This window comes from Triturus cristatus, chromosome 7 (assembly GCF_964204655.1).
Source record: "Triturus cristatus chromosome 7, aTriCri1.1, whole genome shotgun sequence".
NCBI classification, from domain to species: domain Eukaryota; kingdom Metazoa; phylum Chordata; class Amphibia; order Caudata; family Salamandridae; genus Triturus; species Triturus cristatus.
Window position 1 is genome coordinate 726,584 of NC_140590.1, and position 144,179 is coordinate 870,762.

The 144,179-nt window shown below is 50.9% G+C and overlaps 1 protein-coding gene across 1 annotated transcript; it reads left to right on the forward strand.

Moving 5' to 3' along the window:
• The first annotated feature begins 7,481 nt into the window (after positions 1–7,481).
• On the forward strand, positions 7,482–118,197 carry LOC146808656 (fish-egg lectin-like). The gene is made up of 4 exons (XM_085615451.1): positions 7,482–7,619; positions 29,125–29,358; positions 112,599–112,938; positions 116,591–118,197. Exons 1-4 carry the CDS (start codon positions 7,568–7,570, stop codon positions 116,733–116,735), a joined length of 771 nt encoding a protein of 256 aa, XP_085471577.1. The 5' UTR covers positions 7,482–7,567; the 3' UTR covers positions 116,736–118,197.
• Positions 118,198–144,179: the final 25,982 nt, after the last annotated feature.

Here is a 144,179-nt window from a genome sequence, read left to right on the forward strand (position 1 = left end):
TGCAAATAAACTCGGAGGCTTTGGATCGGAATGGGGAGAGGCGGACGCTCTCGGTTCTGCCGGAGAGGAAGGAGGTGGCCCATTCCAGGGCTTTGTCTTGGATCCCTACGGTGTGGAGGCGTGCGCATAGTGTGCGGTGGCGGAGAGGTCCAGGAGGATGAGGGCTGCGGTCTCACCGTTGTCCAGCAGGGCCATGATGTCGTCGGTGGAGGCGATGAGAGTGGTCTCGGTGCTGTGGTTGCTGCGGGAAGGGTCCAGGATTCTGTTTTCTTCTAGGTATCGGGTTAGCTGTCTGTTGACGATCTTCTCGATGACCTTGACCGGGAACGGGAGCAGAGAGGTGGGCCGGAAGTTCTTGAGGTCTCTAGGGTCTGCCTTGGGTTTTTTGAGTAGGGCATTGATCTCGTTGTGTTTCCAGCTCTCTGGGAAGGTTGCAGTCTCAAGGGAGAGATTGATGACGTTGCGCAGGTGGGGTGCGATGGAGCTGCTTGCTTTGTTGAAGATGTGGTGCGGGAATGGGTTTGACGGGGCACCGGAGTGGATTGTGCTCATGGTCTAGATGGTGTCATCGATGCTCACGCCGGTCCAGGCTAGCAGGGGGTCGTGGTCGATGGTGTGCGGAGAGTCTATTGTGTTGCTGTCTGTTGGGGCTGTCTGGGTGTTGAAGCTGTCATGGATGTCTGCTATCTTGCGGTGGAAAAAAGTGGTGAGGGAGTCGCACAGGGCTTGCGACGGCGGGATGTCATTGGTGTCGGAGCTTGGTTTGGAGAGTTCCTTCATGATGTTGAAGAGCTCCTTGCTATTGTGTGCGTTGTTGTCGAGGCGGGCTTTAACCTCTTCAATACCCATGACGAGCTGGTCTCGTCATGGGCCGCGGTTGCGCTATGCCCATGACGAGACCAGCTCGTCATAAACCCCGCCCGCTAATGCAACGGCCGGCACAGGGCGGGGAAAGGGGTGGGCACTGAAGGGGTTAAAGGAGGTCCTCTTGGCAGTCCTGATGAGGTGATGGTGGTTGCAGGTGGCGTCCTTGTGGGCTGCGTGGCTGTCCGGAGTCTGTTCGCTGTGCCATTTCTTCTCTAGTTTCCGTCAGGCTCGCTTGGAGGCTAGGAGTTCTGGGGTGAACCAGCTGGCCCTCTTGCTGGTGTCTCTGTGGGGGGTTTCTTCAGTAGGGCAAGGGTGTTGGCACAGTCGTCGATCCAGCGTCTGAGGCTGTGGGCAGCGTCGTCAGTGTTGGAGGGTTCGGTGGATGGGCTGAGAGCGAGGTTTGCGTGTAGTTGGTCTTCGGTGATTTTTCTCCGGCAGCGGCGAGGGATCTGTTGGGTGTGGTGGTGTGTGGTGGGTTTCTGGAAGGAGAAGTGGATGCAGCGGTGGTCGGTCCAGAGTAGTTCGGTGGTGTGGCTGAAGGAGACGTGGGGGCTTGCGGAGAAGATGGGGTCAAGCGTGTGGCCTGAAGAGTGGGTAGGCGTTGTGACGAGTTGCCTCAGTCCGAGGTTGGCGAGGTTATCGATCAGGGTTGTTGAGTTGCTGTCGTTGTTGTTCTCAATGTGAAAGTTCAGGTCTCTGAGGAGGATGTAGTCAGTGGAGGTCAGGGAGTGCATGCTGATGAAGTCGGCGATAGAGTTGCTGAACTGGGGTCAGGGTGCGGGGGTTCTGTAGACGAGGGTGCCTTTGAGGGTGGAGTTGGGTCTGTGTGGATCTGGAAATGCATGTGTTCGGCGGTACTGAGTGTCGTCGGTGCTGGTCGAGACCCTGATGCTGTTCTTGTGCACGATGGCGATTCCTCCTCCGATTCCGCTGGTGCGATCTCTGCGGGGGATCTTGTAGCCTTCTGGGATGGCTATGGCGATGTCGGGTGCGGAGGAGTCGTTCATCCAGGTCTCTGTCAGGAAGGTGACGTCTGGGGATGATGTGTCGAGCAGGTCTCAGAGCACGACTGCGTGTTTGCGTGCCGAGCGGGTGTTCAGTAGGATGCATCGGAGGTGGTTGAGGTCTTTCTTGGCGGGTTGTTTGTCGGCTCTGAGGCTGGTGTAGGTGCAGTTCCGGCAGGTGAAGGGACCGTGTGTGCGTTTCGGGGCGGCCTTGAAGCAGGTGTGGGTCCGTCCGGGGTTGAGAGCGTGGAGTGTGCTGGCATCGTAGCGGTGGTGGTCGTCGTGGCGGGTGCGGGGACCAGGGGTTCTGGTGCTGGGCACGGTCCGGGCGTGAACGGGCGCGGACGAGCGCAGACAGGCTTGCCTTCAGAAACCCTCTCACAAAAGTGCCTGCGAGTGAGGAGACTAATGTCACTGTAAACTGCAGACTTACTCGAAATTCTATTGGCTTCCTTCTTCAAAACAAAAATGTCTCTTAACTGAGTTATTCAACCAGCTTAATGGACTGCAGTACTTCAAAAATTGGAAATCCGGAAAACGATTTTTCATCTGGAAATGGATATTCACTGAGGTCGACAGGCAAAGCAGCGTAGAAGAGAATACGCTACCCCCCCCGATGTAAATTCAGTCAGCGATATGCGCAGGAACAAATCGCTGCTTCACCTTGAGGAAAGACGGTTGAAGTGCGCATAGAGCGCGAGCGTGATAGACCCAACACTTCTTTCTTTGGCAGAACACTAGAGCGCTCAACAACTGTGGCACTTTTGGCAGCCGCCATCCTGGATTGCCGCAGAGAGGCCAAATGGATCTGCTTAAGCAGCACCTGAAGGTACCTGTGTGACATGTATCAGTGTCGCTTGCCCAATTGAATACTAAGCAACTTCTTATTCTTTTGCTCAGAAAAGGCATTGAAACAAGCAGATTTTGAACAATATCGACTAGTCCTGATAAGGAAAGTTTGAAACTACCTGCACCATAAAACATCTTGCACACTGTGGTGTTCTACACAGCAAGGAACCAGTGACTACTCACTCTTCCTGCCTCCTTTTTCATAGAGAATATAGAAATGGTTTGTTTGTATACTGTATAAATACCTAACAAAGTGCCTCTAAGTTAAGCCTCTACTAACAACAGGGGAACCCTACTCACAAGGAACCAGGGTATTACGTAATGTAAAAAGACAAAGGTTCCAGTGGATAATAAGGAATTAATATAAATGATAATACTGCACAGTCGCAATAGCACTGTAAGGACTATGGTGTCAGGGGGCAAAATAAATTCTCTACACAGTACATTCGAATAATTATTTATGAAAAACAGCAATCAGTATATACACTTCATTAAATCAAAAACGCAAAAATTGTGCGTAGTGTCCCCAAGTGAAACATGGAACCAAAAAAGTGACTGTACATTGTGAAACAAATTTTATAATACAAGGTTTCCATAAAATTATGTAGAACGGCCAATTTGATACAGTTTGAGGACAATCCACATATACAATGATGCAGACTGGGCAATGGTCCGTCCTATACACTTGTCGACGGCGTTTCGACCCTTCTGCAATTGTAGGGTCTCTTCAGGACTGTCAATGCAGGGACATCTAGAATGAATTAAATAAAAATTAGCAAAAGGCCCATATACCGCCACTGATGCGAGAAACTATGAAAAGGGTTTGAATGTGCACTCATTACCTGAGTTACGAATTTATTCTTAGTGACGTTGTGGTGCCTTGTGGAAAAGTGAAAAGGAGAGAAAATGAACTCACGCGAGTACCCAGCCGGGTTCTTGGTTCATATAATAAGGGAAAGAAAAAGATAATCATACTGCATGAAAACACAATGTCACTGGATACACTGTAGAGCACAGAGGACATAGTGCTTCGTATGGGTGATAAGCATACCTCACGAGATGGACCGTGATTTTCCTTCGATGTCTAGGGTCTTGATAACGCTGCGATGTGCAGACTTCCTTCAGTATTGCCTCATGTGCACAGTATGTGAAGTCATGGTAGAATAGCTATTGAGTAGAGGAATAATATGGCGTGAGAGACTGCTTGTGTCAAGCACACAGTCGGAGCAGAAGGGGCGGGACAATTTGAGCCTAATGCCTGGAGCGCATTTCCATTTACTTCAGTATATGGTATCAGAGGCTGGCGGACAAATCTCCGCGGATAACGCTGCTCCCTCCCTGGATCTGGGTCCGTCTCTGGTGCAGTAGCTGCGAACGGCTGCGCTGTTAGGTAAATACGTAAAACGTGACCCCTCGTGTGCTAAAGGAAAAGCAACAGAGCCCCGAGGTTGTGAGCACTCTGTTGCTCTGTGTATCATGGAAATGAAGGTAAAGGAAGGACTAGTACATCGATGTCGATGATGTTCCAATTGTTGTACCTGCAATTGCTAGGATACTTTACAGTGCTTGTGTGGCTCTTGACACACGTATTGGGGGAGATAAGGAACAGTGTAAAGCGTGGAGTGGACCTGTATATTCTGAAAATTCCTTAAGCAGTGCAATCGTGTTTGCTACATAATACTGTCACCCGCACGGATGTAACATTACTCGTTGGCCATTACAATTCAGATATACATACAGTAAGAACATTGTTACTACAGTGCGCAGAATAGTTAATTAGCACAATCATGTGAGCTGACGTCTAAACTCTTATGTTTAAACTTTGCACAAAATGGTGACGCATGACTGATAACAAAAAATATAAATTGAGGGACCAATGATGTACCTTATTATAAAATTCGTTTCACAATGTACAGTCACTTTTTTGGTTCCATGTTTCACTTGGGGACACTACGCACAATTTTTGCGTTTTTGATTTAATGAAGTGTATATACTGATTGCTGTTTTTCATAAATAATTATTCGAATGTACTGTGTAGAGAATTTATTTTGCCCCCTGACACCATAGTCCTTACAGTGCTATTGCGACTGTGCAGTATTATCATTTATATTAATTCCTTATTATCCACTGGAACCTTTGTCTTTCTAAGTTAAGCCTGGCTGCGTCTGCACCAAGGAACTGGAGGTTTAAGCACAGGTTAATTTAAGCGACTTTTGTGGTTCACCCCTGCAAGAATTTGGGTTGTTTCTTGAGAAGAGTATCACCTACCTCAACCAATAAACAATTTCTTACAACCCTCCTCAAATAATACTCCAAGTAGAACTTCTCAGTACTACGCGAGGAGGTTCTACCACAAGTGTGGGCGTTTTGCCACGTAAAAAATCTAGTCTTAAGTTACCTGTAGTAACAATATGGTTGAAAATTGCAAGTATTCTGACTCTACCCCCTAAACTGACAGGGTGGAGACATATAAGTCTACATCTTTGAGTAACTTTACACTCACAAAGTGTGACTACCAAAAAGCAATAAAGTTGCTCAAACATGTAAAAGTAAAGTTAGACGTGTAAGTTAAACACTGATGTAACTTACATTTGTGAATAGATCCTAATATGTGGTCAACCTAGTTCAAAATCTCTTTTATCCTTTGCTTGCCAATTAAACTGTTAAGCATAAAAAGTGTAAGCGTGCCGGACGGCAGCCTAATTCCCTGCCTATTTCCTAAAGCAGTTCCTAGTTCTTTAAAGGAGATATTTATTTTATTTAGCTGAAAGGTGCTAATGTTAATACCCTATGTAGCATAAAGGAACAAGTTTCCCCAGTAGGAGTTGAACCAGAGACATTGATGCATACATCCCTGAGGTGCGGTCTTTGTGTCCCACAGACCACCTCAGAGGCTGCTGAGCCTACGTGTGCATCCGCGCGTCTCCCTGGTACAACCTGGCGGTGCAGCGCTGACCTTAGAAGAGTCACTCGCTGTTCCTTTCCATTATCCTCTGAACAATTGTAATTGAAAAGACAAATGGCTCTATGTGCTGTACTTCAACCTGGATATAATTTAACCCTTTTTAGGCCTCTAAAACCACCCAATATGATTTGAATTCCTGTGAGCTTAGAGCATGTGTCTTCAACAAGTCCCTCTGAAGCTACCAGAAGCTGGTAGAAACCTTCCGAGTAGCCCCAGCATTGAGTTCATTTTAACTAAGAACTGCAATACATAAGTGCTGTATTTTACTTTTGAAGTTAAAAAGGCTATGTTTATTTGACATTATCAGGCTGCAGATAGCAGAGCCAGATAAAGAGAAGTGCTCCACTCAGGTTTATGGCCCATGTGCATCACTGTGGTTCAGAACTGAAGCACTGAGGTATTTGACTCTTAAATAAAAGTTGTTCTCAACTCAATATTGGAGCACGAGAACCAAATGATATTTCTGAATGCTTTTAAATGAGAGTAAATTACAATGAAGAGTTAACTTAATCATTATGTTGACTCTTCATTTCAAATGTCTTCCTTTCTAAACGTCCCTTTCTAAATATCACATTTTCAAACAGCAGACATCTTTCTCCCAGTGCAGACACAGTGCCATATTTGATGCAGAAAAATACATTCATTTTCTTTTAAATGGGAGAAATTTAAAGTGAAGAATTTGTTTTCTATAAATCATTGTCTTAATGTGTTTCTCTACTTTAAATTGAGCCAATTAAGTCCTAATTCTTTTTGAAGCATGTTTCTCCACTTTAAATTCCTTACCTTTAAACACATGATTGTAGTTTCCTGTTATAAATATGGCACCATGCGTACAGGTCAGTGGGAGTAATATGGCTGCTGTTTGTAAAGACATTTGGACAAGGGAGCACATTGAAATGATGAGTTGTATGTGATGCAAATAAACATAAAGTTAGCTCTTGAGTTGAATCTTCTCCCATTTCAGAATATCGCATTCACACACAGCAGGAATCTTGCTCCAGGTGGCTGCCCTATTTATAACTGAAGAATACAGTCCTTTTTAAATGGGAGAAATCTAAAGTGCAGAAAAATGTTCCCTCAAGTGCAGACAAATGTTTCTTATTATTAACATTTTTGCAGAACATTTTTCATCACTTATCTCCCGTTATAAAAAATATTTGTATGTTTGTGTTGTACAAGTAACGGTGACTCACATGGCGTAAGGCCCTGTCCCACAAGTACATATGACACAGGCTCTGAGTCACCCATACACATATATCCCATTCATTCACGCACATGTTCATACATCCCCACAGACCTTACCCTCCCGGACACACATGGCAGCCCCATCATATTGCCCCTAGTCACAGTATTTTGTTCAAACCATAGTGTCGGGCTCACTGGACATTTAAAGTCACTAAAGCTGGGCGAGTGGGAGTCTGGTGACAAAGCTCGAGTTACTTGGCCGTCAGAAACTCATGAGGATTTCCACTGATCAGAAGTAGAAAAGGTTGACGACCCCTACACCACTGAACCTGTGTTATCTAACCACTAGTGTTTTGCATTGTACATGTTTGGTGTGAAATGTCTGGGCACTAGGGCATATTACATATTATTTCTTGTGATGTACTAAGAGGTATTTAGTCAGCCCACACCCAGCGCTGGGAGGAGGTAGAGCCAGAGTGCTTTACAGCAGAATGAAAGGAGCACCAGTTTACAGAGGCCATACACAGTCAGCTGAATAAACAAGATCACATGGGCGAGGCTTTAGTAACCGCGCCATATGACATCAACTGACCCCCCCCCCGGGATGGGCTGTGAATTGAGGCCTTTTTAACCCCAGCACAGAGTCCTCTCTGTGCTTCTTCTGGAACTCTTTCAGCGCGGAGAAGAAAGGCAGAAGATGAGTTCTGTGATCGCTCTGCTCCTCCTGGCTCTGCTGGGGCACAGCTCAGGTGAGTGCAGCGCGTCCAACAGGTTGAGCCCATGTATGTGCCAGAAGCTGTCACAGCAGGCCTCCGTGCAAAGGGTCAGGTGTACCAATATCCTGGTTATAAAAACGGTGGCAAATTGCATACTGATTTTTGCAACAAGAATTTTATTTTGAAAGTTAACCTTTTTATTAAGAGGTCGGTTCAAAAATGTAATAATTTTAGGGGGTCATCAAACAACCTTCCTAATTAATATAATAGTTATACATGAGGCATATTGTAATTTTTTACCCCTCCTGGGATCAGCTGCAATCACAGAGATGGTTGTGTCTGAGGGTCTGAGAACCACTCTTCCTATGATTGCATTCTACAACAGAAAAACAACAGAAAAAATTTAAACTCAGACAATGTTACTTAAAGGAATTGATAATACTTAAAAAAACAAAGTTTGTAAAAATGTCAGTAAGAGCAGACAGAGCAGGCAATCCTTTTGGCAAACCATTTGGGAGTTGGTAACAGATCAATGGTTTGCAACTGAATTACACAAACCATTGACACAGTGAGAGGGTGTGGCCTAACGGCTAGAGCGATTATAACCTTGAAGCTGGGAAACCTGGTTCAAGTCTTGGCAGGGACGCTCAATATCGTGTGATTCTGGGCAATCACTTAATCTACCAGTGCCTAAAAAAAGGAATTTGTCCATCTGTAATGCAACTGGTGCTCATGTAAAGTGCTCCAATCGCTTTGGGTGGGGTTCATTAATATATTTTATTTGTTTAATTTATAGAGAGCATAAATCCCCCACGGAGAGGTGTCTCCACGCTATAGGTAGCATAGCAGATACTACAGACCCAGAGACCTAAACTCAGAAGAGTTCTGTTTTTAGGTGTCTCCTAAAGAGAAAATAGTCTGAACATTTTCGAAGATGTACCGGTAGCTGATTCCAGTACGGGGGGGGGGGGCAAATATAGGAAGGCTTTACCACCTTTATGGGCTTTCCCGAAACGAGGAATGACAAGCAGGGATTTTCTTTCCTGATCAAAGGGCTCTATTCGGCTGGTAAGAGATACGTTTTTCTGTTAAGTAGGCGAGACCTTTGCCATTCAAAGCTTTGTGTACTATACAACACATCTTGAATTTCACTCTCTTGTGTATCGGCAGCCAATGGAGTTGACGGAACAGGAGGAGGGAGGCAGTTCTATTTGGTAAATTCCTAACAAGACAGGCAGCAGTGTTTTGTACCACCTGGAGTCTATTTAAATAAGAATCATCTGCTGCATTCAGAAGGGCATTGCAATAGTCCAGATGGTTCGCCACAAGTGCCTGAATGTGTGTTATACACACAGAGAGGGGAAGGAGAGGGAACACTCTTGCCCCTTTGCCTATAGGTGCACAAGTGAAAAGCCATCACCCACAGTACTGCCAGACAGAAGGCCTGTGTGCAAGATGTGACTCGTGACGGACTACGCAACACATTCATCTCTTCAGCTTATTGTGAAGCTAAGTGTCGCTGCCGACTGACAGCTTCAATGTGGCCCCAAAGAAAGGTGCTACCAAGAAAGTCTCTAGTGGGGAGAAGAAGAAGTAGATTTCCACCACTGGCGTGCTGAGCACTACCTTTTTGAGGAACGTTGTGCCGGCCTCACTGGCCTCCAGCGAGCAAGCTGAGAGCAGCATCCTACGCTAACAGCACTCCCCCCAACCGAAGCCCAGGACCATGTCTGTCAGTGAGGCAGCCAGTGCAATCATGTCAGTGCCGACTAGTAGTGATGTTGAATTGGATTTGTCCCTTTCTCAAAGTATTACACAGTAGTTTCAGGAAACACAGCAAAGTGGACAGCTGCTGCTGCGAGCAATAGTATATATGTCTGATGTTGGAGCAGAATAGGAGGTTGAGCTTCCTTCAGAGCAAGAAGTTGAACCTCCTCTTTTAGAATCATTGGCTCCCAGATCTCCGACATGGAAAAGGAAGGGTACTGCAGCACCATCTTCTCCAAGCACCGCTTCTGATGATGATGATAGGGACACGGAGTGGACCCCGACAGACAGAGACTAGGAGACAACATGATAGGCAAGGGAAAAGAAAAGTTTCAGAAAGACTTAGACTTAGGGAAGGTATGAAGAGGAGGATGACGATGACAAGGTAGTCATGGTGCAGGTGAGACAGAGAAATCTGACATTGCTATTCAACCAACTCCGAAGGGATGTGGCACAGATAGCTCCACCACCAGCTCCCATATTTGCAAAGCCCCAGGTGAGACCTGCACCAACCCCTGCCTCAGTAGAAGCAGACAGGCACTCGATGACGTGGCCTCCAGTGCTTCCTCAGGTATTGACACAGTAAAAAAGTACTCCTCCCCAGTTTGAGACTTTTCTACAGTTCGCAAAGAGGGATTGCAGTATGCACCGTTTGCCGCAGAAATAAAGGTTGAGATAATCCTGGTACACATTATGGTACTGGAGGGCAGACGACCAATATAAAAAAACACCACACAATCAAGTGGGGGGAACACCTGAAAAATAATTGCTGAATGTGGTAGTGGTGGGGAGAGCTAGGAAACATCAGCTGCAGGTCCAATCACAGTGGAAGATGATGAGGAAGAAGAGGGTGACATCCCCATGCAAATCAGCCCTGGCCCCCGCATTGTGCCAGCAGATTCACCCACCTCAGCAACATCACAATGGCACAAGAAGACACAGGGGCATATTTGCAAGCCCCTATTGCCACTACAACGTCACTTTTCAGGACGTTGTGGTGGGATAGGGGCTTTGCTTTATTTACGAGGCAGTGTTAAGCCACTTAATGTGGCTTAATGCTGCCTTGTAAATATACACACTTTCACACTACACTTAGCGTGAAAGGAGAGAGCAATAGGTGTTGCCGTGGGCATTCCACAGCGACACCTATTGATTTTGACGCTGCCCCATATTTACAAGGATGCCGTTAATATGGGGCAGCACCAAAATTAAGACCAGGGAAAACCTGGTCTTACCCTGGTGAAATGAAGAGAATTGTTTAATTTCTCCTCGTTTTTGCTGTTTCATGTGTGCTGTGTTGGCAGCACACTTGGAAACAGGAAAATGCCAATGATTGCAATCATTTAAAACAATTACATTTTGAAACTTCTATGTGTGCTGCATTGAGCAGAACACATAAAAGTTACAAAACGACATTTAAAGATTGTTTATGTTCAGGAAGGGACACCTTACTGCACATAAACAATATTTCCCTGCAACACAGATACCCTTGCACTATGGTGCACCTGTGCATGCATTGGTGTTAGGCAGCTTAGTTTAGTGCAAACGCAGGGGGAAACGCAGGGCTGCACCATATTCTTGTAAATATGGTGCAGCTCTGTGTTTCTGAAGCCTTCTTGGCTTAAGGGCACGATTCTCCACTTTACTAATAAATATGCCCCAGAGTGAGATGGAGACACAATGGCATACCGTGTCTGCCCCACCACTGGGATGCACATTGAATTTACCACTAGCATCTACTTTTCAAAAGACACCTGTGTCAGTGCCCCAAGAAAAGAAGAAAATCCGGGCTACTATTACAAAAATGTTAGTGCTGGACTTCCTGCATTTATCTTTTGTGGAAGGAGTGGAATTCTTAGAATTTGTGGCAGCCATCTGCCTGAAATGAAAGGTATCAAGAAGGACCTATTTTGCCAGAGTGGCTGTTTCAGCGCTGCATCATGATGTGCTGCAGTTGGTTGGACAAGCCTTGCAGCAAAGGGTTGTTCACACCATTCACCTGTTGACAGATATGAGGCCCAGTTGTCAGGTGACTGATTACATGTGCATCACTGCACACTGGATCTTTTTTGTAGGGGTAAAGCAAAAGGTATCTGCATGTCTTGGTCTTGAAGAATGTTTTGGGAACGTTCAGCGGCATGCAACAGTGGCCATATTTGCCATCACTTACAGCTATAAACATATTGGAGGAATTTAACAGCAAGGTGTATGTATGGCTGCGACCCAGAGGTCTTAGCATTAGATTTTTTGCCACAGACAATGGCAGTAACAGAGTCAAGGCCATGTCAGATGGAAGCTATTTGAGGGTCCGGTGTTTGGCCAATTGCATCATCCTGGTGGTGCAAGACTTCCTCATAAAGGAAGACATAGTCAGCAACACACTGACCACCTGCAGAGGAATCTGCACTCATTTCAGCCATTTTTTAAAGCCCGGATGCAGCTGCGGATTATTCAGCATTATAATAGAGCACCAGTTAAAGCCCTGATACAGGAGGTGCCAAAATGTTAGAACTCCACTTTTTACATGTTGCAATGTTTGTTTGAGCAGTACAAACAGATCAATGACTATGTCATAGAAAGAGGAGGGGATGCAGTTGGGAAAGCTATTACCATGGATGCAGACAAAAAGGGGCTAGTCAAATACCTGACACAGATGCTACTCGCTTTTGAGGTTTTCACACAGGAAGTTAGCAAGCAGGACAATATGATGGACCAACCTATCCATGTTTGCATCTCCTACAAGACCAGATAAAGAAGGTCTCAGAAAGGTTCACCCCCACAGGTGTTAATGAAAACACAGAAGCCCATACCTTTGATGAGACCTTAGTCTTTCGCTTGGCTTCTAATACAAGGCTGCAACAAGACATTATATAGTCTAAAGAGTACATCTGTGCCACACTACTTTATCCATGGTACAAACAAATTCTGACCACTTTCATTCCTTTTTCTAAAGGAGATGTTGTAAAAATACAAGAGGTTGATTGTGGAGCAAGCCAGAGACTTGGAAGAACTGCTGGAACTTCGGGTCCCACCCTGCAGTTCTGGTGTGCTGCTTTCAACTTCCAGAGAAGGCAGTCTTGTCTCGCACCAGCCAACAACACCATCAACCTGAACACAAGCAAAAATAGCAATAGAGTGACCGGACCCAACCTCTGCATTGTATGGGTTTCAATTGGCAGGGCTCAAGTCCAGCACCAATGACCATCCACAGGATGCTCTCGGAGTATCTGGATGATCCAAAAGAAGTCTATGTGAATCAAAATCCATTTATGTATTGGTATGGAAAGATGCACCAATGGCTAGAGCTCAGCAGGCTGGCAATAAAGTATCTGGCTTGCCTGTCACCAGTGTGCCTGCTGAACGTGTGTTCAGTGCAGCTGGTGCGGTTGTCACAGTGAGAAGGACTAGTCTCTCACCTCAAAACATGGTTTAAATGAACCAAAATGTTATACCACACAATTACACCATTCATGAAACAGGAGCAGCAGGATGACTATTGGTTCAAAATTGAATGCCCATAGTAGAACTCCATCTACTCTGCCCATCTCTAGTGTATAGTGGAAGTAGGCTGTATATTGCTGTGTCTATAGTGGTGTTAGGCTGCTGGTGCTGTATATATAGTGGAGGAAGGCTTCACAGTGCTCTGTGTGTATAGTGCAGTTAGGCTGCAGGTGCTGTGTGTATAGTGGAGTTAGGTTGCAGTGTGCTGTGCCTGGAGTAGAGTTAGGCTACACGGTGCTATGTGTATATTGGAGGTAGTCAGCAGGGTGCTGTGTACAGTGGAGTTAGACTGCAGAGTGCTGTGTATATAGTGGAGTTAGGCTTCAGGGTGCTTTGTGTATGGAGGTGTTCGGCTGCAGGGTTCTATGTGTATAAAGGAGCTAAGCTGCAGAGTGCTGTGTGTATAGTGGAGGTAGTCAGCAGGGTGCTGTGTACAGTGGAGTTAGACTGCAGAGTGCTGTGTATATAGTGGAGTTAGGCTTCAGGGTGCTTTGTGTATGGAGGTGTTCGGCTGCAGGGTTCTATGTGTATAAAGGAGCTAAGCTGCAGAGTGCTGTGTGTATAGTGGAGGTAGGCAGCATGGTGTTGAGTGAATAGCCAGGTTAGGCTGCAGGTTGATGACTGAATAGTGAAATAGTGAAATAGCATCATGGTGCTGTGTGTATAGCAGAATTCAATAAATCACACACAGATTTATAAAGTGCGGCAAATCACCTTTGAGGGTCTTAAGGTGCTGGGGTAGCTAGCTGCTTCATGGTGATCTGTTCATTTTAATAGCCAGACCTTGAGTCCCATCCTTAAGTTCTAGAGCAATAAGGTGGACTTGAGGTGTAGAGGAAGGTCCAACCTTTACTTACCAGACGCAAGAAGGAGTGTCCTCTGCTGTTGCCTCAGCGGATTCAGGGTCTGTAAAGGAAGATGGAGGTGGATAGCAGGTGTCTGGTTGGTTAGGGTAAGGTTGTGCATTTGTTAATGTAAGCTGGTCCTTCATTGTGCAAGGCTTAGTGTGCCTGGGACAAAATCTTGAACTGGAATCTCTTCTTGATCAGGAGCCAGTGCAGCTTCTTTAGGTGAAGTGTGATGTGGTTATGTTTTGGAGGTCGAGGATGAGTCTTGCTGCTGAATTTTGTAGTGTGTGTAGTCTGTTTAAGAGGTGTGAGGTGATTCCTATGTAGAGTGTGTTACCATATGTAGGAGAGTAGGATCTGCTTCAAATGGTTACCCTCACTTTTTGCTGCTGTAACACTGTTTTTTGACTTTAGTGTGGCTGGGACCCTGCTATTCAGGGCCCCAGCCTAGCTGCTTCTTCTCTAAATTGATTCCATGTACCATAGGTACATCACAAATTGGATTCTGAGGTGCCCTTATATGTCCCTAGTATATGGTATACTATGTATCTAGGGCATAGGTACCCCAGAGGCCTACCAGGGGCTGAAGCATGTATTATGCCACACTTGGAAAGCCCTCCAAAATGACACCACAGGTATGCTACTGTAGCCTGGGTAAGGTGGTGCATTTACCCCTTACTGAGGTATAGGTTCACTATATCATACCTATCACTGCAGATAGACACCTATCAGTCACCCCTATGGCAGACCTTAACAATCCTGAATGCAGGGTGCTTGGTTATATGTGAGAGGGTGCCCAGGCATGAGCTGAGCCCCTCTGCAGTCTTCGGAATCTATCCTCCGGGGTTGTCCGTAGTGCAGCCTGACCATATACTCTTAAGTGCATTATAACTAAAATGGTTAATGCTAACTCTGGACTGGCTGCACGGAATCGTGTCATGTTTGGTGTCAAACACCTTGGATTCATACCCCCACATCAATTACTGATGTGACAATATGATCCCACCCTTCTAGAGGGAGAGACATGATAGCACTGGTATACCCGGCACCAACTTAACAGAGCCCTGGCATCACAAAATAGATGCTGCAGCCACAGACACGGGTCTGGCCTCCTGCTGCTGACCGAAACTCTGGCAGGCATAGATTTCCTGTCACAGGGAGGTGTAACCACCTCCCAGACAGGCTGATGTGTATTGGGGCTGGGTGGGAGCACACTCAGAGTGCTGCACTAGGGGCACATTCGATGTACCTGTGCATAGTCCAGCTCAAACCGGTTCAGGGGCTTCCAGCCCCTGCTCCGGCGTGAAACTGGACAAAGGAAATTAGTGTAGCCACCCCTCTTTCCAAACTCCCCCATTGGTGGGTCCCCTGAGTTAGTCCAACCCCTTTCTTAGGTATAAGTATGGAACCCCTGGCAACAGGACTTTAGATATCCCTCAATGAAACTCTGCAACTGAATTCTGGAGCTTCGACTCTCTACTCAAGACTAGAGGATGGAAGAAATCTCCCTTGGGGTCAAGGAGTGACTCCCCTGCTTGGCAGGCACCAACGAAGCAATTGCTGGTCTGCATCTCCGCAGCTCCTGCCGGACGCCGAAGACTTTGCAACACAGGAAGAGGATTTCCAGACTTCTCAGAGGCCGACCCGAGTCCCCAGCAAAGCTGAGACCTGCAGCCACCATGAGTACCTTGGAACCGGAACTCCTGGTCACCGTGCACATTTGCAAGTGCATTGACTTTCCGACATCTCTGGAAGTCGTTCTTGGGGTAACTTGTAGCCCCTACCATGAGCAGGGAATCCACTGAAGACTGCCAGCCTAGTCACCCCGAGTGACCTGTGGGCCGCCATTTTGTGATTCCTCTCAAGGTCCCTTCGCAATCCCTGGTCCATCGACTGGTGGGTCCCTGTGAAGGTAACTTTGATTTTCCTTGGGCTTTCCTGGTTGCTCCAGATGTGCCCTGACTCCCCACCAAGTGGTGAGTTCCTCAGACGTTGCTGGTCTGCACCGAAGCATCTTTCTCCTTTCTGCGTGGGTTGCTGTTGCCAAGGCTTGCTGTGACAATCCAGGCACCGACACTGCAGCACTCGACATCCTTCGTGGGACAGCTCGAATTCAGCTCCTGGTTGTCCTCAACACCTCCTGGTCCTCGTGGCTGAAGAGTCAAGCTTCACCTTCTTCACCTGAAATCACCTGACATCGGTGGGCATTCACCTATTGTGCCACTGGTCACTGGCTGGTGACCCAGACTCTGTCCCCTCTGCTTTCAGGTTTTTCTCGACTTTGATCCAGGCTTGGATCTCTTCAGACACTTCGCATCTTCCCAGCAGCAGCACTTCTTTGTCAGCTCCCATTGAAAACAATGACGCGACCTGACACTATTTAACACCTGTGCACCCGGCTTCCCTGGGTGAGGTAACTCGAGTACTCCTGTGCTCCCATGGGTGTTGACCCTAGAACTTCCTAAGTTCAAAAGGGTTTTGTCCTAGCTTATTTCTAAGTGTCCCTAATCTTTAAAAACCTAACCGCGACTTTCCCTATAGAAGCTACTGGGAGCTCGCGGCTGTGTTCTCACACTGCACATGGCCCTGTGGGTCCCCTCTGTCACTACCTTGGGTGGTCCCAGCGATTCTATAGGCTCTAGGCCTTGTGTGTTAAGTTGTGGTTCTCATACCACTATTTTAGTATATGGTTGGCTCGCCCCTAGGGCCTGACGTGTATTTGTGCTATTTTACTGTAATATTTGAAGTGTAACTTATGTGTTTGGACCTCTAGCTTCATAAAGAGACTAGTAGGGTGTGTTTAGAAATAAATACATATATTTTATATATATACCTGGTGTGGCTGCCTTTCATTTAGCCATTCAAGAGATTATAGACTGTTAAAACAAGCTGCTTTACATTCCTTCAAGACTTAGCCTGAATGCTGCTCTCCATAGCTACCACTAGGATAGCTTTCAATAAAGGTTGTCTTTCACCTATCATCAATAAGGGGTTGTTTGGACTGGTGCACGGTGCCCACTATAATTGGTGGACAGCATATACCAGCCCAACTTCTCACACCGTAGTCTAGGCTGGTGTTGACTGGGAGCCACCTGAAGATCTTGAGTAGAATGCATAGGGTGCGGAAGGAGGCAGATAAGACTGCGTTTACCTGTTTCTTCATATACATGCCGAGGTTGCCATTGTGGTCAACCAGGAAGGGGAATGGGCTGAGTTCAGAAGACCAGCATGGATCGTTCTGTGGAGAGGTGTTGTTCCCAAAGATGAGGACTTCTTTCTTGTCTGTGTTACGTTTTAGACAATTGTCCCTTATTCTGTGGGCAATGTTCATCATTCATCTGTGAAAGTTGGTGTTGAAGAGGGTGGGGCTGAGGGACGATTTTTGGAAAATGCCGTAGATTATCTTCTTAGGTTCCAATGTGAAAAGTGTGAGGTGAATTCTCTTGGTTCTTCTGGTGATGTATGAAGAGATCCATTTGAGGGCATCTCCCTGGATTCCAATGTGGTGGATGGAGTCTGTTGATCAAGATGTGATGGGAGATGGTGTCAAAGGCAGCTGACAGGTCCAGGAGGATGAGGGCTGCAGTTCTGCTGCAGTCCAGGAGGGCCTCATGTCATTTGTGGCTGCAATCAGGGCTGTCTTGGTGTTTTGGTGGACTTGGGATCCAGGAAGTTTCTGCGTTCCAGGTGTTCGGTGAGTTACTGGTTGATTGCCTTCTCAGGAACCTTCACTAAAAGGGAGCAGGGAAATGGGTTGCTAGTTCTTTGGTACTGCTGAGTCAGTGGATGGTTTCTTGCAGTTACTCTAGCATGTTTCCAGTCCTTAGGGAAGGAGGCCGAGTTGCTGGGGGTGTTTGGGACTTTCTTGAGCTCATTGCTAATAATTTTGATCCCAAGGTTGAAAATGTGGTTGGGACAGGGATCTGTGAAGGCTCCCCAGTTTATGGAGTTCATGATGGAGTTGTGAGGGGGTCCCAATAGGTGAGCAGGTGTTCAAGGTTTGTGTTCGTGGCTGTGAGCAGGCTGATGCTATTGACAGAGGAGGGTTGGGGTTTTATGTTTTCGTAGATGACAGAGATCTTGTTGTGGAAGAAGTCTGCCAAGGTGTTGCCCAGTTCTTGGGAGGGGGTGATGTTGTTCTCAGCGGCTGCTGGGTTGGAGAACTCTTTCACGTTGATGAAGAGCTTCTTGCTGCTGTTTGTGCTAGCTTCTATTCAGTCTGCTAGGGCGTTCTTCTGTGTTTTTTTCAGGAGGTGGTGGCACTGGTTGAGTGCTGTATTGAAGGTGACGTGGTCTACTGTGTCTTTGCTGGTGCGCCAACATCTTTCTAGTTGCATCCAGTTGAATTTGGTCAATTTCAGATCTGAGGTGAACCAGCTATTTCTTCTGCTTGGTCCTTTGAGTTTGGCTGGCTTGCCGGGGTCGACTGGGTTGGGTCATTCTGTGATGCACTGGGAATAGTTCTTCGCAGCCTGTTCTGGGTTGAATGTTGTGTCTGGGAGGTGGGAATTGGGAGTGTTCTCCACTGGTCTTGTGATATTTTTTACCAGCTGGGGGCATGGTGCCAGTGTTTGTAGGTCCTTTGCTGGCAAAGTAGACCTAATAGTGGTCGGTCCATGTGAACTGTGAGGCGTGGTTGTATTTGAATCTATCGCTGGAGGCAAAAATGGGATTGAGCGTGTGTCCTGCGATGTGGGTGGGGTAGATGACAAGTTGATTAAGGTCGATGTTGCTTGTGCTTTCCAGGAGGGTTATTGTTTTGATGTTGCTGGGATGGTCTAGGTAGAAATTAAGATCTCCAAGGAATATGTAGTGCTCTGAGTCAATGGCGATTGTGGTAATGAGGTCATGGATGGCGTTGCAGAAGCTAGGGTGTGGTACTGGTAATCTGTATGCGAAGGTGCCTCTGATGGTGCTTTTCCTGTCTATGTGAATTTGCAGTCGTGCAGCTGATTGTGCCCTTGTAGATGATGGCAATTGCACCTCCATGTTTGTTGATTTAGTCTCGGTGTGTTATTTTGTGTTATTGTGTAGCCTTTGGGGGTGGTGATGTCCAGCACAGAGCTGGGGTTCTGCCAGGTCTCCGTGAGGAAGATGACGTCCGGGGTGAGGGATGAGATCATGTCCCAAATTTCCGTGGTGTGTTTGCCGAGTGATTGTGCATTGAGTAGAATGCCCTGGAGTTGTGCCGTGGCATTCTTGGTAGGCATGGTGGGTGCAGTCATGCTTGTGGTTCTCTAATGTTGTTGATTGCATCAGTGTTGCAGGTGAAGTGGAAGAGCTGACAGGAGAATAATACCCAGGCAGTGCTTGGAGCTGTGCGGCAGCAGTTGTTATTGTCAATGTAGCCGGATCTAGGGTCTGAGGTGGTGGTAGCTGCACGGGGTGAAAGAACCAGGTCCCTAGCACTTGGCACGCTCCAGGCATGGACAGGCACAGTTGGGATTGACTTTGGCATGTCTGTTGCCTGCGTCCACGCAGCGGCCTCCATAAGTAGTCCTTGGAGGTGGGAGGGGCAAGCAGGAGGCTGAAGGGCACGGACCAAGAAAGAAACGACAGGAATGGTGATACATGGGAATTAGGGTGCTGTGTGTAAAGTGACGTTAGGCTGCAGGTTGCTGTGTTTTACTGAAGTTAGGCTGCAAGGTGTTGTGGGGCAGATTTACGAGCCACCTGCGCCACCAGTATGTCACTTTTTCTGACATACTGGTGGCGCATGTTACTGCTCCATATTTACAAGGACAGGAAAATCCACCCAGCGAGGCTTTTCCTGTCCTTGTAAATATGACCCCTTTACTCGCAGCACTTTGCGTGAAAGGGGCGTTCCATGGGTGTTGCTGTGGGTGTTCCCACGCAACACCCATGCAACGATACGCATTTCTGGATTTACGAGGAATTGTAAATATGGAAATGCGTGTGAATGCTACACCACCCTAGGGGTGGCGTAGCGAGGTGCAACGAGGAGAAATGTTTTCATTTCTCCTCGTTTTTCCTCGTTCAATGTGTGCTGTAGTCTACAGCACACATAGAAAGAGGAAAATACCTATAGTGATAGTTTTTGTGCAGGAAGGTGCCCCTTCCTGCACAAAAACAATCTCTCCATGATTCATGCATTCTTGCACCATGGTGCAAGGGTGCCTGCGCCGATGCATGGCTGCAGGTGGTGCACCAGTGCAGGGGGAAGCACAGAGATGCCACAGATTGTTGTAAATATGTTGCATCCCTGTGCTTTGAAAGTGACTTAGTGTGGCGCAGCCAAATGGCTTGCGGAATGCACTGAGTCACTTTTATTGTAAATCTGCCCTTGTGTGTTTAGTGGAGGTAGACAACATGCTCCTGTGTCTATAGTGGAGGTAGACAGCACGTGCTGTGTATACAGTGGGGACACGCTGAACAGTACTGTGCCTATTGTGGAGTTAGGCTTCAGGGTGCTGTGTAAATAGTGGAGGTAGGCTACATAGTACTGTAGGGCATATTTATGGGAATGGTGCGCAAGGCAGCCCAGCAAGTTACCTTCCTGCGCTGCACCAAAGGGAAAGTGTAGAAATGCACCGTATTTATGAGATACTGCAGTTCCTGTACTTTCCCGTGCACTGGTGCCGTTTTGGTAGTCTAGTGCCAATGCAGTCACCCTTGTACCATAGTGCAAGGCTGCCTGTGTTGTAGACAGGATTCTTTTTGTGCAGGAAGATGCACCTTCCTGCTAAAAACAATCATAAAGGCATTTTCCTCGTTCTATGTGTGCTAGGGTGACTTTAATATCCACAGTGAAAACACCTCTAATATAGACGCCACAGCTTGTTTGGCAGATTTGGCTACACTTGACCTCTTGATGATTAACTACGCCCTCACTCACTCAGCAGGGCACACATTAGATCTAATTTTAACCAATTCCTCTAATATCCTCTGAGGGGAACCTCGCCTTCTAACTTGGTCAGACCATTCTCTGTTAGATTTCCAAATCAGGAGCCCTAGAAATCATTCCACCCCTAAAAACCACGCCACACGCTGGTATAAACAATGGCATAAACGTAACCCTGACCAGTTCCAGACTCTTTTCCGCTCCTGAAACACTGACATTGACACTAACACGGGTAGTGTAGAAGAACAGCTAGCTCACTTTAATTCCATCTTACAATCTACTGTTGATCACTTAGCACCTCTGAAACAACAGACCCACCCTCCCAAACACTCTCAAACCAGTTGGTACTCCCCTTTCCTTCGGACTGAAATGAGCCAATGTAAGACATTGGAAAGGAAATGGCGGCATTCACACAATGCACAGGATAAAGAGAGATTCAAAGTCGCACTGACCTCTTATCATAAAAATGTAAAGTCTGCGCGCAAACTGTTAATCACGAAAGAACTAGATCAGGCCGGTAACAACTCTAGGACTCTTTATCAAATCCTGAAGTCCTTTACTAACCCTAAGGCATGCAACACTGCAGAGGCTCGCTCTCAATCTCTATGTGACAACGTAGCGACCTATTTCATCCAGAAAATTGACTCAATCTACCTTAAAATTATCCCTACCAGTGGTACCCATAACAATCCCTCTACAGAATGCTCAGTCACCTCGTCCAATGATGCGCAACTGCAGAACTTTCCTTACTTACACCTGAAGAGGTTGAATCCCTTTTGACAAAAATTAAATCCGGGTCCCCCTTAGATGTGATCCCGGCAAAGATCACCTTCCGGCTCGCCAAACAACTCGCCACTCCTATCTGCACCATCCTTGAGGGATGGCAGAGTCCCTCCCAAATGAAAAGCAGCTCAAGTTGTTCCTATCCGGAAAAACCTCAAAGCCCCTATAGACGAATTGTCTAATTATCGCCCCATTTCTCTGCTCCCCCTTTAGAGTAGGCTACTGGAAAAACACATCAACAAGTACTTATCTGATTTTGTAGAAACCTTGCACTGCCTGGATGTCTCCCAGTCAGGCTTCCGGGCCAAGCACAGTACAGAGTCTGCCCTGATAGAGGTAACTGATTACATCATAATGGGACTGGACAAGGGTCAGGCAGCACTTTTAGTGCTGCTTGACTTATCGGCGGCATTTGACACCATCTCGCACCAAATCCAACTCGAGAAACTTCAGAACATCAGGGTTCAAGGGGCTGCCCTGAAATGGCTGGCAAACTTCCTAACGACAGAACTCAGACCGTTACCATGGGTACATTTGGATCCAAAACCACCAAAGTAACCAAGGAAGTACCGCAGGGCTACTGTCTGAGCCCTACCCTATTTAACATGTATTTTGCTCCCTTGGCGAAACTAATGAGGACTCTAGGGTTTAGTCCCATTTCTTATGCGGACGACACCGAGCATTTACTCTCTTTTGATAAATCCAGTCATAATATCCAACTCATCTTCACTGAGGAGCTTGAAGACCATTGCTGCCTGGATGAGGGCCAATTTTCTTCAACTGAATGCAGAGAAATCGGAAATTATGTTGTTTGGAGGCGTGGCAGTAAGCTGGCACCCAGCTGGTGGCCGGAGGAACTGGGCTCGGCCCCCACCCCAATAACAGTTCTCAAGAATCTGGGAGTCCGCATTGACCAAAGACTTACGCTCGAAGGACATGCCATCACCACCGCGGGGATATGTTTTCACAAACTCAGCCTCCTAAGAAGAGTATTTCCTTTTTTACTATCCTCCACTCGAAAAACACTGATGCAAGCTCTAGTGCTGAGCCGACTCGACTACTGAAATGCATTTTGTGCTTCGGCCAACGAGGCTTCTGTGGACAAATTGCAAGTAGTCCAGAATACTACGGCCCGCCTAGTAGTGAATGCGCCTCCCAGAACGGCCTCTATGCTGCTTCTAAATAAACTCCACTGGCTCCCTGTGAGAAAACGAGTGAAATTCAAGATTTGTTGCACTGTTTTCAAAGCTCTCAATGACCTGGGTCCCTTCTACCTATCTGACAAATTGGCATGGTACACCCCCTCTAGGCCCCTTCGGGCAGAATCGAAACTACTTCTCTGCACCCCGAGAATGAAGAAACCACGCATGGGTGGCAGGGCATTTACTTACCTTGCCCCTACTCTTTGGAACGAACTTCCCCTCCACTTACGCGAATGCCAGGACCTCCTACACTTCAGGAACCTGCTAAAGAACTATCTTTTCTGAGTTGTGCTCGTCTGGCTGAAGCTCACTGCCCAAGCGCGGAGATACCCCTGACGGAGTGATTCGGGCGCTAAATAAATTAGTAAATATCAAATATCTGAATGCAGCACACAAGGAAAGATGAAAAAACGAATAGAAATAAAGAAATTTCTTCTCGCTACTCCTCTTCTGGGGATGAGTAAGATTCTGATGCATTCCCAGGTTTACAACTCCTAGTAAACCTGGGAATGAATTACGGACCATGGGAGTTGCGTGGAAACACCCACCGCAGCTCCAATGGAACTCCTCCCTCGCACAGAGTACGGCAATGTAGCGATTTGATCTGCGTTGCATTACTCAATTTTTGTGAAGCCGTTCAAAGCCGCGCGAAGTGGCTTCTCGTGGGTTCATAAATATTATTTGGAGCTTTGAAGTTGTACATGTAGCACGTTGTGTGGTGAAAGCATGACACAAGGCACGCGCAAATCTGCTCCTGTGTCTATAGTGGAGCTAGACTGCACGGTGCTGTGTGCATAGTCGAGGTAGTTGCAGCGTGCTGTGTTTATCGTGGAGCTAGGCTGCACGGTGCTGTGTGTATAGTCGAGGTAGTTGCAGAGTGCTGTGTTTATAGTGGAGCTAGGCTGCACGTTGCTGTTTGCCTAGTCGAGGTAGTTGCAGAGTGCTGTGTTTATCGTGGACCTAGGCTGCACGGTGCTGTGTGTATAGTCGAGGTAGTTGCAGAGTGCTGTGTTTATCGTGGACCTAGGCTGCACGGTGCTGTGTGTATAGTCGAGGTAGTTGCAGAGTGCTGTGTTTATCGTGGACCTAGGCTGCACGGTGCTGTGTGCATAGTCGAGGTAGTTGCAGCGTGCTGTGTTTATCGTGGAGCTAGGCTGCACGGTGCTGTGTGTATAGTCGAGGTAGTTGCAGAGTGCTGTGTTTATCGTGGACCTAGGCTGCACGGTGCTAGGAGCATAGTTGAGGTAGTTGCAGCGTGCAGTCTTATAGAGGAGGTAGGCTGCACGGTGCTGTGTGCATAGTCAAGGTAGTTGCAGTGTGCTGTGTTTATAGAGGAGGTAGGCAGCACTGTGCTGCCTGTATAGTGGAAGGAAGAGAGTAGTGTGTTGTGAGTAGTGGCACGGTGTATTAAAACCCAGTGAGGAAGAAACATTTAGAAAAATTACAGGACAACTCAAAGGTCAAAGGAGATAAGAGGTGCATCCAGTGGTTAGATTGCAGGGTGTGCGATTGGACCCTGCAAAATAGGAATTTCCGCACAGTAATTATATTTAAGCTCTGACCTGAACTGCTGAAAGGAGCAGACAAGTCCCGGAGCACAGCATGCAATCGAGTCACAGGGCTGCAATGAAGCATGTTTGCTGTAAAGCCTCTCTTTTCATTCTTATTATTATTAATAACAAATTTTTGTAAAGCGCAGCTTCCACCTCACCGGTATCCTGGCGCTAAATCAACCTTGCCGGGTCGGAACAAAGACACATTTCTCCCTGTTTATGATACAGCCTTCCATCCTTATGTCCTTTCCTGATATGAAGCAGGCTATTTATGGATAAGTCAGGTTTTTAGATCTATCCTACAATGAATAAGACTTTCACTGGCTCTGAGTGGAGCTGGCAGCTTATTACATAACTGAGGTGCCCTCACCTCAAAGGCCCGGTCCCCAGTGCTTAATTTGAGCTGGTGTTTTCCAGTGCTCAGCACCGGCACTTAATTGATATTGGTTGCTCGGCACCGGCACCTAATTGTCAACACTATACTTCGAACAGTCCACCACATGGTGGCGCTGTTCATCTAATTTAGGGATGATCAGAACAACGATAATTTAGCACTACAATATACAGTAAAATTGATCATATCTGCCTCCCCAGCCATTCCTTTAGCTTTGGGGAGCTGGAATCATCGGAACCGCCGCATTTACATGTGAGAGAGAGATGGTTAGTAGTTGTTAGGCAGCGATGGCGGGGGCGATGGGTGGTGCAAGCTGCAGTGGCCGCCTCGTCAGAGCCCTGGCACCTATTATTTTAAAAATTAAGCACTGCCGGTCTCCATACCTCACTTTCCTAAAATCCTGGACATATAGAGGCAGATTTACAAGAAAGTGACGCATCTGTACAGATGCATCACTTTCCCTGTGCCACCCTTAGAAACCCTTGCGCCACCATAGATGCGCCATATTTACAATACGGCGCACTATGGTGCAAGGATTGACAGATGCGTCAGAAATTCTGACGCATCTGTTGGCGGAAAAGTCATGCATTGCTGGAGTCGTGTCACAAGCACGGCGCAACTCCAGCAATGCGTGTTGAGGCCTATTCCCACTACACTGCGTCACTAGAAGGTTTGGCGATAGCTTGCTGATAGGGACAGACATACTTAGCCATGATATCCACCTTCCATAGGATATCATGGCTAAGTCAGAAAACTGCCAGACGTAAAAAAGCAGCGTTAACCGCGGTTAGCGCTGCTTTCTTTATCGCTAACAGGGTTAACAATATCCTTGAAAAAAGGCGAAATGTCGCTTAGCGACATTTCTCCTATTATTTTACTCTGGAACACCCCCTATGCATCCCATTAGAGATGCAAGGGGAAGCGTAGAGTAAAAGGGTGCTAACATTCAAATTTGTGTGTTAGCACCCTGTTCCTAATAGGGCGCTAGTTTTATCTCTGCTTTTTTGGATTTTAAAGCCAAAAAAGCAGAGATAAAGTCCTTGTTGATATGCCCCTAAGTGGGTAAACGCTGCCTTGAGAATAAGGCGCTGACCCTATCGCGAGGGGAACGTCATAAAAAGTGACGTTCCCGTGGCGATAGGGGCTTGAGAATTCGCCCCTAGGTTTCTTGCTGGCTGTCGGAACAGTGGTAAGATAGTGCTAAGGTTCCGGAGTAATCCGAAACATATCGCTGCTGTTTTGTTGATTTTTGTCTCCCTTGAGAGCTTATCATCAGATATACTCCTAAAGTAAGCACTGAATGTGATGTCTCTTGGTTGCCCACGCGAGTCCAAGGCTATAAATTGTTCAGGAACGTGTAAGGCTCTTTAGAGGGGGAGAAACATCACAATTTGGTTTTCTCTCCATCGAATTTTAAGGAGTTGTTATTCAGCACAATTGTCATCTCCTTCAGACATTTATGGAATTCTTCTTTCTCATCACATTCACTTTTTTATTCCGAGCTGGAGCTGAGAAGTTGGAAAGCGAGGCAGGTTTTAAATGTTATCTACTTATATATTGTGACGTGCAGTATACTCAATTCCTGCTCTGTCACAAACAGCACAAGGAAAACTGACAGTTCCATTGATAAATGGGCGTGCCTTTAATGACGAGCCCAAAATGTGGAGAGGAGTCTCAGGGGTGTGACGTAAGGAAGACAGGTGTAGAAGACGAGTAAATTCTGCCTCATGGGCTAGGACTGAGGTTTCCACTTCTGGGCTGACGGGGCCAGGCTGGCAACACTAGAAGGAGTGAAAAAAGTGCGTTATTACCCCCCCCCCCCCCCCCCTTAAAACTTCAGACCCCTGAAACTTTTGGAAGTCCTGCTTGAGTCCGAAGGAAGGGAAGCTTTCAAGAAGGCAGAGCCATGTGTACGGAGGGAGCTTCTAGTGAGGAACTAAAGCAACAACAGCTGCAGGTGACAAAAAACACGCTTGATGTGGAAATCCAGGATGGGTGGGGCACGTCTGAGCAGAAATGAAGCAGAAGGTTTTTAACTGTAATCTCCAACCAGGAGAGTGATGTTGTTGTGTTCCGATGGCCTTCTTGTATATGATGCATTAACACATACGTCACAGGGATTCCGGATGGAGGATCCAGTGTACGTCCTAAGGGATCTCCAGTCATGCGGATTCCTGAAGCAGGATCCAGTGTACTTCCTAAGGGGTCTCTAGTCATATGGATTCCTGAAGCAGGATCCAGTGTACTTCCTAAGGGGTCTCTAGTCATATGGATTCCTGAAGGAGGATCCAGTGTACTTCCTAAGGGTCTCCAGTCATATGGATTCCTGAAGGAGGATCCAGTGTACTTCCTAAGGGTCTCCAGTCATAGGGATTCCTGAAGGAGGATCCAGTGTACTTCCTAAGGGGTCTCTAGTCATATGGATTCCTGAAGGAGGATCCAGTGTACTTCCTAAGGGTCTCCAGTCATGTGGATTCCTGAAGCAGGATCCAGTGTACTTCCTAAGGGGTCTCCAGTCATAGGGATTCCTGATGGAGGATCGAGTGTACTTCCTAAGGGGTCTCTAGTCATATGGATTCCTGAAGCAGGATCCAATGTACTTCCTAAGGGGTCTCTAGTCATATGGATTCCTGAAGGAGGATCCAGTGTACTTCCTAAGGGTCTCCAGTCATAGGGATTCCTGAAGGAGGATCCATTGTACTTCCTAAGGGGCGGGACTGTGCTCAAGTTCTTCTGACGTTCAGTGGATCCCATTGACAGTAGACGTGGGACAGTCAAGAGTGTAGTGAGGAGAGTCTTTCCTCCCTCACAGTACTTTATGATGAAAGCTATCATTGTTCTGAAATTGGAAGCTAGAGAACAGGGCTTGTTCTTACAGAGGGGTAAGAGTTGGTACACACAGGTTCAACTGTCTCCTTGATTTACTCTTGAAAGAAGAGTTTTATATTTATCTCCAAGAGTAGTGGTAGAGCTTTGTACAGTTGTGTGTTTAGGCGAAAAGTATTTTTTTCTGGCGTGAACCTGTGGTGTATAAAGTACAAACCTCCCACTGGTGTTATTTATGAAATAGTGTGTACAAGTTGGAGGGAAATGTGCTTGTCTCTTTAATATTGGCGTACACTGAGCTGCTGCTTGTACACTGGTCCCTTAAGATTGAAATTGGCCGAATACAATGTGGGATGATAACAGGTGCAGCAGTGACCTTTATGACTCCTCTATTATACTCTGTATGGTAGACAGCTGCTTATTTGAGAAGGTGGAAACCATGTCAGGCCTGTACAGTTGAAACCTTCGCAAGCACAAAGCAAGGTGAATGGTGATCAATAATGCCAACAGGATAGGATTCATGGATCTCCCCGAGCTGTGGCGTGGAGGGCACCAGTCACGTCCTGAATGGAGACTGTCTCTGCGGGGAAGCATGAGCCAACTGCGTAGCAGACGAGTGCAAACCCCAAAGGACTTCTGAATGATGTTACTAACCACTGTCTAAGGTGGTACCACACCTCTGCTCCACTTCTTGAACCACTTAGGACAAGAACAACAACAAAACACACGCAACATTTAAGACTGAAATCAGCTCTATATTGTGGTAGAAATCTATCTTAGCACTTCTAGAGCAGACTTGAGATGATATGGTAGCTGAAAGAGAAGATGCTGCTTACCCAGGGGTTGGAGCTGTATCATCACTGCTCACTCTTCATTGCTGCCCAGGAAGGAAGGCTCAGCATCCACTGGAGACCAAGCCAGGGTAGAGATCATTAGAAGGAGAAGAACGTGTCCTCTGAGAGGGAGTCCCACTTACTCATATTTTTCTGTGTCTAGTTATTCTATCTTTTCATTTGTGCTTCTCTTGACACGTGAGGTCATAAACACTGCATGCCATCCTCTCTAATGCCTCTGACGTCTCTTGCCTATCACTCCTCTATCTAACATGTTTCTAAGATGTTGTTCTTCTCATCTCACTGACCTATTGGATGAAAGTTTTCATACTGTCCTCATCTAATATGCATTTTTCTTCCATCATTAATTACGTTGTTTCAGATGTCCCTAAACATAACCGCGTGCCTTAAAGATTCAGGGCCCGATTCACAGAACTAACTTAAGACAAAATCCTAAACTTACTACTTTTGGTATTCACAGAAGTCAGGATTTTGTCTTAAGTTTGTCTTAAGACAAACTTAAGACAAACAAACTTAAGACAAACTTAAGACAGACTTAAGACAGACTTAAGACAGACTTAAGACAAACTTAAGACAGACTTAAGACAGACTTAAGTTAGGATTTTGTCTTAAGTTTGTCTTAAGTTTGTCTTAAGTCTGTCTTAAGTCTGTCTTAAGTCTGTCTTAAGTTTGTCTTAAGTTTGTCTTAAGTTTGTCTTAAGTCTGTCTTAAGTTTGTCTTAAGTCAAACTTAAGACAAAATCCTAACTTCTGTGAATACCAAAAGTAGTAAGTTTAGGATTTTGTCTTAAGTTAGTTCTGTGAACCGGGCCCTCAGTAACTCTTTTGACAAACCTAATTTGACAGGTCTAGGGATCTCGCTATTAGCTGCCTTATTGATACTTTTCATGTGCTCCCAAAGTTGGAAACTTATCTACAATAACATAAAACATCTCTGTTCCCCCTAAAGGTATTCCTATCACCTGTTCAAAAGTTTCAGGTGCGCTGGTGCAGATCGATGCTGGAAATGGCCAGGTGTTTGGAGTGAATCAAGGTGGAAACATTTACAGCCTGTTCAATGGCAAGTGGGATAAACTCTCCGGTGCCCTGAAACATGTCACAGTCGGCGCCGCAGGAGTGTGGGGAGTGAACAATAATGACAACATCTTCAAACTTGTGGGAGGAGACTGGGTCGTAACCACTGGTAAGTTTATGTGTGGGACTCTATATGTAAAATCCAGCTATCACAGTGTATTTATTGATCTGGTTCTGTGTCAATCAATCAAATAAACCGGATGTATGATGTTACAACGCATGCTTTTACAACGCATGCTGTCACAACGAAATTTTTACAACGCAAATGCAGTGACAACGCAAGTCTTTACAACGCAAGTCTTTACATCGACTTGCACTAGATGGCGTGCTAACATTAAAAAAGTGTAATTTACTATTCTAACTCCAGTCCACGTAACAGTAGGGAAGGTGTTTGGATAGTAAACTACACTATTTTTAATGTTAGCACACCATCTAGTGCAAGTCGATGTAAAGACTTGCGTTGTAATGGCATGCGTTGTCAATGCATTTGCGTTGTAACAGTTTCGTTGTAATGGTAGTGCGTTGTAAAAGTTGCGTTGTAAAGGTTGTTCCCCAAATAAACCTTATTCGACTACTTTAGCCATAACATTCAAATCATCATGTGATACATAAATAAAACTTTTAGTTCATTACACTATACACAGTTCTGATTATTCTAACTATCCTTACCTACTCAAAATTTCGGATATATACAATTTTTTACATATAATTTTTCATACCCTCCTCAATACATCAGAATATCTCATATTCACAATATTAAAAGAACGAATACATATCATTACAATAGATTCCTTCATCACTCAACTTGTATCAAAGGATATGGGAGCACCCTAGTGAATGGTAAAAAGCTTCCTAAGTTTCCTAGCCTAAATTAAAAAACTTAAATTTTGAAGAACAAATAAAACACGAGTTCAGCTGCTGTAAATAGTACGGCATGGCTGGCCTGCATTGCACCATATTTAGGATCTCAGCAAGGGTATCACATATTTTTCCCTTGGTTTGTCATAATAGCTACAAAACTAGGTTGCTCTGACCAATTGTAACATAGGCAGAGTGGTCATTGCCTATTAAAATATTTTTCTTCATTGAGAGCAAATAAATGTAAACATTCAACCGGAATCTGGCCAGTAAAGATCTGTGCTACACATTCTGTACTATAGTAAAGATCTGTGCTGCACATCTGTACTATAGTAAAGTAAGACTGTACATCAGGGTCCGTGTTACAGAAACCGCTGTGAGGGCACAGTGGGTATGGGCATCTGCTTAGTGCACCACCACAACACATTGGTATTACAGAAGCAGATGCAGATGCTTGTGCGGCCCCTTCTGCAATGCTAGTAGTGCTGGCGTATAAGTAGCGCCAGCGCTTTCTCGGGAGGGTATACCCTCATTTGCATGGGGGCGTGCCCCCATGCAAATTAGGGAATCAATTTGTCCCTACGCCTGGCCATATTATGGACACAGGTGCAGAGGCAAAAATGGTTTTAAGAGGTGCACTGAAAATGTGCCCAAAAAGGTGGAGCTGTTTCAGTGCACCTCCTACAGGCAGCCCTCTGAAGGGTAGAAAGGGGGTCCAATGGACCCCCCTGACATTCCCTTGCAGGCAGGTGCAGTCACTCACTGCACCTGTCTGCAAGGGGATCTCTCTCTCCTCTTAAAAGTACAGATAGTATGAGGTCCACACTGTGATATACTGAGCGGCATTGAAGCAGCCATCCGTTTTCACTTCACCGCACTGCCCCTGGGGCAATGTGAGTTTGCAGCTGCCCTGGGGGTAGCACCATCACCTTGATGGGGCGTGCTTTTGCTGTTTGTGCCCAGCGCTCCTGTTTTAAGGTGTTCCGTGATGCAAACAAGGAAAGTGCTCCCTTATGGTAATACAGGCCCAGGGTCTTTCATGGAAAGGTCTAGTTCTGCAACTGTCACTTTACTTAAACTTTGCCTCCCTTCCTGCTGTTCTGACATTCATAATTCTGGAATTAGGAACCCTTTTGCTTATTCCCCTCTTAGATTTGGATAAAAATAAAAACTAGACACTCCTCTGCTCTCACATGATTTGTTGATAAAATGCAGCCCTGGTGGGGGGGCGGAGCTTGCTGGCAACGATGGCAGACGCGTGAGCGCTGCGCTCTCCACCGTAGCCCTCGCATAATCCTGGCAATGATCCTGTACTGCGGAGCCACATAGTGGATCTGACGGGGGAATCCTTCCTAAACCTGACGGAGCGGTGTGCGGACCCCTACGGCCGGAGGCGGAGCCATACGGCGCACAAACGGCGAGAGGCGGCGCACTAGGTGGAGTGGGCCGACATCCCCGGACTGCCCTGAGACGCTCCCCGGTGTGCGTAGCGCAGCATGCGGGGGGGTCGGCGGCGGCCGGCCTGGTCTGCCGTGCTCGGCTGCAGACTCTGGGTGGGCCGGAGGGGCCGGGGCGCGGCCATCCCTGGAGTGCAGTGCGGACTCGGGCGACTCCACGGTGTAAGGTGGGAGCTCACGGCGAGGGGACCCTGGCGCTCGGCGGAGCCGGTCCGTGGGGCCGCTGCTGACGACGACCTGGGCTCGGGACGATCTGGGGGCCCTGGCCGGTGGCTGCCTGTCCGTGTGGGGGGGCCTTGCGGAGTGGACGCCGCTGCATTGGGCCTTTCCTCGGAGCACCGACACGTGGAGAGGAGTGATCCCGGGGTGCCTACGGAGGAAGTTCAGCCCCTGGCGCCCCTGTGGAGGTGTTTTTGGCACGCCCCCCTCCCTACAACAGCCTGGAGACAGATCCCTGGTGCCCGGCGGAGACGGCGCTGGGCCCGGGCCTGTGGAGACCATCGGTGAGGTGACCCCGGAACTGCACGGAGGCGAGGCTTGCTGGCATCCTCTGTGTTGGTGTCCCCTTCCCAGCCACTCGGGGGTTGTCACTTTGAGGTGCGGAGCCCGCGGGAGGACTCACCGGTTGCGAGGAGAGGCCCTTGGACCTGGTCCTTGGGTGTGCGCCGAGGCTGGTGCGGGTGCGTGTCCCGGCCTGCCACTGGTTGGGGCCGCTCTTGATCCAGAGGCTGCACGGAATACTGTCCAGACTCCTAAGACGACGGAGCCACGGGCTGCGGTGGGTGCATAGAGACTCTGGACTCGTGGAAGCTCAGACCTATCGCATCACCATGGGTAAGGGCGACAAGACACAGCCTAAAATATCCTTTGACCCACGCAAGGCGAAGGGATCTACCGTCGCGGTGCCGGAAACGTCCACCGGTGGTGCGGCCTCAGAGAGCTCTATGTGTGCGGACATCAGAGAAATGCTGGCGGCGATGGAAAAGGGCCTGCAGGGCAGTCTGACTGCGATCGACGCCAAGCTGGACGCACTCACATATCGCATGGACCGCATGCGGAGCAGGTGGACAAGAACGCGGAGCGACTGGACATGGCTGAGAGGAGGGTCACACACGTGGAGGAAGCACAAACGGAGTGGGATGCAGACCGTAAACACTTCAGCAGACTGCTCCTGGTCATCCAGGACAAGTCGGTGGACTTGGAGGCCCGCTCGAGGAGATGGAACATTCGTATAACTGGTGTGGCGGAGTCAACACACACCAGACGGATGGAACTCTTTGTGGAAAAACTTTTGCATTCCCTGCTGGGGGTGGAAGTGTTCTCTCCCATGTTTGTAGGTGAATGAGCCCACCATTCGCTGGGGCCTCGCCCAAAGCCGGGAGCGCCACCGAGACCGATAATAGCTAAGCTGCTAAATTACAGGGACAGGGATGCTCGAGAAAAAGGGAAGCTGCAATTCGAGGGAATGGACATCTCCATCTACCCTGACTTCACGGCGAAAGTGCAGGAAGAACGGAGGCACTTCGCACCATACAAAAAACAACTTCGTGACCTCGGACTGGATTATGCGATGCTATACCCGGCGAGACTTCGGATTAACAGGCAGGGCCACTCGCATTTCTTCACGGACCCGAGGGAGCTGCAGAAATCTTTGAAGGAATGGTCTAAGGAACAGCGGAACAGTCCACGGGGGCAAAATGACACTCTGGCGGAGGCCACAAGTTTGGAGGAGCGGGCCTAGTCTGCTGTGGGTGGCTCGGCTTGGCATGCGGCCACGCAATCTGGGTCTGCTGTTTGGGCGGGGGGTGTTCGCAGCTCTGGCGGTAACCGGAGCGCCTGGAGCTGAATGGACAACTGCGGATGGTAAGGCCGCACACGAGGACTACGCAGTTGATATTTGGTGAGATCTTTCTGATACCTTGAGCATGAACAGTATCTGTAGGCCTAGTTGCACGGATCTCATGGGGGCGGATGTATTGACTCTTACCTGCAGCTAACTTGATTACTCCGAGCCCTCTAGGGCCGGGGGGCCCTACATGGGCCTGTTACAGACATTCGCTTAGTTGGCTTGTGACTGGGACTAAGAGAGGATAGGAGGGTTTGTCGCTCGGGCCTCTCGGGGCCAACAGGAAGGTTTCCCTAGGCGTAAGGCTCGGACCCATATAGGGGTGATGGGGGTCGCACCTGGATTAATGGTGGTGACAAGAGAGCAGCTTGTGCAGTATGACTATACGGGGGCAGGGATGCGGGGTGCTGCGTTACTATGGGTTGTGGACAGGTTGTGATTGTTTTTTGCCAGGTAACCTCTGCCCCAGTGCATGGTCCCTATGCGGGCCGGTTTGGGGAAAGTTCAAGGTGTTTGTTGTTGTGAGGGGTGGGGGGAAGGGTCGGGGTCCTGCCTGGCAAGGTTGGGGGTGGTCGGCTGTGAGTGGGGGGTAGTGAACATTGGGGGATATTTTGGGTGGGGGGTCGGTGGTACGCACGGTACGCTAAGAGGCACGTCTTCTGCCCTGTCTATGTATGTCTGGACTAGGTTGCCAGGTGTCTACAACTGGGTGGCACTTAGCAGGGGTTACATCTTTGCTGTTTCTATGGCACGTCATGGCGGTGATGTCAGACTCTAGCATTACGAATGCTGACGGCGGCACCATGACTCTGAGAGCGTTGACCTGGAATGTCAGAGGGTTGAATGATTTTCATAAACTGAGAAAAGTGCTGAATTATTTCCGCAGGCACCACATTGATCTGGCGCTTATACAAGAAACACACCTCCCTCTCACGAGTAAAATGCTTTCTGCGAGGGGATTGGCGGGTAATAGCGCAGCGGCAGGCTTCACTACGCACTCCAGAGGGGTGGTTACATGGGTAAACCCACGATCAAACCTGACACTGACAGTACTGGAAGCGGACTCAGATGGGCGCTATTTAATTGCTAGATGCGTCGGGAAAGGTCATGACCTAGTGGTCGTTAATGTGTACGGACCTAATTATGATAACCCAGCGTTCTACGCCGCTCTGGCCGTGCATTGTAGGCAATACACACACGCTAGAATGGTGTGGGGGGCGACTTTAATTTCACATTTAACCCGACCATGGACCGCTCCTCGGGGCCGCTGCGTCGTCCGGCGGCTGCTGCCTCACACATGCAAGCGGAACTGACTAGGCTTGATATGGTGGATGTCTGGCGCCATGGACATCCTGGGAAAGGGGGATATACACACTACTCTGCGTTCCATGACGTGCACACTAGAATTGACTACTGGCTAGCATCACAGTCGCTGCTAACGGTGATTAAGGGGTGCGTGGTCTTACCGCGTACATTGTCGGACCACTCCCCTCTTCTCCTGATATTGGATACACCGGCCAAACGAATCCCGCCGTTCACATGGCGGCTGCCACCCTACTCACTGTTGGATGAGGTCTTCAGGGGCGAATTGGCAGAGGATATAGATACCTTCTTCGAAAAAAATTTGGGTTCTGTGCAGAGTTTCCAAACGCTGTGGGACTCGTTCAAAGCATATATTCGTGGCATGGCTATGGCCAAGAACTCCAGTGTTCTCAAGTCCATACGGTAGAGGCTGAAGACTATGGAGACGCAACTGGCGCAGTTAGAAGAGCAACATCGGATAGCCGCGGACTCCGACGTTGAAGCTCGGATTCGAGCGTTGGTCTCTGAATACAATAGGGAGGCGGATAGGGAAGTGCAGCATATGGGCAAGTATGCTACGGCCCGAACATATGGGGAGGGTGAACGCCCGGGTTCATTAATGGCGAGGATACTACGTAATTCCAGGAGGCCCCTGGTCATTGACGAGCTTGTCACCTCTGCAGGCACAGTGATTACTGGAGAGGAAGAGATTATAGACGAATTCAGAGATTACTATGCTGGGCTTTATACATCTAAGTCCTCTCAGATGGAAGAGGAAATAGAGGACTACCTCAGCTATATCAAAATGCCCTTTTTGTCCAACTCGCAGAGGGAATTTCTGATGTTGCCAGTGCAAGGGGATGAGATACTGGAGGCCCTGGAGGGAATGAGATCAGGTAGTGCCCCAGGGGCTGATGGGCTGACGGTGGCCTTTTACAAGGCCTTTAAGGATAAGCTCCTCCCGCATCTGATTACGCTATTTGACGATATATGCCAGGAAGGGTGCATGCCAGCTACTATGAGAGAGGCCCTGCTCGTCACTATCTTGAAACCTGGGAAACCCCCTAATCTGTGCGGATCCTATAGACCGCTCTCCCTGATTGACGTCGACGCCAAGCTGTACGCCAAGTTTTGGCTACGCGCTTGGCGCTGCTGGTGCCGGAGCTCGTAGCTCCGGAACAGGCGGGATTTATCCCGGCCAGAAACCTAACCTATAATATTCGTACAGTCTTGGGAACCATGCATCATGTGCGCCCAGAGCGCAAAGTCTTAGCCCTTTTTCTGGACATGGAAAAGGCGTTTTGACTCTGTGGAGTGGCCCTTTAAGGTGTGGGTACTGCGGAAATTCGGACTGGGCGAACCCTTTTTACAGATGCTCGGGGCATTGTATTACCGACCCACTGCCAGGCTGAGAATAGGAGACCGGGTTACGGAGGCCTTCGACGTTGGCAGGGGTACCAGGCAGGGCTGTCCCCTTTCCCCCCTCCTATATGCTTTAGTGTCGGAACCCTTGGCGTGCGCGATACGGGAATACCACAGTTTCGAGGATATTAACTTTCCCACCTATAAGATAGGTATCTCAACATATGCAGATGACACGCTGCTGTACGTTCGGGACCCGGAGGTGAACCTCTCGTCCGTGCTGAGGGAGGTGGTCAGGTATGGGGCCCTGTCCGGCCTTAAGGTGAACTGGAGTAAGTCGTTAGCGTTCCCGCTGACACCGGTTACTTTGCCGTTCCAGATGGAATATCCCCTACAGTGGACGACAGATTCGGTTCGGTACTTGGGGATACGGCTTCACAAGGATCCGGAGGTTCTCCTTAGGGAAAACTACGGAGTAGCATACGCCAACCTAGTAGAGGACATGGAGGTGTGGAATCGGCTTCCCCTGTCTTTGCTGGGCAGAATAGCCATCATGAAAATGGTGGTCTTGCCGAGATTCCTGTTCCTCTTCAATAACCTCCCTATGGTGTTGTCCAAGATCTTTTTCAAGCAGTTAACCCAAACCCTAGTCAAGCTGGCCTGGGGTGGTAAACAGCCTAGAATTCGGTGGAAGGTGTTGACGCTGCCATACGAGATGGGGGGGCTGGGAGCTCCGGACCTAGAACGATATTACAGGGTAGCGTAGGCGGCTCACCTGCACTCGTGGATCCATGCCAACCCTGATGTCCCACATGTCCTTCTGGAGCGACTGTTTGCAGACCCGCTCCCCTTGCCGGCGACGGTCTTCCAGCCGGTTGATCGCCGCGTGGGCAGATTGGACTCTCTCAAAGCCACGAATCATGCTTGGCAGGCGTTAATGATAGCACAAGACTGTGCATTACTGTATTCCCCGCTGTCAGATGCGTCCTTGATTTAAGAACCACACAGGAGTAGAATGACGTTAGCTCCCAATGCCCTTCTCGGAACCTTCCCCACTAGGTTTCTTGGGTTACACCTTAGTAAGTGAGTACCGAGGGGGGAAAGGGGATGGGACAAGAAGAGACAACTCCAACACTGCTGTTCAGCACGAACTTCCTCCCTCGCTGTTAGCGACAGCTGCAGACAAAATCATGCAATCAAGTGGCGAAATATTTATAACTTATTTGCATTTAGAATTTAAGATAACTTATCTTACCAGGAAGTGTTTAGAGTCTTGCCCCTCTTCTACTTCTCTTTTTGCGCTGCGTGTATTTGAAGAGAAGTCTTAACTCTTGTTGTTCTATCTTCGCAAGAATGTTACTTATTCTCTACTCTAGAAAATTAGGATAAACAAGGTAAGTGTACATACTATTAATTCTTTTTAACCTGTAATTGTGTTACTTCCTTCTCACAGAATATACTCACTGGATAGGTAAGAGTTGTTTTTATTTATTGGAGTCTATTTGATTTACTGCCACCGTTGTTGACCTTGGAGTTCTTAGGAACTATTTCTTTTATTTGGTCCTTATTTTTTCTGGTGATAAGACTGCCTTCGTTATTATGGAATAACCCAGTTGAGAAGGTTTTCCTAATGTAAAACGGACTGACAAACGTCCGATGGCTTAAATTGATTTTTGTTTATTAGCTTTTAAACAAGCAAGTAAATCATTCTTTCCAAAGGACTTGGACGGAGTGGGATGCAGACCGTAAACACTTCAGCAGACTGCTCCTGGTCATCCAGGACAAGTCGGTGGACTTGGAGGCCCGCTCGAGGAGATGGAACATTCGTATAACTGGTGTGGCGGAGTCAACACACACCAGACGGATGGAACTCTTTGTGGAAAAACTTTTGCATTCCCTGCTGGGGGTGGAAGTGTTCTCTCCCATGTTTGTAGGTGAATGAGCCCACCATTCGCTGGGGCCTCGCCCAAAGCCGGGAGCGCCACCGAGACCGATAATAGCTAAGCTGCTAAATTACAGGGACAGGGATGCTCGAGAAAAAGGGAAGCTGCAATTCGAGGGAATGGACATCTCCATCTACCCTGACTTCACGGCGAAAGTGCAGGAAGAACGGAGGCACTTCGCACCATACAAAAAACAACTTCGTGACCTCGGACTGGATTATGCGATGCTATACCCGGCGAGACTTCGGATTAACAGGCAGGGCCACTCGCATTTCTTCACGGACCCGAGGGAGCTGCAGAAATCTTTGAAGGAATGGTCTAAGGAACAGCGGAACAGTCCACGGGGGCAAAATGACACTCTGGCGGAGGCCACAAGTTTGGAGGAGCGGGCCTAGTCTGCTGTGGGTGGCTCGGCTTGGCATGCGGCCACGCAATCTGGGTCTGCTGTTTGGGCGGGGGGTGTTCGCAGCTCTGGCGGTAACCGGAGCGCCTGGAGCTGAATGGACAACTGCGGATGGTAAGGCCGCACACGAGGACTACGCAGTTGATATTTGGTGAGATCTTTCTGATACCTTGAGCATGAACAGTATCTGTAGGCCTAGTTGCACGGATCTCATGGGGGCGGATGTATTGACTCTTACCTGCAGCTAACTTGATTACTCCGAGCCCTCTAGGGCCGGGGGGCCCTACATGGGCCTGTTACAGACATTCGCTTAGTTGGCTTGTGACTGGGACTAAGAGAGGATAGGAGGGTTTGTCGCTCGGGCCTCTCGGGGCCAACAGGAAGGTTTCCCTAGGCGTAAGGCTCGGACCCATATAGGGGTGATGGGGGTCGCACCTGGATTAATGGTGGTGACAAGAGAGCAGCTTGTGCAGTATGACTATACGGGGGCAGGGATGCGGGGTGCTGCGTTACTATGGGTTGTGGACAGGTTGTGATTGTTTTTTGCCAGGTAACCTCTGCCCCAGTGCATGGTCCCTATGCGGGCCGGTTTGGGGAAAGTTCAAGGTGTTTGTTGTTGTGAGGGGTGGGGGGAAGGGTCGGGGTCCTGCCTGGCAAGGTTGGGGGTGGTCGGCTGTGAGTGGGGGGTAGTGAACATTGGGGGATATTTTGGGTGGGGGGTCGGTGGTACGCACGGTACGCTAAGAGGCACGTCTTCTGCCCTGTCTATGTATGTCTGGACTAGGTTGCCAGGTGTCTACAACTGGGTGGCACTTAGCAGGGGTTACATCTTTGCTGTTTCTATGGCACGTCATGGCGGTGATGTCAGACTCTAGCATTACGAATGCTGACGGCGGCACCATGACTCTGAGAGCGTTGACCTGGAATGTCAGAGGGTTGAATGATTTTCATAAACTGAGAAAAGTGCTGAATTATTTCCGCAGGCACCACATTGATCTGGCGCTTATACAAGAAACACACCTCCCTCTCACGAGTAAAATGCTTTCTGCGAGGGGATTGGCGGGTAATAGCGCAGCGGCAGGCTTCACTACGCACTCCAGAGGGGTGGTTACATGGGTAAACCCACGATCAAACCTGACACTGACAGTACTGGAAGCGGACTCAGATGGGCGCTATTTAATTGCTAGATGCGTCGGGAAAGGTCATGACCTAGTGGTCGTTAATGTGTACGGACCTAATTATGATAACCCAGCGTTCTACGCCGCTCTGGCCGTGCATTGTAGGCAATACACACACGCTAGAATGGTGTGGGGGGCGACTTTAATTTCACATTTAACCCGACCATGGACCGCTCCTCGGGGCCGCTGCGTCGTCCGGCGGCTGCTGCCTCACACATGCAAGCGGAACTGACTAGGCTTGATATGGTGGATGTCTGGCGCCATGGACATCCTGGGAAAGGGGGATATACACACTACTCTGCGTTCCATGACGTGCACACTAGAATTGACTACTGGCTAGCATCACAGTCGCTGCTAACGGTGATTAAGGGGTGCGTGGTCTTACCGCGTACATTGTCGGACCACTCCCCTCTTCTCCTGATATTGGATACACCGGCCAAACGAATCCCGCCGTTCACATGGCGGCTGCCACCCTACTCACTGTTGGATGAGGTCTTCAGGGGCGAATTGGCAGAGGATATAGATACCTTCTTCGAAAAAAATTTGGGTTCTGTGCAGAGTTTCCAAACGCTGTGGGACTCGTTCAAAGCATATATTCGTGGCATGGCTATGGCCAAGAACTCCAGTGTTCTCAAGTCCATACGGTAGAGGCTGAAGACTATGGAGACGCAACTGGCGCAGTTAGAAGAGCAACATCGGATAGCCGCGGACTCCGACGTTGAAGCTCGGATTCGAGCGTTGGTCTCTGAATACAATAGGGAGGCGGATAGGGAAGTGCAGCATATGGGCAAGTATGCTACGGCCCGAACATATGGGGAGGGTGAACGCCCGGGTTCATTAATGGCGAGGATACTACGTAATTCCAGGAGGCCCCTGGTCATTGACGAGCTTGTCACCTCTGCAGGCACAGTGATTACTGGAGAGGAAGAGATTATAGACGAATTCAGAGATTACTATGCTGGGCTTTATACATCTAAGTCCTCTCAGATGGAAGAGGAAATAGAGGACTACCTCAGCTATATCAAAATGCCCTTTTTGTCCAACTCGCAGAGGGAATTTCTGATGTTGCCAGTGCAAGGGGATGAGATACTGGAGGCCCTGGAGGGAATGAGATCAGGTAGTGCCCCAGGGGCTGATGGGCTGACGGTGGCCTTTTACAAGGCCTTTAAGGATAAGCTCCTCCCGCATCTGATTACGCTATTTGACGATATATGCCAGGAAGGGTGCATGCCAGCTACTATGAGAGAGGCCCTGCTCGTCACTATCTTGAAACCTGGGAAACCCCCTAATCTGTGCGGATCCTATAGACCGCTCTCCCTGATTGACGTCGACGCCAAGCTGTACGCCAAGTTTTGGCTACGCGCTTGGCGCTGCTGGTGCCGGAGCTCGTAGCTCCGGAACAGGCGGGATTTATCCCGGCCAGAAACCTAACCTATAATATTCGTACAGTCTTGGGAACCATGCATCATGTGCGCCCAGAGCGCAAAGTCTTAGCCCTTTTTCTGGACATGGAAAAGGCGTTTTGACTCTGTGGAGTGGCCCTTTAAGGTGTGGGTACTGCGGAAATTCGGACTGGGCGAACCCTTTTTACAGATGCTCGGGGCATTGTATTACCGACCCACTGCCAGGCTGAGAATAGGAGACCGGGTTACGGAGGCCTTCGACGTTGGCAGGGGTACCAGGCAGGGCTGTCCCCTTTCCCCCCTCCTATATGCTTTAGTGTCGGAACCCTTGGCGTGCGCGATACGGGAATACCACAGTTTCGAGGATATTAACTTTCCCACCTATAAGATAGGTATCTCAACATATGCAGATGACACGCTGCTGTACGTTCGGGACCCGGAGGTGAACCTCTCGTCCGTGCTGAGGGAGGTGGTCAGGTATGGGGCCCTGTCCGGCCTTAAGGTGAACTGGAGTAAGTCGTTAGCGTTCCCGCTGACACCGGTTACTTTGCCGTTCCAGATGGAATATCCCCTACAGTGGACGACAGATTCGGTTCGGTACTTGGGGATACGGCTTCACAAGGATCCGGAGGTTCTCCTTAGGGAAAACTACGGAGTAGCATACGCCAACCTAGTAGAGGACATGGAGGTGTGGAATCGGCTTCCCCTGTCTTTGCTGGGCAGAATAGCCATCATGAAAATGGTGGTCTTGCCGAGATTCCTGTTCCTCTTCAATAACCTCCCTATGGTGTTGTCCAAGATCTTTTTCAAGCAGTTAACCCAAACCCTAGTCAAGCTGGCCTGGGGTGGTAAACAGCCTAGAATTCGGTGGAAGGTGTTGACGCTGCCATACGAGATGGGGGGGCTGGGAGCTCCGGACCTAGAACGATATTACAGGGTAGCGTAGGCGGCTCACCTGCACTCGTGGATCCATGCCAACCCTGATGTCCCACATGTCCTTCTGGAGCGACTGTTTGCAGACCCGCTCCCCTTGCCGGCGACGGTCTTCCAGCCGGTTGATCGCCGCGTGGGCAGATTGGACTCTCTCAAAGCCACGAATCATGCTTGGCAGGCGTTAATGATAGCACAAGACTGTGCATTACTGTATTCCCCGCTGTCAGATGCGTCCTTGATTTAAGAACCACACAGGAGTAGAATGACGTTAGCTCCCAATGCCCTTCTCGGAACCTTCCCCACTAGGTTTCTTGGGTTACACCTTAGTAAGTGAGTACCGAGGGGGGAAAGGGGATGGGACAAGAAGAGACAACTCCAACACTGCTGTTCAGCACGAACTTCCTCCCTCGCTGTTAGCGACAGCTGCAGACAAAATCATGCAATCAAGTGGCGAAATATTTATAACTTATTTGCATTTAGAATTTAAGATAACTTATCTTACCAGGAAGTGTTTAGAGTCTTGCCCCTCTTCTACTTCTCTTTTTGCGCTGCGTGTATTTGAAGAGAAGTCTTAACTCTTGTTGTTCTATCTTCGCAAGAATGTTACTTATTCTCTACTCTAGAAAATTAGGATAAACAAGGTAAGTGTACATACTATTAATTCTTTTTAACCTGTAATTGTGTTACTTCCTTCTCACAGAATATACTCACTGGATAGGTAAGAGTTGTTTTTATTTATTGGAGTCTATTTGATTTACTGCCACCGTTGTTGACCTTGGAGTTCTTAGGAACTATTTCTTTTATTTGGTCCTTATTTTTTCTGGTGATAAGACTGCCTTCGTTATTATGGAATAACCCAGTTGAGAAGGTTTTCCTAATGTAAAACGGACTGACAAACGTCCGATGGCTTAAATTGATTTTTGTTTATTAGCTTTTAAACAAGCAAGTAAATCATTCTTTCCAAAGGACTTGGACGGAGTGGGATGCAGACCGTAAACACTTCAGCAGACTGCTCCTGGTCATCCAGGACAAGTCGGTGGACTTGGAGGCCCGCTCGAGGAGATGGAACATTCGTATAACTGGTGTGGCGGAGTCAACACACACCAGACGGATGGAACTCTTTGTGGAAAAACTTTTGCATTCCCTGCTGGGGGTGGAAGTGTTCTCTCCCATGTTTGTAGGTGAATGAGCCCACCATTCGCTGGGGCCTCGCCCAAAGCCGGGAGCGCCACCGAGACCGATAATAGCTAAGCTGCTAAATTACAGGGACAGGGATGCTCGAGAAAAAGGGAAGCTGCAATTCGAGGGAATGGACATCTCCATCTACCCTGACTTCACGGCGAAAGTGCAGGAAGAACGGAGGCACTTCGCACCATACAAAAAACAACTTCGTGACCTCGGACTGGATTATGCGATGCTATACCCGGCGAGACTTCGGATTAACAGGCAGGGCCACTCGCATTTCTTCACGGACCCGAGGGAGCTGCAGAAATCTTTGAAGGAATGGTCTAAGGAACAGCGGAACAGTCCACGGGGGCAAAATGACACTCTGGCGGAGGCCACAAGTTTGGAGGAGCGGGCCTAGTCTGCTGTGGGTGGCTCGGCTTGGCATGCGGCCACGCAATCTGGGTCTGCTGTTTGGGCGGGGGGTGTTCGCAGCTCTGGCGGTAACCGGAGCGCCTGGAGCTGAATGGACAACTGCGGATGGTAAGGCCGCACACGAGGACTACGCAGTTGATATTTGGTGAGATCTTTCTGATACCTTGAGCATGAACAGTATCTGTAGGCCTAGTTGCACGGATCTCATGGGGGCGGATGTATTGACTCTTACCTGCAGCTAACTTGATTACTCCGAGCCCTCTAGGGCCGGGGGGCCCTACATGGGCCTGTTACAGACATTCGCTTAGTTGGCTTGTGACTGGGACTAAGAGAGGATAGGAGGGTTTGTCGCTCGGGCCTCTCGGGGCCAACAGGAAGGTTTCCCTAGGCGTAAGGCTCGGACCCATATAGGGGTGATGGGGGTCGCACCTGGATTAATGGTGGTGACAAGAGAGCAGCTTGTGCAGTATGACTATACGGGGGCAGGGATGCGGGGTGCTGCGTTACTATGGGTTGTGGACAGGTTGTGATTGTTTTTTGCCAGGTAACCTCTGCCCCAGTGCATGGTCCCTATGCGGGCCGGTTTGGGGAAAGTTCAAGGTGTTTGTTGTTGTGAGGGGTGGGGGGAAGGGTCGGGGTCCTGCCTGGCAAGGTTGGGGGTGGTCGGCTGTGAGTGGGGGGTAGTGAACATTGGGGGATATTTTGGGTGGGGGGTCGGTGGTACGCACGGTACGCTAAGAGGCACGTCTTCTGCCCTGTCTATGTATGTCTGGACTAGGTTGCCAGGTGTCTACAACTGGGTGGCACTTAGCAGGGGTTACATCTTTGCTGTTTCTATGGCACGTCATGGCGGTGATGTCAGACTCTAGCATTACGAATGCTGACGGCGGCACCATGACTCTGAGAGCGTTGACCTGGAATGTCAGAGGGTTGAATGATTTTCATAAACTGAGAAAAGTGCTGAATTATTTCCGCAGGCACCACATTGATCTGGCGCTTATACAAGAAACACACCTCCCTCTCACGAGTAAAATGCTTTCTGCGAGGGGATTGGCGGGTAATAGCGCAGCGGCAGGCTTCACTACGCACTCCAGAGGGGTGGTTACATGGGTAAACCCACGATCAAACCTGACACTGACAGTACTGGAAGCGGACTCAGATGGGCGCTATTTAATTGCTAGATGCGTCGGGAAAGGTCATGACCTAGTGGTCGTTAATGTGTACGGACCTAATTATGATAACCCAGCGTTCTACGCCGCTCTGGCCGTGCATTGTAGGCAATACACACACGCTAGAATGGTGTGGGGGGCGACTTTAATTTCACATTTAACCCGACCATGGACCGCTCCTCGGGGCCGCTGCGTCGTCCGGCGGCTGCTGCCTCACACATGCAAGCGGAACTGACTAGGCTTGATATGGTGGATGTCTGGCGCCATGGACATCCTGGGAAAGGGGGATATACACACTACTCTGCGTTCCATGACGTGCACACTAGAATTGACTACTGGCTAGCATCACAGTCGCTGCTAACGGTGATTAAGGGGTGCGTGGTCTTACCGCGTACATTGTCGGACCACTCCCCTCTTCTCCTGATATTGGATACACCGGCCAAACGAATCCCGCCGTTCACATGGCGGCTGCCACCCTACTCACTGTTGGATGAGGTCTTCAGGGGCGAATTGGCAGAGGATATAGATACCTTCTTCGAAAAAAATTTGGGTTCTGTGCAGAGTTTCCAAACGCTGTGGGACTCGTTCAAAGCATATATTCGTGGCATGGCTATGGCCAAGAACTCCAGTGTTCTCAAGTCCATACGGTAGAGGCTGAAGACTATGGAGACGCAACTGGCGCAGTTAGAAGAGCAACATCGGATAGCCGCGGACTCCGACGTTGAAGCTCGGATTCGAGCGTTGGTCTCTGAATACAATAGGGAGGCGGATAGGGAAGTGCAGCATATGGGCAAGTATGCTACGGCCCGAACATATGGGGAGGGTGAACGCCCGGGTTCATTAATGGCGAGGATACTACGTAATTCCAGGAGGCCCCTGGTCATTGACGAGCTTGTCACCTCTGCAGGCACAGTGATTACTGGAGAGGAAGAGATTATAGACGAATTCAGAGATTACTATGCTGGGCTTTATACATCTAAGTCCTCTCAGATGGAAGAGGAAATAGAGGACTACCTCAGCTATATCAAAATGCCCTTTTTGTCCAACTCGCAGAGGGAATTTCTGATGTTGCCAGTGCAAGGGGATGAGATACTGGAGGCCCTGGAGGGAATGAGATCAGGTAGTGCCCCAGGGGCTGATGGGCTGACGGTGGCCTTTTACAAGGCCTTTAAGGATAAGCTCCTCCCGCATCTGATTACGCTATTTGACGATATATGCCAGGAAGGGTGCATGCCAGCTACTATGAGAGAGGCCCTGCTCGTCACTATCTTGAAACCTGGGAAACCCCCTAATCTGTGCGGATCCTATAGACCGCTCTCCCTGATTGACGTCGACGCCAAGCTGTACGCCAAGTTTTGGCTACGCGCTTGGCGCTGCTGGTGCCGGAGCTCGTAGCTCCGGAACAGGCGGGATTTATCCCGGCCAGAAACCTAACCTATAATATTCGTACAGTCTTGGGAACCATGCATCATGTGCGCCCAGAGCGCAAAGTCTTAGCCCTTTTTCTGGACATGGAAAAGGCGTTTTGACTCTGTGGAGTGGCCCTTTAAGGTGTGGGTACTGCGGAAATTCGGACTGGGCGAACCCTTTTTACAGATGCTCGGGGCATTGTATTACCGACCCACTGCCAGGCTGAGAATAGGAGACCGGGTTACGGAGGCCTTCGACGTTGGCAGGGGTACCAGGCAGGGCTGTCCCCTTTCCCCCCTCCTATATGCTTTAGTGTCGGAACCCTTGGCGTGCGCGATACGGGAATACCACAGTTTCGAGGATATTAACTTTCCCACCTATAAGATAGGTATCTCAACATATGCAGATGACACGCTGCTGTACGTTCGGGACCCGGAGGTGAACCTCTCGTCCGTGCTGAGGGAGGTGGTCAGGTATGGGGCCCTGTCCGGCCTTAAGGTGAACTGGAGTAAGTCGTTAGCGTTCCCGCTGACACCGGTTACTTTGCCGTTCCAGATGGAATATCCCCTACAGTGGACGACAGATTCGGTTCGGTACTTGGGGATACGGCTTCACAAGGATCCGGAGGTTCTCCTTAGGGAAAACTACGGAGTAGCATACGCCAACCTAGTAGAGGACATGGAGGTGTGGAATCGGCTTCCCCTGTCTTTGCTGGGCAGAATAGCCATCATGAAAATGGTGGTCTTGCCGAGATTCCTGTTCCTCTTCAATAACCTCCCTATGGTGTTGTCCAAGATCTTTTTCAAGCAGTTAACCCAAACCCTAGTCAAGCTGGCCTGGGGTGGTAAACAGCCTAGAATTCGGTGGAAGGTGTTGACGCTGCCATACGAGATGGGGGGGCTGGGAGCTCCGGACCTAGAACGATATTACAGGGTAGCGTAGGCGGCTCACCTGCACTCGTGGATCCATGCCAACCCTGATGTCCCACATGTCCTTCTGGAGCGACTGTTTGCAGACCCGCTCCCCTTGCCGGCGACGGTCTTCCAGCCGGTTGATCGCCGCGTGGGCAGATTGGACTCTCTCAAAGCCACGAATCATGCTTGGCAGGCGTTAATGATAGCACAAGACTGTGCATTACTGTATTCCCCGCTGTCAGATGCGTCCTTGATTTAAGAACCACACAGGAGTAGAATGACGTTAGCTCCCAATGCCCTTCTCGGAACCTTCCCCACTAGGTTTCTTGGGTTACACCTTAGTAAGTGAGTACCGAGGGGGGAAAGGGGATGGGACAAGAAGAGACAACTCCAACACTGCTGTTCAGCACGAACTTCCTCCCTCGCTGTTAGCGACAGCTGCAGACAAAATCATGCAATCAAGTGGCGAAATATTTATAACTTATTTGCATTTAGAATTTAAGATAACTTATCTTACCAGGAAGTGTTTAGAGTCTTGCCCCTCTTCTACTTCTCTTTTTGCGCTGCGTGTATTTGAAGAGAAGTCTTAACTCTTGTTGTTCTATCTTCGCAAGAATGTTACTTATTCTCTACTCTAGAAAATTAGGATAAACAAGGTAAGTGTACATACTATTAATTCTTTTTAACCTGTAATTGTGTTACTTCCTTCTCACAGAATATACTCACTGGATAGGTAAGAGTTGTTTTTATTTATTGGAGTCTATTTGATTTACTGCCACCGTTGTTGACCTTGGAGTTCTTAGGAACTATTTCTTTTATTTGGTCCTTATTTTTTCTGGTGATAAGACTGCCTTCGTTATTATGGAATAACCCAGTTGAGAAGGTTTTCCTAATGTAAAACGGACTGACAAACGTCCGATGGCTTAAATTGATTTTTGTTTATTAGCTTTTAAACAAGCAAGTAAATCATTCTTTCCAAAGGACTTGCTTCCTATTTATTAGAACTTTCGCTTGAGTCCTAATTATTGCCAGCTGGGGGCTATTGAGTTACAGGTCAAGAGTTTATTTTAGCCTGCACGTTTATTTCAGGTTATAGCCTTGTGAAGAATGCTGGTGTTTATTCAAGCGTGAAGAGCTATTTCATAATGGGCTCTTGAACTTGAGAATTACCGGGCCTTCAGTACTTGCTTGTGAGAAATGAAATGACTCACTCGTGCATGTTAAAAGCTTCCTCTAATTAAATTAAATGGAAGGTCTTTGCCTAAACTCTTGTGTTTTGTGCTGTTAAACACTGAAATGATTATTTAGAACGTGGTGACAGACGCCAGCGTTTCTTCAGAACAATTTCCACTACTTTTTTCTTTTCTCTATTTAAATTCTGGAAAGCTTCAGTAGATGGATTAACTTAGTTTTAATTCCTTCACACATATATTTCTGAGAATGTTGTTTTTTTAGGATTCAGTTTTTCTTTTATCAATTGAAAATTAAATGACTTTTCTCATAGATAATTACACTTTGACAGTTCAACTAACCTGAGGTTTTAAATCCGACGAACTAACCCCGAGTTTAGATGCCACTACCCTGACTAGCTTTCACGACGCAGAAACAGGTGCTTCTCCTGAGGAATCTTCGGTGAAGTGCACCATGGAATGTTGGAGCACACCTCACCATCTGTCATTCACTGCAAGACTAGACCGCTAACAACAATATGCTATTGCAGCAAGTTGGCAGCCATGTTGGAAATTCTACGATGCCAACAAGCACTCCAACTCAAAGGATTGATTGCTTTCAGAGTTTGCGATGAGAGCATAGAAGCCATGGAAGCAGAAGGAGGAGGAAACCTTCCGTGATTCCTGACACCCGCTGATGCTGGTGGAGTGGGCGGTTTGGCTCCCCCCACTGCGAGAGAAAGGTGTTGCAGGCGTTAGGCCATTTAGGCATCGTCAGGATGGAGGATTTGTTTCTGGATGGGGTGGCCAAGACATGGGAGCAGATCGGCTCGGCACAACCAACTCCCACGCTCCTACAGCGTTTTCAATTCCATAGGGTCCGTAGCGCTCTGTCGGTCCTGTTCGGGCCGGGCATGGCAGAACCCCCGGAAGTCCCAGAGCTTACCTATGTCATTAAAATGGTGACGCCTTCCAAATTGAATTCGACCCTTACCAAAATGGGGGACCAGCGCACGGAGCGCCAGTGCACCACAGCGAGGCGAGACTGGCAGATCGACCTTCAAATGGATATTTCTGACGAGATGTGGAAATACTGCTGCGCCAGCACCAAGAAGGTGTCGCTAAATGGCCGGCACAGACTAGTGCACTTCAAGTACTTGCAACGGGTCTATTACACCCCAGAGAGATTGCATAGGTACGGGCTCCTCCAAACAGCGGAGTGTGAACGTTGTCACTTCCTCGTGGCGGACTTCATGCATATGGCCTGGTACTGCCCGGGAATTGCTAAATTCTGGACGGAGGTATTCCAGGAACTGAGCCAGATTCTGGGAACAGAGATGCTACCCGAACCATCGTTGGCGTTGCTGGGGTACTCCAGGCCGCTCCCACTGGCACTGCGGCGCCTGGCGGATATAGCGCTATTAATAGCTAGACGAGTTGTGGCGATATGTTGGATGAGAGGGCCACTTCCCACTAGGAAGTGATGGGCCAGCGATATGCTGTACTGCAGCACACAGGCAGAGACGTACAGTGAATTGCTACCTCCGAAAAGTCGCCCCAAGAACTTCTGGGGGTTGTACAGTACGTATTTGACGGCTGGCCAGGGGGAGGCACACAGCAAGGAACCCAATGCGCGCACTTTGGACGAGGGTGGCACGGGACACGATCAGGACTCTGAGGGCGTGTGATTGTGAGGGACTCTGGAGTGATTGTTGGGACGGATGCTCGCATATAGAGAGTGTGGACGGGGGTTTATCAGATTGGAACAGGATGCCAAATAGGGGTAATTCAGAGGGTGAATGACTAACGCAAGGTTGTAAGCGGACTGCTTGCGGGAGGGTGCTGCCGATGGTTGCGCATAGACTATCGGTCTGCGGCCAAGTGTGCATGGGGATGGGAGACGGGTGGAGACAGCCAGCGTACGGTGGGTGGGGTGGGTGGTTGGGGTTAGTGATAAGATTAGAACTTACAGGTCTAAGCCAGGAGTGCAGGCACCGGAGGATACTTTTAAGCTTCAAATTCATAACCGTAGACGGAGACATAGACTGGGGACTAGTGCAATCTCCAATCGAAGCTTTGATCATGATTGGGCTTTTGTATATGCTGTATTATTGAGACGCCGCCGGTCCTTCGGGATGTCGGCTAAATGGCTGTGTATGTGATAATAGGACTGCCCAACTGTCAGGCAGAGTCCTCTCACCGCTACGTTGATAGTAGACGGTTTGCCCTGTACAATTCTTACAAGTCAATAAAGGTTTTTGAAAATTAAAAAAAAAAAAAAAATGCACCCCTGGTGTTTGCAAGGCCTCCTTCAAGCTCATACAGTCATGTATAATGTTCCTATTCAGAGAGGCGGCTATTTTATCCAAACTGCTCTCCATAATAATAGAGGAGCCCCATGAATTTCATCCTCAATGAACAGAACTCACAATCCTGCTTAGGAGATGTAACTAGCACAGCTGGAAGGGACCCCAAGCTTCCCCCCTGATTCTGGTTCACGTCAGTGGCCTCTCCCACTCATACATGATGCAAGTATTTGCGAATTGTCAATACGAGAGGTCAAATTCTGATATCAAGATAAAATCAATAGTGATTTATAAAGAGTATGTTTTATTTATTTTCATTTTTAGACATACTGCAAATCCCTATAGAATCTAGGGGGCAGATTTACCAGTCCCTTGCGCTGCCAGGACGCCACTTTTGGTGACGCACTGGCAGAGCATTTCCCTGCCCCATATTTACAAGGACAGGAAAAGCCAGCCTGCAAGGCTTTTCCACTCCTTGTGAATATGCCCCTTTTACACGCAGCTCTTTGCATGAAAGGGGCGTTCCATGGGTGTTGCTGTGGGCGTTCCCATGCAACCCCCATGGAACCAGACACATTTCCAGATTTACGGAGATTAGTAAACCTGGAAATGCATCAGTATGCTACGCCACCCTAGGGGTGGCGTAGAGAGGCTCAACGAGGAGAAATGTTTTCATTTCTCCTCGTTTTTTCCCTCTTTTAATGCGTGCTGCATTCTACAGCACGCATTGAAAGAGGAAAATGCCTCTACTGATTGTTTTTGTGCAGGAAGGTGCCCCTTCCTGCACAAAAACAATCTCCCCATGGCGCAGGCAGATGTTTGTGTGCGAGCACAGAGGACAGCACAGGAGTGCGACATATCATTGTAAATATATTGCATTCCTGTGCTCTGAAAGTACTGCAGCGTGGCGCAGCCAAAGGGCTTGTGGTGCCGCACTTGGGCACTTTCTTGTAGAGCTGCCCCTAGGGGCTTATTTATGAGCCCATGGTTCACTTTTGTGCCGCCGGTGCGTCACTTTTTGTGACGCACTAGCAGAGTACAAAATGCGCCATGTTGCGTCGTATTTACAAAGTGACGCATCTAGGTAGATGCATCCCTTTGTAAACCCCTGTGCCACATTATACCTGCGCCAGGTATAATGTATGCAGGGTGGGCGTTCCGACGCAAGTAAGCCTTGTAGAAGTGACGCAGTGAAATCTATGAGATTTCACTGCGCGACTTCTAGGACGCAAATGCGTCAATATCTTACGCCTGCCTCACAGCAGGCACTGATGCAGGCAAATTTGAAATAATGGGACTTGCCCATGTGAAATGACCCATTGCTGGAGTTGTGTCACTTTTGTGACACCTTCCAGCAATGCGTCATTTTTACGCCTACAGATACGTAAAAAATACTGGTGTATCTGTAACTCCTTGCGACATGATGTGTCATACTGTAAATATGACGCAACCAGCGTGTCACAAGGAGGGCGCAATGAAAAGTGACGCATTGCAGTTTTCACGCAGCGATGCGTCACTTTTCATAAATGAGGCCCCTAATCAACATGTATTGATGTTAAAACCCCCAAACCAGATTAAATCTCTTTATACCTAAGATCAATGAAGCCCTTCAGATCGTTCTCAAGTCTTAGAACAACACTAGCACTAGAACAATTACAAATATGATTGTAATATTTAATTACCCCCAAACCCCTCCATCAAAATCACACCACATTATTTGATAATGCAGAGAATCTAAAACATTCTTTGACACCTTAGCTAAATGTTTAACAGAGATGAAAATCACTTGGCCCCCCTTTTCTCTGACATGATTTGAGCGAATAGCAGGAGAACAAAAAGAACAAAAGCCATCTAAATAAAATGGACACTCTGCCCATGTTTCTTGCAAGCATACGAAAGAATAATCTCTTGTAAGGTTAACCCACACTAGGTTATCTACTTTTGACCTTACTCCCATAACATTCCAGCACAATATCCTAATCTTTTCAACCTTTGCCATAAGATTACTATCGCACAGTGATATACCACCCTCCATGCTGACCTTTTCCCTCATCTCCCAGGAAGACTTTGTCATTCAAATTTCCTGCATTTTGAGCCACCCTGCTCTTATTGTTCCAATAGTCCTGACCCAGAAAGGCATTTAACACTGTTGACCTGATTGTATGTATACACTGATGGAAGACAGACTGATGGACATAGGACTGAGGAGTGTCCACTATGTAGCCGGTGCCTATTGCCCACTCCCACACCACTTGACAAGCACGGTGTACCTCCTTGCCTGTGGTGTTCAGATGAACGAATGATTGACCAACTTACAGAGCGCGAACAAATGCCCTAGTGCATCAAGGCGCTTAGCGGATGCTCTGCCAGGAGGGCGGGGGCATCAACCCTCTATAAGAATTAGTTATAGGGCAAAGAGCCAGGTCTTCAAAGACTTATGAAAAGAAAGGTGTTACTTAAGGCAACAGATTAATATGGGGAGAGTCACTTACTCATACAGCTACTCACAGAGCCACACCCTCACCCAAACAACTACTCATGCTCCCAGTTATTTACCCATATAGCCACTCATACACCCACTCACTGACCCATACAATCTTCCAACACAGCCGCTCTTTCAGCCATACAAGAACTCGTACACCCTCTCACAAACCCACACACCCACTTACATACCCATTAACACATCCATTCAAGTAATCTTACATTCACTCATTCTCCCATACAGCCATTCAGAGACACTTAATCTCCAATACAGACACTAACACAACTCACTTAACCAAACACCCACTCAAACACCCACTCACTCACCCATACAGTCACTTGCACATCCAATCACACACCCATACAGCCACTCACACAGCCACCCACTTACCCATAGAGCCATTCACATATCCATTCACTAACCAAACACAACCATTCACTCACCCACACAGCTACCCACACCCCCACTTATACACCCAAATAGCCACTCAGACATCTACTCACACATGGATACACAGAGTCATACATCCGCACACACACTATATGTTAGAAGAAGTATCACTTATTAGTAGTGCACCTAGAATACTAATTGGATTTTTGTAGTAAGTTGGTAAGTAGATAAGTAGATGTAATTTGAGATGTCATCAATGATGTCACTGACCATCTCATGAGTGATGTAATATGTGAGGTTATAAGCAGTGCGTTGCAGGGGCGTAAATTATAGCTCAGGTAACTATAAGTGCAAAATATCTATGGTTTTGAATGAGTGAAATCTGAGCCTAACTATAACGTCTCTTTAACCTTTTTTTTGTGTATTTCTAAGGTTTTTTCAATTCTATTTCATAAACCTTTGTTTTTTGAGTGAATATATATACATATTTAACCCCTTCCATGCGCGCGGAATTCCCGCGCTGTGCGGGCGTTTCCATTAGTGGGCGGGGATTCAGACGGCCGGGAGCCGTCGTGCGCACACGCCCACCATGACGCGTGACGGCTCCCGCCCGTCACAAGCATGGAAGAGGTTAAACATACACACACACATTTACAAGGCTACACAAAACCTTGTCACCCTATTTATATTGCGCTAAGTCAGCCACTCCTCGAAGCATTGCACTAGATTGCCTTAAAGAAGATGTTAACCCTACAATATTACAAACTTATGTTTGTAAAATCAATGAAAATATTGAAAAGATAATGACTGCACCTTCTAGGGACAAACCTACACAAAGTAGGGGATGGTTCAACCATACAGGTACCCAGGCACTAAGCGAACTAAAAAAGGCCCTTGGGAGCAGACCGAGGAGTAAGGAATTTGTCCAAAATTTAAGATCTAAGTATAAATGATCCCTTTACAAGAGGAAAAGGGAGCTCCAGGAGGAGGCGTGGGATAAACTATTCCTGGCAGAGAATACATCTAATAACAAGCTTTTTTGGGAAACTGTTAATTAGCCATTTCTTAAAAATGAATCTTTTGCGATATTACTGTCCCATGTTAGCTGCAAGAATGGGTGCTACACTTCTCCAGTATTTTTAATCCATCTGATCACGATGTTTGTAGAGTCCCTAGCCTAACAGATTGCAAGTGGCCAATTATTCCTTTAAATATCACGCATGATAAGCTCTAGTCAGGAATAAAGGTCAGTAATGGAAGTAAAGACCCGGGCCCTGACGGGGTCCCAATAGACGTCTATAAAATGGTACCGGATCTATAGAGACCAATACTCGCTAGAGTTTTTAACTCTGTAGTAACAGAGGGCGCACTACTCACTTGGGGACAATCGGTTATTATTCCCATCTATACAAAGGGGAATAAATCAGAAACTAAAAATTACCGCCCTACCTCCCTCTCAGACTCCTCAGTAAAAGTGATTAGTAGAGTTCTTTTAGTGATATTGGAGGAGTGGGTAACAGAAAACGAGATTCTATCACAGGCACAATATGGTTTTAGAAGAGGGCTAAGTACGACTAAGCAATGTATTAATCTAGAGCTTTTAATAGGTAAATACACGTGGGTGAAACAAGGGAGCCTATATTTATGTTTCGCAGACCTCAGCAGTGCTTTTGCCCTCATTGACCATGCCATTCTCTGGCCAGTTTTACTTAACCTCGGTGATCCAGAGCCTATCATTTATTTCCTCACAAGGCTGTACGAGAGATTAACAACCGGAGTCGGGTATGGCCAACGGGGTGAGTGTACTCCAAATTTTAGGGTTAAACGAGACATCCACAAAGGCTGTGTCTTAGCACCAATGCTTTTTACTTTATTTATAAACGAAGTTGACACAGCCCATAAGTTAGAACAGGTGGATGCACCCCAAGTTGTAGGCCAAGCCGTACTGGTTCTGCTTTATGCAGATGACGCTGTGCTTTTATGTAGAACTCCGGCCGGCTTACAGCAATTAATAGATAAATTCGAAGATTTTATCACTAGAAGAAAGTTGTTAATCAACAAAGCAAAAACATTTACTATGGTATGTGGCTTAAAACCCAGGAAATCTAAAAAAATAATTTATAGACAGTACGAGAGTGGAAACTGTCAATAATTTCTGTGATCTTGGGAGAACTTTTTCAGGTAAGGGTACCTGGTCGCATGAACTATCTGACGTCCGAGCAAAGATGCTAAAGAGTGTGCATTGGGTCTTCTGATTTGCATTTAAATTAGGAGACTGTCCAATTATGGACATGATAGATATCAACAAAGCCAGATGCGCTTCAATAGCGTTATATGGTGCTGGGGTGTGGGGCCATAATACTAGCCAGGCATTGCAAATAGAGGAAAATTCTTTCCTAAAACATCTCCTATGCCTGCCAGTGTTAGAGATAGTACACCGAGAAGTGGGATTGAGATATTTGTCAGATCTGATTGCTAAGCGACCTCTAATGCTCTGGAGATCCATCTGGGCCAAGGAAGAGACAAAATGTACCCAAACAATTATCCGGCATTGCCTGCAGTTGGACAATAGTGCATCTATTCCTTGGTTAAAATACATCACAGATGTAAATAACAGTTTATATAGGATTACGATCAGGGAAAACCTAACATATGTGACAGGCTTGTCAAAGCAGGAAATAAAGGGTACATTCCTGGCACATAAAAATGAGATCCGTATAAGAACTGTTGGGAAGCAAACTACATACCTGTTTTAGCAAACAATTGCAGATACCGATGGCTTTCAAAGTTATCAATTTAGTTACAAAGCATTAACACCGTTTTGTACGAACAAGGTTGAGACTGGAAATCACTCATCACATAGTTGCGTTCCCTGAAATGAAAAAACACGGCCTATAACTCTATGCCCATGTGATGAGTATTCCAAACAGAGCACTGTGCACTTTCTACTTTTCTGTGATTTTTATTTGCATCTTAGACGCGCCTATTTAAGACCATTGCTTAAAATATACTGTAAGAAGAACTAATGCTGCTATGAACTTATCAATTGTACCACTGCCCTAAACCCTAAAACACCACCCCCAGCAAGACCCCCTACACTGCACGAACACCACTGCTCTGCCCAAAACCCTGAATCACCAGCCCCAACACGACCCACTACACTGCCCGAACACCACTTCACTGCCCTAAACCCTGAAACACAAGCCCCAGCACGACCCCCCACACTGCCCGAACACCGCTGCACTGCCCTAAACACTGAAACACCAGCCAGCATGACCCCCTACACTGCCCAAGCACTACTGCACTGCCCTAAACCCTGAAACACCCTGAAACCCTGAAACACCAGCCCCAGCACGACCACCTACACTGCACTGACCTAAAACCTGAAACACCAGCACCAGCACGACCCCCTACACTGCCCGAACACCACTGCACTGCCCTAAACCCTGAAACACCAGCCCCAGCAAGACTCCTACACTGCCCGAACACCACTGCACTACCCTAAAACCTGAAACACCAGCACTAGCACGACCTGCCAAACTGCCCGAACACCACTGCCCTGCCCTAAAACCTGAAACACCAGCCCCAGCATGACCCTCTACACTGCCCAAACAACACTGCAGAGCCCTAAACCCTGAAACACCAGTGCCAGCATGACCCCCTACACTGCCCGAACACCACTGCACTGCCCTAAAACCTCAAACACCACCCTCAGCAAGACCCCCTACACTGTTCGAACACCACTGCACTGCCCTAAACCCTGAAACACTACCCCCAGCAAGAGCCCCTACACTGCCCGAACACTACTGCACCGCCCTAACCCCTGAAATATCACCTCCAGCAAGACCCCCTACACTGCACGAACACCACTGCCCTAAACCCTGAAACACCACACCCAGAACGACTCCCTACACGGCCCGAACTCCACTGCTCTAAACCCTGAAATACCACCCACAGCACGACACCCTACACTGCCCGAACACCACTGCACTGCCCTAAACCCTGAAACACCAGACCCAGCATGACCCCCCACACTACCCGAACACCACTTCACTACCCTAAACCCTGAAACACCGGCCCCAGCACAACCTGCCAAACTGCCCGAACACCACTGCACTGCCCTAAAACCTGAAACACCATCCCCAGCACAACCCTCTACACTGTCCGAACACCACTGCACTGCCCTAAACCCTGAAACACTAGCGCCAGCATGACCCCCTACACTGGCCGAACACCACTGCACTGCCCTAAAACCTGAAACACAGCCCTCAGCAAGACCCCCTACACTGCCCGAACACCACTGCTCTAAACCTTGAAATACCACCCACAGCACGACACCCCACACTGCCCGAACACCACTTCACTGCCCTAAACCCTGAAACACCAGCCCCAGCACAACCCCCTACACTGCCCGAACACCACTGCACTGCCCTAAACCCTGAGGCACCAGCCCCAGTACGACACCCTACACTGCCCGAACACCACTGCACTGCCCTAAACCCTGAAACATAACCCCCAGTATGACCCCCTACACTGCCCGAACACCACTGCACTGCTCTAAACCAGGAAACAGCACATCCAGCACGACCCCCTACACTGCCCGAACACCACTGTACTGCCCTAAACCCTGAAATACTACCCCCAGCAAGAGCCCCTACACTGCCTGAACATTACTGCACCTCCCTAACTCCTGAAATATCACCTCCAGCAAGACCCCCTACACTGCCCGAACACCACTGCCCTAATCCCTGAAACACCACCCCCAGAAAGACCCCTACACTGCCCGAACACCACTGCATTTCCCTAAACCCTGAAACACCAGCCCCAGCATGACCCCTACACTGCCCGAACACCACTGCACTGTCCAAAACCCTGAAACACCAGCCAGCACAACCCCTACTCTGCCCGAATACCACTGCACTGCCCTAAACCCTGAAACACCACACCCAGCACGACCCCCTACACTGCCTGAACACCACTGCACTGCCTTAAACCCTGAAACACTACCCCCAGCGAGACCCCCTACACTGCCAGAACACTACTGCACTGCCCTAACCCCTGAAATATCACCTCCCGAAAGACCCCCTACACCGCCCGAACACCACTGCCCTAAACCCTGAAAAACTACCCCCAGCATGACCCCTACACTGCCCGAAAACCACTGCCCTGCCCTAAACCCTGAAACACCAGCCAGCATGACCCCTACACTGTCCGAACACCACTGCACAGCCCTAAACCCTGAAACACCAACCCCAGCATGACACTCTACACTGCCGGAACACCAATGCACTGCCCTACACCCTGAAACACCACGCTCAGCAAGACCCCCATACACTGCCCGAACACCACTGCTCTAAACCCTGAAACACCACCCCCAGCACGATTCCCTACACTGCCCGAACACCACTGCACTGCCCTAAAACCTGAATCACCAGCCCCAGCATGACCCCCCACACTGTCTGGACACCACAGCACTGCCCTAAAACCTGAAACACCAGCCCCAGCACAACCCTCTACACAATGCCCGAACACCACTGCACTGCCCTAAGCCCTGAAACATCACCCCCATTATGACCCCCTACACTAACCGAACACCACTGCACTGCCCTAAACCATGAAACACCACCCTCAGCAAGACCCCCTACACTGCCCAAACACAACTGCTCTAAACCCTGAAATACCACCCCCAGCACGACCCCTACTATGCCCGAACACCACTGCACTGCCCTAAACCCTGAAACACCCCACCCAGCATGACCCCCTACACTGTCCGAACAGAAACACCAGCCCCAGCACGACCCCTACACTGCCCAAATACCACTGCCCTCCCCAAATCCCTGAAACACCACCCCACCACGACTCTCTACACTAGCCGAACACCACTGCACTGCCCTAAAACCTGAAACACCAGCCCCAGCAAGACCTGCCACATTGTCCGAACACCACTGCAATGCCCTAAACCCTGAAACAATAACCCCAGAATGACCCCCTACACTGCCCGAACACCAATGCACTGCCCTAAACCCTGAAACACCACCCTCAGCAAGACCCCCTACACTGCCCGAACACCACTGCTCTAACCCTGAAACACCACCCCCCACCACAGCCCGAACACCACTGCACTGCCCTAAAACCTAAAACACCGGCCCCAGCACGACCTGCCAAACTGCCCGAACACCACTGCACTGCCCTAAAACCTGAAACACCATCCCCAGCACAACCCTCTACACTGCCCGAACACCACGGCACTGCCCTAAACCCTGAAACACTAGCGCCAGCATGACCCCCTACACTGCCCGAACACCACTGCACTGCCCTAAAACCTGAAACACAGCCCTCAGGAAGACCCCCTACACTGCCCGAACACCACTGCTCTAAACCTTGAAATACCACCCACAGCACGACACCCTACACTGCCCGAACACCACTGCACTGCCCTAAACCCTGAAACAGCAGCCCCAGCATGACCCCCCACACTACCCGAACACAACTTCACTGCCCTAATCCCTGAAACACCAGCCCCAGCACAACCCCCTACACTGTCCGAACACCACTGCACTGCCCTAAACCCTGAGGCACCAGCCCCAGCACGACACCCTACACTGCCCGAACACCACTGCACTGCCCTAAACCCTGAAACATAACCCCCAGTATGACCCCCTACACTGCCCGAACACCACTGCACTGCTCTAAACCAGGAAACAGCACATCCAGCACGACCCACTACACTGCCCGAACACCACTGTACTGCCCTAAACCCTGAAATACTACCCCCAGCAAGAGCCCCTACACTGCCTGAACATTACTGCACCTCCCTAACTCCTGAAATATCACCTCCAGCAAGACCCCCTACACTGCCCGAACACCACTGCCCTAATCCCTGAAACACCACCCCCAGCAAGACCACTACAATGCCCGAACACCACTGCACTGCCCTAAACCCTGAAACACCAATACCAGCACAACCCCCTACACTGCCCGAACACCACTGCTCTTCCCAAAACCCTGAAACACCAGCCCCAGCACAAACCCCTACACTGCCCGAACACCACTTCATTTCCCTAAACCCTGAAACACCAGCCCCGGCATGACCCCTACACTGCCCGAACACCACTGCACTGTCCAAAACCCTGAAACACCAGCCAGCACAACCCCTACTCTGCCCGAATACCACTGTACTGCCCTAAACCCTGAAACACCACACCCAGCATGACCCCCTACACTGCCTGAACACCACTGCACTGCCCTAAACCCTGAAACACTACCCCCAGCGAGACTCCCTACACTGCCAGAACACTACTGCACCTCCCGAAAGACCCCCTACACCGCCCGAACACCACTGCCCTAAACCCTGAAACACTACCCCCAGCACTACCCCTACACTGCCCGAACACCACTGCACTGCCCTAAGCCCTGAAACACAAGCCCCAGCACGACCCCTACAGTGCCCAGACACCACTGCCCTGCCCTAAACCCTGTAACACCACCCCCACCACGATTCCCTACACAAACCGAACGCCACTGCACTGCCCTAAACCCTGAAACACCAGCCCCAGCACTTCCACCTACACTGCCCGAACACCACTGCCCTAAACCCTGAAACGCCAGCCCCAGCACGACCCCCTACACTGCCCGAACACCACTGCACTGCCCTAAACCCTGAAACACCAGCCCCAGAATGACCCCCTACATTGCCCAAACACCACTGCACTGCCCTAAACCCTGAAATATAACTGTTAGACGGCGACCTCAGAGGAGCCCGGGAAGGGAGTCCTGACTACCCTGAGACCCACCCTCAAGTATCGTAGCCGGGCACTGGCGGGAGACTCCTCGGAGGAAAAGTCTTGTATCGAGGATCGTACTTCGGGCACCACACGACACAGAAACAACACACCGTGCGTTCTTAGGAACCAATCTTTATCAAGTAGGTTAGCACTGCAAATATGTACAAGGAGAGCGCGGGCTCAATGAGTCTCGGAAGGGATAGGGGGTAGCGGGACAGTCTTTGGCACACAAGTTCAAGGTAAGGATGTACCCGGCGCACAGCTCACAATCCTCGAGCTGGGGGGTAGGCTGGTTGTCGTGGGGTCCGGCGGGACCAGTGGAGTCTGTGGAAGCCGCGAGTCACTCAGCGGGCTCAGGTACAAGTTCGGAGGTCTTACGATCTTCAGGGAGCCGCGAGTCACTCAGCAGGGCTCAGGTACAAGTTCGGAGGTCTTACGATCTTCGGGGAGCCGCGAGTCACTCAGCAGGGCTCAGGTACAAATTCGGAGGTCTTACGATCTTCAGGGAGCCGCGAGTCACTCAGCAGGGCTCAGGTACAAGTTCGGAGGTCTTACGATCTTCGGGGAGCCGCGAGTCACTCAGCAGGGCTCAGGTAGTTCTAAGTTCCAGGAGCCGCGACCGCGTCAGCAGGCTCTCGTTGTTCCAGCGTCGAATCTGCCGGACAGTCCCAGAGCACCCCTTGTTATAGGTCGACCCCTCTTTGATGTCCGGAGTCTGTGCAGGCAGGGGTCTTGTCACCTGGGGGTCGCTTGTCGGGGATTTCCTGCCATTGTCTTTTGATCCTTTCAGGGCCGGTTCGGGAGGAGTTCCAGACACCCAGCAGGCGTGGAGCCAGCCTTCAGGGAGGCCGGAGGGCCGATCGAAACCCATCGTCCCAGGGGAGTTCAGAGGTGCGATAGAAACTGCTCCTCCCTCTCTCAACCCCTGGAAGCGTGATGTCCTCCAGCCGGAGTGGCGCCTCTAGGCCCGGGTCGCGCTGGGGCCGGGCGGCCATCTTGGTGCATGCAGTGGGCCCGCGGGCCCAGGGTGGCCGAAAGGAGAGAGGCCATGGACGAGGGTGTCCGGGTTGAGTGCGTGTGTTCTGGTGGAAAGGCTTGGTGAGGCCGGGGGATTGGGGCCGCCGGCACCAGGTTAGGTGGTGTGGGGACCAGTAGAGCCATGTTACGAGGCCGGGTCCAACACGCGTCCCCCCCAGCTGAAAGCCGGCGAGAACTGCCCATCATCTTGGGGGGTTCTCTTCGCTGAGGCGGAAGAACCGGGAGAGGCCATCGGCGTTGGCGTGGTCCGTCCCAGGACGGTGTTCCACGGTGAAATCCATCCCCTGAAGGGAGATTGACCACCGCAGTAGCTTGGGGTTTTCTCCCCGCATCTGCATAAGCCATCGCAAGGGCCGATGATCGGTTTGGACTCTGAAATGGGTGCCGAACAGGTAAGGGCGTAGTTTCTTGAGTGCCCAGACCACGGCAAAGGCTTCGCGCTCAATGGTACTCCATCGCTGTTCTCTGGGTAACAGCCGCCGACTGAGGAAGGCGACGGGCTGGTCCAGGCCTTGGTCATTCATCTGGGACAGGACGGCCCCAATGCCATGCTCGGAGGCATCGGTCTGGACTACAAACTCCTTGGAGTAGTCGGGAGCCTGGAGGACGGGGGCCGTGCACATGGCCTTCTTTAGGGCATCGAACACCTCCTGGCAGGCGGGTGTCCACTGAACCTTTTTTGGCTGTTTTTTGGATGTGAGTTCTATGAGGGGGCCGACAAGGCTGCCATACCCCTTGATGAATCTGCGGTAGTAGCCAGTGAGGCCCAGAAAGGCTCGGACCTCCGTTTGGGTGGTGGGGGGCTCCCAGGCCACGATGGCGTCGATCTTTGGCTGTAGAGGGGCGACCTGGCCACTCCCGACCTGGTGCCCCAGGTAGACTACTGATCCTTGTCCAATTTGGCACTTGCTGGCTTTTACTGTCAGGCCTGCCTGGCGCAGGGCGGTTAGCACTCTCCGGAGGTGCTGGAGGTGCTCACTCCATCCGGAACTAAAAACGGCTATGTCGTCCAGATAGGCCGCACTGAACTGTTCTAGCCCGGCCAGGACTCTATTTACCAGTCGCTGGAAGGTGGCCGGGGCATTTTTCATTCCGAAGGGCATTACGCGGAAGCGGTAATGCCCATCTGGGGTGGAGAAGGCAGACCGCTCCTTGGCCCCCTCGGTGAGCGCAATCTGCCAGTATCCGCAGGTGAGGTCGAAGGTGCTGAGGAACCGTGCTGCCCCGAGTCGGTCAATGAGCTCGTCGGCTCGTGGAATGTGGTGGGCATTGGCTCGGGTGACGTCATTGAGCCCCCGGTAGTCCACACAGAACCGGAGCTCGGGGGCGACACCGGGGGCCGCTGCCTTCGGGACCAGGACCACGGGGCTGGCCCAGGGACTGTCAGATGGCTCGATCACCCCCATAGTCAACATCTTTGAGACTTCCGCTTGAATGCAGGACCGGACCCGGTCGGGGACCCGGTAGGCTCGGTGTCTCACCGGCGGGCTGTCCCCGGTGTCCACGTCATGGACACACCAGTCGGTGACTCGGGGGATCAGGGAGAAGAGGTCGGCAAATTGTCCTAGTAGCTGGCGGCAGTCCTCTTGCTGCTGGGCAGTGAGAGCTGGGGAGAGATTCACTCCCTCCACGGAGCCATCCTGCTCCTTGACACACAGGAGGTCCGGGAGGGGATTGGACTCATCTTCGGCCCCGTCATCGGTGGCCAGCAGGAGGCTTAGTTCTGTCCGCACGAAGTGAGGCTTGAGGCGGTTCACGTGAAGGACCCGGAGGGGATCCCGAGGCGACTGGACGTCCACCAAGTATGTGACTGGGCTCTTCCGCTCAATCACTTTGTAGGGCCCGGTCCACCTGTCCTGGAGGGCGCCTGGCTTCACGGGAGCCATGACCCATACTTGTTGGCCCGGCTGGAACTCGACCAGAGTGGCATTCTGGTCGTACCAGCGCTTCATCTCTTCTTGGCTTGTCTCTAGGTTGGCCTCGGCCAGTGCTCGGAACTTCCTGGTCTGGTTCCGGAGGGTCAGAACATAGTGGAACACATCTCGTGGGGTGGTCTGTGGTGCCGCCTCCCACCCTTCCTTAACCAAGCTGAGGTGACCTCGGACGGGGTGTCCATAGAGCAACTCAAACGGGCTGAACCCTAGGGACTTCTGGGGGACCTCTCGGTAAGCGAACAAGAGGCAGGGGAGCAGGACGTCCCACTTACGCCGGAGGGGCTCTTCTAGGCCGGTGATCATCCCTTTCAGAGTCCGGTTAAACCTCTCTACTAGGCCGTTCCCCTGGGGATGGTACGGGGTAGTGAATTTGTAGGACACTCCACATTGTTACCACAGGGACGTCATGTACCTGGAGATAAAATAAGTGCCGCGATCGCTCACGACCTCGCGGGGGAACCCTACCCGGGAAAAGATCCCCATCAGGGCCCGGCCCACTACGGGGGCCGTGACGGTGCGTAGGGGGATCGCCTCAGGGTATCGGGTGGCGTGATCGACCAGGACCAGGATGAACCGGTGACCTTGGGAGGTGGGGGGGTCCAGGGGCCCCACGATGTCGATCCCGACTCGTTCAAAGGGGGTACTGACGACCGGGAAGGGTTGGAGGGAAGCCTTGCGCTTCCCCCCACTCTTCCCGCTAGCTTGGCACGTGGGACAGGACTTGCAGTGGGCTTCTACGGCTGCTCTCATCTTAGGCCAGTAAAAATGGGTCACGAGACGGCTGTAGGTCTTGTCTTGACCCAGGTGGCCGGCAAGGGGGACGTCGTGGGCTAAGCCCAGGAGGAAGTCTCGGAAGCGGAGGGGTACCACCAGCACCCGTCCGGATCCCAGCTTCACCGACTTCTGCTCACTATACAAAATGCTATTTTCCCAATAAATTCGGTGCGTGCCAGTTTGGTCGCCTGCGGCTTGGCCCTCGGCCTGGCGCCGCAGTCCGACCAGGGAAGAACAGGTGGCTTGCTCCCGGCAAAACTCCTCCCGGGTGGGTCCACCCTCGTGGCGCCATCGGGCCAACTCGGGTAGATCTCCTAACTCAGGGACCGGGGCGGTATCGGACAGGGAGGGCTCGTCGCTGGCGACGGGCTCCTCCGATGGGGGGACGGAAGGACCCTCGGGGGTTACTGCTCTGACTTCTTCGGTCAGGGCGTCTTCGACTTCTCCCAGGGGGGTGAGTCGGGCTGACATAGATCGGGTGGTGGCGCACACCCACTCGGGGAGCCCCATCATCCCTAGGTGGGCCTTGCGTTCGACGTGCTTCCAGGGCGAACTCTCCAGGTCGTTCCCTAGGAGGCAGTCGACCGGCTGGGAGGTTCTTACGGCCACCCTCAGTTTACCTATTACTCCACCCCACTCAAACGGCACCAGAGCTACCTGACACATACTCTCCCTATTATCGGCGGAAATGACTGGGCAAAAGACGTTCGGGAGGATCTGCTCCTCGGGGACTAAGTGCCTGAGGACACCGGTGATGCTGGCCCCGGTGTCCCGCAGGGCCTCTATTTGGTGGCCATTGATCTTACCGAGCTGCCCGTATTTCTTCGTGTTGGAGGGCAGGAGGCTACCAGGGACCATCTCCCTATCTCCCAGGGATACTAGGGCCATGGCTGCGGGTTCCCATTCCCCGGCTTCCTCAACCTCCTCCCCCAGAGCTATGTTGGCTATCTGTCTTGCGGGGGTGTTTTGGGTGGCCATGGGGCACTCTGGGTCATTGGCGTAGTGCCCGGGCTTCTGGCAACGGAAACAAGTGACGGTTACCCTGTGTCCCCGTCTCCCGGGGGGTCCGGTTACTGGTGGGGGGGGCGCTGGGAAAGGTGGAGATTGGGTCTTCGGAGAACTAGGCTGGGACTCTCTCTGGCCTCCCTGGTTCCCCCCCTCTCTGGCGGGGCGGTCCCTGACTGGCTCGGGGGTATTCTCCTACCATGCCCTGGGTGACCCGGGTGTTGGTCCAGCGGTCTGCTTCCACCGCCAGCTTCCTGGGATCGGTGAGTTTGCTGTCGAGCAGATGCTGGCGTAGTTCCACAAAGCAGTTCGCAGCCAGGTGTTCCCACAATAGGAGGTCGGTGAGCTCCTCAAGAGTGGTGACTTTGCTGCCCTTGACCCACCCATCGAAGGCCCGACTAAAAAAGTTTACATATTCTACCCAGGTGGTGCCCGGGATTTTCCTGTAGTCCCGGAATCGTTGACGGTACATCTCGGGGGTGAGACCGTACCTTGTGAGTAGAGCCTCTTTCATGTGGCTGTAGGAGGTCTGCAGAGAGAGGGGTAGGTCGAGCAGGGTGTCTCTTCCTTCGCTCAGAAATCGTCCCCACAACCCTGCCCCCCAGTCCTTCTGCGGGACCCGATGGGAGGTCATGGCGACCTCGTAGGCCCTGAACCATTGCTGAATGTCATCGTTTTTATAATATTCCTTGACCACATCTTTGGGGATGTGGACCTTCTGCTCCGCTGGGGAGGTCGCCTCTCGGTTTCCCGGGGGCCTCCCTTCCTCACTTCTGGCCTTGAGTTCGATTTCCTTCAAGCTGCGCTCGTGCTCCAGTTGGAGCTTCCTTCCTTCGTGTTCCCGTTGGAGCTTCTTCTCTTCTAGCTTGCCTTGCACGCGCATTTGCTCCACTGCTAGCTTTTTCTCTGCTAACTTTAATTCGCCTTCGATTTTGAGCTTAGCTAACTCGAGTTCGTGATTGCGGCTTCTCTCTCTGTCCGCGAGTTCCTCCGGGGATAGGCCCCCGTCTGGTACGATGTTTCGCACCTGATTGTTGCTGCTTTCGCCTTGGGAAGGTTCGGCCTCGTCGGGGCGCTCCCCCGTATTTTCCGGGCAGGAGGCCCCGGAATCCACCCAGGCTTTCAGTGCTTTCTGCAAATCTTCCTTGGTGTTGAGACCGGTGGTAGCGATTCTAAGTTCTTTGCAGAATTGCTTTAGTTCTTTGTGTGTGTATTCTTCTAGTTGTTCCACCTGGAACACCCTGTTGGCGTTGATTTCTGCGGGGATCCCGGTGTTTCCTTCTGCCATCTTTGTTGGTAGTGCGTCCGTCGTTCACAGTACGATCTCTCGGTGATGGGCCCGAATCCCGTCGCTTGCCACCAATGTTAGACGGCGACCTCAGAGGAGCCCGGGAAGAGAGTCCTGACTACCCTGAGACCCACCCTCAAGTATCGTAGCCGGGCACTGGCGGGAGACTCCTCGGAGGAGAAGTCTCGTATCGAGGATCGTACTTCGGGCACGACACAGAAACAACACACCGTGCGTTCTTAGGAACCAATCTTTATCAAGTAGGTTAGCACTGCAAATATGTACAAGGAGAGCGCGGGCTCAATGAGTCTTGGAAGGGATAGGGGGTAGCGGGACAGTCTTTGGCACACAAGTTCAAGGTAAGGATGTACCCGGCGCACAGCTCACAATCCTCGAGCTGGGGGGTAGGCTGGTTGTCGTGGGGTCCGGCGGGACCAGTGGAGTCTGTGGAAGCCGCGAGTCACTCAGCGGGCTCAGGTACAAGTTCGGAGGTCTTACGATCTTCAGGGAGCCGCGAGTCACTCAGCAGGGCTCAGGTACAAGTTCGGAGGTCTTACGATCTTCGGGGAGCCGCGAGTCACTCAGCAGGGCTCAGGTACAAATTCGGAGGTCTTACGATCTTCAGGGAGCCGCGAGTCACTCAGCAGGGCTCAGGTACAAGTTCGGAGGTCTTACGATCTTCGGGGAGCCGCGAGTCACTCAGCAGGGCTTAGGTAGTTCTAAGTTCCAGGAGCCGCGACCGCGTCAGCAGGCTCTCGTTGTTCCAGCGTCGAATCTGCCGGACAGTCCCAGAGCACCCCTTGTTATAGGTCGACCCCTCTTTGATGTCCGGAGTCTGTGCAGGCAGGGGTCTTGTCACCTGGGGGTCGCTTGTCGGGGATTTCCTGCCATTGTCTTTTGATCCTTTCAGGGCCAGGTCGGGAGGAGTCCCAGACACCCAGCAGGCGTGGAGCCAGCCTTCAGGGAGGCCGGAGGGCCGATCGAAACCCATCGTCCCAGGGGAGTTCAGAGGTGCGATAGAAACTGCTCCTCCCTCTCTCAACCCCTGGAAGCGTGATGTCCTCCAGCCGGAGTGGCGCCTCTAGGCCCGGGTCGCGCTGGGGCCGGGCGGCCATCTTGGTGCATGCAGTGGGCCCGCGGGCCCGGGGTGGCCGAAAGGAGAGAGGCCATGGACGAGGGTGTCCGGGTTGAGTGCGTGTGTTCTGGTGGAAAGGCTTGGTGAGGCCGGGGGATTGGGGCCGCCAGCACCAGGTTAGGTGGTGTGGGGACCAGTAGAGCCATGTTACGAGGCCGGGTCCAACAATAACCCCCAGTATGACTCCCTACACTGCCCTGAAATATCACCTCCAGCAAGACCCCCTACACTGCACGAACACCACTGCCCTAAACCATAAAACACCACCCCCAGCAAGGCCCTTACACTGCCAGAACACCACTGCACTGCCCTAAACCCTGAAACCCCAACCCCATCACAACCCCCTACACTTCCCGAACACTACTGCTCATCCCAAAACCCTGAAACACCAGTCCCAGCACCACCTCCTACACTGCCCGAACACCACTGCATTGCCCTAGACCCTGAAACACCAGCCCCAGCACGACCCCCTACACTGCCCGAACACCACTGCACTGTCCTAAACACTGAAACACCAGCCAGCACGACCCCTACACTGCCCAGACACCACTGCCCTGCCCTAAACCCTGAAACACCACCCCCTCCACGATTCCCTACACAACCCGAACACCACTGCACTGCACTAAACCCTGAAACACCAGCCCCAGCACGACCCCCTACACTGCCCGAACACCACTGCACTGCCCTAAACCCTGAAACACCAGCCCCAGAATGACCCCCTACATTGCCCAAACACCACTGCACTGCCCTAAACCCTGAAATATAACCCCCAGTACGACTCCCTACACTGCCCTGAAATATCACCTCCAGCAAGACCCCCTACACTGCACGAACACCACTGCCCTAAACCATAAAACACACCCCCAGCAAGGCCCTTACACTGCCCTGACACCACTGCACTGCCCTAAACCCTAAAACACCAACCCCAGCACAACCCACTACACTTCCCGAACACCACTGCTCATCCCAAAACCCTGAAACACCAGTCCCAGCACAACCCCCTACACTGCCCGAACACCACTGCATTGCCCTTAACCCTGAAACACCAGCCCCAGCACGACCTCCTACACTGCCCGAACACCACTGCACTGTCCTAAACCCTGAAACACCAGCCAGCACAACCCCTACACTGCCCGAACACCACTGCCCTGCCCTAAACCCTGAAACACCACCCCCAGCACGACCTGCCAAACTGTCCGAACACCACTGCACTGCCCTAAAACCTGAAACACTAGCCCCAGCACGACCCCCTACACTGCCAGAACACCACTGCACTGCCCTAAACCCTGAAACACCAGCCCCAGCACGACCCCCTACACTGCCCGAACACCACTGCACTGCCCTAAACCCTGAGACACCAGCCCCAGAACGATCCCCTACACTGCCTGAACACCACTGCACTGCCCTAAACCCTGAAATATAACCCCCAGTACGACTCCCTACACTGCCTGAACACCACTGCACTGCCCTAAACCCTGAGACACTACCCCCAGCAAGACCCCCTACACTGCCCAAACACTGCAGCACTGCCCTAGCCCCTGAAATATCACCTCCAGCAAGACCCCCTACACTGCCCGAACACCACTGCCCTAAACCATAAAACACCACCCCCAGCAAGACTCTTACACTGCCCAAACACCACTGCACTGCCCTAAACCATGAAACACCAGCACCAGCATGACCCCTACACTGCCCAAACACCACTGCCCTCCCCTAAACCCTGAAACACCACCCCCAGCACGACTCCCTACACTAACCGAACACCACTGCACTGCCCTAAAACCTGAAACACCAGCCCCAGCACGACCCGCCAAACTGCCTAAATACCAATGTACTGCCCTAAACCCTGAAATATCAGCCAGCACGACTCCCTACACTGTCCGAACACCACTGCAATGCCCTAAAACCTGAAATACAGCCCTCAGCAAGACCCCCTACACTCCGCGAACACCACTGCTCTAAACCCTGCAATACCACCCACAGCACAACACCCTACACTGCCCGAACACCACTGCATTTCCCTAAACCCTGAAACACCAGCCCCAGCATGATCCCTACACTGCCCGAACACCACTGCACTGTCCAAAACCCTGAAACACCAGCCAGCACAACCCCTACTCTGCCTGAATACCACTGCACTGCCCTAAAACCTGAAACACCACACCCACCACGACCCCCTACACTGCCTGAACACCACTGCACTGCCCTAAACCCTGAAACACTACCCCCAGTGAGACCCCCAACACTGCCAGAACACTACTGCACTGCCCTAACCCCTGAAATATCACCTCCCGAAAGACTCCCTACACCGCCCGAACACCACTGCCCTAAACCCTGAAACACTACCCCCAGCACGACCCCTACACTGCCCGAACACCACTGCACTGCCCTAAACCCTGAAACACAAGCCCCAGCACGACCCCTACACTGCCCAGACACCACTGCCCTGCCCTAAACCCTGAAATACCACCCCCACCACGATACCCTACACAAACCGAACACCACAGCACTGCCCTAAAACCTGAAACACCAGCCCCAGCACGACCTGCCAAACTGCCCGAACACCACTGTACTGCCCTAAACCCTGAAATACCAGCCAGCACGACCACTACACTGTCCGAACACCACTGCACAGCCCTAAACCCTGAAACACCAACCCCAGCATGACACTCTACACTGCTGGAACACCAATGCACTGCCCTAAACTCTGAAACACGACGCTCAGCAAGACCCCCATACACTGCCCGAACACCACTGCTCTAAACCCTGAAACACCACCCCCAGCACGATTCCCTACGCTGCCCGAACACCACTGCACTGCCCTAAAACCTGAATCACCAGCCCCAGCATGACCCCCCACACTGTCCGGACACCACAGCACTGCCCTAAAACCTGTAACACCAGCCCCAGCATGACCCTCTACACTGCCCGAACACCACTGCACTGTCCAAAGCCCTGAAACATCACCCCCATTATGACCCCCTACACTAACCGAACACCACTGCACTGCCCTAAACCATGAAACACCACCCTCAGCAAGACCCCCTACACTGCCCAAACACCACTGCTCTAAACCCTGAAATACCACCCCCAGCACGACCCCCTACTATGCCCGAACACCACTGCACTGCCCTAAACACTGAAACACCAGACCCAGCACGACCACCTCCACTGCCCGAACACCACTGCACTGCACTAAACCCTGAAACATAACCCCCAGTACGACCCCCTACACTGCCCGAACACCACTGCACTGCCCTAAACCCTGAAACACCCCACCCAGCATGACCCCCTACACTGCCCGAAGAGAAACACCAGCCCCAGCACGACCCCTACACTGCCCAAACACCACTGCCCTCCCCTAATCCCTGAAACACTACCCCACCAGGACTCCCTACACTAACCGAACACCACTGCACTGCCCTAAAACCTCAAACACCAGCCCCAGCAAGACCTGCCAAACTGCCCGAATACCAATGTACTGCCCTAAACCCAGAAATACCAGCCAGCACGACCCCCTACACTGTCCGAACCCCACTGCAATGCCCTAAACCCTGAAACAGTAACCCCAGAATGACCCCCTGCACTGCCTGAACACCACTGAACTGCCCTAAACCCTGAAACACCACCCTCAGCAAGACCCCCTACACTGCCCGAACACCACTGCTCTAACCCTGAAACACCACCCCCAGCATGACCCCTACATTGCCCAAACACCACTGCACTGCCCTAAACCCTGAAACACCAGCCCCAGCACGACCCCCTACACTGCCCGAACACCACTGCACTGCCCTAAACCCTGAGACACCAGCCCCAGAATGATCCCCTACACTGCCTGAACACCACTGCACTGCCCTAAACCCTGAAATATAACCCCAGTACGACTCCCTACACTGCCTGAACACCACTGCACTGCCCTAAACCCTGAGACACTACCCCCAGCAAGACCCCCTACACTGCCCAAACACTGCAGCACTGCCCTAGCCCCTGAAATATCACCTCCAGCAAGACCCCCTATACTGCCCGAACACCACTGCCCTAAACCATAAAACACCACCCCCAGCAAGACTCTTACACTGCCCAAACACCACTGCACTGCCCTAAACCATGAAACACCAGCCCAGCATGACCCCTACACTGCCCAAACACCACTGCCCTCCCCTAAACCCTGAAACACCACCCCCACCACGACTCCCTACACTAACCGAACACCACTGCACTGCCCTAAAACCTGAAACACCAGCCCCAGCACGACCTGCCAAACTGCCTAAATACCAATGTACTGCCCTAAACCCTGAAATATCAGCCAGCACGACCCCCTACACTGTCCGAACACCACTGCAATGCCCTAAAACCTGAAATACAGCCCTCAGCAAGACCCCCTACACTGCCCGAACACCACTGCTCTAAACCCTGCAATACCACCCACAGCACAACACCCTACACTGCCCGAACACCACTGCATTTCCCTAAACCCTGAAACACCAGCCCCAGCATGATCCCTACACTGCCCAAACACCACTGCACTGTCCAAAACCCTGAAACACCAGCCAGCACAACCCCTACTCTGCCTGAATACCACTGCACTGCCCTAAAACCTGAAACACCACACCCACCACGACCCCCTACACTGCCTGAACACCACTGCACTGCCCTAAACCCTGAAACACTACCCCCAGTGAGACCCCCAACACTGCCAGAACACTACTGCACTGCCCTAACCCCTGAAATATCACCTCCCGAAAGACTCCCTACACCGCCCGAACACCACTGCACTAAACCCTGAAACACTACCCCCAGCACGACCCCTACACTGCCCGAACACCACTGCACTGCCCTAAACCCTGAAACACAAGCCCCAGCACGACCCCTACACTGCCCAGACACCACTGCCCTGCCCTAAACCCTGAAATACCACCCCACCACGATTCCCTACACAAACCGAACACCACTGCACTGCCCTAAAACCTGAAACACCAGCCCCAGCACGACCTGCCAAACTGCCCGAACACCACTGTACTGCCCTAAACCCTGAAATACCAGCCAGCACGACCACTACACTGTCCGAACACCACTGCACAGCCCTAAACCCTGAAACACCAACCCCAGCATGACACTCTACACTGCTGGAACACCAATGCACTGCCCTAAACTCTGAAACACGACGCTCAGCAAGACCCCCATACACTGCCCGAACACCACTGCTCTAAACCCTGAAACACCACCCCCAGCACGATTCCCTACACTGCCCGAACACCACTGCACTGCCCTAAAACCTGAATCACCAGCCCCAGCATGACCCCCCACACTGTCCGGACACCACAGCACTGCCCTAAAACCTGAAACACCAGCCCCAGCACGACCCTCTACACTGCCCGAACACCACTGCACTGTCCAAAGCCCTGAAACATCACCCCCATTTTGACCCCCTACACTAACCGAACACCACTGCACTGCCCTAAACCATGAAACACCACCCTCAGCAAGACCCCCTACACTGCCCAAACACCACTGCTCTAAACCCTGAAATACCACCCCCAGCACAACCCCCTACTATGCCCGAACACCACTGCACTGCCCTAAACACTGAAACACCAGACCCAGCACGACCACCTCTACTGCCCGAACACCACTGCACTGCACTAAACCCTGAAACATAACCCCCAGTATGACCCCCTACACTGCCCGAACACCACTGCACTGCCCTAAACCCTGAAACACCCCACCCAGCATGACCCCCTACACTGCCCGAAGAGAAACACCAGCACCAGCACGACCCCTACACTGCCCAAACACCACTGCCCTCCCCTAATCCCTGAAACACTACCCCACCAGGACTCCCTACACTAACCGAACACCACTGCACTGCCCTAAAACCTCAAACACCAGCCCCAGCAAGACCTGCCAAACTGCCCGAATACCAATGTACTGCCCTAAACCCAGAAATACCAGCCAGCACGACCCCCTACACTGTCCGAACCCCACTGCAATGCCCCAAACCCTGAAACAGTAACCCCAGAATGACCCCCTACACTGCCTGAACACCACTTAACTGCCCTAAACCCTGAAACACCACCCTCAGCAAGACCCCCTACACTGCCCGAACACCACTGCTCTAACCCTGAAACACCACCCCCACCATGACTCCCTACACAGCCCGAACACCACTGCACTGCCCTAAAACATAAAACACCGGCCCCAGCACGACCTGCCAAACTGCTCGAACACCACTGCACTGCCCTAAACCCTGAAACACTAGCGCCAGCATGACCCCCTACAATGACCGAACACCACTGCACTGCCCTAAAACCTAAATCACAGCCCTCAGCAAGACCCCCTACACTGCCCGAACACCACTGCTCTAAACCTTGAAATACCACCTACAGCACAACACCCTACACTGCCTGAATACCACTGCACTGCCCTAAACCCTGAAACACCAGCCCCAGCATGACCCCCCACACTGCCCGAACACCACTTCACTGCCCTAAACCCTGAAACACCAGCCCCAGCACAACCCCCTACACTGCCCGAACACCACTGCACTGCCCTAAACCCTGAGGCACCAGCCCCAGCACAACACCCTACACTGCCTGAACACCACTGCACTGCCCTAAACCCTGAAACATAACCCCCAGTATGACCCCCTACACTGCCCGAACACCACTGCACTGCTCTAAACCAGGAAACAGCACATCCAGCACGACCCCCTACACTGCCCGAACACCACTGAACTGCCCTAAACCCTGAAACATCACCCTCAGCAAGACTCCCTACACTGCCTGAACACCACTGCTCTAACCCTGAAACACCACCCCCCACCATGACTCAATACACAGCCCGAACACCACTGCACGGCCATAAAACCTAAAACACCGGCCCCAGCACAACCTGCCAAACTGCCCGAACACCACTGCACTGCCCTAAAACCTGAAACACCATCCCCAGCACAACCCTCTACACTGCCCGAACACCACTGCACTGCCCTAAACCCTGAAACACTAGCGCCAGCATGACCCCCTACACTGGCCGAACACCACTGCACTGCCCTAAAACCTGAAACACAGCCCTCAGCAAGACCCCCTACACTGCCCGAACACCACTGCTCTAAACCTTGAAATACCACCCACAGCACGACACCCCACACTGCCCGAACACCACTTCACTGCCCTAAACCCTGAAACACCAGCCCCAGCACAACCCCCTACACTGCCCGAACACCACTGCACTGCCCTAAACCCTGAGGCACCAGCCCCAGCACGACACCCTACACTGCCCGAACACCACTGCACTGCCCTAAACCCTGAAACATAACCCCCAGTATGACCCCCTACACTGCCCGAACACCACTGTACTGCCCTAAACCCTGAAATACTACCCCCAGCAAGAGCCCCTACACTGCCTGAACATTACTGCACCTCCCTAACTCCTGAAATATCACCTCCAGCAAGACCCCCTACACTGCCCAAACACCACTGCCCTAATCCCTGAAACACCACCCCCAGAAAGACCCCTACACTGCCCGAACACCACTGCACTGCCCTAAACCCTGAAACACCAATACCAGCACAACCCCCTACACTGCCCGAACACCACTGCTCTTCCCAAAACCCTGAAACACCAGCCCCAGCACAAACCCCTACACTGCCCGAACACCACTTCATTTCCCTAAAGCCTGAAACACCAGCCCCAGCATGACCCCTACACTGCCCGAACACCACTGCACTGTCCAAAACCCTGAAACACCAGCCAGCACAACCCCTACACTGCCTGAACACCACTGCACTGCCCTAAACCCTGAAACACTACCCCCAGCGAGACCCCCTACACTGCCAGAACACTACTGCACTGCCCTAACCCCTGAAACATCACCTCCCGAAAGACCCCTTACACCGCCCGAACACCACTGCCCTAAACCCTGAAACACTACCCCCAGCACTACCCCTACACTGCCCGAACACCACTGCACTGCCCTAAACCCTGAAAAACAAGCCCCAGCACGACCCCTACACTGCCCAGACACCACTGCCCTGCCCTAAACCCTGAAACACCACCCCACCATGATTCCCTACACAAACCGAACACCACTGCACTGCCCTAAACCCTGAAACACCAGCCCCAGCACTACCCATACACTGCCCAAACACCACTGCACTGTCCAAAACCCTGAAACACCAGCCAGCACAACCCCTACTCTGCCCGAATACCACTGCACTGCCCTAAACCCTGAAACACCACACCCAGCACGACCCCCTACACTGCCTGAACACCACTGCACCCCCTAAACCCTGAAACACTACCCCCAGCGAAACCCCCTACACTGCCAGAACACTACTGCACTGCCGTAAACCCTGAAACATCACCTCCCGAAAGACCCCCTACACCACCCGAACACCACTGCCCTAAACCCTGAAACACTACCCCCAGCACTACCCCTACACTGCCCGAACACCACTGCACTGCCCTAAACCCTGAAACACATGCCCCAGCACGATCCCTACACTGCCCAGACACCACTGCCCTGCCCTAAACCCTGAAACACCACCTCCACCACGATTCCCTACTCAAACCGAACACCACTGCACTGCCCTAAACCCTGAAACACCAGCCCCAGCACTACCACCTACACTGCCCGAACACCACTGCCCTAAACCCTGAAACACCAGCCCCAGCATGACCCCCTACACTGCCCGAACACCACTGCACTGCCCTAAACCCTGAAACATAACCCCCAGTATGACCCCCTACACTGCCCGAACACCACTGCACTGCTCTAAACCAGGAAACAGCACATCCAGCACGACCCCCTACACTGCCCGAACACCACTGTACTGCCCTAAACCCTGAAATACTACCCCCAGCAAGAGCCCCTACACTGCCTGAACATTACTGCACCTCCCTAACTCCTGAAATATCACCTCCAGCAAGACCCCCTACACTGCCCGAACACCACTGCCCTAATCCCTGAAACACCACCCCCAGAAAGACCCCTACACTGCCCAAACACCACTGCACTGCCCTAAACCCTGAAACACCAATACCAGCACAACCCCCTACACTGCCCGAACACCACTGCTCTTCCCAAAACCCTGAAACACCAGCCCCAGCACAAACCCCTGCACTGCCCGAACACCACTGCATTTCCCTAAACCCTGAAACACCAGCCCCAGCATGACCCCTACACTGCCCGAACACCACTGCACTGTCCAAAACCCTGAAACACCAGCCAGCACAACCCCTACTCTGCCCGAATACCACTGCACTGCCCTAAACCCTGAAACACCACACACAGCACGACCCCCTACACTGCCTGAACACCACTGCACTGCCCTAACTCCTGAAATATCACCTCCCGAAAGACCCCCTACGCCGCCCGAACACCACTGCCCTAAACCCTGAAAACCTACCCCCAGCATGACCCCTACACTGCCCGAAAACCACTGCCCTGCCCTAAACCCTGAAACACCACCCCACCACGATTCCCTACACAAACCGAACACCACAGCACTGCCCTAAAACCTGAAACACCAGCCCCAGCACGACCTGCCAAACTGCCTGAACACCACTGTACTGCCCTAAACCCTGAAATGCCAGCCAGCATGACCCCTACACTGTCCGAACACCACTGCGCAGCCCTAAACCCTGAAACACCAACCCCAGCATGACACTCTACACTGCCGGAACACCAATGCACTGCCCTACACCCTGAAACACCACGCTCAGCAAGACCCCCATACACTGCCCGAACACCACTGCTCTAAACCCTGAAACACCACCCCCAGCACGATTCCCTACACTGCCCGAACACCACTGCACTGCCCTAAAACCTGAATCACCAGCCCCAGCATGACCCCCCACACTGTCTGGACACCAGAGCACTGCCCTAAAACCTGAAACACCAGCCCCAGCACGACCCTCTACACAATGCCCGAACACCACTGCACTGCCCTAAGCCCTGAAACATCACCCCCATTATGACCCCCTACACTAACCGAACACCACTGCACTGCCCTAAACCATGAAACACCACCCTCAGCAAGACCCCCTACACTGCCCAAACACAACTGCTCTAAACCCTGAAATACCACCCCCAGCACGACCCCTACTATGCCCGAACACCACTGCACTGCCCTAAACCCTGAATCACCAGCCCCAGCACGACCACCTACACTGCCCGAACACCACAGCACTGCACTAAACCCTGAAACATAACCCCAGTACGACCCCCTACACTGCCCGAACACCACTGCACTGCTCTAAACCCTGAAACACCCCACCCAGCATGACCCCCTACACTGCCCGAACAGAAACACCAGCCCCAGCACGACCCACTACACTGCCCGAACACCACTGTACTGCCCTAAACCCTGAAATACTACCCCCAGCAAGAGCCCCTACACTGCCTGAACATTACTGCACCTCCCTAACTCCTGAAATATCACCTCCAGCAAGACCCCCTACACTGCCCGAACACCACTGCCCTAATCCCTGAAACACCACCCCCAGCAAGACCCCTACACTGCCCGAACACCACTGCACTGCCCTGGCCTAAACCCTGAAACACCAATACCAGCACAACCCCCTACACTGCCCGAACACCACTGCTCTTCCCAAAACCCTGAAACACCAGCCCCAGCACAAACCCCTACACTGCCCGAACACCACTTCATTTCCCTAAACCCTGAAACACCAGCCCCGGCATGACCCCTACACTGCCCGAACACCACTGCACTGTCCAAAACCCTGAAACACCAGCCAGCACAACCCCTACTCTGCCCGAATACCACTGTACTGCCCTAAACCCTGAAACACCACACCCAGCATGACCCCCTACACTGCCTGAACACCACTGCACTGCCCTAAACCCTGAAACACTACCCCCAGCGAGACCCCCTACACTGCCAGAACACTACTGCACCTCCCGAAAGACCCCCTACACCGCCCGAACACCACTGCCCTAAACCCTGAAACACTACCCCAGCACTACCCCTACACTGCCCGAACACCACTGCACTGCCCTAAGCCCTGAAACACAAGCCCCCCAGCATGACCCCTACAGTGCCCAGACACCACTGCCCTGCCCTAAACCCTGAAACACCACCCCCACCACGATTCCCTACACAAACCGAACGCCACTGCACTGCCCTAAACCCTGAAACACCAGCCCCAGCACTACCACCTACACTGCCCGAACACCACTGCCCTAAACCCTGAAACACCAGCCCCAGCACGACCCCCTACACTGCCCGAACACCACTGCACTGCCCTAAACCCTGAAACACCAGCCCCAGAATGACCCCCTACATTGCCCAAACACCACTGCACTGCCCTAAACCCTGAAATATAACCCCCAGTATGACTCCCTACACTGCCCTGAAATATCACCTCCAGCAAGACCCCCTACACTGCACGAACACCACTGCCCTAAACCATAAAACACCACCCCCAGCAAGGCCCTTACACTGCCAGAACACCACTGCACTGCCCTAAACCCTGAAACCCCAACCCCAGCACAACCCCCTACACTTCCCGAACACTACTGCTCATCCCAAAACCCTGAAACACCAGTCCCAGCACCACCTCCTGCACTGCCCGAACACCACTGCACTGTCCTAAACACTGAAACACCAGCCAGCACGACCCCTACACTGCCCAGACACCACTGCCCTGCCCTAAACCCTGAAACACCACCCCCACCACGATTCCCTACACAACCCGAACACCACTGCACTGCACTAAACCCTGAAACACCAGCCCCAGCACGACCCCCTACACTGCCCGAACACCACTGCACTGCCCTAAACCCTGAAACACCAGCCCCAGAATGACCCCCTACATTGCCCAAACACCACTGCACTGCCCAAAACCCTGAAATATAACCCCCAGTACGACTCCCTACACTGCCCTGAAATATCACCTCCAGCAAGACCCCCTACACTGCACGAACACCACTGCCCTAAACCATAAAACACCACCCCCAGCAAGGCCCTTACACTGCCCTGACACCACTGCACTGCCCTAAACCCTAAAACACCAACCCCAGCACAACCCACTACACTTCCCGAACACCACTGCTCATCCCACAACCCTGAAACACCAGTCCCAGCACAACCCCCTACACTGCCCGAACACCACTGCATTGCCCTAAACCCTGAAACACCAGCCCCAGCACGACCCCCTACACTGCCCGAACACCACTGCACTGTCCTAAACCCTGAAACACCAGCCAGCACAACCCCTACACTGCCCGAACACCACTGCCCTGCCCTAAACCCTGAAACACCACCCCCAGCACGACCTGCCAAACTGTCCGAACACCACTGCACTGCCCTAAAACCTGAAACACTAGCCCCAGCACGACCCCCTACACTGCCCGAACACCACTGCACTGCCCTAAACCCTGAAACACCAGCCCCAGCATGACCCCTACATTGCCCAAACACCACTGCACTGCCCTAAACCCTGAAACACCAGCCCCAGCACGACCCCCTACACTGCCCGAACACCACTGCACTGCCCTAAACCCTGAGACACCAGCCCCAGAACGATCCCCTACACTGCCTGAACACCACTGCACTGCCCTAAACCCTGAAATATAACCCCCAGTATGACTCCCTACACTGCCTGAACACCACTGCACTGCCCTAAACCCTGAGACATTACCCCCAGCAAGACCCCCTACACTGCCCAAACACTGCAGCACTGCCCTAACCCCTGAAATATCACCTCCAGCAAGACCCCCTACACTGCCCGAACACCACTGCCCTAAACCATAAAACACCACCCCCAGCAAGACTCTTACACTGCCCAAACACCACTGCACTGCCCTAAACCATGAAACACCAGCCCCAGCATGACCCCTACACTGCCCAAACACCACTGCCCTCCCCTAAACCCTGAAACACCACCCCCACCACAACTCCCTACACTAACCTAACACCACTGCACTGCCCTAAAACCTGAAACACCAGCCCCAGCACGACCTGCCAAACTGCCTAAATACCAATGTACTGCCCTAAACCCTGAAATATCAGCCAGCACGACCCCCTACACTGTCCGAACACCACTGCAATGCCCTAAAACCTGAAATACAGCCCTCAGCAAGACCCCCTACACTGCGCGAACACCACTGCTCTAAACCCTGCAATACCACCCACAGCACAACACCCTACACTGCCCGAACACCACTGCATTTCCCTAAACCCTGAAACACCAGCCCCAGCATGATCCCTACACTGCCCGAACACCACTGCACTGTCCAAAACCCTAAAACACCAGCCAGCACAACCCCTACTCTGCCCGAATACCACTGCACTGCCCTAAAACCTGAAACACCACACCCACCACGACCCCCTACACTACCTGAACACCACTGCACTGCCCTAAACCCTGAAACACTACCCCCAGTGAGACCCCCTACACTGCCAGAACACTACTGCACTGCCCTAACCCCTGAAATATCACCTCCCGAAAGACCCCCTACACCGCCCGAACACCACTGCCCTAAACCCTGAAACACTACCCCCAGCACGACCCCTACACTGCCCGAACACCACTGCACTGCCCTAAAACCTGAAACACAGCCCTCAGCAAGACCCCCTACACTGCCCGAACACCACTGCTCTAAACCTTGAAATACCACCCACAGCACGACACCCTACACTGCCCGAACACCACTGCACTGCCCTAAACCCTGAAACACCAGCCCCAGCATGACCCCCCACACTGCCCGAACACCACTTCACTGCCCTAATCCCTGAAACACCAGCCCCAGCACCACCCCCTACACTGTCCGAACACCACTGCACTGCCCTAAACCCTGAGGCACCAGCCCCAGCACGACACCCTACACTGCCCGAACACCACTGCACTGCCCTAAACCCTGAAACATAACCCCCAGTATGACCCCCTACACTGCCCGAACACCACTGCACTGCTCTAAACCAGGAAACAGCACATCCAGCACGACCCCCTACACTGCCCGAACACCACTGAACTGCCCTAAACCCTGAAACACCACCCTCAGCAAGACTCCCTACACTGCCCGAACACCACTGCTCTAACCCTGAAACACCACCCCCCACCATGACTCCCTACACAGCCCGAACACCACTGCACGGCCATAAAACCTAAAACACCGGCCCCAGCACAACCTGCCAAACTGCCCGAACACCACTGCACTGCCCTAAAACCTGAAACACCATCCCCAGCACAACCCTCTACACTGCCCGAACACCACTGCACTGCCCTAAACCCTGAAACACTAGCGCCAGCATGACCCCCTACACTGGCCGAACACCACTGCACTGCCCTAAAACCTGAAACACAGCCCTCAGCAAGACCCCCTACACTGCCCGAACACCACTGCTCTAAACCGTGAAATACCACCCACAGCACGACACCCCACACTGCCCGAACACCACTGCACTGCCCTAAACCCTGAAACATAACCCCCAGTATGACCCCCTACACTGCCCGAACACCACTGCACTGCTCTAAACCAGGAAACAGCACATCCAGCACGACCCCCTACACTGCCCGAACACCACTGTACTGCCCTAAACCCTGAAATACTACCCCCAGCAAGAGCCCCTACACTGCCTGAACATTACTGCACCTCCCTAACTCCTGAAATATCACCTCCAGCAAGACCCCCTACACTGCCCGAACACCACTGCCCTAATCCCTGAAACACCACCCCCAGAAAGACCCCTACACTGCCCGAACACCACTGCACTGCCCTAAACCCTGAAACACCAATACCAGCACAACCCCCTACACTGCCCGAACACGACTGCTCTTCCCAAAACCCTGAAACACCAGCCCCAGCACAAACCCCTACACTGCCCGAACACCACTTCATTTCCCTAAACCCTGAAACACCAGCCCCAGCATGACCCCTACACTGCCCGAACACCACTGCACTGTCCAAAACCCTGAAACACCAGCCAGCACAACCCCTACACTGCCTGAACACCACTGCACTGCCCTAAACCCTGAAACACTACCCCCAGCGAGACCCCCTACACTGCCAGAACACTACTGCACTGCCCTAACCCCTGAAACATCACCTCCCGAAAGCCCCCTTACACCGCCCGAACGCCACTGCCCTAAACCCTGAAACACTACCCCCAGCACTACCCCTACACTGCCCGAACACCACTGCACTGCCCTAAACCCTGAAAAACAAGCCCCAGCACGACCCCTACACTGCCCAGACACCACTGCCTTGCCCTAAACCCTGAAACACCACCCCACCATGATTCCCTACACAAACCGAACACCACTGCACTGCCCTAAACCCTGAAACACCAGCCCCAGCACTACCCCTACACTGCCCAAACACCACTGCACTGTCCAAAACCCTGAAACACCAGCCAGCACAACCCCTACTCTGCCCGAATACCACTGCACTGCCCTAAACCCTGAAACACCACACCCAGCACGACCCCCTACACTGCCTGAACACCACTGCACTCCCCTAAACCCTGAAACACTACCCCCAGCGAAACCCCGTACACTGCCAGAACACTACTGCACTGCCGTAACCCCTGAAACATCACCTCCCGAAAGACCCCCTACACCACCCGAACGCCACTGCCCTAAACCCTGAAACACTACCCCCAGCACTACCCCTACACTGCCCGAACACCACTGCACTGCCCTAAACCCTGAAAAACAAGCCCCAGCACGACCCCTACACTGCCCAGACACCACTGCCTTGCCCTAAACCCTGAAACACCACCCCACCATGATTCCCTACACAAACCGAACACCACTGCACTGCCCTAAACCCTGAAACACCAGCCCCAGCACTACCCCTACACTGCCCAAACACCACTGCACTGTCCAAAACCCTGAAACACCAGCCAGCACAACCCCTACTCTGCCCGAATACCACTGCACTGCCCTAAACCCTGAAACACCACACCCAGCACGACCCCCTACACTGCCTGAACACCACTGCACTCCCCTAAACCCTGAAACACTACCCCCAGCGAAACCCCCTACACTGCCAGAACACTACTGCACTGCCGTAACCCCTGAAACATCACCTCCCGAAAGACCCCCTACACCACCCGAACACCACTGCCCTAAACCCTGAAACACTACCCCCAGCACTACCCCTACACTGCCCGAACACCACTGCACTGCCCTAAACCCTGAAACACATGCCCCAGCACGACCCCTACACTGCCCAGATACCACTGCCCTGCCCTAAACCCTGAAACACCACCCCCACCACGATTCCCTACTCAAACCGAACACCACTGCACTGCCCTAAACCCTGAAACACCAGCCCCAGCACTACCACCTACACTGCCTGAACACCACTGCCCTAAACCCTGAAACACCAGCCCCAGCATGACCCCCTACACTGCCCGAACACCACTGCACTGCCCTAAACCCTGAAACATAACCCCCAGTATGACCCCCTACACTGCCCGAACACCACTGCACTGCTCTAAACCAGGAAACAGCACATCCAGCACGACCCCCTACACTGCCCGAACACCACTGTACTGCCCTAAACCCTGAAATACTACCCCCAGCAAGAGCCCCTACACTGCCTGAACATTACTGCACCTCCCTAACTCCTGAAATATCACCTCCAGCAAGACCCCCTACACTGCCCGAACACCACTGCCCTAATACCTGAAACACCACCCCCAGAAAGACCCCTACACTGCCCAAACACCACTGCACTGCCCTAAACCCTGAAACACCAATACCAGCACAACCCCCTACACTGCCCGAACACCACTGCTCTTCCCAAAACCCTGAAACACCAGCCCCAGCACAAACCCCTGCACTGCCTGAACACCACTGCATTTCCCTAAACCCTGAAGCACCAGCCCCAGCATGACCCCTACACTGCCCGAACACCACTTCATTTCCCTAAACCCTGAAACACCAGCCCCAGCATGACCCCTACACTGCCCGAACACCACTGCACTGTCCAAAACCCTGAAACACCAGCCAGCACAACCCCTACACTGCCTGAACACCACTGCACTGCCCTAAACCCTGAAACACTACCCCCAGCGAGACCCCCTACACTGCCAGAACACTACTGCACTGCCCTAACCCCTGAAACATCACCTCCCGAAAGCCCCCTTACACCGCCCGAACGCCACTGCCCTAAACCCTGAAACACTACCCCCAGCACTACCCCTACACTGCCCGAACACCACTGCACTGCCCTAAACCCTGAAAAACAAGCCCCAGCACGACCCCTACACTGCCCAGACACCACTGCCTTGCCCTAAACCCTGAAACACCACCCCACCATGATTCCCTACACAAACCGAACACCACTGCACTGCCCTAAACCCTGAAACACCAGCCCCAGCACTACCCCTACACTGCCCAAACACCACTGCACTGTCCAAAACCCTGAAACACCAGCCAGCACAACCCCTACTCTGCCCGAATACCACTGCACTGCCCTAAACCCTGAAACACCACACCCAGCACGACCCCCTACACTGCCTGAACACCACTGCACTCCCCTAAACCCTGAAACACTACCCCCAGCGAAACCCCGTACACTGCCAGAACACTACTGCACTGCCGTAACCCCTGAAACATCACCTCCCGAAAGACCCCCTACACCACCCGAACGCCACTGCCCTAAACCCTGAAACACTACCCCCAGCACTACCCCTACACTGCCCGAACACCACTGCACTGCCCTAAACCCTGAAAAACAAGCCCCAGCACGACCCCTACACTGCCCAGACACCACTGCCTTGCCCTAAACCCTGAAACACCACCCCACCATGATTCCCTACACAAACCGAACACCACTGCACTGCCCTAAACCCTGAAACACCAGCCCCAGTACTACCCCTACACTGCCCAAACACCACTGCACTGTCCAAAACCCTGAAACACCAGCCAGCACAACCCCTACTCTGCCCGAATACCACTGCACTGCCCTAAACCCTGAAACACCACACCCAGCACGACCCCCTACACTGCCTGAACACCACTGCACTCCCCTAAACCCTGAAACACTACCCCCAGCGAAACCCCCTACACTGCCAGAACACTACTGCACTGCCGTAACCCCTGAAACATCACCTCCCGAAAGACCCCCTACACCACCCGAACACCACTGCCCTAAACCCTGAAACACTACCCCCAGCACTACCCCTACACTGCCCGAACACCACTGCACTGCCCTAAACCCTGAAACACATGCCCCAGCACGACCCCTACACTGCCCAGATACCACTGCCCTGCCCTAAACCCTGAAACACCACCCCCACCACGATTCCCTACTCAAACCGAACACCACTGCACTGCCCTAAACCCTGAAACACCAGCCCCAGCACTACCACCTACACTGCCTGAACACCACTGCCCTAAACCCTGAAACACCAGCCCCAGCATGACCCCCTACACTGCCCGAACACCACTGCACTGCCCTAAACCCTGAAACATAACCCCCAGTATGACCCCCTACACTGCCCGAACACCACTGCACTGCTCTAAACCAGGAAACAGCACATCCAGCACGACCCCCTACACTGCCCGAACACCACTGTACTGCCCTAAACCCTGAAATACTACCCCCAGCAAGAGCCCCTACACTGCCTGAACATTACTGCACCTCCCTAACTCCTGAAATATCACCTCCAGCAAGACCCCCTACACTGCCCGAACACCACTGCCCTAATCCCTGAAACACCACCCCCAGAAAGACCCCTACACTGCCCAAACACCACTGCACTGCCCTAAACCCTGAAACACCAATACCAGCACAACCCCCTACACTGCCCGAACACCACTGCTCTTCCCAAAACCCTGAAACACCAGCCCCAGCACAAACCCCTGCACTGCCTGAACACCACTGCATTTCCCTAAACCCTGAAGCACCAGCCCCAGCATGACCCCTACACTGCCCGAACACCACTGCACTGTCCAAAACCCTGAAACACCAGCCAGCACAACCCCTACTCTGCCCGAATACCACTGCACTGCCCTAAACCCTGAAACACCACACCCAGCACGACCCCCTACACTGCCTGAACACCACTGCACTGCCCTAACTCCTGAAATATCACCTCCCGAAAGACCCCCTACACCGCCCGAACACCACTGCCCTAAACCCTGAAAAACTACCCCCAGCATGACCCCTACACTGCCCGAAAACCACTGCCCTGCCCTAAACCCTGAAACACCACCCCACCACGATTCCCTACACAAACCGAACACCACAGCACTGCCCTAAAACCTGAAACACCAGCCCCAGCACGACCTGCCAAACTGCCCGAACACCACTGTACTGCCCTAAACCCTGAAATACCAGCCAGCATGACCCCTACACTGTCCGAACACCACTGCGCAGCCCTAAACCCTGAAACACCAACCCCAGCATGACACTCTACACTGCCGGAACACCAATGCACTGCCCTACACCCTGAAACACCACGCTCAGCAAGACCCCCATACACTGCCCGAACACCACTGCTCTAAACCCTGAAACAACACCCCCAGCACGTTTCCCTACACTGACCGAACACCACTGCACTGCCCTAAAACCTGAATCACCAGCCCCAGCATGACCCCCCACACTGTCTGGACACCACAGCACTGCCCTAAAACCTGAAACACCAGCCCCAGCACGACCCTCTACACAATGCCCGAACACCACTGCACTGCCCTAAGCCCTGAAACATCACCCCCATTATGACCCCCTACACTAACCGAACACCACTGCACTGCCCTAAACCATGAAACACCACCCTCAGCAAGACCCCCTACACTGCCCAAACACAACTGCTCTAAACCCTGAAATACCACCCCCAGCACGACCCCTACTATGCCCGAACACCACTGCACTGCCCTAAACCCTGAATCACCAGCCCCAGCACGACCACCTACACTGCCCAAACACCACAGCACTGCACTAAACCCTGAAACATAACCCCAGTACGACCCCCTACACTGCCCGAACACCACTGCACTGCCCTAAACCCTGAAACACCCCACCCAGCATGACCCCCTACACTGCCCGAACAGAAACACCAGCCCCAGCACGACCCCTACACTGCCCAAATACCACTGCCCTCCCCTAATCCCTGAAACACCACCCCACCACGACTCTCTACACTAACCGAACACCACTGCACTGCCCTAAAACCTGAAACACCAGCCCCAGCAAGACCTGCCACATTGTCCGAACACCACTGCAATGCCCTAAACCCTGAAACAATAACCCCAGAATGACCCCCTACACTGCCCGAACACCACTGCACTGCCCTAAACCCTGAAACACCACCCTCAACAAGACCCCCTACACTGCCCGAACCCCACTGCTCTAACCCTGAAACACCACCCCCCACCACAGCCCGAACACCACTGCACTGCCCTAAAACCTAAAACACCGGCCCCAGCACGACCTGCCAAACTGCCCGAACACCACTGCACTGCCCTAAAACCTGAAACACCATCCCCAGCACAACCCTCTACACTGCCCGAACACCACGGCACTGCCCTAAACCCTGAAACACTAGTGCGAGCATGACCCCCTACACTGCCCGAACACCACTGCACTGCCCTAAAACCTGAAACACAGCCCTCAGCAAGACCCCCTACACTGCCCGAACACCACTGCTCTAAACCTTGAAATACCACCCACAGCACGACACCCTACACTGCCCGAACACCACTGCACTGCCCTAAACCCTGAAACACCAGCCCCAGCATGACCCCCCACACTGCCCGAACACCACTTCACTGCCCTAATCCCTGAAACACCAGCCCCAGCACAACCCCCTACACTGTCCGAACACCACTGCACTGCCCTAAACCCTGAGGCACCAGCCCCAGCACGACACCCTACACTGCCCGAACACCACTGCACTGCCCTAAACCCTGAAACATAACCCCCAGTATGACCCCCTACACTGCCCGAACACCACTGCACTGCTCTAAACCAGGAAACAGCACATCCAGCACGACCCACTACACTGCCCGAACACCACTGTACTGCCCTAAACCCTGAAATACTACCCCCAGCAAGAGCCCCTACACTGCCTGAACATTACTGCACCTCCCTAACTCCTGAAATATCACCTCCAGCAAGACCCCCTACACTGCCCGAACACCACTGCCCTAATCCCTGAAACACCACCCCCAGCAAGACCCCTACACTGCCCGAACACCACTGCACTGCCCTAAACTAGGCCTGGGCAGTAAATTCCGTTCCGCTCGCGGAATTTGCGGAATTTGCGTAATTTCGCGTTCCGCGGAGAACGCGAAATTGCTCAAAAGTCTGCTTTCCGCGATTTCGCGAAATTTTTGCTTGTTCGCGTTCTAAAAATGCGTGTTCGCGAGATATTTATCCCCGAGCACGCAAACAGCAATTGTGAACAGGAAAAAAGCATTGCGAACAAGCAATTCCGCGTGTTCGCGAAATTTCTGCGTGTTCGCGGAGCTTTTTTACCGTTTCGCGGAGATTTGCGTAACGCAATTACGCAAATTCCGCCCACCCCTACCCTAAACCCTGAAACACCAATACCAGCACAACCCCCTACACTGCCCGAACACCACTGCTCTTCCCAAAACCCTGAAACACCAGCCCCAGCACAAACCCCTACACTGCCCGAACACCACTTCATTTCCCTAAACCCTGAAACACCAGCCCCGGCATGACCCCTACACTGCCCGAACACCACTGCACTGTCCAAAACCCTGAAACACCAGCCAGCACAACCCCTACTCTGCCCGAATACCACTGTACTGCCCTAAACCCTGAAACACCACACCCAGCATGACCCCCTACACTGCCTGAACACCACTGCACTGCCCTAAACCCTGAAACACTACCCCCAGCGAGACCCCCTACACTGCCAGAACACTACTGCACCTCCTGAAAGACCCCCTACACCGCCCGAACACCACTGCCCTAAACCCTGAAACACTACCCCAGCACTACCCCTACACTGCCCAAACACCACTGCACTGCCCTAAGCCCTGAAACACAAGCCCCCCAGCATGACCCCTACAGTGCCCAGACACCACTGCCCTGCCCTAAACCCTGAAACACCACCCCCACCACGATTCCCTACACAAACCGAACGCCACTGCACTGCCCTAAACCCTGAAACACCAGCCCCAGCACTACCACCTACACTGCCCGAACACCACTGCCCTAAACCCTGAAACACCAGCCCCAGCACGACCCCCTACACTGCCCGAACACCACTGCACTGCCCTAAACCCTGAAACACCAGCCCCAGAATGACCCCCTACATTGCCCAAACACCACTGCACTGCCCTAAACCCTGAAATATAACCCCCAGTATGACTCCCTACACTGCCCTGAAATATCACCTCCAGCAAGACCCCCTACACTGCACGAACACCACTGCCCTAAACCATAAAACACCACCCCCAGCAAGGCCCTTACACTGCCAGAACACCACTGCACTGCCCTAAACCCTGAAACCCCAACCCCAGCACAACCCCCTACACTTCCCGAACACTACTGCTCATCCCAAAACCCTGAAACACCAGTCCCAGCACCACCTCCTGCACTGCCCGAACACCACTGCATTGCCCTAGACCCTGAAATACCAGCCCCAGCACGACCCCCTACACTGCCCGAAGACCACTGCACTGTCCTAAATGCTGAAACACCAGCCAGCACGACCCCTACACTGCCCAGACACCACTGCCCTGCCCTAAACCCTGAAACACCACCCCCACCACGATTCCCTACACAACCCGAACACCACTGCACTGCACTAAACCCTGAAACACCAGCCCCAGCACGACCCCCTACACTGCCCGAACACCACTGCACTGCCCTAAACCCTGAAACACCAGCCCCAGAATGACCCCCTACATTGCCCAAACACCACTGCACTGCCCTAAACCCTGAAATATAACCCCCAGTACGACTCCCTACACTGCCCTGAAATATCACCTCCAGCAAGACCCCCTACACTGCACGAACACCACTGCCCTAAACCATAAAACACCACCCCCAGCAAGGCCCTTACACTGCCCTGACACCACTGCACTGCCCTAAACCCTAAAACACCAACCCCAGCACAACCCACTACACTTCCCGAACACCACTGCTCATCCCAAAACCATGAAACACCAGTCCCAGCACAACCCCCTACACTGCCCGAACACCACTGCATTGCCCTAAACCCTGAAACACCAGCCCCAGTGCGACCCCCTACACTGCCCGAACACCACTGCACTGTCCTAAACCCTGAAACACCAGCCAGCACAACCCCTACACTGCCCGAACACCACTGCCCTGCCCTAAACCCTGAAACACCACCCCCAGCACGACCTGCCAAACTGTCCGAACACCACTGCACTGCCCTAAAACCTGAAACACTAGCCCCAGCACGACCCCCTACACTGCCCGAACACCACTGCACTGCCCTAAACCCTGAAACACCAGCCCCAGCATGACCCCTACATTGCCCAAACACCACTGCACTGCCCTAAACCCTGAAACACCAGCCCCAGCACGACCCCCTACACTGCCCGAACACCACTGCACTGCCCTAAACCCTGAGACACCAGCCCCAGAACGATCCCCTACACTGCCTGAACACCACTGCACTGCCCTAAACCCTGAAATATAACCCCCAGTACGACTCCCTACACTGCCTGAACACCACTGCACTGCCCTAAACCCTGAGACACTACCCCCAGCAAGACCCCCTACACTGCCCAAACACTGCAGCACTGCCCTAACCCCTGAAATATCACCTCCAGCAAGACCCCCTACACTGCCCGAACACCACTGCCCTAAACCATAAAACACCACCCCCAGCAAGACTCTTACACTGCCCAAACACCACTGCACTGCCCTAAACCATGAAACACCAGCCCCAGCATGACCCCTACACTGCCCAAACACTACTGCCCTCCCCTAAACCCTGAAACACCACCCCCACCACGACTCCCTACACTAACCGAACACCACTGCACTGCCCTAAAACCTGAAACACCAGCCCCAGCACGACCTGCCAAACTGCCTAAATACCAATGTACTGCCCTAAACCCTGAAATATCAGCCAGCACGACCCCCTACACTGTCCGAACACCACTGCAATGCCCTAAAACCTGAAATACAGCCCTCAGCAAGACCCCCTACACTGCGCGAACACCACTGCTCTAAACCCTGCAATACCACCCACAGCACAACACCCTACACTGCCCGAACACCACTGCATTTCCCTAAACCCTGAAACACCAGCCCCAGCATGATCCCTACACTGCCCGAACACCACTGCACTGTCCAAAACCCTGAAACACCAGCCAGCACAACCCCTACTCTGCCCGAATACCACTGCACTACCCTAAAACCTGAAACACCACACCCACCACGACCCCCTACACTACCTGAACACACCTGCACTGCCCTAAACCCTGAAACACTACCCCCAGTGAGACCCCCTACACTGCCAGAACACTACTGCACTGCCCTAACCCCTGAAATATCACCTCCCGAAAGACCCCCTACACCGCCCGAACACCACTGCCTTAAACCCTGAAACACTACCCCCAGCACGACCCCTACACTGCCCGAACACCACTGCACTGCCCTAAACCCTGAAACACAAGCCCCAGCACGACCCCTACACTGCCCAGACACCACTGCCCTGCCCTAAACCCTGAAATACCACCCCCACCACGATTCCCTACGCAAAACGAACACCACTGCACTGCCCTAAAACCTGAAACACCAGCCCCAGCACGACCTGCCAAACTGCCCGAACACCACTGTACTGCCCTAAACCCTGAAATACCAGCCAGCACGACCACTACACTGTCCGAACACCACTGCACAGCCCTAAACCCTGAAACACCAACCCCAGCATGACACTCCACACTGCTGGAACACCAATGCACTGCCCTAAACTCTGAAACACGACGCTCGGCAAGACCCCCATACACTGCCCGAACACCACTGCTCTAAACCCTGAAACACCACCCCCAGCACGATTCCCTACACTGCCCGAACACCACTGCACTGCCCTAAAACCTGAATCACCAGCCCCAGCATGACCCCCCACACTGTCCGGACACCACAGCACTGCCCTAAAACCTGAAACACCAGCCCCAGCACGACCCTCTACACTGCCCGAACACCACTGCACTGCCCTAAACCATGAAATACCACCCTCAGCAAGACCCCCTACACTGCCCAAACACCACTGCTCTAAACCCTGAAATACCACCCCCAGCACGACCCCCTACTATGCCCGAACACCACTGCACTGCCCTAAACACTGAAACACCAGACCCAGCACGACCACCTCCACTGCCCGAACACCACTGCACTGCACTAAACCCTGAAACATAACCCCCAGTATGAACCCCTACACTGCCCGAACTCCACTGCACTGCCCTAAACCCTGAAACACCCCACCCAGCATGACCCCCTACACTGCCCTAAGAGAAACACCAGCCCCAGCACGACCCCTACACTGCCCAAACACCACTGCCCTCCCCTAATCCCTGAAACACTACCCCACCAGGACTCCCTACACTAACCGAACACCACTGCACTGTCCTAAAACCTGAAACACCAGCCCCAGCAAGACCTGCCAAACTGCCCGAATACCAATGTACTGCCCTAAACCCTGAAATACCAGCCAGCACGACCCCCTACACTGTCCGAACACCACTGCAATGCCCTAAACCCTGAAACAGTAACCTCAGAATGACCCCCTACACTGCCTGAACACCACTGAACTGCCCTAAACCCTGAAACACCACCCTCAGCAAGACCCCCCACACTGCCCGAACACCCCTGCTCTAACCCTGAAACACCACCCCCACCATGACTCCCTACACAGCCCGAACACCACTGCACTGCCCTAAAACATAAAACACCGGCCCCAGCACGACCTGCCAAACTGCCCGAACACCACTGCACTGCCCTAAACCCTGAAACACTAGCGCCAGCATGACCCCCTACAATGACCGAACACCACTGCACTGCCCTAAAACCTAAAACACAGCCCTCAGCAAGACCCCCTACACTGCCCGAACACCACTGCTCTAAACCTTGAAATACCACCTACAGCACAACACCCTACACTGCCTGAACACCACTGCACTGCCCTAAATCCTGAAACACCAGCCCCAGCATGACCCCCCACACTACCCGAACACCACTTCACTGCCCTAAACCCTGAAACACCAGCCCCAGCACAACCCCCTACACTGCCCGAACACCACTGCACTGCCCTAAACCCTGAGGCACCAGCCCCAGCACGACACCCTACACTGCCCGAACACCACTGCACTGCCCTAAACCCTGAAACATAACCCCCAGTATGACCCCCTACACTGCCCGAACACCACTGCACTGCTCTAAACCAGGAAACAGCACATCCAGCACGACCCCCTACACTGCCCGAACACCACTGAACTGCCCTAAACCCTGAAACACCACCCTCAGCAAGACTCCCTACACTGCCCGAACACCACTGCTCTAACCCTGAAACACCACCCCCCACCATGACTCCCTACACAGCCCGAACACCACTGCACGGCCATAAAACCTAAAACACTGGCCCCAGCACAACCTGCCAAACTGCCCGAACACCACTGCACTGCCCTAAAACCTGAAACACCATCCCCAGCACAACCCTCTACACTGCCCGAACACCACTGCACTGCCCTAAACCCTGAAACACTAGCGCCAGCATGACCCCCTACACTGGCCGAACACCACTGCACTGCCCTAAAACCTGAAACACAGCCCTCAGCAAGACCCCCTACACTGCCCGAACACCACTGCTCTAAACCTTGAAATACCACCCACAGCACAACACCCCACACTGCCCGAACACCACTTCACTGCCCTAAACCCTGAAACACCAGCCCCAGCACAACCCCCTACACTGCCCGAACACCACTGCACTGCCCTAAACCCTGAGGCACGAGCCCTAGCACGACACCCTACACTGCCCGAACACCACTGCACTGCCCTAAACCCTGAAACATAACCCCCAGTATGACCCCCTACACTGCCCGAACACCACTGCACTGCTCTAAACCAGAAAACAGCACATCCAGCACGACCCCCTACACTGCCCGAACACCACTGTACTGCCCTAAACCCTGAAATACTACCCCCAGCAAGAGCCCCTACACTGCCTGAACATTACTGCACCTCCCTAACTCCTGAAATATCACCTCCAGCAAGACCCCCTACACTGCCCGAACACCACTGCCCTAATCCCTGAAACACCACCCCCAGAAAGACCCCTACACTGCCCGAACACCACTGCACTGCCCTAAACCCTGAAACACCAATACCAGCACAACCCCCTACACTGCCCGAACACCACTGCTCTTCCCAAAACCCTGAAACACCAGCCCCAGCACAAACCCCTACACTGCCCGAACACCACTTCATTTCCCTAAACCCTGAAACACCAGCCCCAGCATGACCCCTACACTGCCCGAACACCACTACACTGTCCAAAACCCTGAAACACCAGCCAGCACAACCCCTACTCTGCCCGAATACCACAGCACTGCCCTAAACCCTGAAAAACCACACCCAGCACGACCCCCTACACTGCCTGAACACCACTGCACTGCCCTAAACCCTGAAACACTACCCCCAGCGAGACCCCCTACACTGCCAGAACACTACTGCACTGCCCTAACCCCTGAAACATCACCTCCCGAAATACCCCTTACACCGCCCGAACACCACTGCCCTAAACCCTGAACCACACCCCCAGCACTACCCCTACACTGCCCGAACACCACTGCACTGCCCTAAACCCTGAAAAACAAGCCCCAGCACGACCCCTACACTGCCCAGACACCACTGCCCTGCCCTTAACCCTGAAACACCACCCCACCATGATTCCCTACACAAACCGAACACCACTGCACTGCCCTAAACCCTGAAACACCAGCCCCAGCACTACCCCTACACTGCCCAAAAACCACTGCACTGTCCAAAACCCTGAAACACCAGCCAGCACAACCTCTACTCTGCCCGAATACCACTGCACTGCCCTAAACCCTGAAACACCACACCCAGCACAACCCCCTACACTGCCTGAACACCACTGCACTCCCCTAAACCCTGAAACACTACCCCCAGCGAAACCCCCTACACTGCCAGAACACTACTGCACTGCCGTAACCCCTGAAACATCACCTCCCGAAAGAACCCCTACACCACCCGAACACCACTGCCCTAAACCCTGAAACACTACCCCCAGCACTACCCCTACACTGCCCGAACACCACTGCACTGCCCTAAACCCTGAAACATTTGCCCCAGCACGACCCCTACACTGCCCAGACACCACTGCCCTGCCCTAAACCCTGAAACACCACCCCCACCACGATTCCCTACTCAAACCGAACACCACTGCACTGCCCTAAACCCTGAAACACCAGCCCCAGCACTACCACCTACACTGCCCGAACACCACTGCCCTAAACCCTGAAACACCAGCCCCAGCACGACCCCCTACACTGCCCGAACACCACTGCACTGCCCTAAACCCTGAAACATAACCCCCAGTATGACCCCCTACACTGCCCGAACACCACTGCACTGCTCTAAACCAGGAAACAGCACATCCAGCACGACCCCCTACACTGCCCGAACACCACTGTACTGCCCTAAACCCTGAAATACTACCCCCAGCAAGAGCCCTTACACTGCCTGAACATTACTGCACCTCCCTAACTCCTGAAATATCACCTCCAGCAAGACCCCCTACACTGCCCGAACACCACTGCCCTAATCCCTGAAACACCACCCCCAGAAAGACCCCTACACTGCCCAAACACCACTGCACTGCCCTAAACCCTGAAACACCAATACCAGCACAACCCCCTACACTGCCCGAACACCACTGCTCTTCCCAAAACCCTGAAACACCAGCCCCAGCACAAACCCCTACACTGCCCGAACACCACTTCATTTCCCTAAACCCTGAAACACCAGCCCCAGCATGACCCCTACACTGCCCGAACACCACTGCACTGTCCAAAACCCTGAAACACCAGCCAGCACAACCCCTACTCTGCCCGAATACCACTCCACTGCCCTAAACCCTGAAACACCACACCCAGCACGACCCCCTTCACTGCCTGAACACCACTGCACTGCCCTAAACCCTGAAACACTACCCCCAGCGAGACGCCCTACACTGCCAGAACACTACTGCACTGCCCTAACCCCTGAAACATCACCTCCCGAAAGACCCCTTACACCGCCCGAACACCACTGCCCTAAACCCTGAAACACTACCCCCAGCACTACCCCTACACTGCCCGAACACCACTGCACTGCCCTAAACCCTGAAAAACAAGCCCCAGCACGACCCCTACACTGCCCAGACACCACTGCCCTGCCCTAAACCCTGAAACACCACCCCACCACGATTCCCTACACAAACCGAACACCACTGCACTGCCCTAAACCCTGAAACACCAGCCCCAGCACTACCCCTACACTGCCCGAACACCACTGCACTGTCCAAAACCCTGAAACACCAGCCAGCACAACCCCTACTCTGCCCGAATACCACTGCACTGCCCTAAACCCTGAAACACCACACCCAGCACGACCCCCTACACTGCCTGAACACCACTGCACTCCCCTAAACCCTGAAACACTACCCCCAGCGAAACCCCCTACACTGCCAGAACACTACTGCACTGCCGTAACCCCTGAAACATCACCTCCCGAAAGACCCCCTACACCACCCGAACACTACTGCCCTAAACCCTGAAACACTACCCCCAGCACTACCTCTACACTGCCCGAACACCACTGCACTGCCCTAAACCCTGAAACACATGCCCCAGCACGATTCCCTACACAAACCGAACACCACTGCACTGCCCTAAACCCTGAAACACCAGCCCCAGCACTACCACCTACACTGCCCGAACACCACTGCCCTAAACCCTGAAACACCAGCCCCAGCATGACCCCCTACACTGCCCGAACACCACTGCACTGCCCTAAACCCTGAAACACCAGCCCCAGAATGATCCCCCTACATTGCCCAAACACCACTGCCCTGCCCTAAACCCTGAAACACCACCCCACCACGATTCCCTAAACAAACCGAACACCACTGCACTGCCCTAAACCCTGAAACACCAGCCCCAGCACTACCCCTACACTGCCCGAACACCACTGCACTGTCCAAAACCCTGAAACACCAGCCAGCACAACCCCTACTCTGCCCGAATACCACTGCACTGCCCTAAACCCTGAAACACCACACCCAGCACGACCCCCTACACTGCCTGAACACCACTGCACTCCCCTAAACCCTGAAACACTACCCCCAGCGAAACCCCCTACACTGCCAGAACACTACTGCACTGCCGTAACCCCTGAAACATCACCTCCCGAAAGACCCCCTACACCACCCAAACACTACTGCCCTAAACCCTGAAACACTACCCCCAGCACTACCTCTACACTGCCCGAACACCACTGCACTGCCCTAAACCCTGAAACACATGCCCCAGCACGATTCCCTACACAAACCGAACACCACTGCACTGCCCTAAACCCTGAAACACCAGCCCCAGCACTACCACCTACACTGCCCGAACACCACTGCCCTAAACCCTGAAACACCAGCCCCAGCACGACCCCCTGCACTGCCCGAACACCACTGCACTGCCCTAAACCCTGAAACACCAGCCCCAGAATGATCCCCCTACATTGCCCAAACACCACTGCACTGCCCTAAACCCTGAAATATAACCCCCAGTACGACTCCCTACACTGCCCTGAAATATCACCTCCAGCAAGACCCCCTACACTGCAAGAACACCACTGCCCTAAACCATAAAACACCACCCCCAGCAAGGCCCTTACACTGCCCGAACACCACTGCACTGCCCTAAACCCTGAAACACCAACCCCAACACAACCCTCTACACTTCCCGAACACCACTGCTCCTCCCAAAACCCTGAAACACCAGTCCCAGCACGACCCCCTACACTGCCCAAACACCACTGCACTGTCCTAAACCCTGAAACACCAGCCAGCACAACCCCTACACTGCCCGAACACCACTGCCCTGCCCTAAACCCCGCAAACACCACCCCCAGCACAACCTGCCAAACTGTCCGAACACCACTGCACTGCCCTAAAACCTGAAACACCAGCCCCAACACGACCCCCTACACTGCCCGAACACCACTGCACTGCCCTAAACCCTGAAACACCAGCCCCAGCATGACCCCCTACATTGCCCAAACACCACTGCACTGCCCTAAATCCTGAAACACCAGCCCCAGCACAACCCCCTACACTGCCTGAACACCACTGCACTGCCCTAAACCCTGAAATATAACCCCCAGTACGACTCCCTACACTGCCTGAACACCACTGCACTGCCCTAAACCCTGAGACACTACCCCCAGCAAGACCCCCTACACTGCCCAAACACTACAGCACTGCCCTAACCCCTAAACTATCACCTCCAGCAAGACCCCCTACACTGCCCGAACACCACTGCCCGAAACCATAAAACACCACCCCCAGCAAGACTCTTACACTGCCCAAACAGCACTGCACTGCCCTAAACCATGAAACACCAGCCCCAGCATGACCCCTACACTGCCCAAACACCACTGCCCTCCCCTAAACCCTGAAACACCACCCCCACCACGATTCCCTACACTAACCAAACACCACTGCACTGCCCTAAAACCTGAAACACCAGCCCCAGCACGACCTGCCAAACTGCCTGTATACCAATGTACTGCCCTAAACCCTGAAATACCAGCCAGCACGACCCCCTACACTGTCCGAACACCACTGCAATGCCCTAAACCCTGAAACAGAAACCCCAGAATGACCCCCTACACTGCCCGAACACCACTGCACTGCCCTAAACCACACGAAACACCATGCTCAGCAAGACCCCCATACACTGCCCGAACACCACTGCTCTAATCCTGAAACACCACCCCCAGCATGACTCCATACACTGCCCGAACACCACTGCATGCCCTAAATCCTGAAACAACGGCCCCAGCACGACCTGCTAAACTGCCCGAACACCACTGCACTGCCCTAAAACCTGAAACACCAGCCCCAGCACAACCCTCTACACTGCTTGAACACCACTGCACTGCCCTAAACCCTGAAACACTAGTGCCAGCATGACCCCCTACACTGCCCGAACACCACTGCACTGCCCTAAACCCTGAAATACCACCCTCAGCAAGAGCCCCTACACTGCCCGAACACCACTGCCCTAAACCCTGAAACACCACACCCAGCACGACCCCCTACACTGCCCAAACACCACTGCACTGCCCTAACCCCTGAAATATCAACTCCAGCAAGAACCCCTACACTGCCCCAACACCACTGCCCTAATCCCTGAAACACCATCCCCAGCAATACCCCTACACTGCCAGAACACCACTGCACTGCCATAAACCCTGAAACACCAGTCCCAGAATGACCCCCTACATTGCCCAAACACCACTGCACTGCCCTAAACCCTGAAACACCAGCCCCAGCACTACCACCTACACTGCCCGAACACCACTGCCCTAAACCCTGAAACACCAGCCCCAGCACGACCCCCTACACTGCCAGAACACCTCTGCACTGCCCTAAACCCTGAAACACCAGCCCCAGAATGACCCCCTACATTGCCCAAACACCACTGCACTGCCCTAAACCCTGAAACACCAGGCCCAGCACGACCCCTACACTGCCCGAACACCACTGCACTGCCCTAAACCCTGAGACACCAGCCTCAAAATGACCCCCTACACTGCCAGAACACCACTGCACTGCCCTAAACCCTGAAATATAACCCCCAGTACGACTCCCTACACTGCCCGAACACCACGGCACTGTCCTAAACCCAGAAACACTATCCCCAGCAAGACCCCCTACACTGCTCGAACACTACAGCACTGCCCTAATCCCTGAAATATCACCTCCAGCAAGACCTCCTACACTGCACGAACACCACTGCCCTAAAACATAAAACACCACCCCCAGCAAGGCCCTTACACTGCCCGAACACCACTGCACTGCACTAAACCCTGAAACACCAACCCAGCACAACCCCCTACACTTCGCGAACACCACTGCTCATCCCAAAACCCTGAAACACCAGTCCCAGCACGACCCCCTACACTACCCGAACACCACTGCATTGCCCTAAACCCTGAAACACCAGCCCCAGCACGACCCCCTACACTGCCCGAACACCACTGCACTGTCCTAAACCCTGAAACACCAGCCAGCACAACCCCTACACTGCCCGAACACCACTTCCCTGCCCTAAACCCTGAAACACCACCCCCAGCACGACCTGCCAAACTGTCCGAACACCACTGCACTGCCCTAAAACCTGAAACACCAGCCTCAGCACGACCCCCTACACTGCCCGAACACCACTGCACTGCACTAAACCCTGAAACACCAGCCCCAGCATGACCCCCTACATTGCCCAAACACCACTGCACTGCCCTAAACCCTGAAACACCAGCCCCAGCACGACCCCTACACTGCCCGAACACCACTGCACTGCCCTAAACCCTGAGACACCAGCCCCAGAACGATCCCCTATACTGCCTGAACACCACTGCACTGCCCTAAACCCTGAAAAATAACCCCCAGTACTACTCCCTACACTGCCTGAATACCACTGCACTGCCCTAAACCCTGAGACACTACCCCCAGCAAGACCCCCTACACTGCCCAAACACTACAGCACTGCCCTAACCCCTGAAATATCACCTCCAGCAAGACCCCCTACACTGCCCGAACACCACTGCCCTAAACCATAAAACACCACCCCCAGCAAGACTCTTACACTGCCCAAACATCACTGCACTGCCCTAAACCATGAAACACCAGCCCCAGCATGGCCCCTACACTGCCCAAACACCACTGCCCTCCCCTAAACCCTGAAACACCACCCCCACCACAACTCCCTACACTAACCGAACACCACTGCACTGCCCTAAAACCTGAAACACCAGCCCCAGCACGACCTGCCAAACTGCCTGAATACCAATGTACTGCCCTAAACCCTGAAATACCAGCCAGCACGACCCCCTACACTGTCCGAACACCACTGCAATGCCCTAATCCCTGAAACAGAAACCCCAGAATGACCCCCTACACTGCCCGAACACCACTGCACTGCCCTAAACCCTGAAACACCACGCTCAGCAAGACCCCCTACACTGCCCGAACACCACTGCTCTAACCCTGAAACACCACCCCCAGCATGACTCCCTACACTGCCCGAACACCACCGCACTGCCCTAAATCCTGAAACAACGGCCCCAGCACGACCTGCCAAACTGCCCGAACACCACTGCACTGCCCTAAAACCTGAAACACCAGCCCCAGCACAACCCTCTACACTGCCCGAACACCACTGCACTGCCCTAAACCCTGAAACACTAGTGCCAGCATGACCCCCTACACTGCCCGAACACCACTGCACTGCCCTAAACCCTGAAACACCACCCTCAGCAAGACCCCCTACACTGCCCGAACACCACTGCCCTAAACCCTGAAACACCACACCCAGCACGACCCCCTACACTGCCCAAACACCACTGCACTGCCCTAACCCCTGAAATATCAACTCCAGCAAGACCCTCTACACTGCCCCAACACCACTGCCCTAATCCCTGAAACACCATCCCCAGCAATACCCCTACACTGCCAGAACACCACTGCACTGCCCTAAACCCTGAAACACCAACCCCAGCACAACCCCCTACACTGCCCGAACACCACTGCTCTTCCCAAAACCCTGAAACACCAGCCCCAGCACGACCCCCTCCACTCTCCAAACACCACTGCACTGCCCTAAACCCTGAAACACCACCCTCAGTAAGACCCCCTACACTGCCCGAACACCACTGCTCTAAACCCTGAAACACCCCCCACAGCACGACCCCCTACTCTGCCCGAACACCACTACACTGCCCTAAACCCTGAAACACCAGCCCCAGCACAACCACCTACACTGCCCGAACACCACCGCCCTGCCCTAAACCCTGAAACACCAACCGCAGCAAAACCCCCTACACTGCCCGAACACCACTGCTCTTTCCAAAACCCTGAAACACCACCCCCGCACGACCCCCTACACTGCCTGAACACCACTGCTCTGCCCTAACCCCTAAAACATCACCCCCCACATCCCCTACACTTCCCGAACAACACTGCCCTACCCTAAACCCTAAAACACAAACTCCAGAACGACCCCCTACACTGCCCAAACATCACTGCTCTGCCCTAAACCCTAAAACATGAGCCCCATTACGACCCCTACATTGCCCGAACAACCACTACACTTTCCTAAACCCTGAAACACCAGCCCCAGCATGACCCCCTACACTGCCTGAACACCACTGCACTGCCCTAAACCCTGAAACACCAGCCCCAGCATGACCCTCTACTCTGCCCGAACACCACTGCTCTGCCCTAAACCCTAAAACACCACCCCAGCACGCCCCCCTACACTGCCCATCACCACTGCACTGCGCAAAACCCTGAAACACTAGCCTCAGCACGACCCCCTATACTGCCCGAACACCACTGCACAGCCCTAAACCCTGAAACACTAGGCCCAGCACGACCCCCTACTCTGCCCGAACACCACTGCTTTGCCCAAAACCATTATGCACCACCCCAGCACGTCCCCCTACACTGCCCGAACACCACTGCACTGCCCTAAACCCTGAAACACCAACCCCAGCATGACCCCCTACACTTCCAGAATGCCACTGCCCTAAACCAAGAAACACCACCCCCAGCAAGACCCCCTACACTGCCCGAACACCACTACCCTAAACCCTGAAACATCACCCTGAGCACGAGCCCCTACTCTGCCCGAACACCACTGCACTGCCCTGAAACACCACCCCAGCACAACCCCCTACACTGCCCGAGCACCACTGCACTGCCCTAAACCCTAAAACACCAGCCCTAGCACGACCCGCTACACTGCCCGAACACCACTGCATTGCCCTAAACCCTGAAACACCAGCCCCAGCACAAACCCCTACACTGCCCGAGCACCACTGCACTGCCCTAAACCCTGAAACACCAGCCCCAGCATGACCCCCTACACTGCCCGAACACCACTGCACTGCCCTAAACCCTGAAACACCACCCCCTGCCTGACCCCCTACACTGCCCAGACACCACTGCCCTGCCCTAAACCCTGAAACACCACCCCCTGCACTACCCCCTATACTGCCCGAACAACACTGCCCTAAACCCTAAAACAGCACCCCCAGCACGACCCACTACACTGCCCAAACACCCCTACACTGCCCTAAACCCTAAAACACCACCCCCAGCATGACCCCTACATTACCCAAACACCACTGCACTACCCTAACCCTAAATCTACCCCCAGGACGACCCCCTACACTACCCAAACACCACTGCACTACCCTCCACCCTAAATCTACCCCCAGCACGACCCCTTACACTACCCAAACACCACTACACTACCCTAAACCCTAAATCTACCCTCAGCATGACCCCTACACTACCCAAACACCACTGCACTTCCCTAAACCCTAAAACACTACCCCCAGCATGACCCCCTACACAACACCAACACCACTGCACTACCCTAAACCCTAATTCACTACCCCAGCACGACCCCCTACACTACCCAAACCCCACTGCACTACCCTAAACCCTAAATCACTACCCCCAGCATGACCCCCTACAGTACACAAACATCACTGTACTGCCCTAAACCCTAAAACACTACCCCCAGCACGACCCCCTACACTACACAAACACCACTGCACAACCCTAAACTTTAAATCTACTCCAAGCACAACCCCCTACACTACACAAACATCACTGCACTACCCTAAACCCTAAAACACTACCACCAGCACGACCCCCTTCACTTCACAAACACCACTGCACTACTCTAAACCCTAAAACACTACCCCCAGCACGACCCCCTACACTACGCAAACACCACTGCACTACCCTAAACCCTAAAACATTACCCTCAGCACAACCACCTACACTACTCAAACACCACTGCACTACCCTAAACCCTAGAAGATTAACCACCACCCCATGTCCAATCCCCCTTACCTCTCACTCCTTGTGGTTCCCTTCTCCTCATCGTTCCTGCTTCATGTCGTCTCTGAGGGGCGGTGCACGTCGTTGTGAGGAAACGGAACAATCTCTGTTTCCTTACAACGACGTGGATCATCTACATTTTTTTAGAACTCATGGTCATTTACCATACATACCTTTACAACAAAATTTGTTGTAACGGCATGCGTGATAAATGACCATGCATTCTAAAAAAATGTGAAGTGATGAGTTCCGATGTACAACGCAAGCATGGTGATGCATGCATTGTAATGGTATCGCGAAGTAAAACATTCATTGTAACGGCTGTTTACCTTTCGAAGCTGGAACCTGTTCTTCAGTGAGTCATTTTTTCGATAAATTAGGAGGAAGGAATGTGTTTTTGTTACCGAAAAGTGCATTTCTGGCTGTTGTTTGTGAAAGTGTCCGTGTGGCCTGGTTTCACTTCTGGTGAGAGAGTGGAAGAGACTGTTTGGATCTAAAGGGGTTCTGCTGTTGGACGGGGCCGGCGCGACACGTCATCAGAAAACAAAGCTAATGGAAAGCGTTGTCCCCGAAGTGTGGAGCAGTGCCATGAGAGGTCAACGAGTGTGCGTCCCACCGCAGTATGACCGTACCACGTGACCCCTGTGCCACCACCAGTGTACAAAAGGCAGAAGCGGCATCCATCGCAGGTCCTCTTAAAGACTGTGTAGCACTAATTCTACATTTTAGAACTAGGGCATTTTAACTTTGTTGTTCCTGCCAGATACAAAGAGAAGATCCTTTGTTATTCAGTGCCCTCGTTACCTTTTCTGTGGGTAGAGGTGCTTGTCACTTCGCTGCCCCGCCGATGCACACGACTGGGCTCCCCACCTTGTGTACCATCTGCAGGGCCTCTGCCCTCGAATCACTGGTTTCGGTTTCTGGAGTGGTAACATAAACAGTTGCTCCCAAAGGCCTAGCCTGAACACTTAGGTGAATATCCCCTGCACCAGCATTCCGCAGAAATTCTTTCCTAGCTCTCCCACATCGGCAACGATGTCATAATAGCACGGCTCCGCTCGCAACACCGTATGACGTCATAGGAGCCATAAGAGGACCTCGTCGGCGTACTGACGTCAGTTCCACCCATTTTTTTCATGCCACCAAGGTAAACAGGTGGACCGACACATTTTCACATATATACATAGTATACTAAATATATATTACCTACTGGCGGTCGCCAGTAGGTACATATAGTAATGACCTATTTTCCATAGGAAATTTACAACATTCTATTCCCAATAACTTTGGTGCGGATTGACGAATCTTCGCGAAATTTCTAAAACGCGTGGGTCGCTCCGGTCCGCTTCTATCCTGAAAGGTTCGGGGTGATTTGTCAAGGGGGGCCGAGAAAAAAGGGGGGTCCCAAAACGTGTTTTCCTCATGCAATTTCCCTTAGGAAACTTTAGGCACGGTGTTAGAATCCGGGGTCTCTGGTTGGCGCAGGTATGCACTTGCGACAAGCAGGGACTCGTTCCTCTAAGTCAGGGCGAAGGATTACCTCTTTAAAAATAACCCCTGCTCACCCTCTAGGTAACGTGGCGCGAGCAGTCAGGCTAGATTTCCAGAGGGCATTAGGTTAAGCGCTCAAGTTGTCCAACACAATAATCACCACCCCACCACACAAAGACACAAGGCTGTATTTATAGCAAAATAAAGTTCTTTATAGATAAGATTTCTTTAGGCAGGTTGTCAAAATACAGCTCTCTTGTATAAATAATGTTCCAGTTACTTTCAAATGCTTACAGGCAGTCCACAGTTCTTAAAATGGCAAAATTGTACTTAAAATAGCTTCTTTATGGTGTCTGTGCACTTCGTAGCGCCTTGCGTACGCTCCGTATGAGGTTTTGGACGTCACTTGCCGTTTCTCACGCTTCTCGCGTGAGCACGCGTACTCGGGACGTGAACCGTACGGATCGTACCTTCGTTGGTACGCGTCGTACATGTCCGGTACGCCTCTTGCCAAAGCTCACGCTTCCCGAGAGAGCGCCGTCAATGTATCTAATGCTGGACGAGCCGTACCTTCGTCGGGACGCCTCAAACAGCTGATTTCAAACCGTACAAAAGCTCACACTTCATGCGTTAGTCGCGTAGCGGGTCTACAGCGCTAGTACGACCCGAACAAAGCAGCGGGCGGGTCGTACTTCAGCGCGCTCGCACACAGTACCTTATTTCTTGCACAAAGATGGTCGCAGCAGCTTCAGGGGTCCCTGCAGGAGCGTCCCACATCGCGTTGTCGTCCATCTTTGGCTGTGGGCGGCGGTGCTTCGTGGGGTGCTCCAGGATGGTCTCGGCCACACGATCATGGGCAGAAGAAGGAGGGGCAGCTTGGGGGCAATCTCTTCACTCAGGGGGTAAACAGGGCGTCGCAGGTCCTTACAATGCTCTCCACTTCCAGGGGTCGCAGAGGCTCGGCGCTTGGAGCCTGGTCAGGTTCTTCTTTACTTTGCGAGCTACGGCTCGGGGGGCAGTTGCTTGCTGTGCTCGGGCCAGGCAGGCCTTTACTGTGCTCACAGCAGCCCCGGTGGCAGAAGTCGCGGTGCTCAGAGAGAGGGGGACGCACAGGTTATCTGGGGTCAGCGTTCAAGGATCGTCTCCAGCAGTTTCTCTTCTCATTGGGGGAAGGTAGCGCTCACTGTTCCTGGGGCGCAGGTCAGGGGGCAAGTTCACAAGCAAGCCCTTGGAGATTGTTTAAAAGCACAAGTTGAATCAAAGTCTTTTCCTTTAGTCTTTTCCTCTCCTTCCAGCAGACAGGCACCCACTGCAGGCCAGTCTCTCAAGTAGAGGGACAGTATTCCTCCTTCAGCTTCTCCAGGTCCTTCTCCTTCAGGCAGAGGTTCGTCTTGGCGCAAACAGGATCTGATTTCTTAGGAGTAGGGCTCCTTCTTTTATAGCACAATTCTTTTGTTCTTTGTCGCCAGGGGGCCTGGGCCTGGCTCAGTCCAGTTCTGGAGCACTTTGTTGTGGTGACTCTGCTCTTTCCTTTCAGCAGCAGGGCAGAGACATCAGCCGCTCCACAGGGGGCGGAGCCGGCATTGTGGTGGCAGGGCACAGGTCTATTCAGAGTCAAAGGTGTACTCCTCCCACCCATCCTGGTGTAATCTCTCTACCCACCACCTGGCAGCCAGCCTGTCTCCTGGAATCCCCCAGCCCTGCTCCTTACTGTTACTAGGCAGAACACACACGGACTGATCAGTAAATACTAACTTTCTAAAAGTAGTATTTACAAACACAGGATATTAAAATAAACTTTACTAAAAGAAGTATTTTATTATTCTGAGTTCAGGCATACTAAACTTGACTTTCTACCATGCTCTCTGAGTCCACTGGGATTACAGCGTGTAGTAATTCCAGCAGCCCATTCTGGCCTATGGAGAGCAGGTAGCCTTCAATAGTGAAAAACGAAAATGGCTGTAATTCACTATTAAGACATGCCACACACATCAGGGCATGTCCTACCTTATGCCTACAATGCACCCTGCCCTTGGGCCTACCAGAGGGGTGACTAATATGTAGTTAAGGGAAGGTTTAGGGACTGGCAAGTAGGTGCACTTGCTCAATCAGCGCGACAGTACCAGACCGCGTGCAGGTTCTGCAGTGGCAGACCCTAGACACATTTTACTAGGCCGCTTCTGTGGGTGGCACAACCAGTGCTGCAAGCCCACCAGCAGCATTTGTATTTACAAGCCCTGGCACTCCTGGTGCACTTTACTAGGGGCTGATAGTAAACCAAATAAGCCAAACATGGACACCAATCAATGTAAACATTTTACCATAGGAGAGCATATGCACCTTAGCACTGATCAGCAGTGGTAAGGTGCCCAGAGTCATAAAACAGCCAACACCAGGTCAGAAAAAATACAGGAGGAAGGCAAAATGTTTAGGGATGACCCTGCAAAAAGGGCCAGGTCCAACACACGGCTACAGCTCGAACTGCTGAACGGAATTACACCAAATTTGGAAAAAAGGTAGCACGTGGTTCAGAAAGATCCCTTTTTGTTAAATGGTGTAAATCGGTTCAGTAGTTGCTGAGAAAATCAAAATGAAAAAAGTTTCGAAATCTATGGCCGCGCAGGATCTGCGCACCCTCACGATCACAAGCTTTATGCTAATTGGCTGTCAACACTCCAAACCAGGAAGTGTTTGCAGCCATTTTGTGCCTGTGTAGAACCGATGCACAAGAAATCAGTCAAACAAATGCGCAAAACACAAAAAGGGGGCAGGGTAGAAACATCCTGACCCCCTAGGCCTGCTTAGGGGGTCCCACAAGGAACACCCAAGGCCCCAAAAGAATATTTAAAAAATAAATAAATCAGCATAATCCGCGGAGGATCTGCGGATCCGGATGAAAAAAATAATGAAGCACGGGCTCCAGCACTTCGTTACTATTTTGCCCCCGGATGGGCCAAGTCCTGGGGGCAATTTTTGTATTGTAATGGGGCCCATAAGGGCCCCCCAGCCCCGGAAAGCGCCACTCCCAGGGGCTTTATAAAAATATGTGCAGGGGGGCTCACAGCCCCCCCCCAGCCCCAGGGCTCTAAATATTAAAATTGAGTGGTCCGTGACAGACCACCACCCCCCGGGGCTTTGCAAATGTGGGGAGGGGGGGCCAAGCGGCCCCCCTCTTGGAGCCCTGTCATTGGCCTGGGGACCGCCACCCCCCAGGGCCGGCTCCTGCAGTGTCCCGAGGTGCCTACCCCCGGGACACTGCTGTTTGCTATTACAGGGTGGGAGCCTCGCGGCTCGCGCCCTGCCGTAGCAAACTGCTTTGGTTTTTGGAAGAGAGAGCAGGGAATCCTGCTCTCTCTTCCAAAAACCAAAGACGATTGGTTTTCCACACGGGGAGCTGCATCGTAGCAGCTCCCAGGGTAGAAAAGCAATGCCGGCTCCCGCAGGACGCGGGGAGCCGGCGAGACCATGGGGGGATTGGGGACCCGCCCATGGTCCCCAACGGAGAGGGCCAGCCCCGGGGTATGGGTTCCCCAGGGCTATTAGTGACCCGGGAGTTGGGCCACGCGGCCCCCTCCTCAAAAATTTTGAAAAAGAAAGGCCGGCCCCGGGGAATGGGGTCCCCGGGGCCATTAATGGCCTGAGGAGGGGGGCAAGGCAGCCCCCCTCCAAATGCATATTGAAAAAAAATGGCCATACCCCGGGGATGGGGTTCCCAGGCCAATTATGGCCTCGGCAGGGGGGCCACGCGGCCCCCTTCCAAATTCTTTGGTTAAAAAAAAAAAGGGGGCAGGACCTGGGGGATGGGGTCCCCAGGGCCAATAATATTAGGAAAAGAAGGGGGGCCACACAGCACCCCCTTCTTAAAAAAAATAAAATTAAATAGACCGACATCGCGCCAGAGGCCATGCCCCCTCCTTGCAGCACTCTGCAAACGCGCCCCCTGGCACGTTTGCAGTTGGGGAACTAATTCCCCTTGAATACTGGGGGTCCCTGGGGGCCAATTAGCCCACCAGGAACCTCCAGTATGCGCCAGTGAGCTGCGTTTCAGAGAGGTGTTCTGAGGCCACGCCCCTTTTTACACTAGTCTGCAATGCAGCTCTGTGGCGCTTAATGGAGGTACCTGGTGGGCTAGTTGCACCCCAGGGACCCTCAGGATTCAAGGAGAGTTAATCCCCCAACTTAAAACACGCCAAGGGGCGCGTTTGCACAGTGGTGAAGGGAGGGGGCGGTGCCTGAATTGACATGTGTGCAAACACACCCTGTGGTGCGTTTTAAGTTGGGGACTTAATTCATCTTCAATCCTGAGGGTCCCTCTAGGTACCTCCAGTAAGCGCCATGGAGCTGTGTTGCAGAGTGTTGTAAAAAGGGGCATGGCCTCTGAACACCTCTCTACAACGCAGCTTTCTGGCGCATACTGGAGGTACATGGTGGGCTAGTTGGCCCCCAGGGACCCTCAGGATTGAAGAGGAATTCATTCCCCAACTTAAAACGCGCCACAGGGCGTGTTTGCAGACATGTCACCTCAGGCCCCACCCCCCTCCTTCACCATTAAGCAAACGCGCCCCCTGGCGAGTTGTAAGTTGGGGAATTAATTCCCCTTCAATAGTGAGGGTCCCTGAGGGCCAAATAGTCCTCCAGGTATCTTCAGTTTGCGCCAGTGAGCTGCATTGCAGAGAGGTGTTTAGAGGCCACGCCCCTTTTTACACCTCTCTGCAACGCAGCTCTGTGGCGCTTAATGGAGGTACCTGGTGGGCTGGTTGCACCCCAGGGACCCTCAGGATTCAAGGGGAGTTAATCCCCCAACTTAAAATGTGCCACGGGGTGCGTTTGCACAGTCGTGAAGGGAGGGGGCGGGGCCTGAGTTGACATGTGTGCAAACACACCCTGTGGCACGTTTTAAGTTGGGGAATTAATTCATCTTCAATCCTGAGGGTCCCTGGGGGCCAACTAGCCCACCAGGAATGAGAAAAGATGCCAGTAAATTGAACATAAAACACATGACTCACATGCAGCATACCTCAGTGGATGACAAAAGATGGGACTGTGTGTAGGCTGCCACCTTTTCATTTTAGGGAGATGGCGATTACTCACTAAAGTCCACCCTACTCAGTCTACCAAGCAGCCCATGGATGGTTCACCCCTCCTTCCTGGGTCTCTCTCTTTGTGGTCAAAGCCTTAATGCTCGACCACAACTCCAAGCCAAGACAGAGGTCTGTGAGCTGCAGGGTCCGCAGGACGAGTCAAGCTGCTCCCACACGGCTGCAGCTATGTGCTCTCTCTTGTTTGCCTCATGGCTATGTCTGTGCGATACAAAAAATACATACAGATATACCTATGGCAAGATTTCTCTTAAACACTTCAAATAAAGACCCCTGGGCATTTGATGCCTCACCTATTGCATTGGAAGAATGACCATTTATTGCACAACACACTTTTCATAAAATAACCAGTGGTGGTTGGAACCAGTGTCTCAGATACACAGCAGGGAGGTGCAACTGCTGGGTGCCACCAACAAGGCAGGGCTTTGCAGCATTGCTGAACACATTGCACCTGCTGGTGATCATTTCCTGCTGCTCACATACTCTTCCCATAAATGGTGAAGGAATATATTTAGGGTGTTTTTGGTCTTACCATTTCTTACCTTTGTTTCAGGGTTGCTGAAGCAGATTGATGCTGGTGGAGCGCAGTTTGTAGCAGGGGCCAACACCAATGACGACATTTTCTGCCTGGGTGAAAGTGCCACGGTGTCAGCGAATGGCGGCTCTCCATTGCCCTGGACCAACATTCCAGGGAGCCTCAAGTACTACAGCTGTGGCCCTCTGGGCTGCTGGGGAGTGAACTCAGCCAATGACATCTACTACCGATCCGACACAAGCCCAAACTCCTGCGCTGGCACCAGCTGGCAAGCCATCAGTGGTAGTCTTGTCATGATTGAAGTTGGGCGCGATGGGTCTGTATACGGAGTCAACAGCGGGGGTGAACTGTATCGAAGGTAAAGTCATGAGAATTGAAGAAAATGCTGATTGTCTGCTATTGTTGCGAGAGACAGACATGCATGCTGATGCGGGGCGAGGACCATCAGCCGTAGCTACTCTGAGTCTGTAAATAAAGGGCTGCCAGGAATTGCCGTCACAACAGTTTGTGTCAATGCATTCACTGTTTGGTGCGGACTCCATCAGCAGAACAGAGCCCTGCACCAAGCAGTTTTCTCTTTCTATTTTCAAAAATAAGAACAAAACTCTCCCATCCCATGGTGAGGTGAGCATTTAGCAGTTTTCACTGTCCGCTCATATAAACATAGCATACATTCCAATCTGTAGAATTCCATTTAAGTGAAACAGATTGCAAGGTCAACAGTGAGTGAGACCACTCAGGTCCACAACAGCACAAGTCATTAGATTATAATTCCTGTTCACCTACTTAGCCGGGAAGAAGCCAATGTGCAGGAATATATGTAGCTTTTTCTGCACACCACATCCTTGCATCACATGCCTTGGTTATTAATAGTGGAGCTTGATTTAGAGGAACATTCTAACACATCCTGCAATTTGGGTCTATATTTTAAACAAAAAACTTGAACATGGGCAGCAAAGCTCTAATCCAGGGACAGTTTTACATAATTTAACTTGCCACATCCTTAATTAACCTACATTTAAACTTAATACCTGCACTCCAATAGACCGTATAGGAATCCATACGTCTCGCACCCAAAGGACAGATATCTACAGCAAAGGCATCCATGGACAGTTATCCACACATCTCCTCTTCTTCTGACTTCCAATCTCACAAAGACTGCCCGGACATCATCCGCTACTGTATACCCACCACCTACCTGAAACATGACCCCACCAAAACCTCTCAGTACACCAGGCATCCTACACTCTTTTCCTTGGAGGTCAATGCAGACGTGTGTCCCTCCCATACCCACCACCTACCTGAAACATGACCCCACCAAAACCTCTCAGTACACCAGGCATCCTACACTCTTCTCCTTGGAGGTCAATGCAGAAGTGAGTCCCTGCTGCTGCCTTGAAGTGCACTCTCTGCTTGAGCTGTGAGTAAAGCAGAAGTGAATCCCTCCCATACCCCCCACCTCCATGAAGCTTGATCCCACAAACGTCTCAGTACACCAGGCAGTCTACACTCTGCTCCTTGGAGGTCAATGCAGACGTGTGTCCCTACCATACCCACCACCTACCTGAAACATGACCCCACCAAAACCTCTCAGTACACCAGGCATCCTACACTCTGCTCCTTGGAGGTCAATGCAGACGTGTGTCCCTCCCATACCCACCACCTACCTGAAACATGACCCCACCAAAACCTCTCAGTACACCAGGCATCCTACACTCTTCTCCTTGGAGGTCAATCCAGTAGTGAGTCCCTGCTGCTGCCTTGAAGTGCACTCTCTGCTGGAGCTGTGAGTAAAGCAGAGCCCAAATATACTCAATATAATGAATTTTACTTGTCAGGGGTTAGTCATAGGAGAGTGGCCACTGTGCCTATCCCAGAGGATCACATCTTTGCTACTCCTTTGAATGCACATCATGCATTGCCAAGCCCATACACAATGGGAAACGTGCCAGAGTGATCCAAAATGCTACCCAGTACCCGCCGAGCATCAATCCTCTCCCTCCCAGACTGTGATCTGAAACACCAGACCAGACCCCTGATCACCCACAGGAGCGGGGGTCACAGGTCCGTCTCCAATATCATGACATTACCTTCCAGCGAGAGACGCAGGGGGATCATTTATCGAACTAACCCACCACTCTGCCCAGTCACTGCCTGTCACTCATCCGCTGAAGCACTTCTCGAACCACCCCTCCCCTCACATGCACCGACACTCCACCAAAGCTTCCACCTTCTCTTAGGCCTCTACCAAATCCCCTCAAATGACTCTTAACCGACAGGCACCCTTGCACAGACACGCTCTGTCAATCTTCACCATGCCCCCCCAAAAATAGCAAGCCTCCAGCCCGCTCCCTTGCTCACCAGCTAGACCTCACCTGTCTTTGGTGACGTCAAACCCATTGCATGTTTCTGCCTGAAGGATGCAGTGCTCTTCTGCCTGGGATGTGCGCCCCTCCTTTCTGGCTTCTATGCTATGTAGGGGGACCCCTGCTCTGCCACTGCTGTTACAAGTAAAGCCCTGTCTCTTCATGCACGGCAGGGTGGTAGCCTTCCACTTTTGTCTCTCACCAGTGCTGGCCAGGTGCCCACCCCAGCTCCACCATAACTGACAGGCACCAAGCAGCAGAAGTGCCATGTTCTCCAGCTCCATCCAGATGACCAGCAGTGGTCCCGCTCCCACCTCAGAGGTGCTGGGACTTGAAACTCCCTTGTGCAGCTGCTGATTGAGCAGTACCTGCATCCACCACAGGGCCCAGCAGCTGCATGGGGATGGCTTAGTGCTAAGCTGTGCTGCTAGTTACGACAAGGTATGTGTGGACATGGGAGCCATAGGGTCAGCAGGTAGTTGAGCCGGTGGCAACAGCTGGCACTCAGGCTCATGACCCAAGTCCACACTGTGTGTGGCCTAAGCCCATGGAGACTGTGACGTGAAGCTTTTAACCAGCGGTGTTTGCTATTCACCTTTCACTAAGATGGATGTGTGTCAGGTTTCTTGGTGATCTCACACTATGCATGGCTGCTTGGTCCTGAAGAGAATGGGCTGGTTAGAAGATGTGTGCTGTTGTTGGCCACCCACAACCACTGCCATGAATTAGGAATTGCTCTTGAGAAATGCATGTTGCACAAATACAAAGTTGGTGCCACTGCATTGTCTAGAGTGCAATCACTCACTAGATTGTGGTCACGTTCTACTGTAAAGTAAGGCTAGTTTCCTCATGTACTGGTTCTGTAAGGCACAACACTGGAATGGACAAGAAAGCACAAATAGCCCTAAATAGATGTGCTTAGTCCATATCTGCCTGAAGCTAGGATACATGTAACACAACTTTGCTCTTTGAGGGAGGGCATTACCCTCCATGTGATGTACAGTTGTGTAGCTGCCTGTGCGTAGACACCGAGCGGGTTATTTATGAGAGACTTGCATCATGAAGTCATGCAAAGCCACTCTGCTTGGCTTTGAGTGGCCTCATAAATCTTCAATAAGGCGACACAACACAAATCGTTGCGTCACCTTACGCTGTGCTTGGTAGACATTTCAAGGTCAGTGCAGTGGGTGTTTCCATGCAACACCCATGGAATTTGACGCTGCCCCAGATTTACAAAGTCTTGTAAACCTGGGGAAGCACCAAATCTGTACATCTCCCAAGGTGAGGTGTAACGAGGTTAAATATTTTTATTTCTCCTCAATTTTTCCTCCTGCTATGTCTGCTGAATCCTGCAGCACACATAGAAAGAGTAAAATGCCAACACAATCCATTACAACGCATACCCCAACACAACAAACAATTTACAATTCTAACTCCACTTTGGGGAATGCGTTGTAATAGTTTGTGGTGTAAAGCCCTATGTTGTAAAAGATTTTGCGGTGTGAAAAATGTGGGGTAATGGCATACAGAGTAATGCATGCGGGGTAAAGGATGTCTCCCACCATGTGCTGGGGGTGATCTTGTAATGCATATCTGAATTAGAAGATGTCAATATCTCTATTAAACATCATCTAACCATTTCAGGGACGGAATAACAGCAATTGCACCGACTGGAACCAGCTGGACCAATCTGCAATACCAGAACCGAAAGTTCAGGCACGTGTCGGCGGACCTCGGCCTGATCTGGGTGATCACCACAGATCAAAAGATCTTTAGATGTGAAGCTTAGATCCGAGGCAAGAAGAAGGACCCCTGCAACTAAATACAGATCACAAAATCTGCGGAACCTTTTCCTTCTGTCATTGGGACGTGTGTGCACTTTATGATTATGATTAAACCTCTGTTGCATTTTAATACCTCTCTTGCACCTCCCCCTCTCTCTTTATCTCTGTCGCTCTATGGGGGATATTCTCAGGACCGTGGGATAATCATCGCCAAAATAGGTTAACGCAATTTTTCAAATCGCTGTCTATCGTGGGAAAATAACTCTGTGTTAACGTCGTATTCTCAACACGGTGGTAGCATGCGATAGTTTCCCGATAATGCGTCAAATGTCCACGATAAAAGTACCGGGACAGCGATAACAATCTCAATCCGAACGTGAAAAAAGTTGCGATGGGCCCAACCGCGATAAAAAAATCTGCTATAAGCTGCGCCAGGCCTGCAATTCACAGTCAGGCAGGAAAAATCACTATAAAAGCAGAAAAAAAACACAAACAAAACCAAACCAACTGCGAAGCACAATGGAGGTAGCTGGAGCAAGTACAGAGGAAAGCCAGAACCCCACAAGCCCCACGGAGAACCAGCCTGGGACCTGGGGGGCAGGTAAGGGCAAGAAGAATAGGAAGACGCGGTTCAGCCCACAGGAAAACAGGATCCTGATAACAGAGGTCAGGAGGAGGGGTGGTCCGGGGGGTTCCGGGGGGTGGTGCCGGTGGGTGCTGTGGCCGTCTTGGGTCTCCGAGCAGCATGATATTACTAGCGTTAGTTGTCCCTCACGTCCGTGGCGATGTTTTTTGAGGCAGCTCTCGCTGGAAAACTGGTGATATCTGCAGTTTGTACCAGCTTGGGGATAGGACGATAAATCTATTGCCACTTTTGTGCCGCTAAGTGCCGATAAATAGGTGATAAGTCCTTCAGAATATGCCCCTATATCTCTCTCTCTAGGTCTGTCTGTCTCTTTCTCCCTCTCTCTCTCCCACTCTCTCTCTCTCTCTCTCTCTATGTCTCCCTCTTTTTTCTACATCTCTATCACAACCCTCTCTACAGCTCTCTGCTCCCCTCTACACCTCTCTCACTCTCTCTCCTTCCAGCTCTATCTCGCTGTCTCATTTTTCCTGTCTCTCAGCTCTCCTTTTCTTCTCTTTCTCTCTTCTTCTCTCCATGTCCATCCCTCCGCTTCTCTGCCGCCCAGCTGCGCCCTTCTCTCTCTGTCAACCTTTGCCTTTACTTCTCTTTTTTTCTTCACATGTCTTCCCTCTCCATGGCTAAGCCACTTCTCTGTTTCACATCCGTACTGCTTTGTTCATAATAATGTTCAATATCTGTTTTTTGATATCTGAAATCAATACAAAAACAAAAATCAATAATTAAAATCAAAATTAAATAAATAAATAAATAATTCAGCAATGTGCTCTTGCAGTCAGCATCTGGGCATGTGAATGAATCTTGAAATAAAATTCAGCATCGCAGCCTCCTGCAGTCTCCTCGTCTCCTTGCAGTCTCATCGCAGCCTCCTGCAGTCTCCTCGCTTCCTTGCAGTGTCATCGCAGCCTCCTGCAGTCTCGTAGCTTCCTTGCAGTCTCATCGCAGCCTCCTGCAGTCTCCTCGCTTCCTTGCAGTGTCATCGCAGCCTCCTGCAGTCTCGTTGCTTCCTTGCAGTCTCATCACAGCCTCCTGCAGTCTCCTCGCCTCCTTGCAGTCTCATCGCAGCCTCCTGCAGTCCCGTTGCTTCCTTGCAGTCTCATCACAGCCTCCTGCAGTCTCCTCGCCTCCTTGCAGTCTCATCGCAGCCTTTTGCAGTCTCCTCGCTTCCTTGCAGTCTCATCGCAGCCTCCTGCAGTCTCGTCGCTTCCTTGCAGTGTCATCGCAGCCTCCTGCAGTCTCGTAGCTTCCTTGCAGTCTCATCGCAGCCTCCTGCAGTCCCGTTGCTTCCTTGCAGTCTCATCATAGCCTCCTGCAGTCTCCTCGCCTCCTTGCAGTCTCATCGCAGCCTCCTGCAGTCTCCTCGTCTCCTTGCAGTCTCATCGCAGCCTCCTGCAGTCTCCTCGCTTCCTTGCAGTGTCATCGCAGCCTCCTGCAGTCTCGTAGCTTCCTTGCAGTCTCATCGCAGCCTCCTGCAGTCTCCTCGCTTCCTTGCAGTGTCATCGCAGCCTCCTGCAGTCTCGTTGCTTCCTTGCAGTCTCATCACAGCCTCCTGCAGTCTCCTCGCCTCCTTGCAGTCTCATCGCAGCCTCCTGCAGTCCCGTTGCTTCCTTGCAGTGTCATCGCAGCCTCCTGCAGTCTCCTCGCCTCCTTGCAGTCTCATCGCAGCCTCCTGCAGTCTCCTCGCTTCCTTGCAGTGTCATCGCAGCCTCCTGCAGTCTCGTTGCTTCCTTGCAGTCTCATCGCAGCCTCCTGCAGTCTCCTCGCTTCCTTGCAGTGTCATCGCAGCCTCCTGCAGTCTCCTCGCCTCCTTGCAGTCTCATCGCAGCCTCCTGCAGTCTCCTCGCCTCCTTGCAGTCTCATCGCAGCCTCCTGCAGTCCCGTTGCTTCCTTGCAGTCTCATCACAGCCTCCTGCAGTCTCCTCGCCTCCTTGCAGTCTCATCACAGCCTCCTGCAGTCTCCTCGCCTCCTTGCAGTCTCATCGCAGCCTTTTGCAGTCTCCTCGCTTCCTTGCAGTCTCATCGCAGCCTCCTGCAGTCTCCTCGCTTCCTTGCAGTCTCATCGCAGCCTTTTGCAGTCTCCTCGCTTCCTTGCAGTCTCATCGCAGCCTCCTGCAGTCTCGTCGCTTCCTTGCAGTCACGTCCATGAATGTAGAGCCTTTCTCTGAGAAGAAACATCTCTGAAGCACCTTCAACTCTGAAGAATGAGCTAAATGTGTACCTCTTTCGAAGAGCATTTGCACGTTTAGGGACCTTCTACATCAAGGGTCCAGAGGGTTGGACCATGTGAAACGTCACCCTGAAGTATGTAAATAAGCTCTATTTAGGATCAGGGCGGATTCACCAGGATTGTGGCCCAGATTAAGGAACATTGTCCCGGGTTTTCACAACAGAAGTCACACAAACCTGCACAAAGTGTTTATTTATTTTGGCTTTAGTGCCTGAAAGGTTCCTTCACAGTGACACAAAGCAGCGCCGGGGGTGGGCAGTCCATGGGTAGTACGTGGGCATGCACATCCAAGCAGACCTTGTTTGTGACACGGAACTAACAATGGCAGAGAGGGATTTGCACCAAAAATAAGACTTGTACTCTTCCCACTTCACATGTGCGCTGATTGTACAGCAAACGCCCGAAGAGGGAGAAGGCTTAAAGTTAGGCTAAGCGTAGTATTTTGTACTGAAAGGATATCTTTGACTACAAATCCTATGCTAGGCTCATGCAGACATCCTTACACTATGGAGCAAAGGTGCGCCTGTGGCAGTCTGATTTTGCTCCGGCTCTAGGGAGAGAGGAGGAGAGCGCCACAGCGCTGTAGAGACGGTTCTTTCCTGCTCTCCCCGCGTCCCTCATCTTTTGTTGCTGTGCGGCTTTGGATGACACGTGTGATACTCTGGGCCTTCACGCTGGGGTTGCGTTGATAATGTGGCACCTATTTACAAACACATCGCGCCGCCGGCGCATCACTGGTTGTGACGCACCAGCGGCGCAGTGTGCCTGCCCATATTTGCAAGGGCACAGAGAGCCACCCTGCGTGGCTTTCCATGGGCTTGTACATGTGGCCCATTTCATGGATCACTCTGCGTGAAAGGGGTGTTCCCACACAACTTCCATGGAACCTGACGCATTCCCAAATTTACACGGTTTTGTAAACCTGGGAATATGTCAAATTCCTATGCCTCCCCCATCCGAGCCAAATGTTTATATCCAAGACACATTTCTGATTAATTGTTTTATAGATAAACAAGAAACAATTTTCCAAGTATAAATCATTTTTATGAAAGTCAAGAAAGACTTCCTCTATTAATGTAATGTTAACCTGTAGCACTCGTCTAATGTTGTAAGCACTTGTCAGGAACATGGAAAGAATAAACAAACCAATGATTATTTGTTATACTTGCATCGAATGAATGAATAAATGAATATAAGTCTTTTTGGGCCAGATGTATCCAGGGTTTTCCCGTTCGCAAACGGGCCGATTCGCAGAATTCACAGAGTCAGCCCGTTTGCGAACGGGAAAAAATCTTTTGGGATGTATCATCCCAAAAGGCGATCGCAAAATAAAATTTGAGATTCCCTATTTTACGACTGCATTTAAGGAACCGCAAATTGCGATTCCTTAAATGTAATTTTGCAAGCACCCAAAATTTGCGATCTGGCCTTAAGAAATCGCAAATTACCACCAAATTCAAGTTGGTGGAAATTACCGACTGTTGGACTGGCCGTTCCTACTGTGGTACTGGTTGTTCCTTCTTCCCTTTTCGCCCCCTCCCTGTTTCTCTCTCTCTTGCCGTCTTTTCTTAGTGTCAGCCTCAGCTAGATTCAACAACATGTCATGAATGAGACAGGAGGATATGGACTCAGTTTACTGTATTTATTGAGTAGCGACACATTAATAGAGGAGCAGTTTTGCTAAGTCCTTATTAGAGGCTGAAGAAGATGGACAAAAAGGGGAATAGTATTCGCCGTGGATGAGTTATGCCGGCGTCTTGGGCGTATGTCCTCTTCAATGGTGGCTGCTTGGTAGATCCCTCAGTCGTATGGTGTGGTTGTAAAGCTTGTCTCAGAAAAGGAAAACAACAGAGAACACGGTCACTACAGTGTGGGGGTCTATGAGCAGGGGGGTTTGTGCTCCCTTCACAATAGCCGTGCAATAATCTCTCTGTGGTGCAGTTGGTTAGCGTGTGCCTCCCAACCACCAGTGGAGTAATGCTGTCACACTAAGAGAAGACACTTCCCTGGAACCATGACCCTCATGGGCCATGGCAGGGGGTGTACCGATGGCTTCTCCTGCGAGGATACCAGCGATAGAATCAGGACTCTTATCAGGCCGGCGTGGTGTTTGTTCCGTGGCTCCAATATCGCAGTTTGTGGGGTCTTCCTTTTGGCTTCTCTCTCTCTCTCTGATGGCTTCCTCTGGTACCTGCGGCGGCCCTCCTCCTCACGCCGGCGTCTTTGGCTCCTCTCTCGGATCGTAATTTCAGGTTTCATCGGCGGCTTACGTCCAACGTATCTCCCACGCTGATGTGCTGACCTCCTCTTTATATTTGCCAGCACCAGCCTCCATATTGTGTTCTTGCTCGGCTTTTGGTTCTGTATTGCACTGCTTCCCTGCCAGGTATGGAGATTCAAGCCATACTGATACTTGACAACTGGAGAGAAAGTCTACGTTTCCTTGGAGTTTTCCAGGAACATGATAAGACTGGAAAGAAAAAGGTTGTAAGGCTAGGAACCAACATAGTATTCTGGAGTTGGTGTATTTATTGGTAGTTGACCAAGTGTGAGGGGCATGGTCTGTTAATAGAAGGAAGGTCCTTCCCAGCAACTAATATTGGAGGGCCTCCACAGCCCACTTAATAGCTAGACACTCCTATTCTATCGTGGAGTAATGAAGCTCTATAGGAAAGAGCTTTTTACTAAGGTAAAGAATAGGGCACAGCTATCCTTCACAGTCAGGCTGGGAAAGCACAGCTCCTAACCCATAGTCAGAGGTGTAGGTCTGAAGGACAAAGGTTTTATTCAAGTCTGAACAATCGAGAACAGGATTGCAACATAGAGCATCTTTTAATTTATTGAAACTATTGTTTTGGGCTTCAGACCATGAGATTTTAACTTTTGTGTGACGGTTAATAAGCAGATTGCTAAGGGGACAGACCAATTCGGAGAAGTGGGGAATAAACCGACGATAATACCCCACTAGACCGAGGAATGACCGTATTTCTTTCTTTGAGGTTGGCTGGCAAATGTTACGTGTGGCTTCTGCTTTGTTTACTTGAGGGTGGATGTACCCTTGTTATGATGCAGTACCCTTAGTAATTTATACGGTCTGTAGCAAGGAGGGTATTCTTTGGGTTAAGAGTTAGGCCTGCTTGTGTGAGGGTGGACAGGGTATTCTCCAGTTGGACCAGATGAGTTTCCCAGTTTGGGCTAAATACTACGATATCATCTAGATAGGCGGCTGCATAATATTGGTGGGATCTTAATTTTATATCCATCAAGCTTTGGAATGTGGCGGATGTACCATGCAGGCCAAATGGAAGGACTTTAAATTGGTACAGACCTGATGGTGTTGAGAAGGCCGTTTTCTCTCGAGCGGTTGGAGTAAGGGAGATCTGCCAATACCCTTTAGTAAGATCTATGGAAGACATTACTTTGGCTTTCCCTACTTTCTCTATTAATTCATCGACCAGAGGCATGGAGTAGGAGTCAAATTTAGAGATAGCGTTTAGCTGCAGGAAATCGATACAAAAACGAAGGCTACCATCTGGTTTAGGTATAAGGACTACTGGAGAACACCAGGTACTATGAGAAGGTTCTATTATGTCTGCCCTTAAAATCTCTCTAACCTCCGTCTCTATGATTTGCCTTCTAGCTGCAGGGACACAATAGGGTTTCAGTCTTACAATATTCCCTGTGTCCGTAATGATATCGTGGTTTAGAAGTGCGGTTCGCCCTGGGAATTTGGAAACTACTCTGGGGTACTTCTCTAACAGGGACTTTATTTGCTGCTTTTCGGTTAGGGTTAGCATTTTGCCCATATTAACCTCCTCTGGGGATGAACCCTCCAGTATTTCGGGTGAAAGATTGGATCTCTGAGAAAGGGATATTGTACCTATCATTGAGTCCTTCTCTTTTAGGGGTTGTTCCCATTTTTTTTAACAGGTTTTCATGGTATATTTGGCCTCTCTGGTTTATATTGGGTGCAGCTACTCTATGGGTAACAGGAGTGACTTTACTCAGGACGGGATAGGGTCATTGCCATGTGGCCAGAAACTTTTTATCGTTGTTGGGCAGAAGGAAAAGAACCAGCTCACCTACAGCAAACTCCCTTAATTTTACCCCTTTGTCATATTCTCTTTTTTTGTCTCTCCGTTGCCTTTTCCATGTTTTGGTGTACGGTTTCCCACTAGGAGGTTAAGGTGTCTTTGAGTAATTCGCTATAGGCCAACAGAGGTTTTACCTCATCTTCTTCCTCTACCCACTGTTCAAAAGCCATATCTAACAACGTCCAGGGTTTCCGTCCGAACACCAGTTCGAAAGGGGAAAAACCGGTAGACTTCTGCTCAAGGGAGCGGATAACGAATAATAACAAAGGGAGCTCTTTATCCCAGTCTCTGCCTGAGTCGTTTATTAATTTTTTTAATATAGTTTTGATGGTTCTATTGTACCTCTCCACCAACCCATCAGTCTGTGGGTGATACACTGCTGTGCATATCTGTCGTTCCCCAAGGGGGGTGCCTACTTGCTTTATTAGTTGTGTAACAAAAGGGGTTCCTGGGTCTGTCAAGATCTCATGTGGGAAGCCTACCCTGGGAAAAAAGTGATCATGGATTGGGCAACTGATGAAGAGGTCATGCTTTAGAGAGTGATGGCCTCCGGGTAACGTGTTGCATAGTTCACCATAACTAATATATACTGATGTCCTCTTGCTGAAGGTGTTAGGGGGCCCACTAGATTCATTCCCACCCTCTGAAAAGGGACTTCATTAATAGTGAGGGGCCGTAGCGGTGCTTTTTTACATGTGGAGGATTAATCAGTTGGCATCTGGGGCACGAGGAGCAAAACCTAGCCACTTCACTGTATAAACCTGGCCAGTAGAAGCGCCCTAAGAGGTATTTCAGGGAATATTCTTGTCCGTAATGGCTCCCACCAGCCATACTATGGGCGAGACACATGACTTGTTCCCTAAAGGCTACCGTTACTAGGAGCTGTTCAACCGGTTGGTTATTGTTGCAGTGGACCCTATACAGCAAAGCTCGCTTCACACAAAAATAGGGTCCCACCTGGTCAGAGTTCTCTTCTTCTGCCCTGTCCCAGGCATATTTTAGGGTACTGTCATCATTCTGCGCTATTCTCAAGCTTCGGAAAGGAACTGCGTCGTTACCTGGAGATGAGAGAACAGAATTAATAGGCGGTTGGAGCGAACGCCGATAAAGTTTTGAGTCATGCCCCGGTACACATTAACACTAATTACAACAAGTCAAAAACTTGAATATCAACATAAATATATGAGAAATATGAATCATTTTAATGCTTTTCTTGTTGAGACTCCAGCCAACACGTGTTTCGTCGCTCAGGACAAGACACCCGCTACTTCCTCAGGGCTTCCAAGAGGTGCAACATTCTATGCGCCTTCCGACTGGTTATAATTCCGTCCTAGCCTAATTATGTCTGGGCAAATCAAGATATCTCATGAAGAATCCTAATTTTCGCATATATCGGAAATGCAAGAAGTGAGGTAAAATTCGTGCCAGTGTGAGGGCTATGTATTTGAAAAGCCCACGACGCACTGTAAATAACAGCAGCAGAGCCTGAATCCGACTCCCGGCTCCTCAGTATGGCTGTAAAAGTTCTCTTTCGTTTCATTTTTCCCTTCTAGTCTTCGGGACCTTATTATGGGCGACTCTATGTGTACTCCGGAGAAGGGAGCCTCCCCCAGCTATTATACCGGTCGGGTGTCTTTGGTCGTGTTAGAAAGGTAATCGCTGAAATGGGGCAGTTCAGTCCCTAATATCAGTTTCTCTTTTAGTTGGGGTACGAGCCCCATATCGCTGTAGAGATGGTTCTTTTCTGCTCACCCCTTGTCCCTCATCTTTTGTTGCTGTGCGGCTTTGGATGACACGTGTGATACTCTGGGCCTTCACGTTGGGGTTGCGTTGATAATGTGGCACCTATTTACAAACACATCGCGCCGCCGGGGCATCACTGGTTGTGAAGCTTTCCATGGGCTTGTACATGTGGCCCATTTCATGGATCACTCTGCGTGAAAGGGGTGTTCCCACACAACTTCCATGGAACCTGACGCATTCCCAAATTTACAAGGTTTTGTAAACCTGGGAATATGTCAAATTCCTATGCCTCCCCCCATCCGAGCCAAATGTTCATATCCAAGACACATTTCTGATTAATTGTTTTATAGATAAACAAGAAACAATTATCCAAGTATAAATCATTTTTATGAAAGTCAAGAAAGACTTCCTCTATTAATGTAATGTTAACCTGTAGCACTCGTCTAATGTTGTAAGCACTTGTCAGAAACATGGAAAGAATAAACAAACTAATGATTATTTGTTATACTTGCATCGAATGAATGAATAAATGAATATAAGTCTTTTTGGGCCAGATGTATCCAGGGTTTTCCCGTTCGCAAACGGGCCGATTCGCAGAATTCACAGAGTCAGCCCGTTTGCGAACGGGAAAAAATCTTTTGGGATGTATCATCCCAAAAGGCGATCGCAAAATAAAATTTGAGATTCCCTATTTTGCGACTGCATTTAAGGAATCGCAAATTGCGATTCCTTAAATGTAATTTTGCAAGCACCCAAAATTTGCGATCTGGCCTTAAGAAATCGAAAATTACCACCAAATACAAGTTGGTGGTAATTTGCGATTACCGAGTGTTGGACTGGCCGTTCCTACTGTGGTACTGGTTGTTCCTTCTTCCCTTTTCGCCCCTCCCTGTTTCTCTCTCTCTTTCCGTCTTTTCTTAGTGTCAGCCTCAGCTAGATTCAACAACATGGCATGAATGAGACATGTTAGGCGGGAGGATATGGACGCACTGTATTTATTGAGTAGCGACACGTTGATAGAGGAACAGTTTGCTAAGTCCTTATTAGAGGCTGAGGAAGATGGGAAAAAAGGGGAATAGTCTTCGCCTTGGATGAGTTATGCCGGCGTCTTGGGCGTATGTCCTCTTCAATGGCGGCTGCTTTGTAGATGCCTCAGTAGAATGGTGTGGTGGTAAGGCTTGCCTCAGAAAAAAAAAAAAAGAAACAACAGAGAACATGGTCACTACAGTGTGGGGGTCTATGAGCAGGGGGGTTTGTGCTCCCTTCACCGCACCCGTGCAATAATCTCTCTGTGGCGCAGTTGTTTAGCGTGTATCTCCCGACTACCAGTGGAGTAATGCTGTCACACTGAGGGAAGACACTTGCCTGGAACCACGACCCTCGTGGGCCATGGCTGGGGGTGCACCGATGGCGTCTCCTGCGGGGACACCAGTGGTAGCAGCAGGACTCTTGTCAGGCCGGCGTGGTGTTTGTTGCGTGACTTCAATATCGCTGTTTGTGGGGTCTTGCTGTTGGCTTCTCTCTCTCTCAGACGGCTCCCTTCGATACCTGAGGTGGCCCATCTCCTCGCTCTGGCGTCTTTGGCTCCTCCTTCTGCATTCATCGGCGTCTTCCGTCCAACGTATCTGCCACGCTGGTGTGCTGACCTCTTTATATGTGCCAGCACCGGCCTTCATATTGTGTTCTTGCTCTGCGGTCGGTGCCGTATTACACTGCTTCCCCACCAGGTATGGAGATTTGGGCCATACTGATACTTGACATCTGGAGAGAAAGTCTACGTTTCCTTGGAGTTTTCCAGGAACATGATAAGTCTGGAAAGAAAAAGGTTGTAAGGCTAGGAACCAACATAGTTGGTGTATTTATTGGTAGTTAACCAAGTAAGAGGGGCATGATCTGTTAATAGAAGGAAGGTCCGTCCCAGCAAATAATATTGGAGGGCCTCCACAGCCCACTTAATAGCTAGACACTCCTTTTCTATCGTGGCGTAATGACGTTCCCTAGGGAAGAGCTTTCTATTACACCAAGAAAAATTAACTTTTTTGTATTTTTCTAAGTGCCATGTGGCGCACATACATTCTCTTAGGGCATGTATGTGTGCCACATGTGCACACATGCATATTTCAGGGGTGCAACAGGGTCTCCTTTTGGCACCCTTGCACTCTTGAAATTGCATTTGCGATTTGCGAGTACCTATTGGGTACTCGCAAATTGCGAATGTTTTCCTATTCATTCCTATAGGCCTCTAGGCCCATAAGAATGAATGGGAAAGTATTCCTTAATTGCGATTCCCAATTTGCGATTCGCCAATAAGGAATATGTAGGAATCGCAATTAATATTGCAAAACCTACATGCATTGCATTTTGCGAGTCCCTAATAGCAAATCTGTAAAAATTTGCTATTAAGGACTCGCAAAATACAATGATGATACATCTGCCCCATAGAGCGCAAACTTTGCCTAAATGCGTCAAGGTGCTGTGGATAGAGCCGGGGGTCGTAGGAAGCACAAAAAGGAGCCTAGAAGTTAAAGAGTGAAGAGCCATGTTTTAGGGCCTTACGGAACAGAAGGTGAGAGTCTTGCTCAGAGATCTATAGCGGGAGAGAATTCCAAAGCTTAGAGGCAGCAACAGAAAAAGCTGTGCCCCCCACCTGGCTCTCCTGAACCTAGGAACTATCAGACATTTTTGTTTTGTGAGCAACAGTCATTTTGTGCAGTCAGTGTGTGTCTATGTGTGAGTGTCATAGATGGGTATTTTGGGTTTGTTATCCATGCCTTCTTCTTTGCTGCCCATGTGGTGAGATTCTTCCATTTTACAGATCCATTGTGTGTGCGTGTGTTGTGTATCTGCGTTTGTGGGTCTGTGTATCTGTGTGTGTGTGTGTGTGTGTGTGTGTGTGTGTGTGCGCACGCACAAAAGTAACACATGTGGGAGAGAGGGAGAGAACCAGAGAGGGACCTGCTCTGGCAATGCCTGTATCAGATCTCTGGGTATGAGTGAGTCTTCACTGGCACAGCAGGTGATGGGAGCTCCTCTTCCTTCACTGAGAGACATGTTCACTTATTGTGCCAGTACCTGTGGTCTCTGTGGGGAGCCTTCAGTGGCATTGGGGGCACCTGTATCTCCAGTGAGATCTGTGCTCTCCTGTTACCTGCACTTGATTTCTGTGTGTGGATGAGTCTCTGTGGCATTGTGTATATTGGGAGAACCTGTTCCTCAAGTGAGAGGCGAGCAGTCTAAAGATGCCTGTGTCTGATCTCTGTGTATACGTGAGTCTTCACGGTCGCTGCCTTCGTTGGGGCACCTGTACCTCTAGGGAGAGGTGTGCGCTGTGCTGTGTCAAATGGAGAGAGCAGGAATGCGTCATATTTATGTACATAGGTGTATTCCTGCACTCTCTCTTTGCTGCTGGTGTACTTGCGGTTGCCAAGCTGCACCATGGTGCAAGAGTGCCTGTGTTACAGGCAGGATTGTTTCTTGCAGGAAGGGGCATCCTCCTGCACAAAAACAATCTTCAGTGGCGCATTCCTCTTTCTATATTTCATTTCATTTCGAACTTTATTCCTGTCATTTACGACCATAAAAGTGCAGTGCATACAGTACAACATTGGGAGACTGAGTTCTTAAAAAAGAACATTAGATGTGCCACAATCAACCCCGAAAAGTGCAAGTGCATAGAAGACAAATCTTCAAGTTCGAGTATATAATAAAAAAGAGGAAATTCACTAAATACATTTCTAAAAACATTGATAAAAGGAGTGTTTCCAGATAAATATGACAAGAAAAATGAATAAAAGTAGCATGGCCAACCTAAAAACCCCTTTTTGATGCGTTTCGTGCCCAACTACAAAACATTGCTATTGCTTAGACATTCGTACTAATTAATACGACCACTCATGTCGTAAAAAGTAATAAAGGAGAAAAAGTGCGGTGTAGAATAGTTCCAGCATCCTGAACGTGCTACAACAAATGCATACAACCAGGCCACACTAATATCATGCTTGAGCCTGCATCTATCGTGCTGTCAGCGCATCACGGACAAGACTAACAATGGTGCACATGAGTATACATGATTAACTTTTTAAAAAGTAAAGCATAGCAATGTAATTTCCATTTTGTGATAAGAATTTCAGCTAGACCTAACTTGCAAGCACCCAGCCTGGAAGCATTGACAATAAAATAGGAACAAAAAAGGATGCATGTAAAATATAAAATGTCTTGGTGTGTTATCATGGGAGCCCAGCGTCAGCTGCGCGTAAGCCTCATACAGCTGTGGGCTGCCGCATTCCTGTCAGGACCTTCCTTCTAATTATCCATGCATGGCTTAAAAACGTAGCCACATGCAGACGAAAAGTGGACTGGGGTCCAGTTAGGAATGGGGGTCTCTAGTTGTCAAGGGCTTGCACCTTTGTCCAAATAGGGACCCTTCTTCCTCGTCAGGTTAAGGGAGATACACTCCTAAGATAACCCCTGCTCACCCCCTTGGTAGCTTGGCAAGAGCAGTCAGGCTTATCTTAAAGGCAGTGTGTAAAGCATTTGCACATAACCAACAGTAATACAGTGTAAGCACTACAAAAGGACACCACACCAGTATAGAAAAATATCCATTATTTTTATATACTTAAGACGAGACCAAAAACGATAAAAATCCACAATACAGTACTCAAAAATCTTCAGTTTCGCTCTAGCTGAAGGGTTTTGAGTAACTCAGGAAGTGTGGTGCTCTGCTGTGTAGACGTAATTGTTGTTCAGAAGATTGTATAAGTACGGTGCAAGCAGGAAAGGGGAAATCCCTTAAACCCCTAGATGTGTGAAGGGAAGGCCCTACACTACGTAATGTGAAACTAAGTCCTGGGCACACGTAAAGTAGTCCTGCAACTAAGATATGGTTCAATACAAAGGAATGTCAATGTTCATCATTGATGAATTAATTTCATTGTCCTTTATTAATTCAAGAGTGTGCAAGAGAAAACCAGCCAACACGTGTTTCGTAGCCACCCGGAACAGACAAAGAAATCTTGGCCTTGAGGCACTGCAGCGCACCCGCTGCAGGCGTACTTGAAACAAGGACTATCGTCCATCCTAGACTACTCGCGGATCATTTATTTACCGGATCAATATTATGTGATACATATTGATCATTCTACTCACGTATCCCTAGACCAGCTGGGTTGGAATTAACACCGGCGAAGCAATTTCAGGAACTTCCAGCTTCTTATTCAGCCCTAAGGAAGTCGCAGGAGTATTTTCCATTGGCGACGAAACACGTGTTGGCTGGTTTTCTTTTGCACACTCTTGAATTAATATAGGATTATTAAATTCATTCATCAATGATGAGCATTGACATTCCTTTGTATTGAACCATACCTCAGTTGCAGTACTACTTTACGTGTGCTCAGGACTTATTTTCAAACTCAAAAATCTTTAATTATCAAAATACGCTTGAAACACAGTTCCTTGATGTCGATAGCTCCGTCCGGAGAAAGCCCGGCGTTGTGAGCAAAGAAGTCCAAACAGTTCTGCTGACAGCGGCGTCACGGGCCAGCTACGGTGGCAGGAAGACCCGAAAACAGTACCTTTCAGAAATGCAGGGCGTCGATGACTTCTTGTTGACCTTCCCAGAACACGGCGTCTGCAGGCGCTGGTTCCGGAGGTCGGTGCAGGAGTCGTCGGGCCCTCGAAGTCACACGCATTGCAGGTTGATCTCCTCCCTCGTGGAGTCAGAAGCACTGGCGTCGGCAGACGTTGGGTGCTGTGGTGCGAAGTGCAGCGGTGCAGCAGCGGCTTCGTAGCAGTGTCAGATGGCGTCTTCGGTGAGACCAGGGTCGCGGTGCGAGATGAAGGCGGTGCTCGTCACAATGCTGGCAGATCATGGTGCAAGCAGCAGCTGCGTAGTTGCTGAAGCGCTGTAGTCAGCTGACGAACTGGAGTCGATGGCGCCGGCGTCGGTAGGCCAAGGCTGCGGTGCGGGATGAGGGCGGGGCATTGTGTAGCTTTAAGAGCGGTGCCATCGAACCATGGTGCAAGCAGTGCCTTCGATTTCGGTGTGTAGCGGTGTCGGTGGGGATACCAAGACATCGTCGTGAAGCGAGGCGGTGCGGAGCGCGGTGTCCACAGGTCGTGGTGCGAGCAGTGGCTCGTGGCAGCATCAGCAGGCGTCGTCGGTGAGACTAGGAATGCGGTGCGGCATTGCAGCAGTGCCCTCTGAGGTGCCTTCAGACACCGAGTCGGCAGCGGCGTTGTAAACGTCGTCAAGGTACTTTTCTTCTGTTGCAGCACAAAACACACCGCCCCCAGTGCTGAGGGCAGAAGAGCTTGAAGTCTTTGTAGTTCCTTAGACTTCTCGAACAGGGGGCAAGCTCTACCTCAAGCCCTTTGAGAAACTCTCAAAAGCAGATTGTAGAAAGTTCAGTCCAGTCCTTCCACTGCCCCAGACAGAAGCAGCAACTGCAGGCCAACATAGCAAAGCACACAGCAAAGTGGTAGTCCCTCCTCACAGCTTCTTCTTGGCAGTCTTCTTGATCCAAAAGAGTTCTAAAGTTCAGGGGTCTGGGCCCCAATATTTATATCCCAAAATCCTTTGATCTCTTCGGCAGAGAGTGTCTGTGCCCGGCCAGAACCAGTTCTGCCTTCGCTGGTGTGAGTTCCTGGCAGGAGGTGGAGACGGCATTGTCAGAGGCAGACCAGGCCCTTTGAGGTGCAAGGAAATCTCCTCCCTCTTCCCCCATTGCAGCCCAGGTCTATTCAGCCCTCTCCTGACCCTACCTAGAATATCTGGAGCCACTCCTGCTCCCCATCCTTCTGTCATCCAAACCCTGACAGGCAATCCACATTCCAGCAGAGGCACGCTGGATGACTGAGCAAGAAAATACCTACTTCTAAAAGTGGCATTTTCAAACAAAGAATGTAAAAATCACCTTCAGTAAAAGATGCATCTTTAGATTCTGAGTTCAGGCATACAAAACTTCATTTTCTTACCCAATTCTCTTGGCTCGTTATGTTTATAAGATGTTATAAACAAACTTCCCATTCTTTCCTAAGGGGAACAGGTAGCCTTGCACTAGTGAAAAAAGAAGTTGGCTGTAATTTACTATCAGGGCATGCCACACATACCAGGGCATGTCCTGCCCTTCACATACACTGTACCCTGCCCACAGGGTACTTTGGGCCTACTTTAGGGGTGCCTGACATGCAAGAAAAGGGAAGGTTAGGAATTGTCCAGTGTGTGCAGGGCCAAGTCGACATGGCAATTACAAACTGCACGCAGACTCTGCAATGGCAGGTCTTAGGTACCTTTTTCGGGCAACTCACGTGGGTGGCACAATCCGTGTGGCAGGCCCACGAGTAGCATCTCATTCACAGGCCCTGGCACACTCGGTGCACTTTACTAGGGACTGACAAGTAAATCAGACATCCAATCATGGAAACACAAATCCATAACATACTTTACTACAGGAGCACTTGCACTTTACCACTGATCAGTAGTGCGCAAAGTGCGCAGAAACGCTACGCCAGCAAAAACAGAGCCAAAACTAGGAGGTCAGAAAGCAAAAACTCAGGGGAAACACGCGAAAAGAGGCCAAGTTTAACAGGTCAGATCTAAGAATACACAAGGCAACCTGATGCTCCCGAGTGCCTAATTGCCGGCGTACCGGTTTTAACCATGTTGCCCTAGGTGTGGAATATGCCTGACAGACAAACATGACATGGGTAATGATGTCTGTACCTGGTCTCTCTGTATAAGTGAGTCTTCAGAGCAGTTCTTGCACTGTGAGTACCTGCTCTTCCAGTGAGATGTGTGCACTGTAATGATTCCTGTACCTGATCTCTCTGTATAATTGAGCCTACAGAGGCAGAGCTTGCACCATGAGCACCTTCACTTCAAGTGAGAGGTGTGCATATAAGGATGCCAGTACCTTATCTCTAGATATAAGTGAGTCTTCAGAGGCCGTGCTTGCACTATGAGCATCTGCACTTCCAGTGAGAAGTGTGCACGGTTATGGTGCCTCTACCTGATCTCTCTGTACAAGTGAGTCTTCTAAACAGTGATTGCACCATGAGCACCTTCACTTCAAGTGAGATGTGTGCACTCTAATAATGCCTGTACCTGATCTCTCTGTATATGTGAGTCTTCAAAGGCAGTGCTTGAACCATGAACACCTGTACTTCCAGTGAGAGATGTGCATGGTAATGATGCCTGTACCTGGTCTCTCTGTATAAGTGAGTCTTCAGATGCAGTGCTTGCACCATAAGCACCTGCACTTCCAGTGAGAGAATTTGCACTGTAATGATGCCTGTACCTGCTCTCTTTGTGTAAGTGTGTCTTCAGAGGCAGTGCTTGCACTGTGAGTACCTGCACTTCAAGTGAGATGTGTGCACTGCAATGATGCCTGTACCTGATCTCTCTGTATAAGGGAGTCTTCAGAGGCAGCGCTTGCACTATGAGCACCTGCACTTTTTAGTGAGATGTGTGCACTCTAATGATGTCTGTACCTGATTTCTCTGAATAAGTGAATCTTCAGACGCCGTGTTTGCACTCTGTGCACCTGTACTTCCAGTGAAAGATTTTGACTGTAATAATGCCTGTACCTGTTCTCTATGTATAAGTGAGTCTTCAGAGGCAGTGCTTGCACCTTGGGCACCTGCACTTCTAGTGAGAGATGTGCACTGAAATGGTGCCTGTACCTGATCTCTCTGTATAAGTGAGTCTTCAGAGGCAGTGCTTGCACAGTGTGCACCTGCATTTCCAGTGAGAGATATTTACTGTAATGATGCCTGTACCTCACCTCTCTGTATACGTGTGCCTTCAGAGGCAGAGCTTGCACTGTGATCACCTGCACTTCCAGTGAGAGATGTGCAGGGAAATGATGCCTGTACCTGGTCTCTCTGTATTAGTGAGTCTTCAAATGCAGTTCTTGCACTATAAGCACCTGCACTTCCAGTGAGAGATGTTCACTGTAATGGTGCCTGCACCCGATCTCTCTGTTTAAGTGAGTCTTCAGAGGCAGTGCTTGCACCATTAACACCTTCACTTCAAGTGAGATGTGTGCACTCTAATGGTGCCTGTACCTGATCATTCTATGTAAGTTAGTCTTCAGAGGCAGTGCTTTCACTATGAGCACTTGTACTTCCAGAGAGAGATATGCACTGTAATGATGCCTGTACCTGCTCTCTCTGTGTAAGTGTGTCTTCAGAGGCAGTGCTTGCACTGTGAGTACCTGTATTCCAGTGATAGGTATGCACATTAATGATGTCTGTACCTGATTCTTCTATATAAGGGAGTCTTCAGAGGCATAGCTTCCACCATGAGCACCTGCACTTTTGAGTGAGAGGTGGGCACTCGAATGATGCCTATACCTGATTTCTCGGAATAAGTGAGTCTTCAGAGGCCGTGCTTGCACTATGAGCGCCTGCACTTCCAGTGTGATGTGTGCAGGGTAATGATGCCTGTACCTGATCTCTCTGTATATTTGAGTCTTCAGAGACAATGCTTGCACTATGAGCATCTGCATTTCCAATGAATTGTGTGTAGGAGCGTAGGATCTGCCTGACTTGGGATCAATGGGAATTGGTGTGGACACTGTAGGAGAGTAGGATCTGCTTCACATGGGTACCCCCACTTTTTGCTGGTGTTTCACTGTTAGTCGACCTTAGTCTGGCTGTGGCCCTGCTAATCAGGACCACAGCCTAGCTGCTTCCTCTATAAAATGATTTGCATGTACATTGGGTACATATCTATTTGGATTCTGGAGTGCCTTATAAGCCCCTAGTATATGGTATACTACGTACCTAGGGCAAAGGTACCGCAGAGCCCTACCAGGGGATGAAGCATGTATTATGCCACCCCTGGGAAGCACACCAAAATGGCACCACAGGTCTGCTACTGCAGCCTGTGTAAGGGTGTGCTTGCACCCCTTACAGTGGTATAGGCTACCCATATCCACATATATATACAGCCATATATAAACCTATAAGTCACTCCTATGGCAGGCCTTGACAATCCTGAAGGCAGAGTGCTTGGTTTTGTGTGAGAGGGTGCCCAAGCATGAGCTGAGCCCCTCTGCAGCTTTCGGAAATACTTCCTTATGGCTGTTCTGTGATACAGCCATACCATATACTCTTAAGTGCATTATAAACTTGTGGTAAATGCTAACTTTGGAATGGCTGCATCGAAACATGTCGTGTTTGGTGTCAAATGCTTTGGAATACCACTCCCCCGCCAGTTCTGGTGGTGGGGATAGCATTCCATCCTTCTAGAGGGAGAGACATGTTCACACTGGTCTAACCCGGTAGGGCTTTCCTGAGCCCCGGCATCACAAAATGGATGCCTCTGCCACAGACACGGGTCTGGCCTCCTGCTGCTGACAGGCTGATGTGTATTGGGGCTGGGCGGGAGCACTCTCTGGTGCTTTGAAGTCTGCACTGGGGGCACGTTTGCTGTCCCTGTGCATAGCCCATTTCAAACCGGTTGCAAGGGCTACCTGCCCCTGCTCTGGTGTGAAACTGGACAAAGGAAATGGGTGTAACCACCCCTCTTTCCAAACCCTCCCATAGGTGGGTCCCTAGGGTATGTCCAACCCCCAAACTTAGTATAAGTATGGGAACCCAGTCCTTGCGACTTTTGATTACCCTGGACGAAACTCTGCAACATAAATCCTGGATCTTCGACGTTCTACTTTGATTAGAAGACTGAACAAATCTTCCTTGGGGTCAAGGAGTGACTCCCCTGCTTGGCAGGCAACAAAGAATCAACTAACCGGTCAGCATCGCTGAATCTCCCGCTGGATGCTGAAGTCTTTGCATCACCAGAGGTGGATTTCCAGACTTCACCGAGGCTACCCTGAGTCCCCAGCAAAGCTGAGGCCCGTGGGTATCTTGGGTGATGTGGAACCGTGACCCGTGGACATCGTGAACTTTTGCAGCAACACTATCTTTCTGGTCCTCTTTGAAGTTGTGCTTTGGGCTCCAAGTAGCCCCAGCCTTGAGCACCTCCTGCACTGAAGATTGCTGGACTCCATTCCACGAGTGACCCGTGGACCAGTTTCAAGTGCGACAGCTCGAGGCTCCTTCACAATCACTAGCCTGTAGGCTACCAGGTCCCCATGAAGGCAACTCCTCTTCTACTTGGGCTTTACTGGTTGCTCCAGATGTGGCCCGATTTACCTTTGCTGGGTAAGTCCCTCAGACCTTGCTGGTCTGCACAGCAGTCCTTTCTCTGAGTTACAGTGACTTGCCGTTGCCAAGGCGTGTTTTGTCCAATCTGGTCGCAGACACCGCAGCACTCAACAGACTTTGTGATACAGCTCGAATCCAGCTTGAGGACTTCATCAACGCCTCTTGGACCTCGTGGCTGAAGAGTCAAGACACCTGTCAACTCACCTGAAGCACCCGACATCTGTGGGCATTGGTCCATCCTGCCCTCGGTCACTGGCAAGTGACCCAGAATCTGTCCCCTCTGCTCTCAGGTTCCTTCCATCTAAGATCCAGGCATGGATCTCTTCGTACACTTCTCCTCTTCACAGCAGCAGCAGTTCTTTGCCAGCTCCCATTGCAATCGATGACACGACCCGACACCAAAAACACCTATGCACCCGGCTTCCTTGGGTGAGGTAACTCGAGTACTCCGATGTTCCCGTGGGTGCTAGCCCTAGAACTTCCTAAGTCCAAAAGGGTTTGGTCCTGACTCGATTCTAAGTGTACCTAATCTTTAAATTTCCAACCGCGACATAGCCCATAGAAGCTAACGGGAACCCGCGGTTGTGTTCACACACTGCACAAGGCCCCCGTGGGTCCCCTGCATCCCTACCTTGGGTGGTTCCTTGGGGTCCCAGCAATTCTACAGGCTCTAGGCCTTGTGTCTAGTTAAGTCGTGGTTCTTATACCACTTTATTGGTATATGGTTTGGTACGCCCCTAGGGCCCAAACGTGTATTTGTGCTATTACTGTTGATTGCTAACTTGTAAATTAAGTACTTCGAACTCCAGTCTCATAAAGAGACTAGAGAGGTGTGTTTTATCCTAAATACATATATTTTAAATATATACCTTGTGTGGTTGTCATTTCATTTGATCATTCAAGAGATTATAGACTGATAAAACAAGCTGCTTTACATTCCTTCAAGACTTAGCATGAAGGCTGCTCTCCATAGCTACCACTAGGATAGCTTTCAATGAAGGTTGTCTTTAACCTATCACCATAAGGGGTTGTTTGGACTGATACAAGGTGCCCACTAGAACTAGTGGACATCATATATCAGGCCACCTTTTCACACTACTACGATGATTGGTTGGCAGTTGAGTGCTTTTAGGTGTTTGATCCAGTTTAGCATGATGGGTACTTGCGCGGGAGGAGCGATTAGGAGGAATTCGGTTTTAGATGGTTTTCTGCCAGCCAGGTCTTCTAGGGTATGGAACTTAAGGTATAGTTGTGTGTCGTCAGCGTACATGTGATATTGAATGTTAGACGAGTAGAGAATTTCAGTGAGTGGTTCCATGAATGGATTGAACAGTGTAAGAGATGGAGAAGATCCTTGTGGGACTCCTAAAGTGACTGGGACGGGTTTGGACAGGGAGTGGTTGACCTTGAATCGTTGCTATCTGTTTTGGAGGAACGAAGTGAACCAGTTTAGAACTGATCCAGATAATCGCATTCTGTGTTGCAGAAGGTCTATCAGGTTATCGTGTTTGACGGTATCAAAGGCCGAGGAAAGGTCTAGCAAGATGAGTAAGCAGGCTCCGTTCTGATCTAGGATTTGTAGAGCATCGTCAATTATATGGGTCATGGCTGATTCAGTGCTGTGACCTGCACGGAAACCTGATTGGTATTTGTTGAGTAGGTTGAAATGGTCTATATGTCTTACCAGCTAGAGGTGTACACATTTTTCTAAGAGTTTGGCCAGGGTAGGGATGTTGGATATAGGGTGGTAATTGTTTAAGTCCACAGGGTCAGCTGTAGGTTTCTTTAGAATGGGGGATACCTGCCCGGCTTTGAGGGTGTCAGGGGTGCATCCTTAGCGTAAAGGGTTATTTATATTCTTGGTCCAGAGAGGCAGCAGGGTGAAGTCTTTTATGAAGTTTGCTGGGAGAGGGTCAGTGAAATGATTGGCAGGGTTCAGGGCAATAAACATTTTGAGAATAGGTTCTTCATTGTAGGTATTGAAGGATGACCAAGATGCATTACTTTGTAGGTCAAACGTTGATGAATTTTGATGTGGGGCATTTAGAAGGAATGGTGAGGGGTTCATATGTGAGACAGTGTGTATGATTAGATCGTTGAGAAGCTCCTTCTTTTTGCTATTGGTCTTCCAAGTGAAGAAGGAAGCAAATTCTTCACAGTTGGGTCGTGGGCCTAAGTTATCTTGGGGGCGGTGAGGTGCATCCTTAGATTGAGTTTTGATTAGCTCGAAAAGATTTTTGGAGGATTTTTGGTCTGGTCTAGTTGGTGGCTGAAGAAGTCCGCTTTAGTGAGCTTGATCTTTCTGTAGTATGCGTTTCTCTTCTTTCTTAGGAGCATATCAACAAGGGCTTTATCTCTGCTTTTTTGGCTTTAAAAGCCAAAAAAGCAGAGATAAAACTAGCACCCTATCAACAACAGGGTGCTAACATGCAAATTTGCATGTTAGCACCCTTTTACTCTACGCTTCCCCTTGCATCTCTAATGAGATGCAAAGGGGGCGTTCCAGAGTAAAATAATAGGAGAAATGTCGCTAAACGACATTTCTCCTATTATCAAGAATATCGCTAAACCTGTTAGAGACAAAAAAAGCAGCGCTAACCGCGGTTAACGCTGTTTTTTTACGTCTGGTATTTTTCTGACTTAGCCATGATATCCTCCTTCCATAGGATAGTCAGTTTGTCTGTCCCTATCAACAAGCTAACGTGAGATTATCGCTGGGTTTCCAGCGATAATCTCACATTAACCACTTAGCGTGAGGATTTTTATCGCTATTGAGATAAGCGTTGCTAATAGCACGCTATCTCAGCGATAAAAATCAACGCTAGCCGGCGATAATTATCCTAGCGCTAAGTGCGCTTAGCGATAATTATCGCCGGTTGTTGTTGATATGCCCCTTAGTATCTTGAGGTGATTGGTGGATGGAGCTGATATCCATCTGTGTTCAGTTATTCTTAAGGATCGTCTGTCCTTGTTGAGTCTTGCAGCGTACCAAGGCTTAGGGTCTTTTGTGGAGACTCTCTTTAGTTGAAGGTGGGCCACCTCATTTAGTATCATGTTCATGGAATTGAAGTAGTGGTTGGTGAGATCATCCCTTCAGGGGGAAGGAGTAAGTTGGAGCTGAAAGTTGTGATTATGTTAGGATCAATGTTTTTCAGATCCCTCTTCCATACTTTAGGTCTTGTGGGTTAAGCCGAAATAATTTTCACTGTTTCATTGATGAAGAAGGTGATAATATGATGATCAGACCAGTCACATGGATGGATCGTATCTAGCTGGATGGAGTCAGCTTTAGAGATTACTAAATCAAGGATTGATCCTTTATTGTGTGTAGAGCTGCTGCAAATTTGGGTGAGGTCGAGGTCAGAGAGGACGAATTTGAGACTATTGACCACTGCATCATTGGGGTTATGTAGAAAGCATATTGGTTTGCCATTGCTAGAGATTATTCCGGTGTATGCAAACGATGCCACCTCCTGTCATTGCAATTCTATACAATCTGATGATGTCATAGTTTGGGGGTACGAGTATGTCAATGATGGGTGTAGAGGATTCCTTTAACCAAGTTTCAGTTAAAATGAGCAAATCCAGTTCTTATGTAAAAATAAGGTCAGCTATGTCAGCTGCATGTCTTGAGGCCGATCTACGATTCAGTAGCATACACTTAAGAGGGGGCGTGACGTGGGATGTATTGGGTTCCTGAATGAGGGGAACTTGTCTAAGGTTGTTTTCGATGATACCTCTAGGGTTGTGTTTAGTGGGCCAGTGAGTGTTGGGGGGAATAGTTGGGATTAGAGCCATTTTGGGCGGGTTATCTGGAGGCATAGTAGACGTGAGACTTCAGAGGCAGTGCTTGCACCATGAACACCTGTACTTCCAGTGAGAGGTTTGCACGGTAATAATGCCTCTACCTAATATCTCTGCATGAGGGATTCTTCAGAGCAGGGCTTGCACTATGAGCACCTGTACTTCCAGTGAGATGTGTGCACAGAAATGATGCATGTACCTGATCTATCTGCATTGGTGAGTCTTCTGAGGCAGCGCTTGCACCATGAGCACCTATACTTCCAGTGAAAGTTGTGAACTGTAATAATGCATGTACCTGATCTCTCTGAATAAGTGAGTCTTCAGTGGCAGTGCTAGCACCATGAGCACCTGCACTTCCAGTGAGATGTGTGCACTGTAATTATGGCTGTACCTGATCTCTCTGTATAAGTGAGTCTTTTGAGGCAGTGCTTTCAACTTTGGGATGACTGCACGGAAACATGTCGTAATTGGTGTCAAACACTTTGGAATCCTACCCCTGCCAGTTCTGGCGGCGGGGGTAGAATTCCACCCTTCTAGAGGGAGGGACATGTACCCACTGGTATACCCGGTAGAAACTTAATAGTGCCCTGACAACACATAATGGATGCTGCAGCCACAGACACGGGTCTGTCCTCCTGCTGCTGACCAAAACTCCGGCAGGGGAGGCCTGGACAATAGGTTTCCTGTCACACCTCCCAGACAGGCTTATGTGTATTGGAGCTGGGTGGGAGCACTCTATGAGTGCTTTGAAGTCCTGCACTGGGAGAACATTTGGTGTCCCTGTGCATAGTCCAGCTCAAACCGTTTCAGGGGCTTCCAGCCCCTGCTCTGGTGCAAAACCGGACAAAGGAAATGGGTGTAGCCACCCCTCTTTCCAAACCCTCCCATAGGTGGGTCCCCAGAGCTAGTCCAACCCCTTCCTTAGGTATAACTAAGGAACCTCTGTAACCAGAACTTGAGATATCCCTGGACGAAACTCTGAAGCTGAATCCTGGAACCTCAACGCTCTACTCAAGACTAGAGGACTGAAGAAATCTCCCATGGGGTAAAGGAGTGACTCCCCTGTTTGGCAGGCACCAACAAAGCAATTTTCTGGTCTGCATTTCTGAAGCTCCTGCCGGACTTCGAAGTATTTGCAGCCTAGGAAGAGGATTTCCAGACATCACAGAGGCCGACCTGAGTCCCCAGCAAAACTGGGACCCGCAGCTCTCGTGAGCAGAGTGGAACCGGAACTCCTGGTCACGATGCACTTTTGCAAGTGCATTGACTTCTCGACATCTCCTGAAGTTGTGCCTGGGCTGACTCGTATCCCCCACCTCGAGCACAGAATCCACTGAAGATTGTCAGCCTAGTCACCCCGATTGACCTGTGGGTCGCCATTTTGTGTTTTGTCTCGAGGTCCCTTTGCGATCCATTGTCCATCGACTGGTGGGTCCCTGAGGGGGTAACTTTGAATTTCCTTGGGCTTCCCTGGTTGCTCCAGACGTGCCCTGACTCCCTACCTAGTGGCGAGTTCCACAGACCTTGTTGGTCTGCAACAAAGCATCTTTCTCATTTCTACATGGGTTGCTGTTGCCAAGGCTTGTTGTGTCCAAACACCGACACTGCAGCACTCAACGTCCTTTGTGGGACAGCTCAAATCCAGCTCCTGGTTGTATTCGACACCTCCTGGTCCTCATGACTGAAGAGTCAAGCTTTACCTTCTTCACCTGAAATCACCGACATCAGTGAGTGGGCATCTGCCTATCGCCTTCCTGGTCACTGGCTAGTGACCCAGACTCTGTCCCCTCTGCTTTCAGGTTCTTCTCATCTTCGATCCAGGCTTGGATCTCTTCGGACACTTTGCATCTTCCCGGCAGCAGCACTTCTTTGCCAACTCCCACTGAAATCGATGACGTGACCCGACACCATTTGACACCTATGCACCATGCTTCCCTGGGTGAGGTAACACAAGTACTCCAGTGCTCCTGTGCGTGTTGACCCTAGAACTTCCTAAGTCCCAAAGAGTTTGGTCCTGACTCAATTCTAAGTGTCCCTAATCTTTAAAAATCTAACCACGACTTTCCCCATAGAAGCTAAGGGGAGCTCGCGGCTGTGTTCTCACAATGCACACAGTCCCCGTGGTTCCCCTGTGTCACTACCGAATGTCTGACAGAATATCGACGGACAGAAAATTGACCTACAAAAATATCGACACAAAAATATCGATGACAAGAATATCGAGATCCTATCTACAACATGGTAAGTACAAAAATATCGAAAATAAAATATAGAATGTCAAAAATATCGTTATTAAAAATATAAAGTATTTTTTAGTTAAAAAAAATATGTAAAATAAACCAAATAATACTTATAAATAAAATAAACATAATTAAATATATTTTATAATGTTTAAAATTAATAATTAATATATATAATGTAATAAAACATCAATTAAACATATACATATAATATATAATATATATACTTACTTAATAATACATTTTAATAATTGTTTTAATAACTTATAACTTGTGAAAAAATTATTATAAATTACAAATACATCATACACATAAAACAATAACATGAATAAAAATTAAATAATTAAATATAACACATTTAAAAAATTACATTTAATTTGAATATTGTTCAAATTAATTATATATTAGATTAGCTAAAATAATACAAAAAATATTAAATAGCACCGACAATAAAACTACAACTCCAGCTAAAAAAAAAACAGTAAAGAAAATGTTGGATAGCGTAGAGCTAAAAATTACTATTTCCACTCCAGGGAGTGTAACAATAGGGAAAGTGATGGATAACGTACAGGTATAAATTACTATACCCACTGCAGGGAGTGCAACAGTAAGGAAAGTGTTGGATAGCATAGGGGTAAAAATGACTATTCCAACTCCAAAGAGTGCAACAGTAGGGAAAGTGTTGGATAGCGTAGGGGTAAAAATTACTATTCCCACTCCAGAGAGTGCAACAGTAGGGAAAGTGTTGGATAGTGTAGGGGTAAAAATTACTATTCCCACTCCAGAGAGTGCAACAGTAGGGAAAGTGTTGGATAGCGTAGGGGTAAAAATTACTATTCCAACTCCACAGAGTGCAACAGTAGGGAAAGTGTTGGATAGCGTAGGGGTAAAAATTACTATTCCCACTCCAGAGAGAGCAACAGTAGGGAAAGTGTTGGATAGCGTAGGGGTAAAAATTACTATTCCAACTCCACAGAGTGCAACAGTAGGGAAAGTGTTGGATAGCGTAGGGGTAAAAATGACTATTCCCACTCCAGAGAGTGCAACAGTAGGGAAAGTGTTGGATAGTGTAGGGTTAAAAATTACTATTCCAACTCCAGAGAGTGCAACAGTAGGGAAAGTGTTGGATAGCGTAGGGGTAAAAATTACTATTCCCACTCCAGAGAGTGCAACAGTAGGGAAAGTGTTGGATAGTGTAGGGGTAAAAATTACTATTCCAACTCCACAGAGTGCAACAGTAGGGAAAGTGTTGGATAGCGAAGGGGTAAAAATTACTATTCCAACTCCAGAGAGTGCAACAGTACAGAAAGTGTTGGATAGCGTAGGGATAAAACTTACTATTCCAACTCCAGAGGGTGCAACAGTAGGGAAAGTGTGGGATAGCGTAGAAGTTAAAAATAACATAGTTATAAATAAAATATTTATTTAAAATAATTAGTGATTTAATTATTAAATTACTCAAAATTATTTGCAAATACTAATAAATAATTATTACAAACATTACTACCAAAGAATAATTAATTAAC

Coding starts and splice junctions, on each gene's coding strand:
- LOC146808656 (XM_085615451.1), top strand. CDS start 7,568: ATGAGTTCTGTGATCGCTCTGCTCCTCCTGGCTCTGCTGGGGCACAGC. Junction 29,359..112,598: donor AGACTGGGTCGTAACCACTG/GTAAGTTTATGT, acceptor CCTTTGTTTCAG/GGTTGCTGAAGCAGATTGAT. Junction 112,939..116,590: donor GGGGGTGAACTGTATCGAAG/GTAAAGTCATGA, acceptor TAACCATTTCAG/GGACGGAATAACAGCAATTG.